Source organism: Dendropsophus ebraccatus, chromosome 7, assembly GCF_027789765.1.
Source record: "Dendropsophus ebraccatus isolate aDenEbr1 chromosome 7, aDenEbr1.pat, whole genome shotgun sequence".
NCBI lineage: Eukaryota > Metazoa > Chordata > Amphibia > Anura > Hylidae > Dendropsophus > Dendropsophus ebraccatus.
Genome location: NC_091460.1, coordinates 29,308,765 through 29,452,943, shown reverse-complemented (window position 1 = coordinate 29,452,943; position 144,179 = coordinate 29,308,765). Strand labels below are relative to the sequence as shown.

At 44.6% G+C, this 144,179-nt stretch overlaps 1 protein-coding gene and 1 long non-coding RNA gene across 2 annotated transcripts; one reads left to right on the top strand and one right to left on the bottom strand.

Moving 5' to 3' along the window:
- Nucleotides 1–34,217: 34,217 nt before the first annotated feature.
- LOC138797274 (uncharacterized) lies at nucleotides 34,218–117,027 on the bottom strand. The gene is made up of 3 exons (XR_011363914.1): nucleotides 116,871–117,027; nucleotides 116,703–116,767; nucleotides 34,218–34,324 (listed from the first exon to the last, which is right to left on the bottom strand). It is a non-coding gene; the product is annotated as an uncharacterized lncRNA (long non-coding RNA).
- SMOX (spermine oxidase) lies at nucleotides 77,889–99,251 on the top strand. Its single transcript, XM_069977199.1, has 7 exons — nucleotides 77,889–77,989; nucleotides 86,985–87,219; nucleotides 88,205–88,431; nucleotides 94,886–95,059; nucleotides 95,389–96,085; nucleotides 98,122–98,282; nucleotides 98,748–99,251. The coding sequence occupies exons 2-7, from the start codon at nucleotides 87,012–87,014 to the stop codon at nucleotides 98,883–98,885; spliced, it is 1,605 nt and encodes a 534-aa protein (XP_069833300.1). The 5' UTR covers nucleotides 77,889–77,989; nucleotides 86,985–87,011; the 3' UTR covers nucleotides 98,886–99,251.
- Nucleotides 117,028–144,179: the final 27,152 nt, after the last annotated feature.

Sequence of the window (144,179 nt, the reverse complement as noted above, 5' to 3'; positions counted from 1 at the left end):
CTCTTTTTCTTCCCTGAACCGTATTTTGTTTCTCTCTTTTCTCCGTGTTTTGCACTCCTCCTGGTGAGACCCACATGACCGCAATTAGCAGGAGACACCTGAGTGCTCATGGTTTTAATCCCTCCTGTCTGTCCCATTCTATCTTTGATAGCTATGGTGAGTGCAATACCTTATCCAGACTTGTGCTGTTTGGGGGCAGCTTCCTCCGCCGGTGGTGCTGGCTGGGTTTTGGTGTGGCATTTTTGGGACTGGTCCTGTGGCATGGGGGTTACAGGGCCGTTCCATGGCCTCCCTTCCCTGACTGTGCACGCCTGCGGGGGTGGTGGTCACTGACCGGCACAGTGTGGACTTAGTGTAGGGACCCATGTGTATCAGATACCTGCACGAGGTACATGGGGCAGTGTGGCTTGATCAATTCACATACAGAATTCTGATGTTTTTTATGCAGCCGAGAGGTACTAGTATCAGCCATAGGTGTGAGGTGCAGCACTCTTTTTCTTCCCTGAACCGTCTTTTGTTTCTCTCTTTTCTCCGTGTTTTGCACTCCTCCTGGTGAGACCCACATGACCGCAATTAGCAGGAGACACCTGAGTGCTCATGGTTTTAATCCCTCCTGTCTGTCCCATTCTATCTTTGATAGCTATGGTGAGTGCAATACCTTATCCAGACTTGTGCTGTTTGGGGGCAGCTTCCTCCGCCGGTGGTGCTGGCTGGGTTTTGGTGTGGCATTTTTGGGACTGGTCCTGTGGCATGGGGGTTACAGGGCCGTTCCATGGCCTCCCTTCCCTGACTGTGCACGCCTGCGGGGGTGGTGGTCACTGACCGGCACAGTGTGGACTTAGTGTAGGGACCCATGTGTATCAGATACCTGCACGAGGTACATGGGGCAGTGTGGCTTGATCAATTCACATACAGAATTCTGATGTTTTTTATGCAGCCGAGAGGTACTAGTATCAGCCATAGGTGTGAGGTGCAGCACTCTTTTTCTTCCCTGAACCGTATTTTGTTTCTCTCTTTTCTCCGTGTTTTGCACTCCTCCTGGTGAGACCCACATGACCGCAATTAGCAGGAGACACCTGAGTGCTCATGGTTTTAATCCCTCCTGTCTGTCCCATTCTATCTTTGATAGCTATGGTGAGTGCAATACCTTATCCAGACTTGTGCTGTTTGGGGGCAGCTTCCTCCGCCGGTGGTGCTGGCTGGGTTTTGGTGTGGCATTTTTGGGACTGGTCCTGTGGCATGGGGGTTACAGGGCCATTCCATGGCCTCCCTTCCCTGACTGTGCACGCCTGCGGGGGTGGTGGTCACTGACCGGCACAGTGTGGACTTAGTGTAGGGACCCATGTGTATCAGATACCTGCACGAGGTACATGGGGCAGTGTGGCTTGATCAATTCACATACAGAATTCTGATGTTTTTTATGCAGCCGAGAGGTACTAGTATCAGCCATAGGTGTGAGGTGCAGCACTCTTTTTCTTCCCTGAACCATATCTACTATAATACTGCTCCTATATACAAGAATATAACTACTATAATACTGCTCCTATATACAAGAATATAACTACTATACTACTGTCCCCTATATGCAAGAATATAACTACTATAATACTGCTCCTATATACAAGAATATAACTACTATAATACTGCTCCTATATACAAGAATATAACTACTATAATACTGCTCCTATATACAAGAATATAACTACTATAATACTGCTCCTATATACAAGAATATAACTACTATAATACTGCTCCTATATACAAGAATATAACTACTATAATACTGCCTCCTATGTACAAGAATATAACTACTATAATACTGCTCCTATATACAAGAATATAACTACTATAATACTGCTCCCTATATACAAGAATATAACTACTATAATACTGCTCCTATATACAAGAATATAACTACTATAATCCAACAAAGGAGACAAAGAAGCTTGCACTCACCAAAAAACCGCTGCGGTATAGGTCCGTTAATTTCGTCTTGATAGACAAGAGTGGGGAGGGGAAGTGAAAGCAGGGGCGTCCAGTGGCTACAGCCGTTTCACGTGACTAATCACGCCTCTTCTGGCCTGGGGACGTCACTGCTATAGGGGAGGGTGCTTAAATAGGTGAACAACCAATACAAAAACGTGTGCATCTAAAACATTAAAAACAACACTTAAACACCTAAAGAAAAGGACCGAAGTCATTTCTTTCGTTTAGACCTGCAGGCCCCACGGCATTCAGCCGACTGATCCAAATAGTCTCTCTTTGCAAAAGTCGTTGGTGACGATCTCCTCCTTCTTTCAGTGGGTGTATTTTTTCTAGACCCACGTAACGGAGAACTTTCGTATCACCACCGTGCATCTCCCTTACATGGGCAATAAGTCTAGGAACGCCCTTGTTTTTAATGTTTTAGATGCACACGTTTTTGTATTGGTTGTTCACCTATTTAAGCACCCTCCCCTATAGCAGTGACGTCCCCAGGCCAGAAGAGGCGTGATTAGTCACGTGAAACGGCTGTAGCCACTGGATGCCCCTGCTTTCACTTCCCCTCCCCACTCTTGTCTATCAAGACGAAATTAACGGACCTATACCGCAGCGTTTTTTTGGTGAGTGCAAACTTCTTTGTCTCCTTTGTTGGATTATCTACACACTTTGTTTAAGCTTTGCACCCCTATGCTGCACACCGTTAGCCTACTATCCTCACCGTACAAGTCCTAGCTCGTGGGTACACATGACATGATATCGGACTTTGGTGCAAACTCAGATCTTCTCTCCTAGTTGGATTGGACTTGCTTTTTTCTCTTTACTGAGTACGTGCACACTGTCACAGACGTTGCAACCCATGGAAGTGAATATGGACACAGAGAATATTAATGAGGATGAGGCCCTTCACGTGGGGAGGGAGAATGCAGGGGCGTTCTTTACGTCCTGCAATGTGAAACACGACTTGCAGTTGATGAGTATCAAGGCCCTTGAACATAAAATTTTCTCTCTAGCAGAAAAAGAGACCAGATTGTTTTGGACGACTAACTCTTTACAGTCTTATGTTGATAGCAATCGGGTGCCGAGAGGGTTAAGAACGTATAAAAGCCCTGCACAGTATGATGACGATGAAGAGTTTATACAAGAGTGGCAAGATGCACATAAGATACACTCCATGAACTTACTACAATTAGTGCTCAAACGTAACCGGGCCGAATACGAGGCTATCACAGCTGACCTCTGTAAAGCTCGATTAGAGCACAAGACCCGTTCTTCTGAAACGTATGTTGCCACATTCAACAAGAAATTAGACAAGAAATTGCTACTGTTACAAATTGAAATAAAAGAGAAAAAAAGAGATAAATTTCTCAGAGATAGAAGTGATTATGAAACAAACCGCATATTCGATTGTCACACCAAGGGAACCAAGCGTCCTAGACCAAAACGCAAGATACCGTCTGAATTCTGGACAACAGGTTCAGACACCAGCCTCTCAGATGAAACCTCCACCGGGAGATCCGCCAGAAATCTCAATCAAGCCACTACATCTGCTGCCCCTTTAGGAGACGCACCCGGAGGGGTGGCAAAAAGAGGAAAGAGCGGATGGCGAGGAAGGAGGCCATACAAACACGTGTCGTGGAGAGACTGAATACTGATAATAATGTCCTCAACATCTCTGGTGTGCAATTACCATTGGACTGTCTAGAGGTTCTTTCTAAAGGTCTGAACTTCGGCGTGGTGGAGGACTTTTCCATATCGACCTTTGAAATAGATCTCCATAAAGCTCTACGGAGAGTGAATTTACATAAGTTTTTTTCTGTGAATAAATCATTTAATAAGCACGATAATTCTGCCGACAAAAGATGTACTATCGGGCCCATAGGTTTCTTTATTTCTAGGGAGTTCTCTGCACAAGAATATGAGTGTGTTAATATGTTAGCTAACCTAGAACAGAATACATCTAATACTGCTGTCATTACTCGAGATGATGTCCCATTTACAGGAGGTAGATCTTCTACATTCACCCCACCCATTGCCCCAGGTGGGGCAGTTGATTGCTTCTCTAAGGCTGTCATGCAAGACGTACGTGCTCTTATATATCCAAAAAGTCCCGACAATCTTTCAAAAAGAGAACAAAAAGCCATTGACTGGTTAAGAAAGAGACCTGATCTCACTATAACCAGAGCTGACAAGGGGGGCGCCACAGTGGTCCTCTCCTCTAGTTATTATAACTATGAGGCACACAGACAGTTAGATAATCAGTCTGCATATAAATTAGTCAGCCAAGACCCCACAAAAAAGGTAACTGAAAAACTTAGAACCTTGCTCAATATACATGTTAGAGAAGGAGCCCTAACAGAAAAAACAGCTGAGAAGCTTTTAATTGAGAATCCTAGAGCACCAAAATGGTACTTTTTGCCTAAAGTCCATAAATGTATTGAGAGACCCCCCGGACGACCGATCGTTTCTGCGATCGGTTCTGTCACGGAGGGTATCTCTCAATACCTTGACTGGCTACTACGTCCTTTACTGGACGGGTTCGTTACCTATCTTAAAGATTCTACTGACTTTTTACTGGCTTTGGAAGAGATCCATCTCTCCCCTGATTGTGCACTCGCCTCGATCGATGTTGAAAGCCTCTACACCCGCATCCCTCACGATGCGGGTGTAGAGGCAGTAGACAGGATCTTGGAAACTACCAATCATCCCCCCACTATTAGACGTTTTGTTAAAGAAGGGCTTTTGTTTATTCTTACTAACAATTTTTTTACTTTTGAGGGTGCATGGTACGGGCAAGCAGTCGGCACTGCGATGGGCACGCCCGTATCATGCACCTATGCTAATTTATTTTTGGCCTATTTAGAGACACAAATTATTTTCTCTACCTCCAACCCCTTCATCCGTTATATTAAATGTTTTTTTCGTTACGTGGATGACATTTTTATTATTTGGGAAGGGACAGAAATGCAATTTAATGAGTTTGTGCAATATCTTAATGAAAAAAACGGAGTTAATATGATGTTCACCAGTAAGTTCGGTAACAAACAATTAGAATTTCTTGAGGTTTTGGTCCAAATAGCTAATGACAAAATCATAACCTCAGTCTATCGCAAACCTCAAGCAACCAACTCCATTTTGCACTATGACAGTTCACACCCCAAACAAACAAAGAATAGTATCCCCTATAGTCAAATGCTGAGATTAAAAAGAATAAATAATACTGAAGATCTATTTAATAAACAAGCACATGAATTAGCTCTTAGATTAGAAGACAGAAAATACCCTACAGAAATAATCCACCAAGCCAAAGAGAAAGTTCAACAAAAAAACAGAACCCAGTTGTTACAGTACAACAAGAAAAGAAACAAAAATACACAAAAGAGATTTGCTTTCTCATTCCAAAATACAGCAATGAATAAATGCATCAGAGAAAGCATTAAACGCCATTGGCATTATTTAGAGTCTGATCCCGACCTTAAAAATGTTGCGGTTTTAAAACCATTGATCACATATAGAAGGAACAACACTTTGGGAGATGTACTCAAAAGAAAAAAGATCTCTCCTAATACACCTATTGCTAATAAGAATTGGCTCAGCAGCCAATGTATTGCAGGAAATAAAAAATGCGGGCAGTGCGCATACTGCAATCAGATGCTGCAAGTAGCTTACATTAGAATTAATGGTGTCGAGTGCTATATTAGAGAATTAATTACTTGTAAAAGCACCTTCATTATTTATGCAATAGTATGTCAATGTGGACGGTTTTATGTCGGGAAGACAAAACGGGCAATGTGCATTAGATACAAAGAGCACTGTTATTCTGTGAGGTCGGGGAAGGGCGTTCCTAGACTTATTGCCCATGTAAGGGAGATGCACGGTGGTGATACGAAAGTTCTCCGTTACGTGGGTCTAGAAAAAATACACCCACTGAAAGAAGGAGGAGATCGTCACCAACGACTTTTGCAAAGAGAGACCATTTGGATCAGTCGGCTGAATGCCGTGGGGCCTGCAGGTCTAAACGAAAGAAATGACTTCGGTCCTTTTCTTTAGGTGTTTAAGTGTTGTTTTTAATGTTTTAGATGCACACGTTTTTGTATTGGTTGTTCACCTATTTAAGCACCCTCCCCTATAGCAGTGACGTCCCCAGGCCAGAAGAGGCGTGATTAGTCACGTGAAACAGCTGTAGCCACTGGACGCCCCTGCTTTCACTTCCCCTCCCCACTCTTGTCTATCAAGACGAAATTAACGGACCTATACCGCAGCGGTTTTTTGGTGAGTGCAAGCTTCTTTGTCTCCTTTGTTGGATTATCTACACACTTTGTTTAAGCTTTGCACCCCTATGCTGCACACCGTTAGCCTACTATCCTCACCGTACAAGTCCTAGCTCGTGGGTACACATGACATGATATCGGACTTTGGTGCAAACTCAGATCTTCTCTCCTAGTTGGATAACTACTATAATACTGCTCCTACATACAAGAATATTACTACTATTAAACTGCACCTATATACAGGAATATAACTACTATAATACTGCTCCTATATACAATAATATAACTACTATAATACTGCCCCCTATATACAAGAATATAACTACTATAATACTGCTCCTATATACAAGAATATAACTACTATAATACTGCTCCTATATACAAGAATATAACTACTATAATACTGCTTATATGTATTAGTAGTTCCATGGTGTAAGCTCTTTTTCTTCTCTTTGTTCATTCTCTCTGTATTTCTTTTCGTTCACCCATGAAATAACTTGTTTTGCTTTCTTAATCCGTCTTAGATACTCAGAGATCAGGGACACAGTGAAAAGAAAACTACTCCTGGTTATGTGCCATGTCACAAAGTTAGCAGCACCTCCTATTCATCTGTATAAGCATGGCACCCTTCACCAACATTATGTCTCTTTAGTGTTTGGACAAAGTCAGAAGAATTGAACAACCTGAAATAACCATCCAGCGTCCCAGGAGAGGTAAGGCCCACCTGTAAATTCTCCATTCATTTTAATGGCACAACCTGCAGGAAATATGGTGAGGAAATAACCCTTTTAATAAAGACAACGCACCCCGGCTCTAGGTGCAGGAATGCTGTATATTGTATTGTCCCTTTAAGAAATTCTCCATCTTCTGGCCTGTATAGTTGAAAGCAGGAACCCCGCTGACTAGAGCCTATGGAGGCCCCGCGGTGTGCGCTGTGCCGTCTGGGGTTATTATTATGCTAATTGTATAATTGTATCTTTCATCATGTGTTTTATCTCATTTGACTCATTTATATCCAGGACTTGGATGTTACATGTTTATTTCATTTGTTTGCTGGAACAAATGAGGCCACCAGACACCCGGCACATCACAAGGACAGCGGCCATGTGGGGGGATATCACAAGATGCCCTTGGATGTGTCTGTAAGCCAACTAGGGATAACATTGTGTCTCCTTCATCAGAGGGTTATACCGGGTCCTTCATCTAATCCAATGTTATAATTGAGTTTGTTGCCTTATTAATCCTAATAGGAGACTATGTATGCTGATACTGTCACGTAAACCTTGTCCGTATAGGAGTCTGGTGCAGAGACCTAATATGAAACCCCTGAGCTCCAGAGTAACATCTATATGAAGGCTTCTTCTAACAACGTCCTTTACCATATTGATACGCCAGCAGAAATCCTTGTATTCTCTTCCAAAATAACCCATTCAGGTGAATGGAATTTCAGCAGGTGAATTCGTCCACTATTACCTTTTCAGAGCATCTCCAAAATGGCAGGGCTTGTTGGGTACCCTTGATATGAAGTGATTAGTGTTTACCAACTGGTTGTCATTCAAGGATTATCGACAGGGTCATGGGTACCAGGGCTCATTGATAAGGAGTGAAGAGTAGCTTGTCTGGTACGATCCCATAGAAGAGATGTTGTACAGCAAACTACTGAAGAAGATCCTCCTAGCTATGGTAGAAAAGTGGTAGAACACAGAGGGCATCACAGATTGCCATGTGTGGGGCTGGTAAGAGTGCCCTTGTTGACCCTGGTCTATCGAGTGCAACTACAATGTGTATATGGACATCATAACTGGACCATGGAGCAATGAAAGATTGCAACCTGGTCAATTTGTTTTATACATCATGTGGACAGCTGGTGTGAGCTTCACTTACCTGGGAAGAGATGGTACCAGGCCAAGCCGACCAAGCTGATAGTGTGATGGGCAATGTTTTGCTGGGCACCTTGTGTCCTAGCATCATGTTGATGTTACTGTGACACGTACCACCTACCCAACCATTGTACACACCAAGACCTCCCCATCATGGTCGGGGGACCCGCTAATAGCAGTGGCGTCTTTTAGCAGAATAATTCCTCCAGGGGTCCACATTGCAGACATTGTTCAGGAATAAGGAACATGACAAAGACATCAAGATGGTGAGTCCATAGGATCATCTGTGGGATGTGCAGGAAAACCAAATCTATGGAGGCCGAACCTCACAGGATCTGCTGCTGATGTCTTGGAGCCTGATACTACAGGACACCTCCACAGATTATTTAGGGTGTCAGGGCCAGACCTTTATTGGAAATAAAAATAAAGAATTGATGGGTTGCTATGGGTCACATTTTAGCAATCTTACTACTTGTGGCCCATCCTGAAGATGTGGTTCTGATTTCCTTCAACTCACCAAGGAATATTGTAGAACATCAGGGGAGCTTGTGCTTAGTCTGCTATGGTGCCTCCCTGGTGCCATCCAGACTTCCCAGTAGAATAATGGAATAAATTATTGAGGTCAAACTACACAAAGACCCAACCATGAAACTTTGATGGAGGCATGAGCACAAGGATGGAGGGTGTTGGTCTGGAAAAATCTTGGCATAGGGTTCGAGTTATGGAGCTCTTCTTGCCCCCAAGGAGATCCCTTGCTGCTTTTTTCATGCTGTACTTAAAGCCTGTCCAGGACAGGGCAGCATGACTACAGAGAAGCACTATCATGAGCCCCGTGGCAACCACTACTATTATTTTTTCTGCCATTGTCCAAATCCAAACTTCTGGTAAACCCTGGCAAAGATCTGGATGGTTTGCAGGACTATTCTGGGGTAGAGTTGTCTTGACTTGAAAAAGATATAGGGGATAGAAATTCTGATACACTACTTCAGTGGAGCTAAGTTGTAGTACAACCACTGACATGTGTGGCGCCGTTTGAGGAAAATGGCCATGTCCTTCTAATTAGGGATGGTCTGAACCTGCCGAGGTTCGGGTTCATACAAACCCGGACTCTCGGCAATGATTCCCGCTGTCTTAAACCTCCGTGGAGATGGTGGATAAAGCGGGAAGACTGCCTGGAAAACTGGGATACAGCCTATGGCTGTGGCTGTATCCCGGTTTTCCAGGCGGTCCTCCCGCTGTATCCACCCTCTGCACGGAGGTTTAAGACAGCGGGAATCATTGCCGAGAGTCCGGGTTAATGCGAACCCGAACCTCGGCAGGTTCGGACCATCCCTACTTCTAATCTTTTACAGTTCCTTCTAGTAGAACATTCAAGTCTAGATAGTATTTGTAATCAACCTGTTGATCTATACAACATGTAAGGCTTTGCGATGATGGTGGATTGTTGTGCTCCTTTTCTGGCACCATTTGAGCATTTTCTTTGTCACGGCTAGGCCGTAGCTTGGAACATTAATAGACCAGATGTTCCAGCCTGGGAGATGAGAGACGGGAAGTTTGTGTATTAGTGTTTGTTTCTGCATTATCAGCAAGAACAAGCTGACACGACTTCCCTCGTCGTTGCGAGAGACAGATGCTATTTGTGTCCATGAAGACATTTTGTTATTTTCTCTTGTTAAAAATCTAAAATAATAATGGTAATTAAAATAACAATAATATAATATATATTGATTACTCTAAAAGCAATTCTCCAATAAAATGGGGTGAATTCTCTTAGTAATGCTGAGGGATACTTGTATAAAGGATCTTCTGGTGGGCTTGTGCTCAAGCTCAGTAGTTTGAAGAAGCTGAAGAAGCAGAGAAGTATGGGTGAGAAAGGGATGGGGAGGCTGATAAGAAGAGACAATAAAACAGGATGTAGATCTCATCCACATTGCAGCCAAAGGGGCTATTACGCCTTTTGTCGACTATTCAGCCAAGCTATCTCACCGGATCCCTGCATACACATTACCATTCAGTGTTTTTGTGTTGTGAAAAGTGAGGTAAGAATAGGGAGGTAAGATGCTGCTCCTCTGGCGGTTGCTTACCTCCCCGATAACAAAAGGCCTGGAAAGTTAAAATCCAACATTCCCGATGCCTCCTTTGTGGGTGGAGAGGTACATATATAAAACCAGGGCTGCCCATCTGGCAATTCTAGCTAATGCCAGATGAGCTTGTACCCTTTTCTCATGCTCCCTGGCAGTGGGGTCTGGAATATTTTGGTATTTTGCTGTGATTTGTAACAAATTATATTCAATAATTACACATCATGTAAAAAGTGTAGATTAGACTATATGTGGAAGATGTGGGAATTTATATATTGGATATTCCATATTGGGGGAAAGTTGCCCATTATGGGGAACGTGCAGTAACTTTCATGGTGCCTGAACAATGCCTTATTGGAATGGTCCCCAATGACCTCTTCCCCTTCCGCCAAATTTGACAGATCTCTTCTTGTTTGGCTATAGGGAGAAGTTTATTAATCAAGGCTGGCAGGGCAGGCAGAAGCCGCAGGGACCACCCAGATGACTCGTGGTTCAGGCGGAATAAAAGTGATGACAGGTCTCCTTTAACCCCTTTGTGCTGCAGCTAGTTTTGGCCTTAATGACCAGGCTAATTTTTCAAAATCTGACCTGTCTCACTTTATGCGCTTATAGCTCAGTGATGCTTTAACGTATGCTAGCGATTCTGAGATTGTTTTTTCGTGACATATGGCACTTTATGTTAGTGGCAAAATTTGGTCACTACTTTGTGTGTTTTTTGTGAAAAACATCAAAATATCATGAAAAATTAAAAAAATTTGCATTTTATGAACTTTGAAATTCTCTGCTTCTAAAAAAAGAAAGTCGTAGCACATAAATTAGTTACTAAGTCACATTACCAATATGTCTTCTTTATTCTGGCATAATTTGGGAAACATATTTTACTTTTTTAGGGTGTTATGGGGCTTAGAAATTTATCAGCAAATTATCACATTTTCGTGAAACTGATTTTTTTAGGGACCAGTTCTTTTTTTAAATGGATTTAGAAGTCTGGTATCCTGAAAACCCCCATAAGTGACCCCATTTTGGAAACTACACACCTTAAAGAATTAATCTAGGGGTATAATGAGCATTTTAACCCTACAGGGGCTGGAGGAAAGTATTCACAATTAGGCAGTAAAAAAATTGAAAATTTAAATTTTCCAATAATATATACGTTTAGATTAAAGTTTCTCATTTTCAAAAGGAATATGAGACAAAAAGCACCCCAAAATTTGTAATGCAGGTTCTCTTGAGTACAACGGTACCCCATATGTGGGCGTAAACCACTGTATGGGCACACAGCAGGGCTCAGAAGGAAGGGAGCGCCAATTAGCTTTTCCAATGCAAATTTTGCTGAAGAAGTTTCTGAGCGCCAGGTGCGTTTGCAGAGCCCCTGTAGTGTCAGCAGAGAGAAAACCTCCCATAAGTCACCCCATTTTGGAAAGTACACCCCTCAAAGAATTCATCTTGGTGTGTGGTGACCATTTTGACCCCACAGGTATTACAGGAAAGTATTCAAAAGAAGACAGTAAAAATGAAAAACTCGAATTCTTCCAATAATATGTTCGTTTAGTTTGAAATTTCTCAATTTCACGAGGAACAAGAGGAAAAAAGTACCCCAAAATTTGTAACGCAGGTTCTCCTGAGTACAATGGTACCCCATATGTGGGCATAAACCACTGCATGGGCACACAGGAGGGCTCAGAAGGGAAGGAGCGCCAATTAGCTTTTTCAATGCAGATTTTGCTGCAGAAGTTTCCGAGCGCCAGGTGCGTTTGCAGAGCCCCTGTAGTGCCAGCGGAGTAAAATCTCGCCATAAGTCACTCCATTTTGGAAAGTGCACCCCTCAAAGTATTCATCTTGGTGTGTGGTGACCATTTTGACCCCACAGGTATTAGAGGAAAGTATTCAAAAGTAGACAGTAAAAATGAAAAACTAAAATTTTTCCAATATTATGTTCTTTTAGTTTGAAATTTCTCAATTTCACAAGGAACAAGAGGAAAAAAGTACCACAAAATTTGTAACGCAGGTTCTCCTGAGTACAATGGTACCCCATATGTGGGCGTAAACCACTGTATGGGCACACAGGAGGGCTCAAAAGGGAAGGAGCGCCAATTCGCTTTTTCAATGCAGATTTTGCTGAAGAAGTTTCCGAGTGCCAGGTGCGTTTGCAGAGCCCCTGTAGTGTCCGCAGAGTAAAATCTCCCAATAAGTCACTCCATTTTGGAAAGTGCACCCCTCATAGAATTTATTTCGGGGTGTGGTGAGCATTTTGACCCCACAGGTATTTGAGGAAAGTATTCAAAAGTAGACAGTAAAAATGAAAAACTCAAATTTTTCCAATAATATGTTCCTTTAGTTTGAAATTTCTCAATTTCACGAGGAACAGGAGAGAAATGTCACCCCAATATATGTAACGCAGGTTCTCCTGAGTAGAACGGTACCCCATATGTGGGCATAAACCACTGCATGGGCACACAGCCGGGCTCAGAAGGGAAGGAGCGCCAATTAGCATTTTCAGTGCAGATTTTTCTGAAGAAGTTTCTGAGCGCCAGGTGCGTTTGCTGAGCCCCTGTAGTGTCAGCAGAATAGATTCCCCCCAAAAGTCACCACATTTTGGAAAGAGCACCCCTCAAAGAATTCATCTTGGGGTGTGGTGACCATTTTTACCCCACAGGTATTAGAGGAAAGTATTCAAAATTGGCCAGTAAAAATGAAAAACTCGAATTTTTCCAATAATATGTTGGTTTAGTTTGAAATTTCTCAATTTGACGAGGAACAGGAGAGAAAACGCACCCCAAAATCTGTAACGCAGGTTCTCCTGAGTAAAACGGTACCCCATATGTGGGCATAAACCACTGTATGGGCACACAGCAGGGCTCAGAAGGGAAGGAGCGCCAATTTACAGGAGCAAAACCGCAGCTAGTAATAGTTATTAGAATAGCGCAGTTACTAAAATAAAATAAAAAAAATGAGATTACAGGTAATGTGGGGTGGTTACGGGCAACCAGGGGTGGTTATGGGCAACCTGAGGTGGTTACAGGTAATCTGGGGTGGTTACGGACAACATGGGGTGGTCACGGGCAACCTGCTGTGGTTACAGGCAACGTGGGGTGGTTACAGGCAACGCGGGGTGGTTACGGGCAACGTGTGGTGGTTATGGGCAACCTGTGGTGGTCACGGGCAACCTGCTGTGGTTACGGCAACGTGGGGTGGTTACAGGCAACGTGGGCTGGTTACAGGCAACGTGGGCTGGTTACAGGCAACGTGGGCTAGTTACAGGCAACGTGGGCTGGTTACGGGCAACCTGCTGTGCTTACAGACAATCTGGGATGGTTACGGGAAACGTGGGGTGGTTACGGGCAACCTGCAGTGCTTACAGACAATCTGGGGTGGATACGGGCAACGTGGGGTGGTTACGGGCAACCTGCAATGCTTACAGACAATCTGGGGTGGTTACAGGCAACGTGGGCTGGTTACGGGCAACCTGCAGTGCTTACAGACAATCTGGGGTGGATACGGGCAACGTGGGCTGGTTACGGGCAACCTGCAGTGCTTACAGACAATCTGGGGTGGTTACGGGCAACGTGGGGTTGTTACGGGCAATGTGGGGTGGTTACGGATAAACTGAAGTTCTTATAGGCAATCTGGGGTGGGTACCTGTAATCTGACATGGGCACCGCAATCTGGAGGGGGTCATTGGCAATTTGGGGTGGTCAGAGGCGACGCGTGGTGGTCAGAGGCGACGTGCGGTGGTCAGAGGCGACGTGTGGAGGTCAGAGGCGACGTGCGGTGGTCAGAGGCGACGTGCGGTGGTCAGAGGCGACGCGTGGTGGTCAGAGGCGACGTGCGGTGGTCAGAGGCGACGTGTGGAGGTCAGAGGCGACGTGCGGTGGTCAGAGGCGACGTGCGGTGGTCAGAGGCGACGTGCGGTGGTCAGAGGCGACGTGCGGTGGTCAGAGGCATCGTGGCGTGGTCAGAGGCATCGTGGCGTGGTCAGAGGCATCGTGGCGTGGTCAGAGGCAACGCGCGGTGGTTACGTGCAATCTGGGGGGGTTACATGTAATCTGGCATGATTACGGGGAACCTGGGGGGGTTATGTGCAACCTGGAAGGGTTACAGACAATCTGGGATTGTTACTGATAAACTGAAGTGCTTATAGGTAATCTGGGGTGGGAACATGTAATTTGGGGTGGTTACGGGCAATCTGGAGGGGGTCACTGGCAATTTGCGGTGGTTACGGGCAACGTGCGGTGGTTACGGGCAATCTGGAGGGGGTCACTGGCAATTTGCGGTGGTTACGGGCAACGTGCGGTGGTTACGGGCAACGTGCGGTGGTTACGGGCAACGTGCGGTGGTTACGGGCAACGTGCGGTGGTTACGGGCAACGTGCGGTGGTTACGGGTAATCTGGGGAGGGGTTAGGGGTAATTTGGGAGTAAACTGCAATTATTACTATAATAAAAAGTGTGTGTTTTATTTTTTTGTATGTTTGTCACTTTTTGTACTTTACATATTCATTTTCACTGTATTACTATGATTACTGTGATATTTTCTATCACAGTAATCATAGTTCAGTGACAGAGACCAAATTGGTCTCTGTCACTTTAAATTTTCAGAGCTTGGCTGGTTGTGAAGCGCATGCGCACTTCATAACCAGCCAGGACGTCGAGGAGGAAGGAGCTCCGTGGATCCGGTGAGTAAATGGGGAAGGGGGGGTGACTGGGGGACGGGGGGTGACAGGGGGGGTGGGGGGGCGACTTGGGGGGTGGGGGGACATCACTTTTTATCCCCTGTCACCAATCATTCATGGTGACAGGGGATAAAAAGTGCCGGGAGCACATGGTACAAGCGATCAGCGGTATATAGTATATACCGCTGATCGCTTGTACCGGGACCCCACAGGGGGGTCCCCGATGTCTGCCCCATGCTCTCCGCTACCTCCGGTGGCGGAGAGCATGGGGCTTTCATTCATTTTAACTCTTTCATCGCTGTGAACCGACGTTAGTCGGTTCACAGCGATGGCGGCGGCCATCTTGGAAATGATGGCCGCCGGGGGAGGGGGGTTAGTTATCGGGGCACTAGGGGGGTCTGATCTGAGGTCTGGGGGACACTTATTTCATCTCCCCCCGCCGTAGTTTCACGGCGGGGGGAGATGAAAGGCGGCGGCAGCACCGGTAATCCTCTTTACCGACGGCCGCCGCTATAACGTTAATAGCGGCGATCGTCGGTAAGGGGGGGGGCCGGGACGGACCCCACACACTGCCCCAACCCCTCAGCTACCTCCGGTAGCCGGGGGGATGGGGTGGGGGCCGTCCCGGCCCCGCAGCCTTATTCTCTGCCATCGCCGTAAAAAGCTGATGGCAGCAGAATAAGGCCCATTAGTGACCGCCGTAGAAAGCCGTATCGGCGGTCACTAAGGGGTTAATAAGTTTTGTTACAATAGTTTTACAAGGTGCCCCGAGCCTGTGACACCTTGTCGCATCTTAAATAATGAGCTTTTTGTTCCAGAAGCGGAAGGAATGTACGAGCAACAAAAACAGCGTCCTGGACCTAATCTCAGGAGAACATAGTTAATTCTGCCAGTCAGCTAAGAAGGGATTGTAAAGCCAGAAAGAAACAAGCTGTTTTATTCTTTTCAAGTTCTAACCGCAATAAACCACATGCAGAAAATCTCAGAAACGTGAGGAATTCCTCTTCTGTGTGGGAATAAAAGAAAACAAGGCCGGAGTATGTCTATGATGAATATGGATCAGAACAAACAGGTGACAACTACCCCCTGAGCCGCAAAATATCCAAAATACCATCTGTGCCAAATCCACGAATGTGTCCCCAAGAGTGATCAAACCTGCCTGTAACATTCAGCAACTTGTACTGACTCAGACTTTCAGTACCTATTGGATATGACTAGTGTTGAATGGTCTTGTCGAACTGTTGAGGATCACCAATTTCTCCACACCTAAACACTCCCGGAGACAGAAGAGGTTGGATGGTGCCCTATGGAGTCCTGGAAAACATTGTGTTCTCCTGCCAGCCCTATGGCGGCATCCAACTTATCCAGCCTTTGGGAGTAAAATGCTGAGTGTTTAGAAAAGGTTGCTGAACCTGAACAGTTCTACAAATCCACTTAACACTAGAGATGATCGAACATCGGAAAATTGTAGGTTTGATCGAACTCGAACATTCTCGAACCTGCCGCATTTGATTGCTGATGCCTTCACGGTCAGTGGGGAAGAAGGAGAGTGCCCGAGGATCGCCTGGAATCCTATCCTATTACCTAGGCTGAATCCCAGAATTCCAGGCGGTCCCCGGGCACGCTCCTCCTTCCGTACAGACCGAGAATGTTCAAGTTCAATCGAACTTACGATTTTCCGATGTTCGATCATCACTACTTAACACTAGATATGACCACAAGGTGAAGAAATGCTGTTGACTTGCAGTATTAGGCTATGTTCAGACAACGTGAGAGACCAGCTGTTCCATGACCCAGCCGGGTTCTAGTTTTCCCATTCTACCTGCAGGAGCAATGGTGAGTAGTAAGACTATCTTCACACTTGTGTTGCTTGGTGGAAGCTTTTTCCGCTGGCGGCATCTGCTGGGTTAGAGGGGGCCCTTGGGGTTTGGTCCTGTGACATTGGGGTTGCTTCCCTACTTTTACTCGCTTTGTATATAGGAGCAGTATTATAGTAGTTATATTCTTGTATATAGGGGGTAGTATTATAGTAGTTATATTCTTGTACATAGGAGGCAGTATTATAGTAGTTATATTCCTGTATATAGGAGCAGTATTATAGTAGTTATATTCCTGTATATAGGAGCAGTATTATAGTAGTTATATTCTTGTATATAGGAGCAGTATTATAGTAGTTATATTCTTGTATATAGGGGCAGTATTATAGTAGTTATATTCTTGTGTATAGGAGCAGTATTATAGTAGTTATATTCTTGTATATAGGAGCAGTATTATAGCAGTTATATTCTTGTATATAGGAGCAGTATTATAGTAGTTATATTCTTGTATATAGGGGCAGTATTATAGTAGTTATATTCTTGTGTATAGGAGCAGTATTATAGTAGTTATATTCTTGTATATAGGAGCAGTATTATAGTAGTTATATTCTTGTATATAGGAGCAGTATTATAGTAGTTATATTCTTGTATATAGAAGCAGTATTATAGTAGTTATGCGGTTCAGGGAAGAAACAGAGTGCTGCACCTCACACCTATGGCTGATACTAGTGCCGCTAGGCTAAAATAAAAAACACATCAGAATTTTGTGTATGAATTGATCAAGCCATTCTGCCCCATGTACCTCGTGCCGGTATCTGATACACATGGGTCCCTACACTAAGTCCACACCGTGCCAGTCGGGGTTGGCGGTCGCTGACCGACACGGTGTGGAGTTAGCGTAGGGACCCGTGTGGACCAGAGGACCTGCGCGGTGGTACACGGGGCAATATGGCTTGATTAATTCATATACAGACACTCTGGTGTTGATTTTTAATATAGGCCTAGCGGCATTAGTATCAGCCATAGATGGGATGTGCAGCGGTTCCATTCTCTCCAGTTCGTGTTTCACAGTTCTCCCTCTCTGAACAGCTAGCACTCCTTTATAAGACCCACATGACCAAAATTAGCAGGATATGCCTGTGCTCACATGTCTGGACCCTATGTCTTCCCCATTCTGTGAGAGCAGCAATGGTAAGTGTAATACCATATCCATACTTGTGTCGTTTGGGGGCAGCCTTCCCCGCCGGTGGTGCTGGCTGGGTTTTGGTGGGGCTTTTTGGGTCTGGTCCTGTGACATTGGGGTTGCAGGGCCGTTCCATGGCCTCCCTCCCCTGCACGTGCACGCTTTGCGGGGTTGGCGGTCGCTGACCGACACGGTGTGGAGTTAGCGTAGGGACCCGTGTGGACCAGAGGACCTGCGCGGTGGTACACGGGGCAATATGGCTTGATCAATTCATATACAGACACTCTGGTGTTGATTTTTAATATGAGCCTAGCGGCATTAGTATCAGCCATAGATGGGATGTGCAGCCGTTCCACTCTCTCCAGTTTGTGTATTATAGTAGTTATATTCTTGTAAATAGGAGCAGTATTATAGTAGTTATATTCTTGTATATAGGAGCAGCACTATAGTAGATATATTCTTGTATATAGGAGCAGTATTATAGTAGTTATATAAGCACAAGCCATTGAGATAGACAGTAGAAACCAGCGGCACTCACCGGGTTAATGCAGTAATCGTGGTTTATTTACAAGATGTCATCATACAGGCAACTTCAGGGCAGGGAGAGACAGGTCCAAGGGTGCTGTGCAGTGGCACCATATCTATCGTTACACGAGTGCTGCATTCATTCTGAATTTCTTATCTAATCTATCTATCTATCTATCTATCTATCTATCTATCTATCTATCTATCTATCTCCTATCTCTCTATCTATCTATCTATCTATCTCCTATCTATCTCCTATCTATCTATCTATCTATCTATCTATCTATCTATCTATCTATCTATCTCCTATCTATCTATCTATCTATCTATCTATCTATCTATCTATCTATCTATCTATCTCCTATCTATCTCCTATCTATCTATCTATCTATCTATCTATCTATCTATCTATCTATCTATCTATCTATCTATCTATCTGTCTGTCTCTATAGACGGAACGGAACGAATTCGAACGATAATCATACGTGTAAACGTTGCAAACGATGAGCGAGAAATCGTTCATTTTGATCTTTCAACAACTTCTCAAATCGTTGTTGATCATTCGCAAAAAATTTGCAGATTGTTCCGTGTGAACAGTCGTTCGCCGATTTAACCAATGTGTGAGATAGGCTTAAGCGATCACAAAACAAATTTTCCCTGCGATATAGCGTACTGTCTAAACGCTGATCGTTATGGAAAAAAAAATCGTTACCCCGACATAGTTAATTGTACGATCGGGCTAATTATCGTTTCGTGTAAACGTAGCATACACCTTCTCATTTATCTACCACTGCTAAGTTTACATGGAGCGATAATCCGTCCAATCGATCGTTTAACGATTTTGAAGCAACAATTTGGTTTTTAGAACGATCACCGTTTAGACGAATAATTCGTTAGAAAAATCGTAAGAAGATTCGTAAGAAAAATCGTTATTGCGATCGTTTTTAAGATCGCTTAAACCCATCTTTTACATAGGGTGAATCTTTGAAAGACTGTTTACACGAAGCGATCTGCGAAATTTTTTTGTGGACAATGAACAGCGATTTGAGAACATGTTGAAAGATCAAAATAAACTTTTCGCTTGTCGCTTGATCATTTGCTGTGTTTACACGGACCGATTATTGCTCAAATGCAATCGTTATTGCGAAAATTGGAACGATAATCGTTACGTGTAAACGCAGCATAATATCTATTTATCATCTCTAGAAGTCCTAGAAGTCAGCTGTAACAATAGTGAATCCGTCCCTTACATTAGCTGGTGATGTGTGTGGGTTTATTGTTGCTCTCACATAGAGGGCTCTTCTCCTTTTGATAATATCTCTATTTTTTTCTATTTTTTTCCCCTTTGTCTTACATCTGAGGCCGGGTCTTTTTATTTTTATAAATGGATGTATTCATAGATGTATCTGTCCCTGAGTCAGCTGCAAGAGGATATTATAGATGTGAATGGCCTGTTGTGCTTTATGTTGATTTGCTCAATTTACCAACACATGAAAATCAAGAGGCGAATTTATAAGCCGTATAATAGAAACAATAGTAAAGAAATAGTAGAGAAACTTACATAGAAAGGATCAAAGCACAAATATGATCACAGGTTAACCGGGCTGACAACTCTTCCCAATCCTGGAAGACCCTACATTACCATTTTAGATGTCGATCAGTGCATAGTCCGAGCTTTTTTTTCTTACTAAATGTTCATTAAGATTTTTCTTTATACATCATGTACAACACTTTCATGCTGTCTCGGCCGCGGCGGCGTCCCGTGCTCCGGGCCGCCGCCGCGACCTCCCTCCATCCCATGCAGCTGCCGGGGTCCCGGTGCAGGGACCCGGCGCTGCTACATGTTCGGCCCCGGGGGGCGCCTTACCTGGTCCCGCTCCTGCCTCCGTCTGTGCCGGCCGGCGCGCGCGTCCCCGCCCCCTCGGGCGCGCGCGCGCCGGCTGTCTCAGATTTAAAGGGCCAGTCCGCACCTAATACATAGTAACATAGTAAATAGGGTTGAAAGAAGACAAGAGTCCATCAGGTTCAACCTAGGAAAATCCTACTGTGTTGATCCAGGAAGGCGAAAAACCCCTATGGGGCAGAAGACAAACGCCCCACCACAGGGAGAAACTCCCCCCCCTCCCCCGACTGCAATGGCAACCAGAACAATCCCCGGATCAACGTATCACCAGAAATCTAATGCCCATAACTTGTAATATTATATTTTTCAAGAAAATCATCCAGGCCTCCCTTGAACTTATTTAATGAATCAGCCATGACAACATCATGTGGCAGAGAGTTCCACAGTCTTACCGCTCGTACAGTAAAGAACCCGCGTCGATGCTGATGATGAAATCTTCTTTCCTCTAGACGTAGAGGATGCCCCCTTGTCATTGTTACAGACCTAGGAGTAAAAAGACCACTACAAAGATCTCTGTACTGTCCATTCATATATTTGTACATTGTGATCAGATCGCCCCTAAGACGTCTTTTTTCTAGCGTAAATAACCCCAAGCGTGATAACCTGTCCTGGTACTGTAACCCACCCATTCCCTTAATGACCTTTGTTGCCCTCCTCTGCACCCGCTCTAGTTCAGCTGTGTCCTTCTTATATACCGGTGCCCAAAACTGTACACAGTATTCCATGTGTGGTCTGACCAGTGATTTATAAAGAGGCAAAACTATGTTCTCATCTTTAGCATCTATACCTCTTTTGATGCACCCCATTATTTTATTAGCCTTGGCAGCTGCTGCCTGGCACTGATCACTAAAGTTGAGTTTACTGTCCACCAATACCCCCAGGTCCTTTTCGGAAGTAGTTTTACCCAGTGTTTTATTATTTAGCACATAACTGTACTTATTATTTCTATGGCCCAAATGCATAACCTTACATTTATCCACATTAAACTTCATTTGCCATTTCTCCGCCCAAGCCTCTAGCTTCTCCAAATCCCTCTGTAATATGATATTATCCTCCTCTGTACTGATTACTTTACCCAGTTTAGTATCATCTGCAAAAATGGAGATTCTACTCTGTAGCCCCTCTACAAGATCATTAATAAAAATATTAAAAAGAAGTGGACCCAACACTGACCCCTGTGGTACCCCACTAGTAACTAAAACCCAATCTGAATATGTTCCATCAATGACCACCCTCTGTTTTCTATCACACAACCAGTTACTTACCCATTTGCATACGTTTTCCCCGAGTCCCAGTATCCTCATTTTGTAGACCAACCTTTCATGCGGCACAGTATCAAATGCCTTTGAAAAGTCCAGATACACAACATTGGTAGTTGCACCCAATCACTCCCCTATAAATCCCAGCATGCCCTGTCCCTGGTGTTGGAGCCTCTACATGCTTCCCATAGCGTTTGGCCCAGCTCCCTGTTGTTCCTGATTCCCGTCCGTTACCTGGTTCCTAGTCCCTGTTCCTGATTCCTATCCGCCACCTTGTCCCTAGTCCTTGTTCCTGGTTCCTGTTCCCCTGCATCACCATTGCTCCTGTGTATTGCCTGTCACCTGCGGTTACGTCCACTGACCTCTGCAGCACCATCTCCTGCCTACTGCTCCTGCCAAGCCTCGCCTGCCGTCACCAGCAACCAAGCCAGGGGTAGCGACCTGGGGGTCGCCTGCCGCAGCAAGTCCATCCCGCCTTGCGGCGGGCTCTGGTGAAAACCAGCGGCCCCTTAGACTCCGCTCCCTGGGGAGGTTAGTGCCATCGCTGGTGACGGTCCAGTGGATCCACTAGTCCAGGCGTTACAGTAGGCTCCAACCATGGATCCCGTCGAGGTGCCTGATATCCGCGAGGTAGCCCGAGTGGTCGCCCTACAGGCTCAACAGATTCAGCAACAGTCACAGCTGATTCAACAACTGACTGCAGCCATTCAGCAGCATACCACAGCTCAGCAGTCATCACCTCCGGCAGCCTCTTCAAAACTACGACTGGCTCTCCCAAGTAAATATGGAGGTGACCCCAAGTTGTGCAGAGGATTCCTGACCCAATGCACTATGTATATCGAACTTTTAAGCAGTCAGTTTGCCACCGAGCGCTCTAAAGTGGCTTTCATTATCAGCCTATTGGAGGGAAGAGCTCTGGCCTGGGCCACGCCACTATGGGACCGTAATGATCCGGTTGCTGCCAATTTTCGAATCTTCCTGGACGAGTTCCGCTCTGTCTTTGAGGAACCTGCCCGTGCGTCTTCGGCTGAGACTGCTATTCTCAATCTATCCCAAGGTACTTCCTCCGTTGGTGATTACGCCATCCAGTTCCGCACCCTGGCTGCGGAACTAGACTGGAATGAGGCCGCTCTGATTGCCACCTTTAAAAAGGGCCTGTCCAGCCAAGTGAAGGATGTGCTCGCTGCCCGGGACCTGCCTACCTCCTTGAACGAACTTATCCTACTGGCTACCAGAGTCTACACCAGGTTTTCCGAGAGAGAGGAGGAGGTCCGGCAAGGACGGCGTCTGAGTCTGCCCCGTCGCCATCCTCGGCTGGCACCGGTGTTCCAGAATCCCGTTGCTCCTATGTCCCAGCCGCTTCCAGAAGTTCCTATGCAGGTGGAACGTGTTCGCCTGACGACTGATGAGAGGAATCGTCGTCTGGACCAGAATCTCTGCCTCTATTGCGGTGGCGCGGATCACTATCGGCAGAGATGTCCCCAACGCCCTCAGCGTCCGGGAAACGCTCGCACCTAGGTCCGGTGGGAGAGGCCTCCCTAGGTGTGAATGCCACCTCTCCAAGGTTGACTATGCCCGTCTCCATCCAGACACCCTCTGGGCAAGTTTTCCAGACTACTGCCCTCATCGACTCTGGCTCTGCTGGCAGTTTCATCTCTGCTTCGTTGGTCCAAAGATGGCGGCTACCCGTGACCCAGCTAGCCCAACCCCGGTCTATCTCTTCGGTTACGGGGGAGGTTCTTACCGAAGCGGTGTACAGCCAGACGGCACCCTTAGTCCTCCAGGTGGGAGCCTTACATCAGGAGAGGATCTCCTTCTATGTCTTGCGCCATTCCTCTTCCAACCTCCTGCTGGGTCTTCCTTGGCTGCAACTCCATACCCCTAGGCTGGACTGGAGAACTGGGGAGGTTCTCAGCTGGGGCCAGGACTGTCATAACCGGTGTCTGAGATCTCCTCAATCCAAGTGCTCTACAAGGTCACCTGCTAATGTCAAGCCTCTATCCGGGCTACCAGAGGACTACCAAGACTTTGTCGATGTTTTCTCGGCCAAAGAGGCGGACTCACTACCACCTCATCGAGCCTATGATTGCCCTATAGACCTTCTTCCAGGGGCTTCTCCTCCACATGGTCGAGTATACCCTCTCTCTGTGCCCGAGACTGAAGCCATGTCCTCCTACATCCAGGAGAACTTACAAAAGGGCTTCATCCGTAAATCCACGTCCCCAGCTGGCGCTGGATTTTTCTTTGTCCAGAAGAAGGACGGTTCCCTCCGCCCATGCATAGACTATCGGGGCTTAAATAAGGTGACTGTTAAGAACCGCTATCCTCTTCCGCTTATTCCTGAACTATTCGACCGTCTTCGTGGAGCTAAGATCTTCTCCAAGCTGGATCTCAGGGGAGCGTATAACTTGGTCCGTATTCGTAAAGGAGACGAATGGAAGACCACTTTCAACACCAGAGATGGGCACTATGAATATCTGGTCATGCCATTCGGCCTATGCAATGCCCCAGCGGTCTTCCAGGAATTCGTGAACGACATCTTCCGAGACCTCCTCTATGTCTGCGTCATTGTCTATTTGGACGACATTTTGGTCTTCTCCCCGGACCAGCAGACTCATGTGGCACAAGTGCGTCAGGTCCTACGAAGACTACGGGCCAACCATCTATACGCCAAGCTAGAGAAGTGTGTTTTTCATCAGCGCAGTCTTCCATTTCTTGGCTATATCGTTTCCGACCAGGGTCTACAAATGGATCCAGCCAAGCTCGCAGCTGTCCTTCAATGGCCTCGCCCTGTGGGACTTAGAGCCATCCAACGTTTCCTTGGCTTCGCCAACTATTATCGGCAATTCATCCCTCACTTCTCTACCCTGGTCGCACCCATAGTGGCTCTCACTAAAAAGAAGGCGGACCCCAGAAGTTGGCCTCCAGAGGCCGAACAAGCCTTCAATAGCCTTAAGTCTGCCTTTGCCTCTGCTCCTGCTCTGGTCCGCCCGGATGTCTCCAGGCCGTTTTCTCTCGAGGTCGACGCTTCTTCTGTGGGCGCAGGAGCCGTTCTCTCGCAAAGGGACACATCAGGCAAGACCAGAACCTGCGGGTTCTTCTCTAAGACTTTCTCCCCTGCCGAGAGGAACTATACCATTGGGGACCGTGAACTCCTGGCCATTAAGTTGGCACTGGAGGAGTGGCGTCATCTATTAGAGGGGGCTAAACACCCTGTTAACATCTACACGGACCACAAGAACCTCCTCTACCTCCAATCGGCTCAACGCCTCAATCCCAGGCAGGCTCGGTGGTCCCTCTTCTTCTCTCGGTTCAACTATACCATCCACTTCCGTCCAGCCGAGAAGAATCTGAAGGCCGATGCATTATCCCGAGCATCCGATGTCATGGGGCAAGAGGAATCTCCTCGTCACATAATACCTCCCGACCGCCTAGTGCCAGTTGCCACTTCTGCTCTGCAGAGACTGCCTCCCGGGAAGACTTATGTGCGCCCCGCACTCCGTAAACGCATCTTGAAGTGGGGGCATTCCTCTTTGGTAGCCGGGCATCCAGGAGCTCAAAAGACCGGGCAATTGATCTCCCGTCACTACTGGTGGCCCAATCTCCTCCAGGATGTCAAGGATTTTGTGGCTTCCTGTGCAGTCTGTGCCAGGAATAAATCTCCCCGTCTAAGACCTGCCGGCCTACTATTGCCCTTGCCAGTCCCGGATCATCCCTGGCACCACATTGGGATGGATTTCATCACAGACCTACCTCCATCTGCGGGCAATACTGTTATTTGGGTGGTGATGGACCGCTTCTCTAAAATGGCTCACTTCGTGGCCCTTCCTGGTCTGCCCTCTGCTCCTCGTCTGGCTCAGTTGTTCTTCCGACACATCTTTCGCCTGCATGGACTTCCTCTTCACATTGTGTCCGACCGAGGCTCTCAATTTGTCTCTAAATTTTGGCGTGCCCTATGCTCGCAACTCCAAGTGAAGCTGGACTTCTCATCGGCCTATCATCCTCAAACTAACGGGCAAGTGGAGAGAGTCAATCAGATTCTGGGTAACTACCTACGCCATTTTGTTTCCAGCCGCCAAGACAACTGGTCCGATCTACTCCCATGGGCAGAATTCTCATATAACCATTTGGACTCGACTTCCACAGGCAAGTCCCCTTTCTATGTGGTCTACGGGCATCATCCTCGTCCTCCTCTGCCTCTCTCTCCATCCTCTGAAGTCCCAGCCGTGGAGGAGTTGTTATCTGACCTGCAATCGATCTGGGAACAAACTCGACAGTCCTTACTCAAAGCCTCCGAACGCATGAAGGACCAGGCTGATAAGAAGAGGAGACCTGCCACGAATTTTCTCCCAGGTGACAAAGTCTGGCTCTCGGCCAAATATGTCCGACTCAAGATCCCCAGCTACAAGTTGGGCCCTCGATTCCTCGGTCCTTTCTCGGTGCTAAGACGCATCAACCCTGTCACCTACAAACTCCGTCTAACCCCCACTATGCGGATTCCGAACTCCTTCCATGTTTCCCTCTTAAAACCAGTGGTCCTGAACCGGTTCTCCGATAGGTCTTCATTCTCTGCTCCACAAGCCGTCTCTGACGACGTCTACGCTGTTAAGGACATTCTGGCCATGAAGACTGTCAGAGGGAGAAGGTTCTTCCTGGTGGACTGGAAAGGATTTGGTCCTGAGGAGAGGTCCTGGGAACCTGAAGCTAACATCCTGGACCAAGATCTCATCAAGAGGTTCCTGCAGGTTAGAAAGAGGGGGAGGCCAAAGGGGGGGGGGTACTGTCACGGCCGCGGCGGCGTCCCGTGCTCCGGGCCGCCGCCGCGACCTCCCTCCATCCCATGCAGCTGCCGGGGTCCCGGTGCAGGGACCCGGCGCTGCTACATGTTCGGCCCCGGGGGGCGCCTTACCTGGTCCCGCTCCTGCCTCCGTCTGTGCCGGCCGGCGCGCGCGTCCCCGCCTCCTAGGGCGCGCGCGCGCCGGCTGTCTCAGATTTAAAGGGCCAGTCCGCACCTAATTGGTAGTTGCACCCAATCACTCCCCTATAAATCCCAGCATGCCCTGTCCCTGGTGTTGGAGCCTCTACATGCTTCCCATAGCGTTTGGCCCAGCTCCCTGTTGTTCCTGATTCCCGTCCGTTACCTGGTTCCTAGTCCCTGTTCCTGATTCCTATCCGCCACCTTGTCCCTAGTCCTTGTTCCTGGTTCCTGTTCCCCTGCATCACCATTGCTCCTGTGTATTGCCTGTCACCTGCGGTTACGTCCACTGACCTCTGCAGCACCATCTCCTGCCTACTGCTCCTGCCAAGCCCCGCCTGCCGTCACCAGCAACCAAGCCAGGGGTAGCGACCTGGGGGTCGCCTGCCGCAGCAAGTCCATCCCGCCTTGCGGCGGGCTCTGGTGAAAACCAGCGGCCCCTTAGACTCCGCTCCCTGGGGAGGTTAGTGCCATCGCTGGTGACGGTCCAGTGGATACACTAGTCCAGGCGTTACACATGCTGCCTGAACCATAAGTCATGGGGGCGGTTCCTGGTGTCTTCCCCCTTTCTTGGTCTTGATTGATAGATACCTATATAAAAACAGGGAGAGAGCTATCAATCAAGGCTGGTGGGGTGGGGAGAGGCTGCTAAGAAACATCCTGATGACTTATAGTTCAGGCAGCATGAAAGTTCCCTTTGAATCTCAATAGAGCTGTCCTTAAAGGAGTATTCTCATCTTGTAAAAATTGCTTCCTGACCCCTTCACTTAGGGAGTCCTTGTATTCCCGGCCACTTCAAAGTAAAAAACAACAACTGTGTATTGAGAAATGGAGACAGCAGGAGGTGGTAAGGGCCTGAATGTGAATGAAATTGAAGGTAGACTGTGGGTGAGAGTTTTTACTGGGGGTGGAGAGATGGGAAATAGGATAAAATACATTCAATCCATGCTGAGTTTTTTAAACTAGGGTACTCTCTGGGGAATGAAGAAAAGAGTTTAAAGTGTTATAATTGTTTGGCATTGTGAGACAATAAAGCAGTGGTACTGAGATGGCTCTGCTCATTCTGTCCCAGTCTACACAACCAAGCTCACAAGTGTATGGAAGAACACAGTAAGTGTCAGCCTACAGTGTGCTCCCTCAGGGTCAATTTAAAAACCTAAAGATAGATATTCACCTTAGAAAGTAAGAAAAAAAAACTGATTTAAATACAGTAATATATCTGTTTGATTACACATTTCTGTCTTCTTTAAGGCCTACCATGCCTCAGTCCTTAAAGAAGAATTCCGGCCAGGGGGCTTTTTTGCCAAAGTGCCAGGGAAGGGGAGGATGAAAGAAATAAAGTACACTCACCTTCCCGATTCCAGCACTGGTGACCACATAGCGCGGCTCCAGTCCCTCGATCCCAAGGTGGGATCCTGCTACGGCCACTGACTGTCTAAGCGGATCTGACACGTCAGGTCTCAGGCCCTTTCTCTAACCAGGAAGTGGCCTGGAACCGCAGCGGCAGTATGTGGCCACCAGCCCCTTCTTTGACTTTGGCAAAAAAGCCCCCAGCCTGGAGTTCTCTTTTCAGTGGTTAATGTTCTGTAATATCAGTAAGACCACAGGGTGTTGAAGAACCTCATTGAAGCCATATTATTTACTGGCTAATTCTAGGATTGAACATTCTTAGAAATACATTTTGACTTCTCTCTACATATTTAACGTCACCTCATTTACCGTCATAATTATGTGTATAATATACAGAAGTTACTTTGCGGTTATTTTTACTAGAATTGCAGAAACTTATTTTCCAAGAAGTGTCAGAGCTAATTTTGAAGCTATGTGACATTTTACCATAAGGATTATTATTCCATCTGTCATATGAGGGAACAAATACTACGGAGCTGTTACAGAGCCATATTTCTACTTACCCTGGTTTACATATATAGCATTAAGTAAAGTGCTGCCTAATCCTACAAAGTCTGGACAAGGAAGTCTGGAAATTAATTTTTGAATCTCACCTCCTGGAACAAGGGATGGGTGGGAGGGAAATGTTCCAGCCAATAAAATGTATATTGTTATTTCTATTTAGGTTATAAATGCAGATGAGAGAACCGAACTTCACAAACTGAGATTCGTTACATACGTTGCAAAAAGTTAGTAACAACCAGTCCAAGATGGCGGCTGCACAATTTAATGCAACAAAAAACAGGGCATGCTCACCTGTCCGTGCTCCCCCCGTTGTCCTCCTACGGGTCTCCAGTGACAGCCCCCCCCCCCCCCCCCCATCGTTTGCAGTTGCCTCAATCACTGACTTAGACGCGACAATGGTGTGGCCAGTGATTGGCTGAGTGGGCTGACACTCCCGAGACGAGAGTGACAGACCGCTCAGCCAATTACTGATTGACTGAAATGAGCCAGTGATTGGCTGAGCGAGCTGTCACTCTCATTTCACTGTGCTTTGTAGGACTCAATGTTTACATTTCTAGCAGAAAATGGTTTTGAAAATTGTTTGAAGAAGCACTTTGTTTTGCATTTTTATGGCCCATATAATGCACACTCGCCACCATTATTTCTGTGTCATCTGTTTCATCCCAGCTCATATAATGTACACTTCTCACCACTATTCCTGTTGTGTTACCTGTTTTATCCCAGCTCATATAATGGACACTTATCACCACTATTACTGCTGTGTCATTTGTTTCATCCCAGCTCATATAATGTACAATTTTAACTACTATTCCTGATGTCACCTGTTTCATCCTAGCTTATATAATGCATACTTATCACCAGTATTCCTGCTGTGTCATCTGCCTCATCCCAGCTCATATAATGCACACTTATCACCACTATTCCTGCTGTGTAATCTGTTTTTTTCCAGCTCTGTTGCACCCATTCATCAAAATGGTATCAGGGCCATGAGACCTCTAATTAGCAACCATCCTGACATTCAGATTTCAAACTGCATCCCCCATCCCCCCATGCAATCAGTCCCATGATGCACCAGCACAGCATCACATGAGCTGCTAGTGCCAGTATCATCTGTGCTTTCCAGTAGGACAGAGGACAGGCACAAACACCCTTTTTATATATTTTTAAATAAGCATAGAGACAATGAGTATACAGTCTGGGAGGCTGAACTGTTGTCAAATCCATTGTAACTGTGTGACAGGAGCTGTATAATAGGGATCAGTAACAGTGATGGCAGTTTCTGTACCCTGTGTCTAGAGCTTTTGTAGAACAATCTATATAGCTTGATGATATGGAAAGTTCTGGCTGAAATTGTGCCTCCAATGAGAGCACAGAAACATGTGTATCTTGCAGAGGGTCACCGTGAGATCACATGACCAAAAGAAAAGGATTCCAGGAATTTGCACATAGAAATGAACAACTAAATCAAGTAAAACCAGCTGAATTGTGTTTATTCGTTAACTAGCTGGACAATAAATTTATGGAAATTGCAGGAGTGCTTTTTAAGTCCCTGGTGACAAGTGGTTAATTGACATTTTTTAAAGATTTATTGATGTGTTCAATGAGAAGGAAGCCTTTTACCAGATTACAGATTACTTATTCTTTTCTTATTTGATATGAAAAGAAGAGCAATGTGGTACTAACCACTGGACACCAGGGACAGATTGGTTGCAATGAACCCCAATACAATGGAAAGAGAAACAAACCACTGGACACTAATTTTTTTGGAACCAATAACCAATATGACATGTTTTAGGTTTCCTGAAGTACATGGACAACAGGGACCTATTTAGAAACGCTTAATCAGTAGACACCATGTGATATTTTGAAACACAGAACCCAAACCAATGGATTCCAGAACCATCAGGAACCTAGAATCAAAGGACACTGGGGAAATATTGGGAAACAATATACAGTGTGGCCATAAACATACTGGAGGAGACTTGGGAGCTCTACATCTATATATGGTTGGTGCCATGTGACATATAACACACTACAGCACCCAGCTAGCCCCACACTAAGGGTTCGTTTACACAGATTTATCTGGCAGATTTTTGAAGCCAAAGCCAGGAATGGATCTGAAAAGAGGAGAAATCTCAATATTTCCTTTATGTCCTGATCTCTGTTTATAGTCTGTTTCTGGCTTTGGCTTCAAAAATCTGTCAGATAAATCTGTCTGTGTAAATTTACCCTAAACTATCTGTTGCAGCCCCCCTGTGGTCACCACAATACTGCCTTCTATGTAGAAAAATATCTCTCCTATGTATTCACCTGCTCAAATATCTACATTGTGAAGGACAAAAAATCAGCATGTATCATAAACTTCTTTAAAGGAGAAGTCCGGAGAACATTTTTATGAAAGTATTGTATTGCCCCCCAAAAGTTATACGAATCGCCAAAATACACTGCTTACGGGAAATGCTTATAAAGTGCTTTTTTCCCTGCACTTACTACTGCATCAAGGCTTCACTTCCTGGATAACATGGTGATGTCACTTCCTGGATAACATGGTGATGTCACTTCCTGGATAACATGGTGATGTCATTTCCTGGATAACATGGTGATGTCACTTCCTGGATAACATGGTGATGTCACTTCCTGAATAACATGGTGATGTCACTTCCTGAATAACATGGTGATGTCACGACCCGACTTCCCGAGCTGTGCGTGCTGTGGCTTCTGGAGAGGATGATGGCAGGGACACAGGGCACTGGAGGGACACTGAGCATCCCTCTGCCATCATCCTCTCCAGCAGCCAGAGCCGCACAGCTCTGGGAGTCTGGTCGTGACATCACCATGTTATCCAGGAAGTGAAGCCTTGATGCAGTAGTAAGTGCAGGGAAAAAGCACTTTATGTGCATTTCCCGTAATAAGTGTATATTGGTAATTTGCATAACTTTTGGGGGGCAATACAATACGTAAATAAAAATTTTTCTCCGGACTTCTCCTTTTACTCTAGTTATGCTGCTTCCTATACAGATGTGTCACCATTTATGAGCTGCAGCACTAATTCTCCAAATAGGAAAAGCTAATTTAGTGACATGCTGCTTTCCTGCTAGAACCGAGAATTGTGCTCTCCTGGCAGCTTCATATACAGAGAGTGTTTGTTCTAATTCTGTCTTGGCCGTATTACAAAGTCTTCATTGAGGAGGGAAGTTAGAGCCGGGGAGGTCTCTTCCTCTCCAGTCAATGATGACAGGAAAAGTAAAAAGGTCATTTTTCTTTTTTCATAGGTGACTTCCAGGGCTCAGCTATTGAAGAGTCCTCCAGCTACTGTGACTGAGTAATGTGAGAAAATGTCCTACCATGACCTGTTCTAATGTATAATAAAGAGCTGAAGAGGTCACATGGATCTTCCTCCTAGTACATGTTCCCATTATCACTCTAGTATATCCGTATATCCAGAAACCGAACATATTCAGGCCTCACCTCCCTCTCCTTGTAGGACTAAATGACCACTGGGATTCTTTTTTGCTGACATTGTGGAGAGCCATGTGAAGGTCCTGGCTACTCATGGGGTAAGTGGAGGAGGGTGACCTGAGCTAGAGCCATGTGAAGGTCCTGACTACTCATGGGGTAAGTGGAGGAGGGTGACCTGAGCTAGAGCCATGTGAAGGTCCTCACTACTCATGGGGTAAGTGGAGGAGGGTGATCTGAGCTAGAGCCATGTGAAGGTCCTGACTACTCATGTGGTAAGTGGAAGAGGGTGACCTGAGCTAGAGCCATGTGAAGGTCCTGACTACTCATGTGGTAAGTGGAGGAGGGTGACCTGAGCTAGAGCCATGTGAAGGTCCTGACTACTCATGTGGTAAGTGGAGGAGGGTGACCTGAGCTAGAGCCATGTGAAGGTCCTGACTACTCATGGGGTAAGTGGAGGAGGGTGACCTGAGCTAGAGCCATGTGAAGGTCCTGACTACTCATGTGGTAAGTGGAGGAGGGTGACCTGAGCTAGAGCCATGTAAAGGTCCTGACTACTCATGTGGTAAGTGGAGGAGGGTGACCTGAGCTAGAGCCATGTGAAGGTCCTGACTACTCATGTGGTAAGTGGAGGAGGGTGACCTGAGCTAGAGCCATGTGAAGGTCCTGACTACTCATGGGGTAAGTGGAGGAGGGTGACCTGAGCTAGAGCCATGTGAAGGTCCTGACTACTCATGGGGTAAGTGGAGGAGGGCGACCTGAGCTAGAGCCATGTGAAGGTCCTGACTACTCATGTGGTAAGTGGAGGAGGGTGACCTGAGCTAGAGCCGTGTGAAGGTCCTGACTACTCATGGGGTAAGTGGAGGAGGGTGACCTGAATTAGAGCCTTCCATCTCTCTGGGATTAGTAGTAGATCAGAGGGGATACAATCCCCCTACTGCTCCCTTGCATTTATCTAGAGTTGAACCCTAGAGTAGGGTTCTTCTAAAGTGTCATAATGGATGGCTGAGTAGGAGGCATATATAGCTATGCCTCCTGCCCAGACTTAACTAGGCCCATGACTGGAGCTACCGAAACAGGAGCAAAAGGTATGCTATGCAGCCCCCATCTCCTATGCCCCGATACATATACCCCCCCCCCACTGTCTGCAACTGCCCCTTCATCCCCCCCATCTGCAATAAACCTCAACATGTACAATTAAGCCCCCGCACCCCCCGAATTAATGATTAACCCCATCAGCTACTTGTGTGCACTACTAATAACCATTCCACTACACAGGAGGCCGTGACAGAGAAATGTCCGTCTGTTTATTTAGGTGGCTTCTAGGTTCCGCTACTTGTGGTTTGCTCCTTACCTAGAGAAGTTGACATTGGTGCACAGAGGGCTCCTCTTTGGAGGGAAGTGTCCACATCACTGACGCACATACTAGCCATGACACATGTACTGGTGTCCTATGGGGATGGCTTGGCTGCTGCCTAGTATGATGGCTCCTCTATGGCGGGAATGCTCCAGGGTCCAGTGATGTGGATGCTTCCTGCCCGACGTCCTATCGGTGGGCCAGCTTTAGAAAATTAATTGGCAGGCTGGTGGTGACATTTTTTTGTGAATATTTTTTTGTGTTCCTTACCAGTAACTTGTGTCACTGTGTTCTGGACTCTGGTGTCTTGGAGCATTCGGTATGGTGCCTGGTGTCTTTGTGTTACCGAATCATCCATGTATTTGGACTATTGATTTTAGGCCTTGGGGTTTTGGTGCCGTAGTGCCCACTTCTTAGTATCTTTGTGCCTAGACCTTGGTGCCATTGTGTTCAGTACCTGATGCCTTTGTCCTTTATGTATTGGCACTTAAGGTATTTAAACTATTGTACTTAGTCCTTGGATTCTTGGTTCCATTGTCTCTCTGGTGGCTTGCAAACATAGTCCCTGGCATTTTAATACTTTTTTCCAATGTCTTGTATCTTGGCTCCATTTTACCTAGTCCTGGGTGTCTTGGTGCTACTGGGCTTAGGATCAAGTGTCTTGGTGCCACTCTTATGGCACATGGTGTCTTTGCGCTGTTGTGTTTAGTACCTGGTGTCTTGGTGCCAATGCTATGGTACCCGTGTCTTGGTGTCACTTTTATGTTACCGGGTGTCTTGGTGCCACTGTTTCTGTCTCTTTTGATTTATTTGCTCTATGTGACCTCTGTCACAGATCTGCCGTTTCCAGTCCAATCCTGGACCTCCTAGTAAACCAGTAGTGGTTTCTCCAAGTAACGTTCCACACAATACATCTAATACAAAGTAAGGTCACTCACCCCCTGCATTGATCTCCTTCTTCTATGTAAAGATGATACAGCTATAGCTCCTATTATCCTATAACAAGCCGCTTCTTCCGTTCTTATTACAGTTCTTCTCTCCCACACTATTACCTGCAGCAGGATTTATAATGGGACATGGCAATTAGAAGGTGCAGTGTACATTGTATATTAGCTAGGATATGACACTGTGGCTGTGGTTATGTAAGTATTCCCTGTAATACATTCGGGGCAGCACTCATAAATAGCCTCATTTGGCTTTCCTCATCTGCCCCGCAGCAATATCTGCTTTGTCCTGCACTTTGCCTGTTTAGATCAGTGCTGGCAATGAAGTACTAGAGGCAACGCTAAGGGGAGAATATCCTCAGGTGTTCTCATTACCAGGATATAGAAGGATAACACATGTAAATCCTGCAGCTTCATGACACTGAGTATCACCAATACTATATAACAGATGGTTTTACTGATTCTCACTAATGGGGGCTCTTATGGCTGGAGGTGCACAGCTGCCTCCGGCAATGTGTTGTGGGCCCTAAATGTACACATGTAACCACATGGCCACTAGTGTACTGTGCCACTGTCTCCCCCTCGTGTACCGTCTTATCTGTTGCAGAACTATAACTCCTATTATGTGATGTAGTCCTGCATATTACCCCATACAACATGCTGAGGAATTCCCCTCTAGCTGAAGGTCCCTATACATTTTATAAATATGTCGGCTAAACCCGCAGCTTGTGGTGGAGATATGGGTTGGGTGTGATGGAAAATCACTGATCGGCCCCTTTGTTCTCAGATGGATAAGTTGCTGTCAGAGATGTCTGGCTGCAGCTAAACACTCCCCTCCCCATAGAAAGCATAGGAATGTTGGGCTGTGCCAAGCGTTTAAGTGTATGGAGAGGACAGGAGAGATAACCGTTTTTGAAGGTGTATGGCCACTTTAAGAGAGAGGTTGGGCTAGGAGGGCTTCTCACATACTGTTCCATACTTCTCACAGCACACGAATGGTATAAAAGTGCAAATTAAGAGATTAACAATACTACACCCAACAAAATGGTCCCGCAGGGTCTTCAGTGGGATACTGCACCGTTATTTAGATATCACAATTTGGCCATTGCCAGAGTCCCTTAGAGCCTTACGTTTGCCCATTTTTCAAGCTAAATAACTGAATGGTCATGAAATAGTCAATATTCATCTCACCGGTTAGTGGTTTTGATGTCTAGGGTGATTGGTGTATACAGTATGTAGATAGATGAGGATACATGAATAGAGGTTCTAAAGTCAAGACTGTTCAGTATATATGGAAATACAGATATTATCCTTCTATATCTAATGCATCTTTCAGACTCACGCTGTGTATTGTAGCAAAAGACACGAATCCTCTATATATCATATATTACAATGGGTTTGATATACATCTATACCTTCAAGGACAGGTTATTACACAGAAGACATTTTATCAGGATAAATAATGGATCCTATATCACATTGTTCTGTATGACGGCGCAGAGTACATGACTGCTCCTACCATCCAGGCTATTTTCCCCTTTTCCAGGAATTGAGCTGCTCATTATTCACCGCCTCGATATCTATGCCTCACGCTTTAATGTACCCACGTCATTTCTATCTAATTTTACATTCACTGAGAACCATTCATGTGTAGACTAGTGTATGCAGCAGATTCCCAGCACAAAGCCCTCCAAATGTATGTTAGGGGGTGCATAGAAATTATACAGCCCCATACTAATACTGGGCCCCACTCTGTGTTCAGTCTGTGTCTTATTCTACTTTTAGGGCCGAAATGATGCTCTGATTGATTTTACAATCTGTCTCCATGGGGGAGCTCTGTTTTTCCTGATTTGATAAATGCGGTATTCTTTTTCAAAGACCAGAAAAAAAAAGTAGAGTGGAGCCTATTGGATATCTTCTTGCAACTATCTTCTTGCTATGTTAAGGGGTCACAGTGCTTTGTTCCAAGGACATATGTACCGTACAGGTAGAACATGTGACTGTAGTCATGGCAGAATCTACGTAAGAACCCCTATCCAGTAAGCTCAGTCAGAGCCTTTCTGTCTCTAGTGATTAGAGAAGGGTAATTTTAGCCTGCAACAGAAGGGGCCCCATTTTTAATACTTGCTATGAGGCCCCTCACTTATCAGGGTGATGACGTGACCTTGCACACTTTCCTACTCTCTGCTTCTCTCTGAAGTTGTCAACCATTAAAACCTTCAATTGACTAAAGAAAGAAACCTCAGGGGTGGGTCCCCTTGCCAGTGGGTTGTATGTCACTGGGGACCCGCCCATGAGGTTCTTTATGCCCCACCCTCACAAAAAGTGACACAAAATGTTGTCAAAACTGACTGGTAAAACTAATGGAGCAGTTATCTTCTGAGCACAACCATATGTAAGGGCATACGTATAGGCAGAGGTAGAAGTCATCAGCATGAAGCTGTTCTGCTATATAAGAAAAATGGCACATGGCAAGTGGGGGCCATTGTCAGGAGCCGGCCATCACGCTCAGCTCCTGGCACTGTCGGCGTGTGAGGCCAGCCACCTCCTGATTGTGTCCCTGCAATGCTAGGGGTGCAGCGGCTTCTTCTATGATGTTGCTGCGGCCGGTGCTTCACCGCCTCCAGCTGATCGGCTCAAGTGCAAGTCACATGTTTGTACTGACTGGTGGCCGACACCACCAGTCAGCTTAGTGATGTGAAAGACCGATAGAGAAACAACTGAACCTCTGATATATTACAACATATAAATTTTATTAGTTAAAATCACATACAAATAACGAAATAATCAATAAATAAATACACAATGAATCATGGCTGACAGAATAGTTAAAAAATGACAAACATACAATGAGGGGGCTGCTGCAGATGGACACTAGTGACTAAATAAGTAAATAAATTAATAAATCAGTAAATGATTTAGGTAAAAAAGGTAGACTAGAGTGCTAAATACAGTACCTAGAAATCTATGTGTAGATGCTATATAATAAATACACCATAAAGGCGCAATAAATAAATAAATGACACACGTGTCTTAATTAATGCAAAAATAAATAAATAAGTGAATAAATTAATAAATGCAGTGTCATACCATAAATAGTAAAAATCAGAGTGTCCACCGGCGGCCACCTCCTGATTGTGTCCCTGCAATGCTAGGGGTGCAGCGGCTTCTTCTATGATGTTGCTGCGGCCGGTGCTTCACCGCCTCCAGCTGATCGGCTCAAGTGCAAGTCACATGTTTGTACTGACTGGTGGCCGACACCACCAGTCAGCTTAGTGATGTGATCTAGAGCTAGAGTCTCAGCCACAATCACAGCCCAGGGCTTGGACTCCAGTCTCACTCCCATATGTGTCCTCCTTGCCTGCGCTAGAGCCCGCTTGTGAGTGTAACTAAGCTAACATTTTGTATCCTGATTGAATTCCCTGGCTTGGCTTCTGACGTTTCTCCTGACTACTAATTTTGTAATGCACTGTGTTTGTTTACCTTGTCTGTGTCACTGTGTTACACTCTGACAAGTTAGGGACTGTCGCCCAGTTACCCGCTGCCGCCTAGGGCGGTTGAGGCAAGTAGGCAGGGATATCGAGGCAGATGCCAGTGCAAGGGCCTCACCTGTCTTGTGTCCTTCTATCCCCATACCTGAAAGCCATGATACAGATATTTCAATCTCAGAAATTACACCTTTGCTTCAATGACAGGTACCCCACTAATTTTCATGCGTGTATCCCCAGGCATATGTAGACTTCTGTCACCTCTTTGCCCTAAAGATAACATCCCAGAATACAGAATTTATAACAAAACACAGCAAAAGATATGCGGAATATTCATCATTAAAATTAATTACTGAAGGCCTGGTGGAATGCCGCGATTCTCTTCCTTTGATAACGGAGCGAGGCAATTCATTTACATCGCAGCTATTTAAAGAATTAATCAGCTTTTCTGGTAAAGTAGGCTCTGCGCCTGAGAAATTAATCAGGCCACCTAATATGATTAAGGCAAGAGAGTTTATAGCTATTAATTATATAAATAGGGAGATTATTGTATTTGTGACTCTTGTTATATAACAAATTGTACGTTCATACATGGCTGAAGGCTGCCGAGTGACGGAGGGACACAGGCTTGTTGTAACTGATGCTAGTATAGTATCTATAATAAAGTGTAAGGGAGAGTGTGACGGTGCACAATTAGTATAGTTTTGGTATATTACCCTACAGATTATAGGTTGGCAGAAAATAATCACAGCCTGTATGCAGACCCTGGGCCTCAGGTTGTGCAGTCGTGCTCTAGTCCCCCTACAGTTTTGCCCAAGTCCTGGCTGAATAGCTGAAGCCAGTACAGTTTTGCCCGTTGTTGGCTAGAAAGTTTCAGATTGTAAGGCTAGAATGACCCAAACAACCTTTAGAATGACTCCTTTTCAAGTGCTTCAGATCATAAGCTCTAGAATTTTTCAGACAACAAGCTTCAGTGTATCCCAGAGCAAAAGCTTTGGAATGGTCAAGACAACAAGCTCTACATTGTTTAAGACAGTAAGCTCCAAGAGCTCCAGAATGTACCAAAGCTCTACTGAATGTTCAAGACAACAAGCTCAAGGATGTCTCAGTTTAAAAGCTCTAGAATGTCCCAGACCAAAAGCTTTTGAATGTCCCCGAATAAGCTTTATATTGTTTCAGACTGTAAGCTCCAGAATGTTCCAGATCAAAAGCTCTAAAATGTCCCAGACCTTTTCTGAATGTTCAAGAACACAAGCCCCAAGATGTCCCAGTCCAAAAGCTTTAGAATGTCAGAGACAACAAGCTCCAGAATTTCCCAGGCTAAAAGCTCTACAATGTCCCAGACCTTTACTAAATGTTCAAGACAGCAAGCTCCAGAACTTCCCAGACCAAAAGCTCTACAATGTCCCAGACCTTTACTGAATGTTCAAGACAACAAGCTCCAAGATGTCCCAGACCAAAAGCTCTACAATGTCCCAGACCTTTACTGAATGTTCAAGACAACAAGCTCCAATATGTCCCAGACCAAAAGCTCTAGAATGTCAGAGACAACAAGCTCTAGAATGTCCCAGATCAAAAGCTCTACAATGTCCCAGACCTTTACTGAATGTTCAAGAACACAAGCTCCAATATGTCCCTGACCAAAAGCTCTACAATGTCCCAGACCTTTACTGAATGTTCAAGACAACAAGCTCCAAGATGTCCCAGACCAAAAGCTCTAGAATGTCAGAGAAAACAAGCTTCAAAATGTCTCAGACCAAAAGTTTTAGAATGTGCTAGACAACAGGCTCTAGAATGTCCAAGACAAGTTTTAGCATATTCTAAACACAAAGCTTTGTAATGTCTCAGATTCCAAGTTCAAAGATGTTCAAAGGCCACAAGCTTTAGAATAAGTTGGAAAACAAACCTTATAATCTTTACCTCAGTTCTTCCATGGTTTCATTCAAAATGGTGTCATAATACACCTGTGTACATGAGCCTTAGGCTATGTTCACACTCTGTAAGAGACCGGCCATTCCGTGACCCCGGCCAGGTCATGGAACGGCCAGTCTCTGCACAGATCATCTTTATGGCCGTAGTGTTCTGATGCGGGCGCATCAGCGTGCGCCCACATCAGAACACTCCACAGCACACAATGAAACAGTTATTTGCGGGTCCGCATGGGATCCCGGCTGGAGGGTATACGATGTGTATACCCTCCGACTGGGATCTCATAGCAGATAGGGCAGTGTTCATAGGCGCATAACGTACGGCCGTTGTTGCCGATGGCAACAATGGCCGTACTTTTACGTAGTAAGGGCCCGTTCACACTACTGAATCGGTGCTGAAATTCCATGCAGAACCCCCACACGCAGACTCTGTGCCGAATCCTGTATGCTATCTGTTTGAATGGAGGGCTTGGGCGCCTCCACTCTCTGCTCAAAGAATTGACATATCTTCTTATCTGTTCATTATCAGACAAAGCCGTGTTTATTACAGAGGAGCAAAGTGAGGATGGGTTTGCTGAGTCCATTATAACCTATGGAGGGGCGAGGAGCCGAGTGAGCAGTAGTGGATTATAATAGGTCCGTTTCGAGCGGTAGCCCAGGGCCCTGAGCTCCTGGGGGGCCCATGGCCACCCAAAAAGACTTATAGTTTCTGTGGTGTCTTGTCTCCTGGCTACAGTTCTGTCATGATTTGCTAAAAAATGATTACATTTTTACCACAATTTTGCACAAATCAGGGCATCATGACATTATCTATCCTGTACTACGAACACCACGCTAATGCTTCCATAGTTACAGGGGGGGGGGGTGTTAGGCTTGGTCAACAGCCCGGGGCCTATAGTAAAGTTAATCCACCCCTGGTGATGAGTGAGCAGGAAGAGCAGACAAGCAGCTGTACAGTTTGCAAACTGTCTGGGCACATAAAACCCTGGATTCACAGTTCAAAAAGGTCATTGGTTATCTGGGATCTTGGTGAGAGAATATTTCAGGATGTTGTGTTGTGCAGGGATGACTTTTCTCCTCTCTGTGCTTACTTATCCCCCTCAGCCCCTCCCTTCTCCATAGACCATAATAGACACAGAAATCCTGCTTCTTCTGAAGTGAGAGGGAAGGTAGGAAAACAGCTTTTTGAGTACAGAAGAAAACTCTTCTGTTTAATAAAACCTATTTTTTTTCTATATTAAATCGCTTAAACTATTCATATTTATTGATTCCTGGAAAGTGACATTTAAATGATAGTTCCGCTGTATGTTCTATGAGGCGTTCCTGCACCCTGGGTTTGGCTCCTGTCTGTCTGAAATTTGGTGTTAAAGGGGTTATCCAGCGCTACAAAAACATGGCCACTTTCCCCCTACTGTTGTCTCCAGATTGGGTGGGGTTTTGAAACTCAGTTCCATTGAAGTAAATGGAGCTTAATTGCAAACCGCACCTGCACTGGAGACAACAGTAATGTTTTCGGTAGCGCTGGATAACCCAACCCCTTTAAATAAAGAATTAAAAAAAAACAAAAACAGTTAAGTTTTCAGGCTCTGCTCACACTAGCATCATGGATTCTGTTCACAATGGAGCCATTCCAGCAACACCAGATCTGCTTAACCCCTAGACGACCCGGGGCGTATAGTTACGCCATGGAAGTCTGTCCCCAGACGACCTAGGGCGTAACTGTACGCCCTGGGTGTTTCTCCCGCTATGAAGCGCGCTCCGGAGCGGAGCGCGCTTCACAGCAGGTGGGGGCCGGCTGCAATCAGCAGCCGGGACCTCACCGGTAATGACACGCTGCAGCGATCGCGCTGCCGCGTGTCATTAACTCCTTAAACGCCGCGATCGCGGCGCGACCGCGGCGTTTAAGTGTAAGTGACAGGGGGAGTCCCCTGTCACTTACCGATCGGGACCCCCGCAGTGTGACTGCGGGGGTCCCGATCGGTAAAACGGACCGCCAGAGGTCTCTCACCTGCCTCCGTGCGGTCCGATCGGCGATCTGCTACACTGAGCCTGCACAGGCAGGCTCAATGAGCAGATCGCCGATAACACTGATTAATGCTATGCCTATGGCATAGCATTCATCAGTGTAGAAATCAAACTAATGTATGTAAAAGTCCCCCAAAGGGACTTCAAATGTGTAAAAAAAAAAAGTTAAAAACACCAATACACTACCCCAAAACCCCTCCCCCAATAAAAGTTGAAATCACCCCCTTTCCCATTATATAAATAAAACATATAAAAATAAATAAACAAATAAACATATAATATACCGTAGCGTGCGTAATTGTCCGATCTTTTAAAATATAACAAGCGTCATTGCGAACGGTAAACGGCGTACACGAAAAGAGGGAAAAAAGTGCGCGGATTACCGATTTTATGTTACATTATATATAAAAAAAAATTAATAAAAAGTGATCAAAACGTCCGATCTTCACAAATATGGTATTAATAAAAACTAGAGATCATGGCGGAAAAAATTACACCCCATACAGCCCCGTAGGTGAAAAAATAAAACCGTTATAAGCGTCACAATAGGCCCATTTTATTTATAATTAATTGCCAAAAAAAAGGATTTCATTTAAAAAAAATATATAACATTAGAGAATCTGTGTAAACCTGCATATGGTTGTGTTCGTACTGACCTATAGAATAATTGTATCATGTCGCTTTTACCATAGAGTGCATTACGTAGACACAGGAACCCCCCAAACGTTACCATATTGCATTCTTTTTTGCGATTTCACCAATTTATATCTTCATAAATAATATATTTGGAATTCCATCATACATGTTATGGTAATATAAAAGACGCCATTACACTGTACAACTATTCCTGTAACAAACAAGCACTTACATGGCCCTGTAGATAGAAAACTGAGAGTGCTGGAACTCTTAGAAGGGGAGGAGGGAAAAACGAAAACACTAAGATCAAAACTTGCGCGGTCCACTGGGTCATTTTGGGCCTGGTCCTCAAAGGGTTAACATTGGCTTATAATAATAGAGTCCATTGTGGTTCAATGCAGTTCTGGTGTTTCAGTATTGTTCTATACACTGTTGGAATAGTGGAAAAACCTGATGGAAAGAGGAAAGTTTGATTGTGAGCAGAAATACGAGAATCTGGTTGCAGCTGCTTTGCTAAGCAGTCAGGAAAAAAAGCATGGCGGAGAAATAAGGCAAAACCCATACTATTACATCCAGCGTGTGTTCTTGTTAATGGTGTAACCCTGAGAGGCGGCACTAAGCCTCTTATAGCATTGCTATTACGATAATCTGTCTGGACAGAACTGACATGTCTGTGAAGAATGCCGGGATGACGATATATAACAATCTCAATCATCTCGTGACCAGTAATCCCTGGCGTACTGTGTCATGTGAACACGCTAAGCCTAGAAAAACACTAACACGCCACCAGCATTATATGATGACAACAGCATAGCAGCTGCACTGTGCTGCATGTACATGGGGAGGGAGCGGCGACTAGGTAAATTATACTTAAGATCTAAAAGCAGTTTGGGTTGGATGGAGATAAAGGGGTTTTCTGGTTTTACAAATACTGATTAAGGGTGTTGCCTGGTTTAGAAAACCAATATAAAATGTTATATGCTATACTATTCAGGACCCTCCTCTATTAACCAGAGTGAGAATGGAGGGCAGCCATAAAAAGCGTCTCCCACGTTGAAGGACTCAGCACATCTTGCATTACTTAGTTTTGAATGGGCATGGTGTACTGCTCTAGATTACAACTTATCGCTGAGGGCAGAACACCACGTGACAAGCTTATAGTCAGGTGCCCCTTCATACAAAAAGGGGATTATCCGAAGATGACAGCTGTGTAGTTGCCAAAGTCTTGGATTTGCCAGAACTGTCCCGAGACAGCCCTGGCAAAACTTTGGTGGCTAGACTAAACTGACTTGTTGTCCTTGACAAGGGTCCTGGCGTAAGCCAGGCCCTAGCTTAGCTTCCGCAGGAACTTGGCTTTTGTGTGTCCTATCTCACTGACATTCTGGAGGAGTTTGTCGGGAGAGCACCAACCCAGTGTAGTAGTGTGCTCTGCCGGAACTTGAGAGGAGAGTACTGAAGAGAAGAAGACTTGAGAAAAGAATACTTGTGCCTGTGTTTTACAAAACCACCTCCGGCCCTGAAGTGTTGGGGTACCTGTCCTACGAGCATGACACAATCCCCAGACTATGCTACCTGGGCGGAGCTAAGTGTCCGAGCGTGTCCCAGTTTCACCTGCGCTGCAAGATAGAGTACATAGACCATACGGAAGCCTTGCTCTGTTCAGGTCAGTTCCTCTGCCTTAGGATACCGCCCTGCACTTTTAGGAAAGGTTCACGGCGTGGGCTCGGTTGAAGTCTGACTTGTCCTCCTTTAGGGATTTATCACTGCATAGTGTCAGTAGTTAAAGCTTGGAAGTGAAAAGTCTCTGGGTGAAAAGTCTCTGGGTGAAAAGTCTCTGGGCACAAATAATTTTTGCAATAGGCAATAATTAAATCTGGATGCATCTGTCCATATGAACCCTTAATGGTGCTCTGATGCATCAGTCCTGTGACAACACAATCAGTCCTGGTGGTGAGGTTTGTTACTCACAAGAAAGGGTAAAAAGGAAGGGGGAAGACGGCTAGGCCGGGCGCAGGAACTTAAACAGGTGATGTTACTCACAGGGGGCAGTAACCCTATAATGACTACAGCTGTGTAATATATACAAAGTTATACATAGAACACTGATATTTGGTGGCAAAACCCATATACAATCTCATCCCTACCTTAAGTTTGAGTACTAGGCTTTTGCAACAGGTGCCAGATACGGAACACCCGTGGTGGGACAGCACAAATATACCATTAGGAGTAGTGAATTTTTTTTCCCAATACCTTGTCAGCGCCAGTGCGGGGATCCCGGTGGCCTGGTCCGGAGGGTGGCCCAGTGCATCTATTGTAATGATATCCCCTCAGTAATGAGCTTCTGTTAAAATCAAGCATGGCCTTGTCACCGAGCGGAGGAGATATTGTTATACTGGGGGTGCTAGGCTTGCCTCCAGGGCATAGAGCAGGCCGATGCACAATAAGAAAGCAGAGCAGATTGGAACCAGGCGGAGTTTTGAAGAAAGGCTCATGCCACCAGGATCTCCATGCCAGCAAGGTGGTGAAAGAAGAATCCTGAACTCTGTGCCTTACTGTCCTGCACAACTACACTACAGGGCACACAATAGGACTACCTATTACCAGGCGCATTGTTGGGACCTAGGCTTCTCCATTCCTAGCCTTGTGACAAGTGGTGATAATGCACCTCCTAGCCCTTGCATCTAGCACCCTTGGGTCACCACAATAGGACACTCATCCTCCTACTGATGAATCATAAAAGGAAAAAATTATCATTGGACAGGATAAGGCCGAGTTTTTGGTAGAAAGCAGCCAGGATTTCCTAATCCTATAAACCCTTTTAAAGACATCAAAGCCCCCTCTGTAAATTCTCCCATTACAACTGAATTGCTTATCATGGTTGTGTATGTAAATCCAGTATAAAGGTCATTTTCACTGCCTCTTCCCTGTCTACAGCATTGAGGAACAAATTCTACATTTTTAGTATAATGTAAGCAACGGACAGGAAACCAGAATCATGTGAGTCACATAGATGCAGGATCTGCAGATACTATAGAATATGCTGTGTTTTGCTGACGGCAGCTGCCCCCCACCCCCAGCGTCAGAAATGATTGAATGTACAGATATGCACAGGGCTTACACCGGATCTATGGGCTTAAAACTGCTTGGTATAAAAAAAATTAATGCAATAATAAACTGTAATAGTTTAAAATATACAGATGGGATTATAAAAAAAAATATCTAGTAAAGTATTTCCTGCTCATAGGAAGACTTGTTCCCAATAACGTGATAGTTATTGAGCCACAGAACAGGTTAGAAAGGAGCCCGATTGTCTCTGAAACCTAACCAGGGTAAGCTGAACCGTCATCTTATCTTTGGGGAGGGGACAGGTTAGAGGGACAGCATAACAGCTCTGTGGTACTCCTAGTGGCCTACTACGGGATTACACTACAGAATATGAGTAAAAGTAATACCCATACTTTGACTTGGCTCCATAACAAGCGCCCCAATAGCAGTGACAGTCATAGCTTCTCCTTAAAGCGAATGTACCATGGGTACATCACTTTTTTTGCTTTTTACATGAATAGACCGGCGCCAGCGCGGGGATGCTGGTGCCACAGTAGTTTTTGTGAACCGCAGCCCGATTCCCGTGCATGACGCTAGTTTATTACCGAGCACTGGCCAGGGATGAAGCACAGGAGGCAAGTCTGCCAGCCCCCATTGTGTCAAAACCCCTTCCACTGATTCCAATGGAGCCATGTCACAGAGCGGAGGGCCAATCGTCACACTGGGTACCGGCGGGCCTGTCCCCAGTGCTTCATCCCGGGCGGTGCTCAGGAATAGATCAGCACTGAGCACGGCAACCGAGCGATGCTTCAAAGAATGGACTGCTGCACTGTCACCCCTGCACCAGTGCCGGTCTATTCGCTTTAAGCCAGAAGCAGCAGGGTGCCCCTTTAACAATAACAGCCGGTATGCCCCACAATAACTACACAACTTTAGGCTCATTCTAACATTGAATGGCAAAACATCTACCTGAATCACAAGGGATCACTATTCTTCCCTTTTCTTTGCATTTTGTAAAAGACACCAAATGTGGGCCCGCTGTGCTACTCAACTGTTTTGGCTTTGGGCCACACCAGGGAGCGGAGTCTAAGTGCCCCCTAGGCCTTCATCCTTTATCCCACTCCAGGATGTGGAGGCTGGACTTCTGCAGCTAGAGGAAACCAGGTTGCTCCACAAGTGTGTAGAGAGTAGGAAGACGGGCACTTCGCTGGTCGGTGGTGCACCAGGTGGAGAGATGTATGTATAGAAGGAACCAGGCACTCACCAGAATCTGAGCTTATTTATTCAGTGCAATATGCATCACGTTACATCAAGTACATGTTTCGGCCAGGCATGGCCTTCATCAGCTTGCAGTGCATACTACTGGATCGCTCCACTAGTGTGGTCCAGAGAGAATCCTGTAGTAGTTGGTTCCCAAGAACCAAACAGTAGGTGCTAGGCACCAGTGAACAGGCTGAGTATTTGTGGTCAGAAAGCCGGGTCATCAGCTGGATTGGCCGATGGCAGTAAAAGGTGGGGACAAGCTGCCTCTCTAAATCGAGAGCAGTTGATCGCCTGCGCACCCTAGTGGCCAGAGGTGTCATTGTAGCAGAAGGAGGAAGAAGATACCCAAAGACACAAGCAGCCCCAGGACGAGCATGGACCACAGCAGAGGAGTGGATAGGATGCCACCCCCATTGATTAGGTCTCATCCGGCAGCATTACACATTTCCTTTACAGTGTAGGTAGGACTTCCCAGCCATTGGGTAAATGGCAAACCTGGTTCCCAACATGGTCCTCTTAATTTCATATAAGTGTTATTGGTTTTATAGGTCACATGGACTGACTAAATATACAAAAAAAAGGACTGAAAAAATATCATAATATTCCCATCAGGGCCCAGATGATTGTGATGGGGTCTGACAATATTACTACTATTTGTTTATATTACATTTCTCACCTGCTTAGTCACCTGGATTATATAACTCCATTTTCGTGGCAAGAATACTTGTACAGTATTTACTAGATTATTTCTGTCCCCGGGTTACATTACAGACGTATACATTACCATAAGCACTGCAGGAATGTGTGCTCACCCACTGATGAACTTGTTGACACATATAGGACTGGAAATCAATGTGCAATAACCTATGTCCTCAGCCACCCAGGTCACTGGGTTGGAATTACTCTACCAGGTCCAGTCACAAATGTCATGTCATCAGAGCATCCATCTTTATTTTATACAAGGTACGAATTTAGAAACAGCAGGTGAGTACTGAATACCCAGAGGAAGTACACAGAGTCCTGAGAAACAGGTAGAGCCTGAGCAAATGAACAGGAGTGTCTATATGATGGATACCAGTGTTTCCTGAATAAGGACATGTGTACAAAAAGATATCCTGCAGGGCACAGGTGTGTTCTGAGTTCACAGGTGAAGCCAGAAGTATGTGGATAAACTGTGAATGAATTGTCTTTAGGAAGTATGGGAGTGTGCCGTGAAGTGTAGAGCACATCAACAGGTGAGCCTGAGGAAGTACACAGGAGTTACATAAGAAAGTAAGCAGGTTTACACAAAGCGAAAATTCGCCCAAACGATCGTTTAATGATTTTGAAGCAACAATTTGCTTTTTATAACGATCGAACAAACGAGTTGATACAAATAAATCGTTAGAAAAATCGTTATTGCGATTGTTTTTAAGATCACTTAAGCCCATCTCACACATGGGTGAATCTTTGAAAGACTGTTTACACGAAGCGATCTGCAAATTTTTTGTGAACGACCAACGACTATTTGAGAACACGTTGAAAGATCACAATGAACGATTTCTTGCTCGTCGCTTGATCAAATGCGATCGTTATTGCAAAAATTCTAACGATAAACATTCTGTGTAAACGCACCATAAAGTTATGTTCACACAATGTATATTTTCATAAAATACTGTCCGTTGTACAACGGCCGTGATTATTACGAAAATATACGGTGCATTGCTGTCTATGGGATCCCGGCCGAAGCGTATATGCGATGCCTGGGCCCCTAGGGGCCACTCCGCTGAGAGGTGTTGTTGCGGGCAGGAACCGGGGCAGCTGCTAGCTAGAGGGTTGTCACAGTTTAGGCACGAGGGGTCACAGCTGGAAACCGGGCTCCTGACCGAGCGGAGACTAGGCATGCGATTCCTCGTAGTCCTTAGTCAGTGCACCAATCATCACACCAATGCCAAGGTTCAGAAACAACGATAGTTGTATATTTATTGTAACGGTGATAACTAGTAGCAACAGTCTCTCCGGATGCAACCGGGTATAAGGCAGACTTGAATAAGGCAGAGTAATGGGTGATGCTGCAATAGGCTGTGAGAGTAGCATGCTGCATGATGGGAGTAGTAGTGATACGGAAGTTGAGATGCTGGGTGGAATGAGACTTGGATGAATACTTGCAGTAGATGAAATGGAATGATGAGGAAGATAACGGAAGCGACACCCAGATGAGGATCTTGAGACTTGAGACCGAAACACAGCCAGTGGATGGTAGCAGCAGAGCACACTGACCTCTCTTCTGGCAGTGGAAAGAGGACACACACACCACCTGTCCCCCTGAAGGTGGAAGACAGGACTGAGGTAGGACAGAAAGTCACATGGTAACCCCAGCCAAAACTCGATGACTATTGGGGCAACCATGGCAACAGGGCACAGTCACGTGATACACCAGCCTTTGCATCATCACCATTTGGGCATATACAAGAGAATATACATGAAACATGAGCATAACAGCAAACCTGAATACTGAAGGGGGTTACACAATACACAGTTGCAGTGGACCATAGCTTTCCAGAATGGGAATGGTTATAATAAAAGTGTAAAGACAGAATAGCAGACAAAATGGCCTGTTCTGGGACACTGCATATATACATCGTATACACTCTGGCCTGGATTCCTAACGGTGCCGCAAACAACTGACATGTCAGTGCACACTGTGGAGCGAGCAGATGCAGCCACTCGCTCCATAGCGTGCAGTGTAAAGTTCTGATGCGGACACGCACGGATGCGCCCGCATCAGAACACTGCTACCCAAAATATGACCTTTTCAGAGACCGGCCGTTCCATGGAACGGCCGGTCTCTTACGCTGTGTGAACATAGCCTAAGGAAATAAACATTGTGGGGGAGATTTATCAAACATGGTGCAAAGTGAAACTGGTTCAGTTGCCCCTAGCAACCAATCAGATTCCACCTTTCATTTTCCAATAAAGCTGTGAGGAATGAAAGTTGTGAGGAATCTGATTGGTTGCTAGGGGCAACTGAGCCAGTTTCACTTTACACCATGTTTGATAAATCTCCCCCACTGTGTGTGTGTGGAAGCAAGGAGGTAAGGATCTGACACTTGATCTCTTTACGCACAAAATACCCTAAGGCTATGTTCACACAACGTAAGTTCCGTACTAATCACGATAACTACGGAACTTACTTTGTGCTGAAAGCTGAGGGAATCCCGGCCGGAGTGTATACACATATTATACATTCCAGCCGCTGCAAGAAACCGACATGTCGGAAAACCCTGTCAGTGCACACAACAGAGCGTGCAGCTCTGGCCGCACGCTCCATTGTGAGCAGCAAGGAATTCTGATGCGGCCGCAGTACCGCAGTACTACAGTACCGGCTGGGATGATCTCTTCTGACACCGGCCAGGTCATGGAACGGTGTCATACAGAGTGTGAACATAGCCTAATTAAGTATTACAGGCCTAACATAAAGGAGTACATACAGTAAGTGTATCCTGAGGAAGTATAAAAATAAGTCTGAGGGAGTAAACAGATGAGACTACTAGAGGTGTATATATAATGTCCTGATAAATACAGCTAATGAGGAAGTACAAGTGTACACTAAATACTACGCTATGATTACAGCTATAAGGGCATTCCCTGCTAGCTCCTAGCTGTTTAACAGATAATGTTTAGATGTGTTGTAAATTAAATGTTTTTTTTTTAAGTGTGTATATATATTTCCCTCCGGGTAATGCCACTATCAGAAGTAATTATATTTCTTTATCATCTTTAGTTCTGTGCAGCACCTTTGTTTTGATGTCGCCAGAGCTTTCAGTGGGTGGGATTACAAACATAATGGATAATGGACTATAGATCCCATGGGTCTTCTCCCCGCTTACAAACATTGCTTCTATATAAAGCTTCCTGTATATCCTTGTATTACAATTTGACATCTCTGCTGTAATTTCTCCCTGTCGGCTCTGCTTATTGTGTAGTGCTCAGCATGTGAAACACAATCCCTATGGAGACAGGGAAGGAGGACAGACAGGGAATGTGATGTGTCACACTTAGTACCACAGGGAGGGAATGGGAGATAACCATGTGTTCAGCACAAAAGCGATGGATAATCATCAGGGACATGATCATATAACGGCATATGAGACCAGGGTATCAGACAGTACAGACAGTACATTAGTAAAATTCAATGTAACTGGGTCAGGACTCTCTTAGTAATGGAGACTGACAATTCTCTCAATCTGGTTCATTTATGATCAGACATACTACTGCTTCATGGTACAGTACATATGTCCGCCATCAGTGCTACCTTACTATGTATTCTTTTTTGATCCCCAATCCACTTGCATTGAGTCTTATTTATTTATTGAAGCAAACACGTTGTATAACCAAATGTCAGTGCTTTTTAGGTTATCTCTACAGCGAGACCGAGTTATATAAAGAGTCAGTAATCCAAGAAGCTTCCGTCTATTGATTTCTAACACCTGGAAGCCATTGTACACTCCGTTGACCTGGTTATTGCATGGTCTGGGAATTAAAAGGGGTTTCATAACACCTGTGGATGAGAAATTCAATGCGCCACTGAAAATGAATAAGACATCAGAGGCTTATGTAAACCTCTCGAGGGAATGGTAAGTGGGGCTCTCCTTATTATTAGAGATGGGCGAACTTACAGTAAGGTCAGGTTCATCTGAACCTGAACTATCAGTATTTGATTTTTACAGTCTGTAGAGGATATATATGCAGCCCCAGGAAATCCTAGAAAACATGGATACAGCCCTAGACGTTCCTGGAAAACATGCATACAGCCATAGGCCATAGGCTGTATCCATGTTTTCAAGGACTTCATAGGGTTATATCCATGTTTTCTAGGACTTCCTGGGGCTGCATATATCTTCTCCAGACTGCGGGAATCAAATGCTGAGAATTAGGGCTCAGACAGTGTTGTAGCTGGCATAGAGGCAGGGTAGGCAGCTGCTATGAGGCCCGTGGGGGAGGGGGGCCCAGGTATGCACAGGGAAAATATGAGCTGTCCTGTGTCTTTCTGCTTAACCCCTTTTGTACTGCAGTGTACAGGTGACCCAGTGTTCTCTTACATGCTGCAACACAAAAAAGAATAAATAAGCAGAGGACAAGGAGATCTCTGCTTCACTGCTCTGATAACCCCTGACCTCTGTTCTCCGGCTGCTGCAATCAAGTAGGAAAATGTGCAGCGCTCCATCCAGAAGGTCAGGGGTTATCAGCGCTGGAGCAGTGAAACAGAGATCTTCTTTTCTTCTTTTTTAACTCTTTTTTGTGTTGCAGCATGTAAGAGAACATTGAGTCACTCACACACTGCAGTACATGAGGGGTTAAGCCGAAGGTAGTCTGCTCCTGCACCTACAATATGTATTTAACCATAAGGGCTCCTAGTTTACCTACAGTGGACTGACAGAACAAGCAGCCATTGGCTCTCTGCTCTGCCAGTAACTTTTGTAGCTGCAGGCAGGATTCTGCCTCTGGTCACTAGAGATTTAATTTTTGGCCACATTGTTGCACAAAGGGGAGCGGGGCCCCTTACAGTTTTTTGCTATGGGGCCCCATGAATTTAGGCTACGCCCCTGGGCTCAGATGACCCCACCTTACTGTAAGTTCATGCATCTCTACTTATTACGCATTCAGCAGTTCTCTCAGAGAACCTGCGGTTATAAGAAACAAGGGACACACAGAAAAGTGGGCCCCATAGAGCAAAATAGCACCACATCCTAGTGCTGGTTTGTGTGCTCATAATATGCTCTCCCCTTCCCTTATCTGCTAAGGTAAGACCCTGTGGAGAGGTTACTGGAACAATATGGAAAGGACGGCACTTCCATGGGTCGTGGTGCTCGAGGTGGTAGGTGTCCAGAAAAGTAGTAGAGAAGACCCGGCACTCACCAAGTAGTTCTGCTCATTTATTGTAGTGCAATAGGCATCAGGTACAGTAAGGACGCATTTCGGCCAAGCATGGCCTTCATCAGTTTAATGAGTAATCCTTTAGCTGATAAAGGCCATGCTTGGCTGAAACACATCTTTATTGTACCTGATGCCTATTGCACTACAATAAATGAGCAGAAATGCTTGGTGAGTGCCGTTTTTTTTTTACTACTCCTGTGGAGAGATGGCTTGGGCAGGTTCATGCTACCCATGGTTAAGAAGCATTGAGCAACAAGCCAATTCCTTCATAGGCTTTAAAACAATTGCTTGGTCTTTCTCCACAGTATGTATGCCTTTGGTTATAGGACCTTTTGTTAGTTGACCTTTGTTTAAGGAAAAACAATAATGACTGGTACATGGAAAAGGGTTGGTCTAAAGTACCCGGCCTACTGCACATACATGCAACCGCTAACCTGGCCATACACATTATCTCAGAGACCATCGATTTTGGCACCTGTGGTTGAAGAGAAAGAAGGTTTGAGCATGGTGGATTTTAACATTTACAACTGTATTCCTGTTTCTCTTCCATAAGAAAATTTGAAAAAAAAAGGAGTAGTCACCAACTGGTGGTCTATCGGTTGTAATTTGCATAAAGTGGCCGTGTTTGATACCAAAATTATGACCGTCCAAAAAAAAACCCTAAGGTGACTGGCAGACAGGCCTGGACTGAAAATCTGTTTCAGACTTGAAAGAATTCACCACTTCCTGCAGGACATACAGCAGCTGATAAGTACATACAGCAGCTGATAGAAGTAAATTATAAATCTGTATAAGTTTTTACACCAGTTGATCTAAAACAACACCTCTCTGAAGTACCAGTCAAATTCGGGGTCAAGACTATAGTATTTTGAGGAAATGTGCTATAGTGTCCTAGACGAAGGCCAAATTCAGCGACATCTTCCACTTCACTTAAAGCTGCTCTGTGTCATCTGTCCTGAAGGACGGGAACCTTTCTTTTATCACTGGATTCATCAGATTTGATTGAAGCAAAGTCTTTGGAGAAAGTCCATTACCTGACAGTACTTTCTTGTGATTAGTTAAACACAATGTATTGTGCAGCACAAAGCAAATACAGACGGCAGCAAAACAAACAGGAGACAAAGCCGCGGCTGATTTCAGGACCTCTAGCTAAACATCTTGATATCCTCGACTATTGCCAGATCGCTAAGCTGCTTCCTGAGCACTTACAAGTAACCGCTGGCTGGATGGGCAGAGTCTCTTCCGGTCTTTCCTGTGTGAGTGTTGCGGCACATTGACTCTCCTGACGAGTACGCCACGTTTCAAGCGAGAACAATGTAAAAAGAAAATTCTTATTGGTTTAAAGGTACAAAAATAAACACAAAAATTTTGTGTTGTAAACAATTGATGAGAGTCTTCAGTATAGCATCACATAGGTAATGCCATCAATGCTGGACCATCACTGTATATATAACACACAGATAGATACATACTGTATATACCCAAATAGAGCACTGAATACTGACATATAACCTCTGTACTGAAAAGCTATTCAGTGCCCTACACTGCCATTCAGTTCTCAAAGAAAAGTGTCTTTTTAGGATATAAATAGTAGCGCCATATAATGCTTATATAGTGAGAGAGTTAAGGCGGCCAGACACCTTCAATACATGTTGGCCGAGCTGACAGTTATCTCTCCCGTCCTCCCCATACAGACGAATGTTTGGCACGGCACGACTAATGGAAGGGTTAAACCACAGCCAGACTGCTCTGGTGGCGGCTTATCTCTCTAGGAGTTGCCTATCTCCTCCAACAACATCTGTTGGTGGAGTCTTTTGAGAGCCCCGTACACTTTATATTGGCAGTCCACAGGAGTATAACGTGTACAGGGCCATTTAATGGATTCGTTTTTTGCGGGTTGCGGACAAAGATTGATAAAATACTACTGAACGTGTGAGTTTAACCTTACTGTTAACCATTCCTCAGTATAAACAACCTTACCAAAAAAAGACCCACAGAACACTCTGCAAACAACAAAAACCTGTTTTCGTGTGTTCACTTTAAGAAAAACATTGAAGAAGAATGGCGCTCATGGAAGGATGCAATGAATGAAGCCTGCACCTGTCCAATTACAGTCTCTCTCAATTTTTGCCCAAGACCACCTGGGTGTTTGCTCACTTTTTCTCTCTGCACTATAGATGTTTACTCAATGTAAGACATAGTCAATAATATAAGTGTTGGTGTCTTATAAGAAATTATTTAGATTGTGACCAAAAATTAAATAAAATAAAATTATATATATATATATTTTTTTTTTTTCCCCCCACAATGGGAACATGTGCAGGTTTTTTAGGGCAGGGCTGGAAAACATAAGCAAGTCCAAGAAGTTTATTTATATGGCAGCGTTTTTTACACTGCCAACAACTCTCCAGCAGGAACTTTCATTTCCTTTTAGTGCACATGAATTTCCTTGAGGGAAAAGAAGTTACATCCCTTCCTGCTCCTCTTCATCTCCAGCTTCCTTTATTATTGTATATTACACAAGCACCTGCGTTTTAAAGTGGCTGTCCTAAGAATAAATGCTAACCCTTTCAATACCAAGGTCCTACGTGAATAATATTCTATTATACTTTGAATATTTGTTTTCTTTTTAGGGGGCATTGATGGGGCAGTATAGGTGCGTCCCGGAGTGGCACTCTTCCAATGTGAGGCAGTAGTCTCTTAGCCGTGAGAACGGGTTTCTTCTATCAAGTATTAGGCTATGTTCACACAACGTATTATTTGTGAAAAGAATGGCTGTTGTTTTCCATTAAAACAATGTTCGTTCTTTTCATACTGCAATGATATGCATTGAAGTCAATGGAACAGCGGCTGTTGTTTTCACACAATATATAGAACAACGGCCATTCTTTTCAAAAAAATAGTACATTGTGTGAACATAGCCTTAAAGGAGAAGTTCGGCGAAATTTTTTATTAAAGTATTGTATTGTCCCCCAAAAGTTATACAAATCACCAATATACACTTATAACGGGAATTTTTTTTTCTCCCTGTACTTACTACTGCATCAAGGCTTCACTTCCTGGATAACATTGTGATGTCACGACTCGACTCCCAGAGCTGTGCGGGCTGTGGCTGCTGGAGAGGGTGATGGCAGGGGGACACAGGGCACTGGAGGGACACTGAGCATCCCTCTGGCATCATCCTCTCCAGCAGCCACAGCCCGCACAGCTCTGGGAGTCGGGTCGTGATATCACTATTTTATCCAGGAAGTGACATCACCATGTTATCCAGGAAGTGAAGCCTTGATGCAGTAGTAAGAGCAGGGGAAAAAAAAACACTTTATAAGCCTTTACCGTAATAAGTGTATATTGGTGATTTGTATAACTTTTGGGGGGACAATACAATACTTTAATAAAAATTTTCGCCAGACTTCTCCTTTAAGGTCTCCCTGACAGAGGTCTGCATTGCCTAGACAGGTTCCTCTGGTAGCCCCCTATCTACTCTACAGGTTTTCTATCTAAAAACCTACTAAAATGACTGTCATTGTTCAAGTCTAAACTTATCCAAAACTGTTGCCCAATTATTTTAAAAGGAACTGGCCATCACACTCAAGTGCAAACCGCTCACTTTAAGCTTGTGCAAAGGTATTAAGCTTTACTGTCACTTTAAAGCGAACATACCAGCAGGTACACCACAATTTTTACGCCAATAGACCGGAACCGGCGCTGGGATGCTGGTGCCACAGTCCATTTTCTGAACCATCGCCCAGTTCCTGTGGTCTATTCCTAGTGACCGGCGTGAAACACTGGAGGTGGGCCCCCCGTCGCTAGTGTGATGTTCTGCCCTCCCCTCTGTGAGGCAGCTCCATTAGAATCAATGGAGCGATGTCACAGAGGGGAGGGATTTCATCACACTGGGGGGCAGACGGGCCCACCTCCAGTGCTGGGCTGGTGGCCGAAGCCGAGCACGAGAACTGGGCCGTAGCTTGACCGCAGCATCGGTACATTCGCCTTAAGAAGCGTTCCAGTAAAGCATTCAAGTGAATACGTTTATCCTGGACCTCGTTGTTCAGCATACACTACAGGGACTACACCTAGAACCTTTAAACAGGCATGTGTTTGGGACCCAGGGAGGGCATATACCACTCAGGCCCCCTTCTATGCACTGGAGACATGCGCAGCGCCCCCATTGTTCTGATATCCTCTCCGTGATGCGGCTAGTCTTGATTTTGATGGAGGTGTGTCACCCAGGGGAGGGGATAACAGAGCGCTGGGGGCACTGTGCCACCTCCAGTGCATTCAGCGGACCAAATTGCATTTTAGAAATCATCACAGATGGAACACAGCGTCAGTCTGAAAAATGGACTGCGCCCCTGGGATGTACACGTTGATGCCGACCAGGTAGTATCTTTTTCTTTTTACGAAGTAAAGTGGTACAGTACTGTATGTTCACTTTAAGTGGAGCTCATAAAACATGATAGCCAGGACATGTACAATGGTTGTGTCTCTGATATTGTGCTACATAGGACTGGACTTACCCAACAGATCTCAGTACAGATGTACTGTGTTACTCCAATAAAAGTTGCTCTTGGCATATGACACCTTCCACAGGACTGGCTGAGATATTATCAGTTTAATGTGCAGCCTTATAAAACCTAACAAAGGTTAATTGGCTGAGCAGCAGCGTGGAGTGCACTACGTGGCGGGTTACACCCAGGACATAATGTTCTGCTGCTCACACCTAGCCAACTGATCTTTTTATGTTTAATTAACTTTGCCCAAGTTTAATTGACCTTTTAAGACACTAGATGTGAATTTATAAGGTGATGCCCCCTCTGTGCCAATCACAGACACTCCCGTATACCTGCTGAATGGCAGAGAGGACTAAGGAAGCAAGGGTGTAAGTAACATCAATGTTCTGTATGGCATTTCAGGAAGCCATTTGCTGGGTTTTCTGATGACAAAACCTCTTAAAGTGTAACTGTCATTTAAATAACGTTTTGCAGAAATTAATAAATATCAATAGCACAAGCGATTTTAACCCTTTTGCGTCCCATGTCGTACCTGGTACGTCTGGTATCTGCAGCCCGGGAGCGCCTCCATAAGCCAACATGGGTTACGTTGCCACACCGGCTAATTAAGCATCTAAATGGAGCTGTCAAACTTGACAGCTGCATTTACATGCTCTGCACATCCCTGGTGTCTAATGGGACTGATCCGTTCTTCCGTTCAGCGTCTCAATTAAGCTGATCCTGGCTCGGCAATACATTGCTTTGATCTGCAGCAGGCCAGAGCAATGTATCACTGATCTAACTGATCATTTCTGTGTATATACACAGCATTGATCTACATTGTGTGGGGAAGGGAGGTGTGCGCAGGTGCGTCCAAGGCCACAGACTGTTTCACGTACACGCCGTACGCTTCTACCGGCCCAAGGACATTACTGCTGGGGAGGAGTTGTGCTTCAATAGGTAATAGTTATACAATGTATCACAAATTTAAAAAAACGTAAAAAAAATATTAAAAAAAAACAATATAAAAGCACTACAAAAAAGATCTATAATCGTTCCTTTCGTTAAGGCTTGGAATGAGTCCACTCGATGAGAGAGGGTGGTGATTGCCATCAGCGTCTCCTCCAGAAAGAAGCTATTTGGATAGGTAGGATTAATGCTGTTGAAAGGAAAGATTATGGGTCTTTTTTGTAGTGCTTTTGTATTGTTTTTTTTTTTTTTTTTTAATTTTTTTACATTTGTGATACATTGTATAACTGTTATCTATCTAAGCACGATTCCTCCCCAGCAGTAATGTCCTTGGGCCGGAAGAAGCGTGCGGCGTGTACGTGAAACAGTCTGTGGCCTTGGACGCATCTGGGCTCAGCTCCCTTCCTCACACAAGCTGATGTGATTTTTCAATAAACGGACTGAGTTGCCGCAATATTGGTGAGTGCAAGCTCTTTTTCTTTGCTGTTTATTATTGGAATGACTGTGCTTAGTTTTGTGCACCTCCGAGCTGCTCTCCGTAAGCCAAATCGCCCTCATAAAGACTGTCCTAGCTCATGAGTTTCTGTCTGATCCGCATATGCATTGGTGCTCTTTTACTCTTTTCTGGATATGTATAGTACAAAGTTACTTGCAATCACACAAACCCCTATTGATAAATAAAAAAAAAAATAAAAAAAATTGTGACAGTGCCTCTTTAAGTTTCAAAACTGATACTATAACAGATCTGTAACAGATCACTTTATTGAAATCTGTCCAGTTTGCCTTATATACTTACTGCTGACATCAGCCTGAGTGCGTCCGGACAGGTGTGGAGATGTCCATGGGAATATTTCCTATATATAATGCATTTATAGTAAAACTGAATAGGCTTTGCATGTATAACTTAACCCCTTCTCGACCCATGAGGTAAGGGTACATCACGGCGCTGCTAGGGGGTTCAGAGAAGGTAAAATGTGCCTCCCGGATCTAATGGCATCTATCAATGATGAATCGATGAATTAAGTGGCCAAGACACTACCCATGCCCAACAATAGGTGGCCACTTCTATTTGAGCCCATGATACGGCTCACTTGGTGGGGTCCTACACCAAACCAGACAAGGAGCCATGATTCTCCATTGAAGCCCAAATCAGACTTTAAGATGTGTAGCACTAGATGACCCAAGCTGAAAAGAGATCTGCCTGACTGATTTAGTCCATTATTTTCCTAATATTTTCTGAAAAGCGTAATCCTAGCCTGTGCATGTCTCCTGGTACCTGGCATGGTAGCCGTGTTGTTTCTGGTGAGTTGGAGCCCTTTTGCACAGTGGCCTGACATAACCTCTGTGCACTCAGACATCTGTCTAGGAATTTGATAGGAATATTTACAGAGTGAGGAAGAATTTTCCGATTGAAAAGTCAAACAATTCTTTCCAAGGCGTGAAAGTCTGCAGTGCAGAAAACTTGTGCTTCTAAGTGAAAAGAATGTGAGAAGAAGAAGAGAGGTCAGGCCGGGGTCCCTGATGTGCAAGGACATGAGACTGAGCCCAGGATTTAGGACAGTCCTTGTAAAAATAATTTCACTCCAAATCCCTGGATAAACGTAGCATTCAAAGAGTTAAAAAATAAAATGCATCATGTGGTTTTTTGTTTACGGTTTCATATTGGATTCCAGTAATAAGTATATGGTGTAGTTGGGGGTGCGGGACTTTATGATGACGCATGGCAGCTCCTCTGTCTCTATGTACATACTGCCAGTGGTCCACATGCCCTGGACATTCAGAAGGTAGGCTACAGTCATCATGGCTTTATGTTGAGGTCCCAAGAAGTGGTAGAGAAGGCCTGCTTAGAAAGTGGATACTCTCTATTAGAAAAACTGTAATTCTCTATGTATTTAACATGCAGCCGTAGTGATGGAGCCATCTATATGAAGACCCAGTTGGATCTGCTGCCTGGAAGGGGTAAGGAAAGGCTATCCTTGGGGTAGGGATGATGCTTTCCTTTGGGGAAAATGCTCATAGGGCACATACCCTAAGGCCTCCACCACCTTGGGGACCTTGTGGGTCTCTATTTTCCTCTGTTCTTTATGGTCATTCTGTGGTGATCCAGGGCTGCTAGGTGTTATTAGCAAGGGCTGACGTTGCAGTACTGCTGCAGCACTTGTCACGGGGCTCTGTGTGATAGAAGCCATCCCTAGGACCTGACACACGCCGTTAAATAGATAAGTCTTTGTGTCCCTATAGCTTGATGTGTCTTTGTGTCCCTGTAGTGTGATGTGTCTTTGTGTCCCTGTAGTGTGATGTGCAGGATAACAAATCCATAGAGTCCAGCATAAACATAACTTTTACTGTTCTCTCTACTACCCCGTTGCCTATGTGATAAGGGGCTTAGCTAGGATTCACAGGGCCCCATAGCAAAAAATTTTAAGGCCCCCCCCCCTCTCCTACGGACAACACAAAGCACTGCGCATATAGTGTATGCTCTGTGATGTGGCCAAAAAATAGAATCTATTGTGGCAGAATCCTGGCTGCGGCCACAAGAGAGACTGGCAGAGCAGAGAGCCAATGGCTGCTTGCTCTGTCAGTCCACTGTTTTTACTTATAAGGGCCCATTAGGAGCCATTATGGCTAAATACATAGGTGCATGAGCAGACTACCTTCTACTTAACCCCTTATGTCACTTACACACTGCAGTCAATAAGGGGTTAAGCAGAAGGACACATGCTCTTATCTTCTCCCTCCCCACCCCACCCCCGGGCCTCCCTGCTCCACAGGCCCCATAGCAACTGCCTCTATGGTAGCTACGCCACTGTATGTGATGTATATCCTGTATTGGACTTCCTGTTCCTACTGTACTCTCTAGCTAGGATTAGGCAACTCTCTCTCCTTTCCAGTACACTGTCTTGACTATAACGCTGCCCACCACATCCACATATAGTGACCCATCATTGGGCTCCATAACCTATATTGCACCTGAGTAAGGTAACTCCATCTGGTTCCACGTCAGTTCCACGTCAGTTAGTGTTTTTCCCACTAGGTGTCACTACAGTGTCTGTTGTTTACTATGCATAGCTAAAGGAGACTACCTATGTGGTAGGCACTCTCACCTTCGATGCCCAACCGCTGGGATGATGTTATGCTGACGGTTGGCGTATAACTCAGCTGATGGTCGTACAGTGGTGACGCCAGGCGTGGTGGTATACCTGCTTTTGTAGTGGCTGGCTATATTAGTCCCCAATCATCGGTAACCTGCTGTTGTGATGGGTCCCTTGGGCTCTTATCACAGTGGTCCAGCGTGGGAAGTTGACCCACCCATACTGTCGGTACTGCCACCTACAGAAAGGGGAAAATGACCCAAGGATGGTGTAACCGGTGTGTGTAGGTGCTGGTGCAATGATCACTGAATCTCAGTAGAATAAATAAAGTAGTTTTACTGAAAGTCTCTCGCAGGGCCATTTCTAGGGACGGGCGAGCCGGGCCACCGAACGGAGCGCCGACAGCTAGCGGGCGCCCTGCAGCGTCTGGCCCTTGGACTCACCTCATCATCAGCGTCAATCCCCCACCCGGGGGCCGGACTCCACGGAGCTGTAAGCTGTGAGCACCACCATCACTGCACACCTCCAGGACCAGTCCCCCAGTGGCTGTTTGGGAGCAGAGACCGGGGCACTTCCTGTGCAGGCAGCCTCTCTATGACAGGCTGCCTGCCTGCACGGGAAGCTAGAAGAGGACGCAGGGACCAGAAGAGGAGCTATGAAGAGCAGGGTGATAGGTAAGTATATGGCCATTTGTTTAGTTTTTTTGCTTGCTTACAGTATGGGGGCTAGGGGGGAGAGGGGGAGGGGGGGTGGATCAAGCACTGCACAGAGGTGGGCTACATCCCGATGGGTGTGTGGGGGGGGGGAGAACACAGTCTCTACTCCTAGACGATGATCCTAGCTTCCGATACGTCCCGGTAAGTCCCGCCCCCAAAACTATAAGCTCCACCCCCGTTGCCAGAGTTCACAGGCCTCCCAGCATCCTGTATGTCAGTATAATTTAGGTCACACATTTTCCAGCATCCAATATGTCAGTATAATGAAGGTCTCCCAGCTTTCCTAGCATCCTGTTTGTCAGTGTAATGGAGGTCACCCAGCTTTCCCATCATCCTGTATGGCAGTGTAATGGATGTCACCCAGCTTTCCCAGCATCCTGTATGTCAGTATAATGGTGGTCACCCAGCTTTCCCAGCATCCTGTATGTCAGTATAATGGTGGTCACCTAGCTTTCCCAGCATCCTGTATGTCAGTATAGTGGAGGTCACACAGCTTTCCCAGCATCTTGTACTTAGTATTATGGGGGTAGAGGTGTACTGCATATGGGCCTCTACTAAACAGTGGAGGGAGGACTGTACTGCACATAGGTGGGCAATACAACAGAGATGCCTACTCTCCACACAGGGGGCTATACTATAGAGGCTGCATAGAGGGGGCTATACTACAGGAGACATATGGAGGGCACAACAAGAATTGCTACAGTTTGGGACCTTATGGGTGGGAAAAGGGAAGGAAGTTGCTGTAAGTGCAGAGCCTGAGATGTCTGTCTTGCAGGTTCTGAATAGATGAATTGTAGCTGGAAGAAATCATCATGGTGGTCTGGGCCGGATGGAGAGGAAAAGGAAAGTGACGCCTCAGATCAAAGAAGACGTCACTTGTGGGTCACTGAATGATGTTTTTGTACTCAGTAGAACATTATTTGGTTGGGGCGCTGCACCACCCTATGCCATAACATACACACTGATTCCTCCTAGTAACCTGAATCTTGATACCCCCCCCCTTCCTTCCCCAGGACTGAACTAAGTGAGGTCGGAAGGGGGGGGGGGGCACTTTTATCAAGATTCGCCCTGTGGCCAAAATGCCCTAGAAACGGCCCTGGTCTCTCGAAATACAGAGTGACTCTTCACTAGGTGACCTCTGTAATACAGACTCGAGCTGACTGAATCTGTACTGAGAGATACTTAAGTGCTGAAGTAGAGTAGCAGTGCTGTTTCAGTTGAGTGTTGAGAAGAGTAGAGAAGCTTAGAGAAGTTGAGAGGAGTTTGTCAGGAGAGTAGAGGAATTTGTCGGGAGAGCCCCAACCCAGTGTAGTAGTGTGCTCTGCCGCAACTTGAGAGAAGAGATACTTGAAGAAGAATACTTAAGAAGAAAATACTTGTGCCCATGTTTCGACCTTACTGTTGCTATACCACCTTCTGCCCTGCATTGTCGGGTTACCCATCCTACGAGGGTGACACAAGCCCCAGTCTTGGTTATCTGAGAGTAGCTAAGTGTTGGAAATTTTCCGGTGTCACCTGCGCTGCAAGATAGAGTACGTAGACCTTGATTACGGTTGCTTTGCTCTATATCTAGGTCAGTTCCTCTGTCTAGGATACCGCCCTGCTCTGTTAAGAGAGGTTCTCGGCATGGGCTGGGGTGATCTCTGACTCTGACTCTGTTTTAGTTGCTTAACAGTGCATAGTGTCTGTAGTTATAGCTTCTGGAAAGAAAGTCTCTGGGTTCTCCATACATGTGTGTCTGTCCACTACCACAGCTAGACTAGACTGGACTGTCCCCTAGGGATTGTGTATGTATAAAGTACAGGGATAGGTAGACAAAAGAGAGCATCTCTCCTTGGTTAGCACAAACCATGTGGTACAAAAACAGCAACCCTATAGCGACTACAGCTGTGCAATACATACATAGTTAAATACACTGACATCTGGTGGCGAAACTTACATATAACTTCATCACCATTTTACTTTAGAGGAGAAGGCTTTTATGACAGGTGTAAGACTCAAAACACCCATGGTGGGAAACCACACCTATCTTCTGCTCTCTCTCTTTTCACACACACAGCCTCCACCAATCAAAGACAGTGTTAGACGGACCCCTGTAGTAAGGACTTGGTTCCCAGTGGAAGGAGTTAGTTAGTTTTTGTTGTTGTCTGGAGTGAGTGTGACAGAGACACAACCAAACAAGCGACAGAGTCTTCCTTATGAGTAACACAACCTCTATGCAGTGCTAAGGAAGTACCAAGGGGAGAGAATACACACAATGATCACCTTGTCTATGCCAGGAACTTCTCTAAATGTGCAGGGCAGTTACCTCAGCAGTCACAGGAACTGACCCCAGTGGAACAAAGGTACGGAAAGTCTACGTATTCCACTGCACAATGCAGGGCGACTGGGAAGTCTCGGTAGTCTGCTTAGCCCAGATAACAAGGCCTGTGGCTCATACTACCCACCTAGGATTGGTAGCCCCTAACTAGGGGGCAGAAGGGGGTCAGTCTAGAGTCTATATGTGAGTATGAGTGCTCTCTGTGTATCTCTTCTACACACTTACAACACTTCCAGGCAGAGTACATTTCTACATTGGACAAGGCCCCTCAGGTATTCCCTCTCTTCAACTCTCTCTTCTACCAAGCTTTCTTCTTTCAAGCACCTTGTCTCTACCTTAACTACAAGAACCTAAGTAGGTGCTTGGTATTGGTAAAGCCCCTTTAAGGCTAGGTTCGGACTGTGTTATTGCATCTGTTTCAATATATTTAGTTTTAAGGAACAGAAAAACGTTGGTCAACCATGTCTTAGTGTATGTTAAAAAATCCATAGAAAACGGATCCTGTAGAATGGCATACAATAGCATCCGTTCTTACATCAGTTTTCGTATCTGTTTTTCAAACATATATGTCAAATGGACAGCAAAAACGCAGTGTGAATCCAGCCTAAAAACACTGGACTCTGGGTTATATAATATAGGTGTTATTGGCAAGGGCTGATGTTGCAGTACCGCGGCAGTACTGTGGCTCTTGTCATGGGGCTCAGAGTGGTATAAGCCATGCCTGGGTCCCAACACAAACCTGTTAAATAGATTCCTAGGTTCCTATGTCCCTGTAGTGTGATGTGCAGGATAAGGAATCCAGGATAAACTTAACCAGGATAAAACTTTTACTGAAGTTTCTTAAAGGTGCAGTACAGTAAATACAGTCCTTTTATGCAAGGTTCAGTGCTAGCTATAGAAGTTGGCTTGTCAGGGTCCCTGTTTATACTTGAAATACCTGAATCACTGTTTTTAGCAGGTATACTGAGAATACTCTTTAGGTTTTTGCAAAGTCTCTTTAAAGTGTGACCCATCCAGTTAGTACTGTGCTTGAACTGTGCTGTACTTGTAGACAACCTCTACTCACAGTTATGATGATCCATCTATTGCTGAGTGAGGGCACAAAGTAACACTTTCAGTAAGACAGACCCCAGTAGTTAGGGTTTCCCTTTAGGTCCTGGCAAGTTGCAGCGGGTTAAGTCGGCTTAGTTGCTTCTTCTCTAACCTGCTGGCTTGAGCCTGAAGCTCCAGATAAATTCAGGGCTTGTAGAGAATACGATAGCCTCTAAATGTGGCTAGGATGTAGAATCCCCTTTTTAGCCGCACCCGAGGTGAATTAGCCCGACATGACTAGCACACAGGAACTCTGGAAGAAACAACCAGCTTTCCTATAGGAACCAGCATTGGCCCTTGCCACATGGCCAGGCCCGGAAAGACAACTAGTAATTTCTCTGACTAGACTGTTGACTAACTGAAAACCCACACATGGCCCACTCCATCTCTACCTATAGACTTTTGAGAGTTTAGCTGTTGGTGAAAAGGAACTTGGAGAGGAAGAAAAGTAGCCTTTTTGGGTCACCTTTGCAGGGATTGGTGGCATAAATGTTCTCAGTCACGTATACTATCACAGTTCCCTTCAGCTGTGCTTTACAGTGATATAAAATAGAGTGACATCTAGTGACCAAAATGCAGTAAGGCACCTTCAGCCCAGCCTAAACCTAATATTACATATACCTTCAGTGCCGACCTACATTCACACAGCAGAGGCACAAGGGATCTGGGACATTGCAATTCCATGTTCCCAACCATTAAAGTGGAGGTTGAGTAGCGGAAAGGCACGCAGGCTATAGGGCCCCATATACAATAGAAAAAAACTTCTAGTTTTGCAGGACTGGCCGATTGTCGGTGTATTTCCCAGTAGCATAACGTGATGGTTTTTCCACCTTGGACAACTATGGGGCAAACAGCGCCCTGTAGACAACACTGCCCGTGTTTGTTACCCCTGTTATGCCCCTTTATTGAAATTCTGCATATAAAGCAATACAGCAGAAGGGTGTCCAACACAGCTTCTTGCTATCCCATATGGAAGGTGATGGGGCCAATCCGCTCTTCGTGGGAGCCCCTCTAGCAGCTGTATGGATTACCCCTGAGATATGTGGACTCTTGCTGTTTCTCAACTTTGTTCTGAATAGTTCTGAGTCAGAGAGTTGGCTGAGAGTATGCTATCATAGTGACATTGTCACCACAAGGGTGTCGTAATATGAGTGACCCACATCGAGACCGTTCTAGTATCATCGAGATAACAGTGTCAAATGTGCATGTCAGCAGATAGAGAGCCTTTACACAAAGATAATGCGGGGTAAGTCATGAAGTCAACGAGTGATCTGACAGCCACAAACAGCATAGGGATTGTCACTGTGATTATCTATGGGGCATGGTAGATGGGACTCTCTCCATCTCAGCTTTGTACTTATTTTCTATACATCTGCAGCACTATATGAAAACTTTTCTAATGCCGGAACACCTCTTTAGTGGGCTGCACAGAAATCGCTAACAATGTCCATGTGTGGTAGAACACCCCTGGTGTGGAGGCGGTGCAGCCGGTCACTTGCCAGATAGTTAGGTGTGACACCAGTTCTATAGTGGTTGGGCGAGATATAGCCGTGCCTAGTGATGTTATGTCGTGACGCCAGTGCTGGTTGGGCACACAGGTATGGTGGCACACCTGTTTTTATTTTAAGGGGCCGGCTATACCTTGTTCCCCTGTGGACAGTGTCCTGCCGGGTTGTTGTGGGGTCCATTGGGTACTTATCACGGTGGTCCGAGTGGAATAGTGACCCACCCGGACTATTGGCACTGCCACCCACAGAAAGTGGAGATGACCCAAGGTGTGTGTGTACTGTGTCGGTGCTTGACGAGGAATCACAGAGTCTCTTTAGCATAAATAAAATCTGGTTTACTCTGAAGATACTTGAGGTAGGCAGCGGATAATACATCTTTGCCTTGATTCAATACTTTACACTTGATAAGACACTTAATACTTTAGGATCCAGATCTGTACTGAGAGTAGAAAGAGTAGTACAGTCGTGCTGACTGGGTTGCATACTGAGAAGTAGAAGAGCGGATCAGAAGAGTATAGAGGAGGATGTCGAGAGAGTCCCAACTTTGCTCTGCCAGAACTTCGGAGTTAGAAATTGAAGAATACTTGAGAAGAGAGAGAGAATACTTGTGCCCGTGTTTTGACTCTTTGGTCTTTTCACTACCTATTGCCCACCATTATCGAGTGACCCATCCTTGAGGGTGACACAAGCCCCAGACCCTGTTACCTGAGATGCGTGGAATGCTGAGGGTTCCCTGCTTACACTCGCGCTGCGAGATAGAGTTCATAGGCTTCTAGCAATTTTGCTCTATCCGGATCAGTTCCTTTACTTTCTGTGGATACTGTCCTGCACTGTGTCTCTCCTTGTCCACGGCGTGGGTTGAGATGATCCCTTACTTGTCCTCTCTAGTGAAAGTTTAACACTGCATAGTGTTGAGTGAGGTTGCTTGAGGAGAAACTGTATCAAGGTACATGTGTTCTGGGTTGTGTCCTTCCTCTACAGAGTCTAGCAGCAAAAGACACTACACTTCCTCTACCCATGTGACTTCCTTCCTATAGCCCCTATAAGGTGTGCTGTGAGTGAGTGAGTGAGTGAGTGAGTGAGTGAGTGAGTGAGGAGTGCATATGAGAGAAGTAAAGAGAGAGATGATGGGTGAGGAGAAGAAAGAACTCTCATTGGCGTACAGATCTATGTGACATACAAACAAACAATAACCCCTTAAGTACTACAGCTGTGCAATAACTGAATATACACTCTTGCAATAACGACATCTTGTGGCAAAACTTTGGTACTACTACATCACCACTTACAGTAAAAAAGTACTGGCTTTTACGAAGGATGGAACCAATAGCAACACCCGTGGTGGGACACCACACATGCAACCCCTATCTACACAATTACTAAGCCGTGTAATAGCTTTGGTGAAAGCGCTGATCTAGCAGCACTCGCTTAATCTGCGGGTCAGGCCATCTAATGTGACCCTTAGAGGGAATCTGTAATCTCTATATGATGTTCAGAGCTGCATATATAGGCATATAGCTAATATGGAGATAAAACAAATGATGCTAGTCTCTTAGCTGAAGGATATTTGCAAATTTTTAAAATCATGGTTTCTTCTAAGCTCAAGAGTAAAAGAAGCTGATGAAGAGGCAGAGCTGCAGCATGCATACCTCCTCCCTCCCCCACCCCTCCTCCATTATATATCTGGTCTTACGTCTGTAAGCAGGGTGTGTCTAGTCTGCAGTATGTAAATAGGTCTGGTCTTGGGTCTGCAAACAATGGGGTTTCTATGGATTATGTATGTAGGAGATCTTCTTTTAGGGGGTCTGTTCAGCAGTATAGCTGTATAGCCCCCATAATGATGTGGTGCTTTCCCCAACAAAAACAGTTGCAGTGTACATACAACAGTACCAGCCACAACACGCGCACAGCCATATCAATACCAACTACTGTAGATTTATTCAACCATAAACGTCCAAGCAACCATAGCCACACCAGTAGTCACATCTAATACCCTAGAAGTCACCCCCCCCCCTTGTTCGTGCGTGGCCCTGTCAGACATCTGACCTTAATCCTAGTGATCTGTGCTGTGACCTTACACTTCTCTACTTCCTTAAACTTTGCAGCACCTGATATAACCTCAGGCGGTGTAGACAATCCTGCAAAGAGGAAAAGGGGAATTAACAAATATAACACAACCTGCTGGTCTGTTCTTAAAGGGCAACTCCGGTCAGGGCGATTTTTTGTAAACGTGTCGGGAAGGCTGAAAGAGATGAGAGCGTGTTATTTCTTTCATCCTTGGCACTGTTTCTGTGCAGTTTGTAGTTTACTCTGCTGTCTAGTAAGTCCGTTTGGAGCACTGGGGGTGGGGCTACAGCCCCCAGACCACCAATCTGCCTCCCTCCACTGATAATCATGAGAAGGGGAGGGTCGGCCAGGAGCGAATCAGTTCTTTGGGGGTCCCCAGTGCTCCACAGCCTTACTAGACAACGAATAAACTACAAACAGCACGGAAACAGTGTGAAGGGTAAAGGTAAGAGACGTAAGAGACATAGCTTCATCCTCAGCTCCCCGTGCACAATAGGGAAATATCAGCAGGTTAGATATGTTTAATCTGTTGATAGTTTCCCTTTAAAAAGTTACTACAGGGAAATGTGGAAAAGTTCTAGCCATACCATTGCTGATTAAAATATAGATCGCACCCCTACCACCTTAAGGGTACAAACCCACTTGCCGGATCTGCAGCGAGTCTCCTTGCTGCGTTTTTGCAGCGAGACTCGCTGCAGATCCCAGCCCTATACTTTCATTAGCAGAGAAACTCGCAACAGGGATGTACATGTACAGGGGGGCGATCGTGCGGCCAGGGGCTGCGGGGGCGATCGTGCGGCCGGGGGCTGCGGGGGGCGATCGTGCGGCCGGGGGCTGCGGGGGGCGATCGTGCGGCCGGGGGCTGCGGGGGGCGATCGTGCGGCCGGGGGGTGCGGGGGGCGATCATGCAGCCAGGGGGTGCGGGGGGCGATCATGCGGCCGGGGGGGCGATCGGGGCTGCAGGGGGGGCGGGCAGGATATACATTACCAGGTCCCCGCTCCTGCTTGCTTCGGCGGCTCCCGGCACGTTCCACCCGGCCAATCAGTGCGCTGCCCTGCCGCAGCGCACTGATTGGCCGGGCGGGCCGTGAAGACACCGGGAGCCTCGAAGCAAGCAGGAACGGGGACCCGGTAATGTTTAATGTCCGGCGGCTAGGGGGTTAATGGGGCGGGCTGCAGACAAAATCGCAGCAGGGATGTACATCCCTGCTGCGAGTTTCTCTGCTAATGAAAGTATAGGGATGGGATCTGCAGCGAGTCTTGCTGCAAAAACGCAGCAAGGAGACTCGCTGCAGACCCGCCAAGTTGGTTTGTAGCCTAAAGAGGTATTCCCATCTCAACTAACATAACTAAACTTGTAGGACTTGTCAAGTTAAATGTTTTTGCAAATACAGTCATTTACAGTCATTCTCCTAGTAAATCTGACCATTGCTTTTAGAGAAGGGTGGTAGTCGGTAACCTAGACAGCAAGCTGTCAACAATGGGAGGGAGAGAGCAGCATATCAGGAGATATAACATTATTAACCACAGTGCCCCATACCAGTAATAACCACAGTGCCCCATACCAGTATTACCCAGTGCCCCATACCAGTATTACACACTGTATCCCATACCAGTAATACCCACAGTGAATTATATATGAGGGTGGAGGAGTACTATGGATAGAGGAGGATAATATATATATTATATATGGGGGGATTACTGTGTATACAGGAAGATGATATATGTATTATATATGGGGGTGGAGGAGTACTATGGATACAGGAGGATGATATATATATTATATATGGGGGGGATTACTGTGTATACAGGAGGATGATATATGTATTATATATGGGGGGGGATTACTGTGTATACAGGGGGTAATATATGTATTATATATGAGGGGAGGAGGAGTACTGCGTATATGTGGTGTCCCACCATGGGTGTTCCTTTTCCTTACACCCCTAGAAAAAGCCTGTACTTCAAAGTATTAGTGGTGGTGAAGTATTACTTAAGTTTTACCACTAGATGTCGCTAGTATATGTACTCTATGCCTAAGTCTTGCACAGCTGTAGCAGTTAAAGGGTTATTGTGGTCTGTGCACCAACGAGAGCTTTTTCTCTTTTTCTTGCACTCTTCTCACCCACTCACAGCACATGTTACATATGCTGTAAAAATAATATACCTACAAAAAAATACTGTACCCAGATATAATACAATCACGAATGAATATTTATTGATAACACAGACATATAACAATATATATCATAAAAACACAAACTGAATCAGAACGGATGATGACAAAAAACATGGGTAAAGTGCATATACTACAGTGCCGGCCTATGGCATAAATGTGCAAAAATGCAAGCGTTGTAAGTATTACAAGTAAGGTGCCTGGCACAATCAATAAATAGGGTCTACATATTCAGCAAGGGTTCATTACAGTAAACAACATGTCCCAAAAGACCGTAAACCAATATCACAGACAGCCCTATCGCTGAAACATTACCTGATGTGTGTGTTCATACAATACCCATGAGGTGCGCCCCGACGCGCGTTTCGGCAACACGCCTTTATCGAGGGGTGACCCCTCGATAAAGGCGTGTTGCCGAAACGTGCGTCGGGGCGCACCTCATGGGTATTGTATGAACACACACATCAGGTAATGTTTCAGCGATAGGGCTGTCTGTGATATTGGTTTACGGTCTTTTGGGACATGTTGTTTACTGTAATGAACCCTTGCTGAATATGTAGACCCTATTTATTGATTGTGCCAGGCACCTTACTTGTAATACTTACAACGCTTGCATTTTTGCACATTTATGCCATAGGCCGGCACTGTAGTATATGCACTTTACCCATGTTTTTTGTCATCATCCGTTCTGATTCAGTTTGTGTTTTTATGATATATATTGTTATATGTCTGTGTTATCAATAAATATTCATTCGTGATTGTATTATATCTGGGTACAGTATTTTTTTGTAGGTATATTGTATTGTTTTGCTGTCATAGCACCCAGTAGATTAACCCCACATATTTTATAGTTTGCACTTGCTTGTTATACCTCTGGGGTAGAATATCAGCTAGTACATTTTTGTTTGATATGCTGTAAAAAGTTGTCACATGGGTTGAGGAAGGACGCAAGCCAGAACAGTCCCTACAGCGGTTGAGTTGGGTCCCCTGTTAGAGGACTCACAGCTAGTCAGTGCCCGGTGTAGTCTGAGGTGCAATAGTGAACATACGCACATGGGAAGCAAGAGCACTCTCTTCTTAAAAGCAGCCTTTCTATACACTATGCATTGCTGAAAGCACACTTAGAGAGGACAAGTCAGGGATCATGCCAGCCCATGCCGAGAACCAGTCAAAAAGTGCAGGACAGTATCCTGAAGAAATAGGAACTGATTCAGATAGAGCAAAGTTGCTAGAAGCCTACGTACTCTATCTCGCAGCGTGGATGTTACCAGGAAACCTTGGCCACTCTGCTCATCCCAGGTAACAGGGTCTGGGGCTTGTGCCACCCTCTAGGACGGGTCACCCCAAACTGGTGGGCATTAGGTGGTGCAAAGACCAAAAGAGTCAAAACACGGGAACAAGTATTCTTTCTACTTTCAAGTATTTCTATCTCTTCTACTTCTCAAGTTCTGGCAGAGCACAGTATGAGGAGGAGGAGTACTGTGTATACAGGGGGTAATACATGTTTTATATATGAGGGGAGGAGGAGTACTGTGTATACAGGAGGATGATATATGGACTATATATGAGGGAAGGAGGAGTACTATGTATACAGGAGGATGATATATGTACTATATATGAGGGGAGGAGGAGTACTGTGTATACAGGAGGATGATATATGTACTATATATGAGGGTAGGAGGAGTACTATGTATACAGGAGGATGATGTATGTACTATATATGAGGGTAGGAGGAGTACTATGTATACAGGAGGATGATATACAGTGATTTGCAATAAATTAAAATATCAACAAAAAGTTTTTTTTTAGTAGTTCAATTTAAAAAGTGACCTCATATATTCTATACAGTCATTACACACAGAGTGAACTTTTTCAAGGGTTTATTTCTGTTTAAGTTGATGATTATAGATTACAGCCAAGAAAAACCCAAAATTCTGTATTTCATAAAATTAGAATAATTAACCTAAAACACCTGCAGAGGCTTCCTAAGTATTATAAAAGGTCCATTTACACAGAAAGATTATCTGACAGATTATCTGCCAAAGATTTGAAGCCTTAAACAGACTATAAATAGAGATCAGGTCATAAAGGAAAGCCTCAAATTTTTCCTCTTTTCAAATCCATTCCTGGCTTTGGCTTCAAATCTTTGGCAGACAAATCTGTCAGATAATCTTTCTGTGTAAATGGACCCTAGTCTTGTTCAGTATGCAACACAATCATGGGGAAAACTGCTGACTTTCCAGATGTCCAGAAGGCAGTCAGTCACACACTCCACAAGGAGGGTAAGCCACAAAGGTTTATTGCTAAAGAAGCTGGCTGTTCTCAGAGTGCTATATCAAAGCATATTAATGGAAAGTTGAGTGGAAGGAAAAAGTGTGGTAGAAAAATGTGCACAAGCAATTGGGAGAACCGCAGTCTTAACAGGATTGTAACAAAAATGTCATTCAAAAATTTGGGAGAGATTCACAAAGAGTGGACTGCTGCTGGAGTCAGCGCTTCAAAAGCCACAAGCACATCCAGACGTCTGCAGGACATGGGCTACTAGTGTTGCATTCCATGTGTCAAGCCACTCCTGACCAAGAAATACTGCCAGAAGCGTCTTATCTGGGCCAAGGAAAAGAAGAACTGGACTGTTGATCAGTGGTCCAAGGAGCTGATTTCAGATGAGAGTAAATTTTGCATTTCATTTGGAAATCTCGGTCCCAGAGTCTGGAGGAAGAGTGGAGAGGCTGTACACAATCCAAGCTGCTTGAGGTCTAGTGAGAAGTATCCACAATCAGTGATGGTTTGGGGAGCCATGTCATCTGCTGGTGTAGGTTCACTGGGTTTCATCAACACCAAAGTCAACGCTGCCGTCTACCAGGAAATCTTAGAGCCCTTCATGCTTCCCTGTGCTGAAAAGATTTTTGGAGATGGAATTTTCATCTTCCAGCAGGATTTGGCACCTGTCCACACGGCCAAAAGTACCAATACCTGGTTCACTAACCACAGTATCACTGTGCTTGATTGGCCAGCAAACTCGCCAGACCTTAACTCCATAGAGAATTTATGGGGTATTGTCAAGAGGAAGATGAAAGACAGCAGAGCCAACAATGCAGACGAGCTGAAGGCGCTATCAAAGCAACCTGGGCTTCACTAACCCCTCTGCAGTGCCATCAGCTGATCGCCTCCATCCCACATTGCCGCATTCATGCCGTCATTCATGCAAAAGGTGCCCCGACCAAGTATTGGGGGCATTTACTGTACAGACTTTTCATTTGGTCGACATTTCTGTGTTAAAGAGAACCAATCACCTAAATATAACTGTCCCTATTATGAAAGTATATCTCTCCCTAAGTCTATTCATGAAGATACAGACTGCATTTGCAGTCTGTATCTTTATACTTTACCTGATCCTCTGTTCCCTGGCTGTTCCGGTGGGCGCCGCCATCTTGATGACGCCACTTGCGTTCCAGCGGTGCGTTCCAGCGTGACGTCATCAAGATGGCGCCGCCGCCGGAACAGCCAGGGAACAGAGAATCGGGTAAAGTATAAAGATACAGACTGCAAAGGCAGCCTGTATCTTCATAGATAGACTTCATGAAGATACAGACTGTATTTGCAGTCTGTATCTTTATACTTTACCTATCCTCTGCTTCAGTGCCGCACGGCCGGGCGCCGCCATCTTGATTACGGGCCTTGCGTTCCACCGCTGGAACGCAAGTGACGTAATCAAGATGGCGGCGCCGGCCTTGCTGCACCGAAGAAGAGGATAGGTAAAGTATAAAGATACAGACTGCAGAGGCAGTCTGTATCTTCATAAATAGATTAGAGAAGAGGGACTAGAAAATACACAGCGATCTTGCGCTGTATAGCGCGAGATCACTGTGTATTAACGGAGCGGCGGGCAAAGGATCATGGGAACCTTTCCTGCCGCGCTGCATGATGGGAGTTTCCTGTCTCGCGCCGGCTCTTTTGAAAAGAGCCGGCTCGAGACAGGAAAGTAAAAAGTGAATAATTAAAAAACGTGGCAATAAAAATAATGAATTATATTTACAAATGTTAATAAAATGTTGATTTACATCTAATTAGGGAATAAAAATTTTTTAACTTTCGTCCATGATTGGTTCTCTTTAAAAACATGTTTTTTTTCAGTTGGTTTTATATAATATTGTAATTTTCGGAAATACTGACTTTTGGGTTTTTTCTTGGCTCTAATCCATAATCATTAACCTTAACAGAAATAAACACTGGAAAAAGTTCACTCTGTATGTAATGACTCTATAGAATATATGAGGTCACTTTTTAAATTGAATTACTGGGAAAAAAATATACATTTTTGTTGATATTTTAATTTATTGCAAACAACTGTATGTATTATATATGAGGGGAGGAGGAGTACTGTGTATACAGGAGGATAATATATGTATTATATATGAGGGGAGAAAGAGTACTGTGTATACAGGATGTTATATATGTACTATATAGGAGGGGAGGAGGAGTACTGTGTATACTGGAGGATGATATATGTATTATATATGAGGGGAGAAAGAGTACTGTGTATACTGGGGGTAATATATGTACTATATGAGGGGAGGAGGAGTACTGTGTATACTGGGGGAAATATATGTACTGTATGAGGGGAGGAGGAGTACTGTGTATACAGGGGGTAATATATGTATTATATAAGGGGAGGAGGAGGACTGTGTATACAGGGAGTAATATATGTATTATATAGAAGGGGGAGGGGGCACTGTGCATAGGGAGGCAGGTGTTTGTATCATATATAAGGGGTGGTGGGAGTACTGTGCATGGGGAGGAGGATTCATGTATTATATATGAGGGGAGGAGGAGTATTGTGTATACAGGAGGATAATATATGTATTATATATGAGGGTAGGAGGAGTACTGTGTATACTGGAGGATGATATATGTATTATATATGAGGGGAGGAGTACTGTGTATACTGGGGGTAATATATGTACTATATGAGGGGAGGAGGAGTACTGTGTATACTGGGGGTAATATATGTACTATAGGAGGGGAGGAGGAGTACTGTGTATACTGGGGGTAATATATGTACTATAGGAGGGGAGGAGGAGTACTGTGTATACAGGAGGATAATATATGTATTATATATGAGGGGAGGAGTACTGTGTATAAGGAGGACAATATATGTATTATATATGAGGGGAGAAGGAGTACTGTGTATACAGGATGTTATATATGTACTATATAGGAGGGGAGGAGGAGTACTGTGTATACAGGAGGATGATATATGTATTATATATGAGGGGAGGAGGAGTACTGTGTATACAGGATGATATATATATATATATATATATATATATATATATACAGTATTATATATAAGAGGAGGAGGAGTACTGTGTATAAGGAGGACAATATATGTATTATATATGAGGGGAGAAGGAGTACTGTGTATACAGGATGTTACATATGTACTATATAGGAGGGGAGGAGGAGTACTGTGTATACAGGAGGATGATATACATATATATATATATATATATATATATATATATATATGATATCGTTGTCCGTCCCTGCTGCATCGCATGTACCCTGAGGTGTCGGATCTATGTTGGAGGTGCACTCAGGAGGAGGGGACCTTGCTGCATGTGTGGTGGGGTTGTGCCCGTATCAAACCTTTCTGGGAGGGGGTCTTCAGAATCTATGAGGAGTTCTCTGGGAAGCGGGTTGTTAACTCCCCCCAAATAGCTCTATTGTCCCTGCTGCCCGGTACCCTGTCTGCTCTCAAGAAGGATGTGCTGAGACACTTTCTTGCAGCTGCTAGAACTGTAATACCTCGCCACTGGAGAACAGCAAATTCGCCCACCCTACAAGACTGGTTTGCGGAGCTGTGTGCCATACAACGCGCAGAGGAGATGGTAGCCGAGGCGCAAGGCCGATCGGACGCTCTCAAGAAGGTTTGGACAGCGTGGACGTTCCATGTAGAGGCCCCAGGTTTTGCAGATACCCTAAGGTGAAATGATGGTAGATACCTGGACTCCCCGACTGTATACCTCTTGTGCCTTCCCCCGTTCTTCTTTCTTTCTTTTGTGGTGTTTGTTTGTCTTTCTTCTGTGTCTTGTGGTTCATGTATGGCGTCAGAGGTAGCCAGACGAGAATCAGCGGAATGTGTAACGCTATGGTTTATTATATACTGTGCTGACCTTAATGCTATGTTTCTTTATCTGTCTTACTGTTCATTTTACGGTCATTTTTCATGGCATAAGCCTTATTTCGTACTGGCTTCTTGTTCCTTTGAATATGTACTCTGTTGTTCATATTTCTGATATTTCTAAAAACTTAATAAAATAAAAGTAAACATATATTTATATATGAGGGGAGGAGGAGTACTGTGTATGCAGAGGGACAATACATGTATTATATATAAGAGGAGGAGGAGGAGTACTGTGTATAAGGAGGACAATATATGTATTATATATGAGGGGAGGAAGAGTAAGCATGTATTATCCCAGTGCTTCTCAAACTTTTTCTACTGGAGCCTCACCCAACAGACCAAGGCAATGCCTGGGCCTCACCAGACTGACCAAGCGGGTGCCTGGGCCTCACTAAAGTCTATTTAAAAGCTAAAAATAATGCTAGGGCTAGCTTTCTCCCATCTTCCAAGCTCTAGATACTAATAAAGCAAGTACTAAATACATTAATAATGTTGCTAAAATGGAGATTTTTGCAAACAGCAAAAGGACTGTGCAGGTTATAGTTACTTTTCTTAAAACTAGCTCCCTAGCTAGGCCTCACCAACAGCTAGGGGGCGCCCCACAGTTTGAGAAGCACTGTATTATACTATATATAAGAAGGGAGGAGGAGGAGGATGCATGTATTATATATGAGGGGAGGGTGAGTATTGCGCATGAGGAGGAGGAGGCAGTTTCCTGAGTCAGGGGGAGGGTCTTGCAGCTGATAAACAGAGGCTGAGCTGCTCCATGCAGTGATAGTGCCTGACTGCTGAGCACTGAGCAGGACAAAGAGACTGCAGCACCAGGAGAGAGGCAGCCAGGAGCAGAGGAGGAAGGTACACAGCCTGACTGCAGCCCTGTGTGTGTGCAACACTGCCTGTGCCTGAGTGTGTAACCCTGTGTGTGTCAGGAGCCTGAGTGTGTAACCCTGTGTGTGTCAGGAGCCTGAGTGTGTAACCCTGTGTGTGTGACAGGAGCCACTCTGTGTAACAGGAGCCATTGTATGTAACCCTGTGTGTGCCAGGTGCCTGGGCTGTGTGTGATCCTATGTGTGTAACACTGTATGTCAGGATCCATTGTGTCCTGTGTTTGCTAGGATTCATTGTGTGTGCCTGGTGCCTATGCTTTGTGTAACCCTGTGTGTTCCAGGTCCCTGTCCTATGTATGTGCTAGAGTTCCTTGTGTGTGTGTGTGTGTGTGTGTGTGTGTAAACCTGCGTGTGCTTGGGCTGTGTGTATGTAACCCTGTGTGTGCCAGGTGCCTAGGTTGTGTGTAACCCTGTGTGTGCCAGGTTCTCTGTTGTGTGTATGTATATGTGTGTGTGTGTGTGTGTGTGTGTGTAAACCTGCGTGTGCCTGGGCTGCATGTGTAAACCTGTGTGCTGCAGGTTCCTGCTTGTGTGTGTGTGTGTAAACCTGCGTGTGCATGGGCTGTGGGTGTAACCCCGTGTGTGCCAGGTGCCTGGGCTGTATACAGGGAGAAGACTGGATGTTGCAGTAAACACTCACCCCCCTCCTGTGTTGTGTGTTGGATACACTGTATACATTGCGGTAGATGTGTGTCCCTCTTCCCTGATATATTTTATGACACAACACTAATGTATCCTCCCTGCTGTACACATGATGCCTCTCTCCCCATTATATGGTCTGCAGCCCCCCAGGAGTGAATGTCATGATCGGTCAGATAACCTGCACTAGTATGGACCTGTGTACCCTTCCCCCATACACACATCCACATTACCTGGTGTGTATCTGGGCCCCCAGAATATAAAGCACTATGGTATAGTTTGGCGCTATATAAAGAATTATTATAACACGGGGGGCTGGATCTCAGCTGCGTCTTGTAAACAGTAACAGGTAGGGGAGGGGGAGACCAGGTCCATTACTGGAAGACAAGGGGTTGGTGTATTGAGGGGAGGGGGCACCCCGTCCATCTTTTGTTGCCCCTTTTATGCTTTTTTTTTTTTTTTTCCCCTACAGAAGGATTTCTTTCTTTCTGATTCCTGTGACCTCATTTTCTTTGACTTGTGTAACTCGCACCACTATGTCCTCTATAGCTCTTATAGCTTCTTTCTCTGTCTCTTTGATTTTATTCTTTTGGACACAGCAGGGTTACCCCATCCGTAATTCTGATTCTGTCGCCTGATCCGCTAATCTCGCCATCTACTGCCATGAAACCCCTTTAAATCCAGTGTTCACACAACATCTGTGCGGTCACATAGCGGCTGATCACACACTTGACTTGTGTACCCTGCAGCCTGTATACAGTATACCAGCTATGTGCCTGAATGCGATTCTCCTCGATTTAGAATTTGTTCAGAATGTAAATGGAGCACGAGAACCTACTGTCGTGCAACTTTATTCTTTTGCATAGTGTCATGTTGAGTAATCTGTATTTTTGTGGTTTAGTAAAGTATTTTTGGAGTAACCGGTCTTATCTGGTCAGATAGGAGAATAAGAATCTGACCACAAAGGGGAGGATGAGTTCCCAGCAGTTGTGCAGAACTGACTCTATGGAACATAAAAGAGCCTTTCTAGATGCCTTGTGCTGACTTTGTGTATTAGGGTCCGTCACCTGCTGGCATCCATATATCTGAAGCTGTAATGTCTGAATACCCTCATGCCTGGTAATTTTTGTAACTGCTGGAGGGCTGCAGGTCTCCCCCACTATGCTTGGCGATGGTGATCCCTGCGATTGGGGAAGAATTTCATATGTGGTGCAATAACCATTGATTCCAGTTAAGAGCTAAATTAACCTGAAGCCTAGAAGAAGTCAGTAGTGTTGCTAGCCCTGGCCACTAGGGGTGCTGTTTCAAATGCATTATAAGTCATCCTAATACCCCAGTGCCCCTGCTTACTGTTCTAAGGGCAGATTATCTATTAATATCTAAGTTGTACTTTCAAAGGTACCAGTTAATTGTAACCAAGACTTAATACGGGAGGTAGAATGTCCACCTTACGCCACGAACGATTGGACTTTCAAGAGCTCAGGCTCTTGTCTGTACGTTCCATCTATAGGCTGGTATAATGGGGATGTCTAGTATGGGGTCCTTTTCTATCCCCTGCTTGGGCAAGTATAAGATATGATAGTCATGGGTAACCCCAAACCCATTTGGCCCTGCCATGTGCTCTAGTGTAGGAAACAAAAAGAAAGACAGGGCTCCAATGGTGCAGACTCCTCAGAAAGCGTGGCGGGTACCCAAATCGTGATGGGAACGCTCGCCTTTGACGGTTGTGCAAAGATAAGGCACAACTCTCCACAGCCCATATATAATGTAGGGATCGGACCACAGCCTCTCCTATGAAGTACTCAACGGGAACAAACTGTTGCACTTCAATCCACTCTAAATCACAGGTGAAGACCTGCGCCCGACTTTACCTATGATTTGGAGTGGAGTAAAGTGCAACATGTGCTCTAGTGTAACTGGTAACGCTTCTGTAGAGTGGTTCCTCCACCAGAAACTAAAGTGCTGGTATAATGGGAATGTGCCAATGCTACTTGTCCTGACCAGTTGGTGACATGGTGCTGACTGCATACTATATCTTGTCCTTCTGTGTCTCCCCCACTTGTAAGCTCTTAATTCAGAGGACTATAGAAGTATATTGGGGATGATTTCGGTGTTACGTTTATAAGCTTATTCCATGACTATTGTTGGGATGTGACGACACCAGTGCTACACGGTCATTTTTTTTTTTTCCAGTTAAAGTACAGTACGTGGCGTATTGTCCCTGTGTGACCCTTCCTAGAAATGTCCCTGTTTGTGTAGAAGGAAAGGGCGGGGGAGGAGGGAGTACTGTAAGATTACATAGTACACGTTATGTCATTCTATGCAATATGAACTAGGGCCTGGATGTGATTATTACACCCTGTCCAGAAGCTTTCCCGGCCACGTGTATGATTCGCTATTTACTATCTGAGCCGGAAACAAGCGCAGAAGAAAAGTTTCTTCCTCGTGTCCTATCTTGTATCTTTTCCATGTAGTAGGGAAAGTCTATGTGATTGTATGTGAACCCATTCAACTAACTTAAAATTGCATTGGAAACAGAAATGTGGCATTCAACCAAGTCATGGATACATGAGGCCCAGAGTATATGGAACTTTTATAAGGGTGTGCACAGTACCGTAGGTGGGCTGTCGCGCTCCTTCCTTTCTTAAAGGGGTACTCCGGGCTGGGGGGCTTTTTTGCATATGGTGGGGGAGGAGGTGGATGAGGGCAATGAGTCCCCCTTACCTCCCCGGTTCCAGCACCGTATCCCGTATCGCGCCGCTCCGGTCCGCACTGCCTGGCTGCTTCCTGGTCTCTGCAGGGGCTTGAGACATGATGATTCAAGTCTGCTCAGCCAGCCTGTGGCAGGGGTTGCATCCTGCCACTGTCTGGCTGAGCCGCTGAGAGGACTTGAAACATCACGTCTTAAGCCAGTGTCAGTGACCAGGAAGCGACCGGGCAGCACTGACTGGAGCGGCACGATCCGGGACAGGCGCTGGAACCGGGGAGGTAAGGGGGCTTCATTGTCCTCATCCACCTCCTCCCCGGACATGGGCAAAAAAGCCCCCCAGCTCGGAGTACACCTTTTTTAAAGGGGTTTTGTGGTCACAATTCAGTTTTGATCGGTCTGGGTTTAAGTGTTCAGACCCATACTGATCGGGAGTTAGAGCCGGGAGAAGACATGTCAAAAGTTTTCTGAAGTGACACTTTAATGACCGGTCCACAGGATCTTCTTTCAATCCAACTGGTGTCAGAAAGTTCTAGATTTAATTTACTTCTATTTAAAGTCTCCAGTTTTCCCAACTTATCCATGTCAGGAACTGTCCAGAGCAGTAGAGGTTGTCTATAGCAGCGTTTCCCAACCGGGGTGCTGCGGCACACTGGTGTGCCGGGAGAACCCGCCAGGGGTGCCGCGGGATCCAGGTGGGAAATAAGCGCTGTCTCTTTTCTCGGGATGCACGGATCACTTTCATGTTCCGCCCGCACTATGAGCGGGCGGAACATTAAAGTAAGCGGAATATAGGAGCAGGAAGTGTCGGCATCCTGCTCTTATATTCACTCCCATAGGCCGCCGGCACTTCATGCCAGCAGCCTATGGGAGGCCGGGACGGAGGCCTCCGACCTCATCACGCCTGCCAGAAGTCCCGTCCCCACGGCTCGCAAGATAGAGCCAGAAGAGGAGGAGGAAGAGCTGCTGCCTGCAGCCACAGCGCGGATTAGGTGAGTAGGATGTTTTTTTTTTTTTAAGGGGCAGAGCAGGGGGCATTATTAGTTCATGGGGGGCACCTCGGGGGCATTATTAATATATGGGGGCACCTCTGGGGGCATTATTAGTATATGGGGGCACCTCTGGGGGCATTATTAGTATATGGGGGCACCTCTGGGGGCATTATTAGTTCATGGGGGCACCTCTGGGGGCATTATTAGTTTATGGGGGCACATCTGGGGCATTATTAGTTTCATGGGGGCACAGCAGTGAATCCTACATACAGGGGGCACAGCAGGGGATCCTACATACAGGGGGCATCCCATATTCCTAGTCGTTTTACTGCACATAACACCAAACAGCGCAGTTACTTTGGGAGCCGACAGGAGGGAGAAGGGGAAGGAAGTTGCTAGAAATGTGCGGAGCCTAAATTGTTTGTCTCGCAGGTTCTGATGAGATGAAAAGTAGCTGAAAGAAATCATCATGGAGGATGGAGAGGAAAAGGGAAAGTGACTCCTCAGATCAAAGAAGATGTTTTCTTATTTTGTAGAACATTATTTAGTAGGGGTGCCGCGAGGAAATTTTTTTTTTTCCAAGGTGTGCCCCGAGGTGGAAAAGGTTGGGAAGCACTGCTCTATAGAAAACCTCTACTGCTCTGGACAGTTCCTGACATGGACAGAGGGCCACCAGAGAACCACTTGTCTGCCATTTAGACAAAGGCAGAGAAGGTGACGAAAGCCCCTATTACACAGGGTGATCAGCAGGAGCAAGCGAGCACCTACCTGTCAGGTCAGCGCTTGCTTGCTCCCTGTTTCCCATTCGCTGCTGGCACTATTACATGCGCCAACAGTGATCAGGTAAGGGGGGGGTGGAGCTGAGTATTCTTGTATTGTTAGAATTTAAACAATTGTTTCATGTGAATGCAGGCAACAGTTGGAAAATCGTTGGTTTCATCTTTTGAGCTGAACCTAAAATCATTGTTCGTTCGGTGTAATTCCTCATTCGTTCTCTATAATCATTCAGTGTAATTCAGGTAGCTCTCGTTTATCGTTAAAAATCTTAGTCTAAAAGGACCCTTAGACATGTAGTGTCCCTATCTATTAGTGCTCGGCATCCTCTGTCCCAATGTTTCTCAACCCCAGTCGTCGAGTACCCGAACAGGTGATGTTTCAGTATATCTAGCGAAAATCTTTTTCTTTCAAATCAACAGGCGTTAGAAAGTTATATAGATTTGTAATTTACTTCTATTCTTCCCATACTTATTAGCTGCTGTATGTCATGCAGGAAATGTTTTATTTTCCGTCTGGCGCAGTGCTCTCTGCTGACATCTCTGGCCGAGACAGGAACTCTGTCTCTGTTTTATATAAATCCCCATAGAAAACCTCTCCTGCTCTGGACAGTTCCTGTCTTGGTCAGACTAAAAATAAAACACTTCCTTCAGGACATATAGCAGCTAATAAGTATGGGAAGACTTGAGATTTTTTTTTTTTTTTAATAGTGGTAAATTCTAAATCCTATATAACTTTCTGACACCAGTTGATGTAAAAGGGGGGGAGGGGCTCGGGGACTAGAGTTGAAACTCCGCTCAGTGCTGCTCCATGCAGAGATTATGTAACTTAATTGTTTGCCTCTTATAGGGACTTTATATGGAAAGCTCCGGTGTTTTTGTCTATACCTTACAAGTCTTACATTATGCTCGTAAAGGTCCTGGGAGCGGCTTTTGGGCAGGTCTGTACTACACATCTATGATCACTCCCTGTTAAAGGTTGCTTCTGTATTGCCAGCCTTGTTGGCAAATGACTGGTAACTTATAGTTATTGTAGATGTTGACGTCGTGCCACATTGTCATCGGGACAAACATCTATGAACCCTCTGACGACAATGGAGCACCTACTGGTAATTCCTGCTCCCATAGGATGTTTGGTATCGCAGGGGTCTCTATTTGTCAATGTGTACGTGTGATGGTTATTAGAGGCCCCACTGATCGTGAGAATACAGGCAATCGCCATTGCTGTCGAGCCCCATAGTAGTGAACAGGGCTCCTTTTTGAATTTTTCACTCTCCAATGGCTCTTAAAGGGGTATCAAACGTTACCACAGGATGGAGAATAACTAGCTGAACGTCCGACGCTGGTACCCCATCAGATGTCATTTGTCCCCTGAGTGAGAGAAGCAGCAGGACACGTTATTTGCTGCCAAAACAAAACAAAAAAAAACCCTATACTGTAGATAGGTGGCAATTTTTTTTAACCTTGGGATAACGCCCTTTAAGGGGTCATATAGCTTGCAGGGAGAGGCACACATGGCGGCAGCTTTTTTTTTTTTTTTTTTTTTTTTTAATCTTAATAGGGTTATCCAGGATTAGGAAAGCGCTAGTTCCAAAATCAGCGCCACGCCTGTACTCTGGTTGTGCATGTTGTCACAGCTCCGTTCACTTCAATGGAACAGAGCAGAATTACCAATGAGAAACCGAGGACAAGAGAGGTGCTGTTTCTGAAAGGAAGTAACTGTTTTCAATACCCAATTCTTCTGTTTTCAATGGTTTATGTTGAAATAAAAAATAGAGGGTCAGGTATATTTTATCCTCAACGTAGAATCTTATTTGGGGTGTATACCACCCCACTGACATCTGTATACCAACCCCTTTTTTACGGAACTAGTATATAATATCCTAGATAGAAAAATTATAGGTGACAACCATGTGTCAATCCATTGTTTGAAGGAGAGATAGGAAAGGGGTCCTGTATACTCTGTTTACACTTCACTAGGAATCTGTGTGTTCATCCTGATCTTCCTGGTTCACAAACACAATGCCATAAATAGTATGTGCAATTACTCAGGCAGGGAAGGAGAACCGGTTCACTGCGGGTCGTAGATATGATTTCTCAATGGAGCCATAATCTTTGCCTCCTGTATGACGTGCAGCGTTCATCCCTGGAAGTGATGTATGTATTATTCAGAGAGTGCGTCATCCCGGATTGTTTGGTTTGGAGGTAACTTCTCAGCATTGTGATGTTATAATTTCCTGACTCAGGTTGGTGCTGTTAACTGCTCGTATCCTGGTTTGTAGCTCCAGAAGCTTTGGCTTAAAAGGGATGTTCATAACCAATGTCTACAGGCTGTGCGTAGTGTTGCAGCTTGGCAAAAGAGCTGCAATACCACACGCAATCTGAAGACAGGGGTGGCGCTGTTTCTGTAAGCCTTTATAGGTTATATAGGATAAGTAAAATATGGCTGCCAGAAATAGTACTAACAATTGGTGTTCCTGTTCACATTATGATTATATACACAGTGTATTAGATTTATCGTACAGAAACATATGGTGCTGGACTGTCTAAAATCAGGTGTCCACATGTAGATATAGACACGTCCATACTGGTGGTCCATGTTTGGCAACGTACACCGTTGTATTGGCAACTTTCAATCATGTGCTGGTGCCCTACTATAGCTCTGTGTTGTCATAGCAACCAGTCAAGATGGCTTCTATTCAGTTGCTATGCGTTTCATTCATTATGATAACACTGAGCTTATTAAAGCCCAGGGACAGGAAGTGTTGTCATGGGGACAAAATACTAAGGGGCCTTTAACCCAAATGTTTTCTCCCTTTCACTGTTTTCATAGTCTCTGAGGTAACGGGTGGGGGGGTGAGAGATTGTAAACGCAGAGTTAAGTGACTGAAAAAAGTCACTTTGTTCCCGACAGAGTAATTGATGGCAATTTAGTAAGGCCTCTCCTGGCGTAGGTGTACGGTGGCACAGACTGTTCTCAGACGTGGTAAAAAGCTTCTTGTTTTTTCGTCTTCTGCTCCTGTGCCCCGATAATGCGATGCCATCGAGGCGTCTATATCACAAGGATTCCAGCAGAGTCTCCGGTTGCTTCCTCCTCGGTGGGAGTCGTGCCAGGATTGTGTAGACGCGGCCATGGTTTCTAAGCACGGTTATTTGTAAGCGCGGGATAAAAGCCCAGACCCCTCCTCTGTGTCTCTAAGAACGGGCCGGATGGATCTTTTCACAACAAAATTAATTTGTTTCCCTTCTCTGAAACACTTGGTGCGTACTGTTTTCTTCCTCCTGTCACCGAGGCTGATGTTCTTTGGCAAGCAGGCTGCTTTTTTTTCTCCCCCCTTTTGAGGGACGAAAAGGGAACATTTTGAGCAATTGTTACTAGAATATTTTGGAGCGTTAAATCTACACAGAAAATTGTTCATATTCATGTGTGTTTTAAAAAAAAGTGTTTTATTCCAGAAAATGCTGTGTGTGATACCAACCTTAGACAGTCCATAGTTGTTGGCCATAGCTGAAAGGCCAAAGGTTCCTCATCCCTAACCTAGACTTTAATGATCCAAAAAATTTTCATGTTGGCGTTACCCTTTAATTTTCCCCATGCAGATATCTGGTTATCCATTTATTAGACTGTCTAGTCCAGGGGTATGGAACCTTGGCTCTCTGGCTGTTGCAGAACTACAACTCCCATCATGCCTGGATAGCCAAAGCTTTAGCTTTGGCTGTCCAGGCACAATGGGAGTTGTAGTTTTGCCAACAGCCATAGAGCCAAGCTTCTCTACCCCTGGTCTAGTCAGTCATTCTTAAGGATTTTCAGTACTTGGATAAATGTAAATTTTTCTATATGTTCTTCACCAGGTCAACTAAAAGGAGAGCTTGGACGGCATGCAAAGTTGTGACATATCTTCAGACAGCACTGATGATCCTCTTAGTAGTGGCCCACGGAGAACCCGACAGCCGCGAATACTGATTATCGGGGCGGGCCTTGCAGGCCTCTCTGCTGCAAAATTTCTCCTCGAGAAAGGATTCTCGGATGTTACGATCCTTGAGGCATCTGATCGAGTTGGAGGCAGAGTTCAAAGTTTGAAACTTGGTGAGTGTCCATTACATTTTAATGGATTGTACCTTGGATAGTTCACCTTTCATCACTGCAAAGTAAAGGTGAGTTCCATTTCATCTTCTGATGATTGACAGCCCCAGGTAGAGAAGAAAAATATAGCGTTTTTAAAAGAAATATATAAATCCCTGCCATAATGTAGAGAACCCAATGCAATTCACCAATAGCTGCCATGGTTGATATCAAAGCGAACGTTTTGACCCGTGGAAGTCTTGGTGCTGAGACCGCCACTGATAGCGTAGGCGTAGAAGCACTTGGCTAAGAGTACAGCTTGAGGCATAACTAGAGTAAGGGCCCTATTCCACTGGACGATTATCGTTTGCATATCATTAACGATTAACGATCGCAAACGACCACTATTGCGAAAGACCTGAAAACGTTCACTCATTTCCATTGAACGATAATCGTTACTTATGATCGTAATTGCGATCGTTTTTTCTTCGCTATTTATTCGCTATTGCATTCGTATCTATTGCGAACGACCGAACGATGTCTTATTCAACGCGAACGATTTGCGAACGAGCAACGATAAAAATAGGTCCAGGTCTTATAAAGCGATCAACGATTTCTCGTTCGGTCGTTAATCGTTAACTGCATTTCAACCGAACGATTATCGTTTAGATTCGAACGATTTAACGATAATCTGAACGATAATCGTCCAGTGGAATAGGGCCCTAAGCCTCTTACCAAACTTTTGACTAGGGCCCCTTTGAGCATGGGCCTTCAGGACTGGAACCTGACATTCATTAGGTACCAGATTAGGCAAACTTGATATTCTGCAACTTACTACATAAAGAGCAAAAAATGCTAAACTCCACTGGCCATTTGGGCTTCTTTGTTAGAGATCATAGAGAAATCTTGGCTCCTTGACAGATCTTTGAAATCCAGAGGAAAAATGTATCTTCATAGTTTTCCCTTGTTCTCGTGACTTGGTTAGTTACTCTTTCTTGGTTCTCCTTAGAACACGCTACATTTGAACTGGGAGCCACCTGGATCCACGGCTCAAATGGCAATCCCATTTATCATCTAGCAGAAGACAATGGCCTACTGGAGGAAACCACAGATGGGGAGAGAAGTGTTGGTCGCATCAGTCTTTACTCCAAGAACGGAGTGGCTCACTACCTCACCAGCAATGGACAGAGGATCCCAAAAGATGTGGTTGAAGAATTCAGTGATGTTTATAACCAGGTGAGAGAGTAATCTCCAGTTTCACCATCCATGACCATATCTGTCCTGGTCTATTTAATAGCTTAGTCCATATCTAGGGAGCCTTGATGCCTGCAATGAGTTAAATGCTGCTTCTGGCTAGAGATCGTTGGGGATCTTGGCGAAGAGAACCTGACTGATCAAAACTATTGACATGGCCAGTGTATGACTTGCTTAGAGTTGTACTACTCATTACAGTTGAGCTGCAGTTTCCTATGACAGGATGTAGGTCTGAATAGAGATGTGATACGGCAGACACAAGTACTGGTCCTGCCCTAAAGCACATGCAGCTACCATTAGGAGCTACAAGGTCCTTGTGAAGGCTAGGGATTTTGCAGTCCTTCACTTTGTGGCCTCTGGATCCAATGGACTTAAAGATGAAGTCCTTCAGAAAGGGGTGTGTTGGCTACTTCGGGTCTTCTTCATACTTCAGGATATAAGGATGCTGACCCTACAACCCTACAGTAGGTAAGCATCAGTAATACTAGCTCACTCAAACACCAAACGGACCATAAGAAACATGGTAGTGGGACACCTAGTCATAAGAAGTCTGCCATATGGTGCATATGAGTAAGTTGACTTCTTGTGGCCGGTCATGCATTGTATACTAGAAAGTATGAGTCTCTACAATTAAATCGGAAAACCTGTGCTTTTGCTTTCATCACCTCTTCCTCTATGAAAAACAATGATAGGACACAACAAGGTGAACAATTTTTAAATACCACAATATATAGGTTCAGGTTTGTAGCCATTTCATACTTGACTTGATGATCATTGATCACAGCCCCTATAGAACGGACGTGTCGCCTTCACAATACTGTCATAATGTCCTGATATCTCCATAGCGACTATGTGGCGCCTTGTTCTTTCTATTAAGAGATGTCACAACGTGTTTGTCATCGTTGATGCATCTGCAGATAGTTGTCATATGAATGAGAATGAACGTCTCCACGTCCAGGCCCTTCAGTCTCCTAGGTGTCTGTCTGACCTTGTAAGATGTGTTCTTCTAACATTGCATGGAATGGGTTTAATATGACTGAGTAGTGGGAGACTTCATGTCAGGATTCAGTAAATGGTAATGGTGGCAAATATTTGTCTTGGCTGAGTCTCTATAAATACTGTGAATTTATTTTTCTACACTCTTGGTACTGTAACCCACTCATTGCCTTTATGACCTTTGTTGCCCTCCTCTGCACCCGCTCTAGTTAAGCTGTGTCCTTATATATTGATGCCCAAAACTGTACACCGTATTCCATATGTGGTCTGACTAGTGATTTATAAATCGGCAAATCTACATTCTCACCTTTTAAGTATTTCAGCTTTTTTTTTTATTTTTTATTTGATGCATCCCATTATTAGCCTTGGCAGCTGTTCCCTGGCACTGATCACTAAAGTTGAGTTTACTGTCCACCAATACCCCCAGGTCTCTCTCGGAAGCAGTGGTACCCAGTGTTTTATTATTCAGCACTTAACTGTACTTATTTTTATGGCCCAAGTGCATAACAATAGATTTATCCGCTTTAAACTTCATTTGCCATTTATCTGCCCAAGCCTCCAGCTTCTCCAAATCCCTCTAATATATTATCCTTTTCTGTGGTGATGACTTTACCCAGCTTAGTGTGGTCTGAAAAAAAATAAGATTCTTGTAGCCCCTTCTACAAGGTCATTAATAAACATATTAAAAAGTGGAGCCAACACTGACCCCGCGGTACCACACTAGTAACCCAATTATAGTAACTGTGACCAGTATGTTCCATCAATGACCTCCCTGTTTCCTATCGCTCAACCAGTTACTTACCCATTTACATATAATTTCCCTTAGCCCCAGCATTCTCATCATAATATAATATATATTATGATGAGAATGCTGGGGCTAATATATTATATAGAAAGAAAAAATTGGCCGCACATCTATGACTCTATTAACACTGCAGGTTGCACGCTGCTCGTGGCTTAAGTACAGACAAAAAAAACAAACAGAAGGTGCAACAGCAACCCACAGGTGCAAGGGCTTACCGTATATACTCCTCACAGCGTACACACGGCAAACACCTGCTCTGTAGGATCTTGGCAAACTATTTGATCAAACAGAGTGTACCATGTCGCCAATGTTAATGCGTCCTCGAGACATGGACCCTACTCTAGCATTTTCACTCTAGCAATGGCCTCTCCTGGGCTGAATAAGCCTACAACTGGGCAGAAAGGAGCCAAATGATCTCTTTTATAGCAGCCTTGGGACATGGGTGGAGTGCAAGCCAACAGGAGGTAGCACCCCCCCCCCCCCCACACACACACACACACATTCAACAGAAAAAAAGAAAAAATTCTCATCTATGACTCTATTCACACTGCAGGTTGCACACTGCTCGTGGCTTAAGTACAGACAAAAAAAAAATCAGAAGGTGCGACAGCAACACCGTTTGCCGTGTGTACGCTGGGAGGATTATATACAGTAAGCCCTTGCACCTGTGGGTTGCTGCTTCACCTTCTGTTTTTTTTGTCTGTACTTAAGCCACGAGCAGCGTGCAACCAGCAGTGTGAATAGTCATAGATGTGCGGCCAATTTTTTTTCTTTTTTTTTTTTTCTGTTGAATGTGGGGGGGGGTGGCTACCTCCTGTTGGCCTGCATGTCCCAAGGGTGCTATAAAAGAGATCATTTGGCTCCTATCTGCCCAGTTGTAGGCTTATTCAGCCCAGAAGAGGCCATTGCTAGAGTAGGGACCATGTCTTGAGGACTCCTTAACGTTGGCGACATGGTACACTCTGTTTGATCAAATAGTTTGCTAAGATCCTCATTTTTTAATATCTACAGAGCAGGTGTTTACCGTGTGTACGCTGGGAGGAGTATATACGGTGAGCCCCTGCACATGTGGGTTGCTGCTGCACCTTCTGTTTATATTATAGCCAAAAAATAAATAAATAAAAAATAAAATTTATATATATATATATATATATATATATATATATATATATATATATATATATATATATATATATATATATATATATATATATATATATATATATATATATATATATAATATATATAATTAATTTTATTATTGGCCTTAAAGAGTCTGATGGGGTTAGTCACCACTATTAATGAGATCCGTACAGGTCAGACGGGTTGGGCCTTCAATGGAGATTATAGACACAGGGATCTGTTAATAAACCAGTCTTAACAGTATTGCTGGCAATGGCTCATTGTATGGAAGTAATACCTTTAGTAAGGATCCTTCAGAAGATGGCAGGTTGGCACCATTGCCGCCTCCTCTACTCCCCAGACTGGTTAAATGCAGGTAACGCAATCCACTGAGGCAATGAAGATATCTGATATTGTCTTTTGTGTAAGAGTCAGTCAGTGAGCGCGGTGAAGCTGTCCCGCTGGGACGTGTCTGTATTTCCAATCTGACCTAATCGTCTATGCAGAATCAATTTCCTGGCTATGCACACGAGGCTGTGACCAGAATGTAAATGCTTCCTGCTCCTGCCATTAATCGTGTGTGTGTGTGTGTGTGTGTGTGTTAGGTATACCATGTGTAACACACAGCCATCTGGTAAGAGGAAGTATTGGAAAGCCTTTCCTGGTTAACATGTCCTCTGTAGTGGCCCCATATTGTAGGACACAGGTTGCTGTTCGGTTGTTAGTCACCCTCTTATTTCTTGGTGCAGTTATTGCAACTTTAAGTGTTTTTTTTTTTTTTTTTTTTTAATTTCCTTTTCCTTAAAGCAAATGTACAACTTAGCTTGCTGTAAAATTTTTATTTTTTATTTTTTTTAATACTAAGTTGGTGCTGGCATATACATCCTGGTGACGCGGTCAATTTTTCAAACCACTTCAGTATGAAGTATGGCTGCATCACCAAGGGAAGGATAGATATCTGAACTGTTGCGCCGGGCAGGCTGAATTGCACAGCAATAAACCAGCACAAATGGTGGGAATCGGGCAGCGGTTTGAAAATGGGACCTACAGCCAGGATCTACATGTTTGCGCTGACCAGGTAGTAGAGAAAAAAAAAATTACAGCAAGCCCTGTAGTACACTTGCTTTAAGAAAAGTAACATGGTTAAAGGAACATTCCCCTTCTTGACCTGCATCTCGCCCAAAATCGAGGTGACCACCTCCAGTTACCACAAACAAGATGGGAGCCCTCTATTTTGGGAGTGGTGTGGGTCCCAGGGTTGGGATTAGTCACTTATGGTGGACATGCCATTGAAAATACCCTTTTTAAATGCAAACCAAGCTATTGGAGATGCACACTGCCAAACTAAATTTCTCACTGCCTCCTTTATGAGCTGAATTTTGATAGTGTCGTACATACAGTTGTGGTTGTGCCTGGTACTGCAGGTCACGATTTATGGGGAACGGGCATCTTATGTTGGAGTATCCAGCATAGCCACAACCAATATGTATGATTGATCTGATGGTATCTGTCAATAAACTTAAAAAAGAAAAGACAATCTAGCACAGACATTGATGGCGTAGTTCAGGGAAAACCATCCTGGTGAACCCTTGTATGGCTTCTGGCTTTCCTTCTCTAACTCTGTATAGTATTTGTATGTAAAACTTACAGAACTGAAATGCCTCTGTACTTTATTTCCGTCCCTGGACACTCGGTGTTTGACCCATGCCACTCCTCAATGTCCCGCAGGTTGTGCCGCTCGCCATGTGCTGGGTAATTTCCAGCTTGTCACTGATATCTACAGATCTCCGGCTGCTTCTGCTTTGCCGGATCTGTAGGGAATAGTAAAACATAATGAGAACTGAAGATCAGCGGCTGGCCTAATTTTTATTAATGAAATTCCTGTGATTAATGGGAGATCACAAAGTGACTGACTGCGGACGAGCTGATTCCCCATTAGTATGCGGGCACAGGCCGGCCATTGGTATTCACGGCACACGCTACTGTGAATGAGACTGTGTACACCGGGAGCTTCCTGTGTCTTCTATGGGGATTGTCATTACGGCTTCTCTGATATTTATGGCTTGTTTGCCGCACGTGAAGTTGAGTTGTAATACCACCCAGAGGGACAAAGGACAAAGCTTAGTAGGTGCCATATTTTTATTGGATACCTCTGTATTATATAGCTTTTCTCAAAGATGTAATCAGCTGAATGACTTATGCCTATATGGAGGCATATATGGTATCCTTCCATGGAAGGTATATGTAAGAACAAGGATGGGGGAACCTTCGGCCCTCCAGCTGTTTCAAAACTACAATTCCCATCTACCCATGTCCAAAATCTACTTGTTTTTGACTCCATTTGCATTAGGCCTACATGCGTCCTGTGATGTGTAACGTTTTCCATCGTACTTGCATAACCTTGCAGAGGTGAGCATACAATGTACTTAGCGCTGTGAACCGGTTTCCGACACTGAGAACACGAGAACACTTGTTGGTTCTGCGGAGATGTGCGGCTAATGTACTTTTTCCTGTTGGATGAACAGATCGGGCCCTGAGGGTACAGGGGTGAGATCGTAACTCGCCAGCCATGATGAGAATTTTTTTTTCTCCCAAAACGAAAATTCTTCATCTTGTATCTTTCTTTTCTAGACAATTCTGTGTGCCCCTCCCCCCTTACTGAGATTTTCCAGTACGTTAAAATATTTCTGACATATGTAATGTACAAGTGAATTATCCTTCCTGCCGTGCATGTCTACTGTTGTTCATGGGTAGAAATAGAAGGTGAGGACAGGGACAACCACTTGAACAGGTTGGAGCTTGATGGTCAAATTACAACCCTTTTAGGTACCATATTAGAGGTTACAATGAAGGTAAACTAGTATAGCCTTTAAGAAGTTCCCCTCTAAATCACACTGACCACATGATAGATATTTGAAGAAATCTTAAATGGGAACGACTTTTAAAAGACTAAATGGGAATGCCAGTCTGGTTTGGGGAATTTTTAGACCTGAGCTATTCTACAGTATCTAGCCTGTCAAAGCCATACAATATGTCGATGGCACCATCTAGATTAGTGATTGGGAACCTTCGGCCCTCCGGCCCTCCAGCTGTTGTATCAGCTGGAGGGCTGAAGGTTCCCAATCCCTAATCTAGACGGTGCCATCGACATATTGCATGTCTTTAGATCAGGGATGGGGAACCTGGCCTGTCAAAGTCTTTGAGCACAATAAACTACTTAGACTAAATACTCTACATGGGGCAGTCACCAACGAATTGAGCCATTTTGACTAATAGGGGGGAAACAGACCAATGCTAGAATGTGTGAAAGCTTTGATAAAGCTGGATCAAGCTGTATATTGGATAATTGAGTCAAATTGCTTGATTTTACTTTATAAAAGAGACCACAGTCTGATAGTTTGATACGTTCCATTCAGTGACTGGGTGTATTGTTTGCACGGTTGTTCCCAGCCGGCCTAGTCTACTCTAAGCCTCAAGATGGTAACTAAATGTTGCCTGTCTTGTCTTCTCCAGGTCTATAACCTGACTCAGGAGTTCTTTCAGAATGGAAAACCGGTCAATGCAGAAAGTAAAAACAGCGTTGGTGTTTTTACCCGCGATGTGGTACGGAAACGCATCAAGGATGATCCTGACGACTCGGAAATCACAAAGAGGCTGAAACTGGCTATGATTCAGCAATACTTAAAGGTACAGTAAATAGCCCTTTATTCTGAACATCCCCATTGTGATCACTTTTGAGATATCTACAGTACCACGGTTTCCCCAGTTCTTGTCCCATATTGCATCTTGTCAGTCTTCCTCTTAAAGTGTTTATCCTGGAGTACAAAAAATATAGCTGACTTCTTACAGAAACAGCAGTGATGTGAATGGAGCCAAATTGTAATACCACTCACAACCTCAGGAGAAGAGTGATGTTGTTTTTGGAAGAAGGCAACTATGTTCCTGTAATCTTGGATTACCCCCTTTAAGCAATGCATGATGGGACTTGGATATGAATTTGCTTTTTCTTTTCGTAGGTGGAAAGTTGTGAGAGTAGTTCACATAGTATGGATGAAGTCTCCCTCAGTGAGTTTGGGGAATGGACCGAAATCCCCGGTGCCCATCACGTAATCCCTTGCGGCTTCATTAAGATTGTTGAGCTGCTGTCTGCCTCCATCCCACCATCTGTCATCCAACTGCGGAAGCCAGTCAAGTGCATCCACTGGAACAGGTCCATCCGAAAGCAGATAGAAGGAATGGCTGACCACAACAATGACCAGATGGAAGACAAAGGTTATCCCGTGTTTGTGGAGTGTGAAGACTACGAGTTCATCCCTGCGGATCATGTGATTGTGACGGTTTCTCTGGGCGTTCTTAAGAAATACCATGAGACTTTATTTCATCCTAGCCTTCCCGAAGACAAAGTTATGGCTATCGAGAAACTAGGGATCAGCACCACCGACAAGATCTTTTTGGAATTCGTAGAACCTTTCTGGAGTCCTGAATGCAACAGCATCCAGTTTGTTTGGGAAGATGATGCCGAAGTTGAGAGCTTAACCTATCCTGAGGAGCTGTGGTACAAAAAGATCTGTAGCTTTGATGTGCTCTACCCTCCGGAGAGGTACGGTTATGTACTGAGCGGTTGGATCTGTGGTGAAGAAGCCTTGATCATGGAAAAGTATGATGACGAGACTGTTGCCGAAACCTGCACCGAGCTGCTGCGTAAATTCACAGGTTGGTATTCTTCTCTTGGGTTCTTACGTTTTGTGACAAGCCAAAATGTTCTATTTCTTTCTATAGAAACTTTCCTTCAAGGCTCCCCATCAATATGGTGCCCTACCACCTACTTACCTGCATCCTGTGCCAGGAGTATCTACCCTGTACGTTGCTGTGTAGGGTCCATGTGTCACATGTTGGTCTTCTGACTGCATATTTTGCATTCGTAAGACTGCATAGGCATGGAGATGTTTGAGACACCACATAGAACAGACATTGCATGTTGAAGCTTTCCTACGGAGAAGAATGAAGTGTGAATGTTTCCAGGTGTTCCAAATTGTCTCACGTGCATCTGAGGACCTGTGATTAGTTTTGAGCAGACTTGCCAAACTGTTTAGGTTCGGCAACTTTCTCCGAACACACTGCTTTTGACTCCTTGTCATCTGGAAAAGTTGGATGCAGCCCCAGGACTGTTAGGAAAACATGGATACAGCCTATTGCAGCGACTGTTTTTCTAGGCCTCCCTAGTTTGACATCCAACTTCTCAAGATGCCGGGAGTCCAATGCCAAGCAATCGGGATTGGAGAACTTTGAAGTACCTGAACAGTTTGGCAAGTCTGCCCAAACCTCTCATTTGGTGCATTTAGTTGTGTAGCATTCTAGAACTCTATTGTGACAAATTCTCAAGACATCACCCTGTAGACTCTCAGTGACTGAATCAATAACATGCTCTTTAAGTGTTACTGTCGTTTGGAGTAACTTTTGACGGATCACATCGGGTCTTACTCCTGAGACCACTACAATGCAGATACACAAGGGAAGAGTGTGCCACTCCAACTGGCAGAACATAAAACAAACAAGTCAGGTTTGATTGACAGCCAGGGAGAGACTTGTCCAGCTAAATCTTGGTATCCAAGCAAGTCTCAGGAGTGACACCCAGTGTGATCAGTAACTTTTAAAATGTCACCAGTTATTACAGATGACAGGAACTCCTTTCATTACATTGGCACAGATGACACTGTTGTACAATGACTATGTCCAGACTTAAAAGCATGTTAGAGAACAGTTATTTATATGTGTGCATTTCTAATAGGTTCCCATGGTGCACAGTTTCTAATTTTAAATGTGGATGGAGCTTAGAACAGTAAAATTTGTTCCGCCAAGAAATAATATCTACTTTTGCCTATTGAGAGGGGTTCAAAGCACACATCCCCTTAAAATTTCTATAGCCGTATAGAAAATCAATGTATGTGTTTTTACTTGAGAACAACTTTAGAGGACATCCAGGACTTGGCACAGTGTCCCTGTCCGAAAACAGAGTTTCCCCCTGTAATACAATATGTCTGCTAGTCGTGTTTACTAAGTGTCAGATTCCATCCTGTCCCTGGATGAAGGTCAGGAAGCTATTAAGTAAAATAACCAGGATATTAAAGGGTTAATTGCAGGTATAAAGGAAAATATTAATATATATAATAGATCTTTGCTGCACCGATTCCTTCATCCAAAGATGATTGATGTTGAGCATTTCAGAGAGGAAAAAAAAACTGGAGAAATTGGTTCGCAAAGGGTCACAGGTGATGGAGGCAAGTGGTAGAACAGAGGGAGCAGTATGGTGGAATTATATAAGGAATAGAATTGAGCAAACTTCGGACAAATCCAAATGTGTGTGGCTTTCGATTAACGGTGGCTGCAGAAGTTTGATGCAGCCATAGGCCGTATCTGTTTTCCAGGACACTCTAGGGCAGGGATGGGGAACCTACGGCCCTCCAGCTGTTGCCAAACTACAATTCCCATCATGCCTGGGCAGCCGAAGCTAAAGCTTCGGCTGCCCAGGCATGATGGGAATTGTAGTTTGGCAACAGCTGGAGGGACGTAGGTTCCCCATCCCTGCTCTAGGGCTTCATCCAACTTTTGCAGCCACCGCCAATCAGAAGCCACACGCTCTGGTTTGTCCCAAGTTTGCTTTTGGATAGGACACTTCCTTACGAGAGTTGAGCAGATAGCCAGAGTATCGGCCTTAACCTGAATTAACTTTTTGTATTTCTTCTCACTAGGGAATCCAAACATTCCGAAACCTCGGCGTATCCTGAGGTCCTCTTGGGGCAGTAACCCTTACGTCCTTGGATCTTATTCCTATACTCAAGTTGGCTCCAGTGGAGCAGATGTCGAGAAGCTCATGAAACCACTGCCTTATACCGAGAGCTCCAAAACTGCGGTAAGAAGCAATGGGGCTTTTTGATACTTGGTTGTAGATGATCTGTTTAGATGTTGTGACCTTCTCATGGTGTGGGACCAAGTGGACATTGCCCATCAAGCCCAAAATATGTCTAAGGGTTTTACAGGTGAAACAGATCACTGACCGGTGCACACTTTACATAGTGAAGCAGTTGACTCCATTTACTGTGTAGTGGTCGGGCCCGATTACTGCAGTTTAACTACCACTGGTTTGAACGGGGGCTGAGCTGCAGTTACACATTGCCACCACTAGTGAACTGAACAAAGTCTCTTCTGGCCCCGTTGACTGTGTAGTGCTGAACAGCTGACTGTCACTCATCATTAATGATGACTAAGCATCACCAACAGAGAGCTGGGAGAGTCTGGCTTCTACATGTTCCATTGATATTTGTATGTATGATATCCTTTGCTTTTTGGCTAGTTTTAATCCCAGTCTCTTCTTTAGCCCATGCAGGTGATGTTCTCCGGTGAGGCCACTCACAGAAAGTATTATTCCACAACCCACGGTGCTCTGCTGTCCGGCCAGAGGGAAGCGATTCACTTAGCCGATATGTACCAAGACTTCTTACAATGCAACAACTGAGAGTCTCCATTCTACAACCCCCGACTCTCGGCCCATGACTACCAGTGTGCGTCCATCTTTTTTTTTAAATGTTTATAAGTAGAAACATTTTTATCCTTTTTAAGAAAAATTCTAAATATTTAAATGAAAAACTAAGAAAAAAAATGACGAGTCTGTAGCAAATTCATGTACTGTATTGTTAAGAGGGAAGGGTGCTCCTCTGTCTTTTACATTGTTTTCGTGTCCTTTACATCTTGCACACCTGGTGCCTTTTTTTTGATTTTTCTTTTTCTTTTTTCTTTTCTGTATTGTAAGTGCCTTCTACTAATACTTCAAAATCAATAAAAGATCATCAGGTCGGAAGATTCTTCTGCCTTTTTAAAAATATATGGAGTTTTTTTCTTTATTTTTACAAAGTGTCTTGTATATGTACTTAAGAGTGGTAAAATGTGGATGTCTTGGGGTATCAACAATTATGGCAACCCCCTTTTATTGGCTACGATGGTACCACCACTTTATGCCTTGTGCATGGGATCTGTGCAGTAGTGCCCAAGGCCATGCAGCTGTACCATACAGGCTGGACATTGTATACATACACAGAGGTACAGTACAATGAAGAATCTCTTCTAGGATAGTATATTTATCAGCTCTCCTCTTTGATGTTCATAGCTGATTTCTTCCACAACCAGTGCTAGGTTGTGTATGGATTGGAGTTGTAATATCATTTACGGCTAAGGAACTGAGCTGCAATACCACAAAGAAACATAGGATAAGAGTGGTGCTGTTTCTGGAAAAAAAGGCTTTTTTTTTTTTTTTTTTTTTTTTTTTTTTGCGCACTTGAGACCTTTCTGAGACCTTCAAGGGGTTATGGAGAATCTAGCATAACCTGGGCTCCATAGAAATAAAAGATCCACAGTCAGTCTTTTCAACATTAAAGAGACAGGACAGCCTAAGCCTGCTGACAATCTCATTGTCGCATAAACTACTAAAAGAGAAGCAGAACAAATGATGTATCAATTACATTGTTCTGTGCAGCTGATCCAGAGATCTCCTCCTGAATAACATGGGCAATAAGTAGTCCTCTCCACTATGTGCATGAGCCCAGTGGTCCTGGATATTCATGAGAAGCAGAAAACTCTGCCCACCAGCTGCTGATTGGCAGTTATCCATCTACGCTGTATATAGGCAGTCAATATAACCTGTCAATCAGCAGCCGGAGGGCGGGGGGAGGGGTGTGACAAGAATCCTATTCTCCTGCATATTAGGAGAATGGCTGAACAAAATTGATGTAAGTAACACACTGATCTGTTCAGTATTTTGTCACTAGTTAATGCTGCCCTCATTTTAAACCTAGTGACAGATTCCCTTTAATCTCATTTTAAAGTGATTATCCAGGATTAGAAAAACATTTTATCTTCCAAAAACACCACTACTTCTGTTCTTAGCATGTGTAGTATTACAATTCTGCTCCATTCACTTAAATGGAACAGGGCTGCAATACCACACTCTGCCTGATGATATGATTGGGGCTGTTTTTGGAACAAAGTGGCTATGTTTTCTAATAAATATCCCTTTTTAAAGGTGCTATACAGGATTAAAACATAGTCCAGCAGCACATGACTCTCTCACTGAGAGAACATTTTAAATTGGAAACTTTCCCCTAGGGAAGGATCTCCTATGGCTGTATCTGTTTTTCAGGGCTTTCTAGGGTGGCATCAAACTTCTCCATATGCTGAACGGTGGTGGTGGTAGTAGGAGGTACCCCCAACCACACCTGTCTGAAGCGTTCCTCCATCTTCAAAACAATATACAACAGCACCACTAGGAAACTATACGGTATATGGCAAATGCATGCCTCACCGGACTGGATAACATCCATGGAACCACCAGCATAAAAAAAAAAGTTGAGACCGTATTCAGTGAAAAGACTGTGGCTACTTTATTCACCTGCGTTCCTCCAGTGCCACAGTAACTCCTCTCCCTGCTCTGCACGAGTGATGTGTGCCGGGAGCTAGGAGAAGAGAGTGGCCTCTTGTGTGCAGAATACTGCTTGCAGCTCTGAGGTACTGTCAGAGCAGGGATCCAATGGTTTCTTGCTTTGTTAGTGCACAGTTTAACTATAAGCACTCATTAGGTGTGCTTATAGTTAAGCATAGATGGGCACACCCAGGACATTAATTTGCCTGGACTATCCCTTCAACATCCGGATTGTTGACAACTATGAGTAAAGGTGGTCCTATACATCTGCTGGGGATTTTCCCCTGACTATCACATTCTAAGTTTAAAAAAAAAAAAAAAAAAAAAAAAAAAAAGAGAGCTACTGTCCCCTTTTAGGGTGCGTTCACACCTACAGGATCTGCAGCAGATTCGCAGCAGATTTGATGCGGTGTTCAGTTATTCAAATGAAATCTGCTGCGGATCCGCTTTGCCTATTCGCAGCACTAGGAGACTTATTTACCGCCGCCTCCATTAGTGAGATGGCAGCACTTACTATGGCATTCGCAGTTTGTTTTTCCTCTTACACCGCGCAATTTAAATTAATCTCTCCACAAAGTGCTGAGCGCTAACTCCGCCAGTCTTAATGGCGTACGTCTTCCTCCCGCAGACTGACTATTTATGTTAATTGAAAGCTTTAGTTTCTACTTTTAGATCCAGTCCTATCCGGATTGTAAGTTTATTCTGTATTTCCAGCCACAAGCAGCAGATTATTGAGCTATTACGTTATTGCTGCTTTTCATAATCATAGTGATTTTTAGATGCTTAAAATAGATGGTCTCATACATTGAATTACACGATCCTGGCCGTCTAGACCATGAAGTAACCGGGAACACTGGATTACTGCAAACTCAGTGAGTACTCCTGAACGCTGTTAGCATTGTGTTACTGGTATAACATGCCGCTCAGTATAAATAGTACCTCCCTATTATGAGCAGTTATTACTACCGAACTGTTACACAACAAAACCCAGTGACATCTCTGCCTCTATTTAATTCTTATCTGGCTCAGACAAACAGGAAGGCTTCTTCCAGCCATGAAGTAACTTTGTAAAGTTTTCTAACCAGACTCCTTACTATTAAAGCACATATCACCCAGTCACAGAGTGACCCTATTATGTCACCCCTGCCCACCACAGTGCCTTATGCCATACATAATACCCTATAGCGGTCCAAAGCCCCACAAGATTACTGATCCGGAGTTACATCCTGTCTTATACCCCGGAGCTGCAGTCACTATTCTGCTGGTGGGGTCACTGTGTATACATTACTTACTTATCCTGTACTGATCCTGAGTTACATCCAAGCAAGTGCTTATGTACTATAGAGACGGCCATGTGACATAGAGGCCCAGACCATTGGTGTCATTCTTTTAGCTACTAGTAGGAAACTGTGCAGGACTCCCTACCACAGGGAACTACATTGTTGGCAAGTAAAGAGATGGGGATATTGTCTAAGGGCCCTATTACACGGAGTGATATCGGTCAAATTCGGCCAATGATCAGCTGATCGCGCAATAGCGATGCGTGGCGGGCGACCGACAATTTCACAATCGCCATGCTTTAACTTAAGCATGTTGCAGGTCTTCTCCTGCGTCCCCCGCGAAGCTGCAGCTTCGGTGTGGCCTGTCTTAGCTGACAGACCACTCAGCCAATCACTGGCCAGGTGCCAGGGCTCCAGCAGCATGCGAATACAAGATCAGAGGAATGTCAGAATGCAGAAAATGACAGGTACTCTTTACAGGGGTACTCCAGCGATGTTTTTTCCTTTTAAATAAACTGGTGTCAGTAATGTAGATTTGTAAATTAATTCTATTTAAAAAAAAAAAAAAAAAAAACTTCCAGTACTTATCAGCTGCTATATGTCCTGCAGGAAGTGGTGTATTCTTTCCAGTCTGACACAGTGCTCTCTGCTGCCACCTCTGTCCATGTCAGGAACTATCCAGAGCAGTAGAGGCTTTCTATGGGCATTTTCTACTGCTCTGGGCAGGCTTTGGTCTCCTCTGTTATCCGATCCTGGCTGTGACTCTGGACTCTTCCTTTGAGCAAATTGTAGTGTAGAAAGAAGAATAAGGAGTCCGATCTCTGAAAAGGTTGTCCAAGTGTTTTTGTGTACTGTGTCCTAGCAGTGTCCATTAGTCCTAATGAACAAGTCAAAATTCAAAACTGGAGGCTTCTCTTGTACCAAAATCCAAGTCTTCAGAACTATTCCAGCAAATAAAAATATTTTTTTCTTTTAAATTATATAGCTTTGTAATATAACTTTATTAAATAAAATGTTTATATAGAAAATGTTTCACATCTTTACATTGAGCTGGTCCCAGCAGTGTTGTATATGCCTGCAGTGGTAGATACTGAGGGGGAGATTTATCAAACATGGTGTAAAGTGAAACTGGCTTAGTAACCGCCAGCAACCAATCAGATTCCACCTTTCATTCCTCACAGACTCTTTGGAAAATGAAAGGTGGAATCTGATTGGTTGCTAGGGGCAACTGAGCCTGTTTCACTTTACACCACGTTTGATAAATCTCCCCCATGGTGTAAAGTGAAACTGGCTCAGTTGCCCCTAGCAACCAATCAGATTCCACCTTTTAATCCTCACAGACTCTGCAAAATGAAAGGTGGAATCTGATTGGTTGCTAGGGGCAACTGAGCCTGTTTCACTTGACATTATGTTTGATAAATCTCCCCCTATGTCTCCCATGGTGTCCATTTTAGCACATATTAGTATTAGAACAGACAATTTACATGGAGAAGCACCCTGTAGCCGAGCCAGCAGTGATTGACTGTTATCTCTGCTCACTCCGTTATACTGTGCCAGGGCTGCAGCACTACTGACACAGACAGCTCCCCCAGTGTAATGTTTAATCTAATGGTAACATGAATGATATAGACACCAGGGAGGCTGCAGCACTAGTGACACAGACAGCTCACCCAGTGTAATGTCTTTTCTAATGGTAACATGTAATAAGTAGTTATCAGGGGAAGCTGCAGCACTAGTGACAGGGACGGCTTTTCCCAGTGTAAGGTCTATTTTAATGGTAACATGTAATATATAGTCATCAGGGGAAGCTGCAGCACTATGGATACAGACAGCTTCCCCCAGTGTAATGTCTATTCTAATGTTAACATGGATTAAATAGACATCAGGGGAGGCTCAGTATCGCTAGCGCTGAATGTACATGTAACTGTGTTGGGACTAGGTGATCATGTGAGCGGACGCATGTCCAGCTGATGCGTCGCTCATGAGCGGACTCCTCCTCCCTTCCCTGCCGCGCAAGATGTGTGGGAGCCATGCTGTGTAAGCACGCGGACGCCGAACTTCGGCCCGGCGCCCGACGATAGCTTTAGCCGGAACTACGGCGGCAAAGGGGCTCCCTAGAGCTTTGGTCCCTGATGTACCTGCCCTTCTGGATCTATTGGACGCCCGTCTTGTGATCCCTGATGCCGTCTGTGTGCTCATAGGACTCGGCTTCCTGCGCTGTGGACGGGTGAGATTGTTCCGGAGTTGATGCATGTTGCCTTGGCGCCTGGGTTGAGAGCGGAGCCAGCGTGCGTGGCCCCTCTCTGGCTCCTACAGTGTGGTGGCTATCCTGCAACTCAATTGACCCCCTGAATGGAGGTGGTCTCTGAGAGAAGTGATTGAACTATACGGTGGCCTGCAAATCTCAGGCATATATGCTGGATTACTCCAATATACAGACAGAGGAACCTATACCGCTCTATCTTTATATGTTCAGAATGTGGAGAATGCCGCATGGTGTTAAATCTGAATGAATTGCATATAGCTGGGTGAAGTATATATCCAGCACAGCAGTTAAGCCACACATATGGACAGAATGTGAGAAAGGTTCCACATGAGAAATATAATCTGAAAAATTTTGTGAAACACCGGACGGTGAGGTGATGAGCTGGAGAAAGGCTATATGAATTTTAACTAATGAATACCTTGGAGGAATTGCCTTGCGTTTGAGCAGATGAACTTTTCAACAGCTTAATTGTTTATATGTTCAGAGTGCATGAAATGCTCTGCAGGAGAGTTATGCTCTGAGAGGCCTTATGTTGAGAGTGCTGGATATGCAGTTGGCTATGGTGGCAAATATATATCTGAGTGCATTATATATAGCTGAGTGAAGCACATACCTTGCGCAATAGCCATGTCATTCACATGAATAGAACGTGAGAAATGGTTCACAAGGGAAAAATTCTCTAAAAATCCGAGTGAACTGTTGGATTTTGACGCTCTATGAATTGTTATCCAGGAAATATTTTGGGGTTAATGCCCCACGACACTATAATAATAGGCCGCATTATGGGGAATACTCTATAGGAGAGCCACATTCTGAGAGACTCTATACTGCGAGTGTTGGTTGTGTTGGTGTGCCCTACAGCCATAAATGAAGGATATTTGATCTGGCATTTGGTGAACATTTCTTTTTTTTGGGAAGTAGCACATTTTGTTTTCTTCTAGAGCTACCATTGCTAAGGGTTAAAATGCCCCCCAAACTAAAAAAAAACAGAAGAGGCGAGTGCCAGGAAATCAGGAGGCTCAGCTTCTCTTGTTCCAGTCTCCAAAAACACAGGTCAAAAAATAGACAAATTCCTACAGGCATCCTCTGCACAGGATATGAGCATCACAAGTGTGGGGGAGACCGGGCAGGATAACGGTGAAAATGGGACCAGACTGGATAATGCAAGCAATGGGGAAAATCCTAATATGCTTGAAAAAATATTGGGTGTGGTACAAAAACTGGATATGTCGGTTAATGCAATTCTTTCACAGATGGGAACGTTAAAAACTGAAGTTACATTGATAAGAAGTGATATGGAAAAAATGAGGGCTAGAGTAAGTGAAACAGAAAAAAGAATCTCTGACCTAGAGGACGAACAGTCCAGTCTGAAAAAAGTGGTAAAGTGAATGGGTCAGGAAAGTGACTACAACAAAAAGAAAATGACTGATCTTGAAGATAGGTCACGTACATCCAATGTTAAGTTTATTGGTTTTCCTGAAGGCGTTGAAGGGAAAGATTGTGCACTTTTCATATACGAGTGGTTGGTGTCTACGTTTGGAACTGAATCATTTTCTAAATTTTTTGGTATTGAGAGGGCCCATAGACTCCCTACTAAACTACCAGTTACAGGTTCTCATCCAAGACCCATACTGATAAAATTGCTGTTCCATAGAGATAGAGACACACTTCTGGAATTAAATAGAAGGAGGAAAGAATTGACTTTCAATAATCAGAAAATCAGTATATATCCAGACTTTTCCTAGATCTAGCTACATTGGAGTAAAAAAAAGAATAAGAGTAGCGGGTTTGCAATACTCTCTACTATATCCTGCTCGCCTCAGGATAATCTATGAGGGAGCGACAATTTTCTTCGAAGATGCAGGCCAGGCGTCCAGATGGTTGGAAAACAAGGGGATTGGCTAATCCTGTAGTGATCTAGACTAGGTTTAAAATACTGTATATTGGATTATAAGTATTGTACTAGTATATGATTTAAGTTAAGAGGTAAAACATATATTCAGGGTAATGGTTACTTAGGAGGGAGGGGGAGAAAGCATTACATGATCAAGGTAGAGGTTCAGGATGGGTGGTGATTTTTTTTTTTGCCTTCCATTTGAGCCAAGGGGGATGGGGTGGTCGGGTGTTTGGATGTCTTGTTTTGTGTTTTTTTTGTTTTTTTTTCTCCGGTGTGTTACCCTCTCACTCTCTCCTGTACAAAGAGTAAGGCCAACTTGGGCACTTTTTTCAATGGTATTAGTGTATGGATAGTTTAAAAATCCTGTCATGGAATATTAGGGGAATGGCAGATAGACGTAAGCGTATAGCAGTCCATGATGCATTGAAGCCGCACCTTCCCGCTATCATTTGTCTCCAAGAGACTCATTTGACAGAAGAGACATCCAACTTGATTAATTTTAGATGGGTAGGGGAAAGTTTCCACTCATATTACTCTACTTTTTCCAGGGGCATATCTGTCCTAATTCACAATGCCATTAGTTTAGTAGTATTGTGAAAAAAGATCGATAAATATAGTCGCTACATAATACTTCATATGTGCTGTGACAACATAGAAATGGTGCTTGCGGTGGTTTATTTTCCTCCTCCTTTTTCTGTGAAACTTTTCTTGGAGATTGATGATTTCATCCAAAAAATGCCTCCATGTCCAAGGTATTGGGTTGGCGACTTTAATGAGATTTTGGACGATGCAAAGGACAGGCACAGACTAAATGGTAAGACCATGGCAGAGTGGACCTCGCCTTTGGCGAGGCTTATTGGGGAATTGGGATGGTATGACTTATGGAGGGTTAAGAATGGGGATATTCAGGAATTTACATGTATCAACAAGACTCATAAGCCTATGTCGCGTATAGACCTAGTGCTGGGTAACCCTAGAGAAGTTAAAGTAGGGCGGAGAGGCTACTCAGACCACCTTCCATTAATATTTACATGTCAGAAACTAGTAATATGCCCTGAGAGAGTAATAAGGATAAATCCTATATGGCTCCATCAAATAGATTTCAACTGGGTAGATATGATTACAGCATATTTTGATATTAATGCGAATACAGCAAATGTCAAAATTGTATGGGATGCCTTTAAAACCACAATGAGAGGCGAGCTATACAGTAAGATTTCAGCAAAGAGGAAACACAATAAAGAAAAATGGGCTAAATTGTTTCAAGAGGTGGAGAAGAAAGAGGAGATATATCGAAATGATCCAACTCAGAGCACATGGGATGAATGGATGAGCGAGAGAGAGAATTGGGATAGAGAAAATATGTTGAGATTAGAGTTTAGAGATCAGTTTATAAGGGCAAAAAGTGGCATTGAGGGTGATGTCCCTGGTAGGTACTTGGCCAGATTGGTACAGGTACAGCAAAACAAACATCAGATAACAGTGATAGAAGAAAAGGGAAAGTTGTTCACCATCCCAAAAGATATTATAGGAATATTTAGGAATTATTATATTAATTTATATTCCTCCGAGAATTCCTATAGCAGTCAAGAGATTGATAATTTTCTAAAAGATATAGAGACTGTGCAACTGATGCCAGCCCAAAGAGAGGAGCTAGACCGTCCCATGTCGGTATCAGAGGTTAGGAGAGCAATTAGGGGTTTGGGAGGGGGTAGGGCTTCGGGCTCCGACGGACTTCCTATAGAAGTCTACAAAATGGCTGAGGAGAATATTGCGAAGGAACTATTAAAAGTTTTGAACACTCCATTGAAACAGGTGATTCTCCTGAGTCAATGAAAGAGGCAGTTATCATCTTAATCCCTAAGGAGGGGAAGGACCCTCGGAGCCCGGAATCGTATCGTCCCATATCCCTTATAAACTCAGATATAAAAATCTTTTCGAAATGATTAACTAATTGTCTGCTCAAGGTCATGGATACTCTTATCCACAAGGATCAATCTGGTTTTATCCAGGGTAGAGGAGTTTATGATAATATTCGTAGGGCATTCGGTAATATTGTAGAGGGTAATAAACAGTTAACGGAAAATGCTATTGTTACCTTAGACGCCATGAAAGCATTTGATAGAATAGAATGGGAATTCCTATGGGGGGTTCTCAGGAGAATGGGATTTGGGACTTATTATATGAAATGTGTAAAGGTTCTATATAGGGATCCTAGGGCAAGGGTGGTGATCAATTCTCATCTTTCTGAGTCGTTTTTATTATTTAGAGGTACGCGCCAGGGATGCCCCCTTTCTCCGTTATTGTTTAATTTAGCATTAGAAGCCTATATAAGGTTAAATAGAGATATCCATGGCCTTGAGTATTCGGAAAAAAGCGAAAAAATCTCTTTGTTTGCAGATGACATCATGTTATTTCTATCGAATGTCCACACATCTCTTCCGAGTATAATTGAGACCATAGATTGGTATGGAGCTTATTCAGGGTTAAAAATAAATTGGTCTAAATCCTCAATAATGCCCCTTCAGGGATGTGGACACATCCAAAATAGTGCCCTAAAAACTATTAACCTGGGAGAGACCTTTAAATATTTGGGGATTACTATGTCGCAAGATCCCAATCGCTATATTGAGTTGAATCTTGTACCTCTTATCGTGAATATAGAGAAAAAAATTAAAGTCTGGAATAGACTCACTATGGGGAAGGCAGCAAGACTAGGTTTAGTAAAAATGATAATTCTACCTAAAATTCTATATGTACTAGCTAATAGCCCTGTTTGGATCTGTAAGAAAATGTTTTCTAGGATTATTTCGGTGTGTAACACTCTTATCTGGGGATACAAAGTAGTTAGAATACCCTACGAGACATTGACTCTAGATAAAACAGAGGGAGGAATGAATCTGATTTTGAGTGTTATTTTTTAGCTGCCCAAATGATGTATGTTATAAAATGGAGGAGATTCGACTTTGGTAGAGGTTGGAATGCTGACTTAACAACACTGCACATGGATCCATTCACATGGTTGGAAGCTGGGAGGAAAATAGATATGAATAGAGATCCTATTAGATTTATGCAAGCTAAGGTATGGGCTAAAACTAGGGGTAAACCCTACACTGAAGGGAGTAATGAATTTACCCCTCTATGGGGCAACGCCAATCTCAATGAATTGGTAAAAATTCACGATCACTTGTTTTGGATGAAATATAGTATCACTAAGGTTGGACAATTAGTTGGTAGTGAAGGGAAACTGAAAACATTGGAACAAATACATGGAGAATTCGGGATTCCCTATTCGGGTTACTTTAGATTAGCACAGATTAAACACGCTGTTTCATATATAGATAATAAACAGATATTGTCACTGTATAAACACAAATTAATTAAGTCACAAAAATACGGTAGGGAAAATTTATAGAGTTTTGAAAAGTAGTTACCCCACTCGTAGGAACCAAACATATCAGGATAAGTGGCAAGAGGACACGGGAGAGGTGATTGATTGGAAAGTAGTATTCACTGCAGTAGATAAATGCAGTGTGAGGCTAAATCATAAGATTTCACAATTATTTATCATTTACAGAGCACACTATACCCCGTCTAGGCTGCATAAGATGAGAATATATCAACAAAACATATGTTATAGATGCAAGGGGGAGAGAGCTGACACCTTTCATTTATTTTGGCGTTGCCCCAAACTATTCAGGTATTGGTCAGAAATAGCCTTAACCATAGAGCAGATTTTTGATGTGAAAATTGATTTACAAGCTAAGTTGTGCATTCTAGGAGATCTAACTAATCTTGAATATCCAATCAAAAAAAAAATTTGTTATTCACAGAGCCCTCTTTGCTGCTAGAAACTGTATACTACATAGATGGATTTCGCCTCAAGAACCAACACTGGATGATTGGAAACGGGAAATGGGGAAAGTGAAAATATATGAGTAAAAAAAAGTAACAGCATTTAAAGAGATATGGAATTCTTGGCCATCAGAGATTATGGGAGGATGGTGTTAAAGGGAGAGAGTGAGAGGTAATGGGGTACTAAGGTGATTTTTTTTTTTTTGTTCAGTCTTTGTCTTGTTTTTGTTTGTTTGTTCGTTTGTTTTGCGTTGTTCGTGGTTGGGGGGTGGGTATAGGATAAAGGCAATTGTTGAAATGCTGGAAGGACCCTAATAGGGGTGAACTGGGAAGGTTAGGGAGGTGTAAAGTCGACTATGTTATCTATTTGTTTTATGTGATTCGAATAATGTAACCCGTGGCCTGCGTCTAGCCAACCAGGCTCCCTGCATAGTGAGTTTGGAGTGGGGTAGAACATATGGGTGTGCAGCAGTAATAGGGAACGATTAGGTTGGGGGGTTGACCCTTGGAGGTCTGCACTGAACCAACAGGGAGAGTGAAGTTCCTAGATATAGTGTAGAAAGATAGGTATATGCTAATTCACACCTCATAAAACGAATAGAATTGGGGGAGGGGGGTGGGTTGGACGATGGCCACGGGAGAGAATGATGTAATGCTATTGCAATGTGGAATAATATAGTGGGACGGTGATATCTATGGAGATGATCTAAACACTATAGGATGACAACATAGTAATTATGGTGTGGGACTGGCCTTCCTTTCCCACCACCTCCTTTTTTCTTTGATTTAAGAGATATATGTATTTACTAAATATGTCCTTCATTGTTTTTATAGAATATTTCTTTATGTCTATGCTATGCGATAATAAAGTGTTGGGAAAAAAAAAGAAAAAAAAACTGTGTTGGGACTGGGCTTGAGCAGCTCTGCAGTTCCTCAAACAGCCATTGGTGGCAGCAGAGGATGTAAAAATGTATTACATTGTGTTCCAAATTTCATGTCTAGATTCAACCAAGTAAATTTTCAAAGATTTTTATTCCCTTCAAAGCAGTGTGGGATCTAGGCTAAGACTCGATGGGCTATAGCATCCAGTAGAGAGCCATGGGCCTATTCATTGTAATGATCACCGGGGTCCCAGCCTCTCAAAGTGTCTGTAAGTGACCCTTATCTTTGCCAATGAAAGTGGGCGATATGTATAATCACAGGATACTAGAATACTAGGCTTAGTATCAGCTTGTTCACATTAGTGGGCAGATACCTCTGGGAAAGCCTTACAGACGTTCCTGCCTCTGGCCTGGTGTAAGGCGTCGCTCCCTAAGGATCAAGCCATTGCTCTCAGTTATTTTAAACTCGATGATGTTAAAACTCATTTCCACTGATCTCCGACCACTCAATACTGTGAGGCTTCATACAAAGGATCTGCACACCATTGATGTGAGCCATCATTAAATTCCCTACCAGCAGCTCACATCATCAGAAGCCGAGGCTTGAAAGGGGTCTTTTGATTCTGATATAAAGCAGAACAGACGGTGACACCAGCCGACGCTATTAAATCTCTTTTCATGCATCGTCCACCGAAAGATACCGAAGAACTGGCCGTCACAGGCGAAGGAGTCATTGTAAAATCACTGGGCTTAAAACCAGATTGTATAGATGGAATCTAATTTTATCTTATACTTTAAGGGCTCTGCGGGGGTGGGGTTTATCTAAATAGTAAGCGGGGAGGGTGGGCACTGTTTTCTCCAAAATGCCGAGTGGCAAATAAATGTTGCTGTATAGGGAGAATAATGGCAACCTCACGGTCAATGGCAGTAAAGGTATTCCTATTTGCAACCCTGGTGGTCTAGGGAAGTGAGGAAGTAAATATCAGTATGTCTAGGGGCTTTGGGCAGCAAAAGAATTAACGCCGGGATCTCTGGTTGTCTAGAACAGTAATAAAGTTAATATATGCACCCAGCTGGCCTAAAAAACTGGCCTAAAAAACTAAAAATGTTAAAGGAGAAGTTCGGGGAAAAGTATTTTTTAATATGTTATTACTTACGGAAAGTTAGACAAATTTCTAATGTACATTAACCCCTTAAGGACCGTGCTAACTTTCGTTTTTGCGTTTTCGTTTTTTCCTCCATGTGCTTAAAAGGCCATAGCACTTGCATTTTCACACCTACAGACCCACATGAGCTCTTATTTTTTGCGTCACTAATTGTACTTTACAATAACAGGCTGAATTTTTCCATAAAATATGCTGTGAAATCCGAAAAAAATTATATGCGCAGTGAAATTGAAAAAAAAACGCAATTATTTTTCTTTGGGGGGGCTTAATTTTTACGCCGTGTGTCCTATGGAAAAACTTAGTTGTTATATATGTTCCTCAAGTCATTACGATTAAAACGATATATAACATGTATAACTTATATTGTATCTGATGGCCTGTAAAAAATTAAAACCATTGTTAACAAATATACGTTCCTTAAAACCGCTCCATTCCCAGGCTTATAGCGCTTTTATCCTTTGCTCTATGGGGCTGTGTGAGGTGTTATTTTTTGCGCCATGATGTGTTCTTTCTATCGGTACCTTGATTGCGCATATACGACTTTTTGATCGCTTTTTATTACAATTTTTCTGGATTTGATGCGACCAAAAATGCGTAATTTTGCACTTTGGGATTTTTTTGCTCTTACGCCATTTACCGTGCGAGATCAGGAATGTGATTAATTAATAGCTCGGGCAATTACGCACGCGATGATAAAAAACATGTTTATTTATTTATTTATTTATTTATTTTTATTTGTAAAATGGGAAAAGGGGGGTGATTCAGACTTTTATTAGGGGAGGGGATTTTTTATTAATAAAAACACTTTTTTTAACTTTCACTCACAGTAATATGAAGCCCCCTGGGGGACTTCTATATACACAGAACTGATCTCCCATTGAGATCAATCCTGTGTATATAATAGAGCAATGATCCATCAGATCGGTGCTCTATTATAATGTTCTGCTGCAGACCATCTGAATAAATTGCCGAGCCGGGATCAGCGTCATTCCGACGCTGAGCCCCGGCCGGCTCATTAGAACGGATCTCCCCTCCGCGATCGCATTGCGGGGGGGAGATCCCCCACTGGACACCAGGGAGAGGGGGCACAGCTGCTATTCAAATGCAGCTGTCAGCTTTGACAGCAGCATTTGAATAGTTAATTAGCCGGCCGCGGCGATCGGCCGCGCCGGCTAATACACGCGGTCCTTGGCTGCACTTAGCAACCGGGGACCGCGCGCTGCAGAGAGGGCTCACGCCAGGAGCCCTCTCTGTTTACTCTTAACGGCCGCATGACGGGTATACCCGTCATGCGTCGTTAAGAGGTTAATTATGGGAAATGCACATATACTGCTATTTCCCTTAATTTAGTAGATCATGGAGACTTCAAATTCTCTGAAATACTGTGACGTCACGAAGAAGGTGTAATTCCAATGGAGCGTCCAGCAGGGGGCGCACTATATATAGAATTCAATGAGTACTATTGAATTCTATATATAGTGCGCTACTGCTGGACACTATGGAATCAATGTATGAGCAGATGATGGGGGAGTAGTACCAGGACCATGCCTATCACCAATCCGCCCCCCCCCCTCGCTGCCGCCACTGATGCTCTGTACTACTTCCCCATCATCTGCTCATACTAACATAACTAAATGGAATAATTACTTTATTAATCCTTAGAAACAATACATGACAATACCTTAAAATGTAGGAGAAATCAGCCCGGATAATCATTGTGTACAGGGCATATGAGAGCAGACAATTTATGCCTCTATGTAGTATTTAGACCCAATTTTAGCCCTCATATAGTTCGCAGGGTCCCTCTATGCTCTCATATAGTAAAAAGGCCACCATCTATACCCTAACATAGTACATTATCCCCCCCTTGCTGCTCCATATTGAAGATAGACCCTCCCTGTGCACCCCATATAGTATTCAGGCCCCTCTGTACCTTCATGTTGAAATTCAGTTTCTCTGTGCATCCATATGGTAGTTAGGCCTTCTGTGCCCCAATATAGTAATAATTTTCAATTTCCCTCTGCTTCCATGTAGTAGTAGTAAGGGCCCTCTGTGCCCTCATATAAAAGTTAGGCTCCCCTCTGTGCCCCAAAAAGGTAGAATCCTCCATGTAGGCATCCCCACCAGTACCAACTCATGTAGGTAATCCCCCCGGTATGTATTCCCCATGCAGCCATCCCCTCCCCCAGAAGTAATCTCCCTGTTAATCCTGGTGGTTAGACTCCACCACCACTGTGAGTAGACTGTACCTCCAAATTAAGTACCACCTTTTCAGTTATCCAGCACATACTATACCCCAACCCTCATAGATAACATCCTTACTAGGAGTCAGCCCCACCCACCCACATAGGTCTCCTCTATAACTAAGGAAAAAAAGTCATACTTACCTGCAGTGTGGTTGTAGTACTGTAGTCTTCTCACGTTAACTCTCTCCCTGTTTACTGAGCACACGAGTGACATCACTCATGTTCTACAGCTCTTAGGGAGGGAACAGCCTCTTGTGGCCACAACAGTGATTGGCAGGATGGAGAGCCAATGCTCTCCTCGCCTTGTCAATCATCCTGCTGCATTCAACTGTATGTTCTCTTCGCGCCTACAGCTAAATGTTCAGACACAACATTCAGTAGTCGTGTGGCCCCCCAGGAGCTCTGGTTGCTGGCCAGTGGCCACCTACAGCCAATAGACATTTGTTAAGTCTGTCTGCAAAAGCAATAGCTTTTGTGGACAGCATTAACTGTCCAAGTCTTCAGTGGGCCCCCTGCCTGTGTGGGACCGGGAGCGGCCGCCCCCTCTGCCCCCACCAAATTACGCTACTGGGCAGAGCGCTCTGCCTGATTATTAGGTTAAGCGCTTAGGGAGTCTGGCAGCTTTTTTCTGAAGTTTGTTAGGCGTGGTTGTGGAGAGGCATTGAAATGGCTTCTAAGACTCAAGATTCATATGCCAATCTGGAGACACATAACTCCACCAGCCCTGACCTCAGGAAGTTTTTTGACCTTGATTATAGTTTTTGCCTCGCTCATACTCCATCTTGCCCTCTGTACCCTTCCCTGTTGTACTTTTGTCATTACATTTACTGGACCACCACTTGCTGGCACCGTGCCCATTGACCCAGATAGTGGACTCTGGAGAGACTTCCTCACAGGTTGCACTTTCTGACATTCGGAAGGAAAAAGATCTTTCTTTGTACATAGGCCCAGGAAAATCGACCTTGTTAAGTATACAAGGATCAAACATTTTTATAGTCGTTTATAGTTATCTATGTTGTACCCCAGGAAATAAGAAGAGAGTAAACCTGGTGGAAATGAGGCCGTATCCTATGTGGAGGTCTCTTGGGGACTGTGGGCAGAAGTTGGAACGCAGAGCGTCGGAGGAGAGGAATGATTTACTGCATACCAAGCATGCCAGCAACATAGGAATCAATGGGAAGAGGAGTCACAGCAATAGCCAGAGGGAGGATTAGGATTAAGTGACAAATTATTCAGAATTTTTGCTAGAAAGCGTAGAGGAATATCCAGAGGTGAAGTAAAGGACAAAGGAAGAACTCATCATTACAGATGATAGATGGAAGGAGACAGCAGTCAACTTAGATTTGGTGTAACCAAGGAAAAAGCAAAGAGAAGCAATTTACAGGACTCTAGAAGGTTTCTAAGAATGCTCTGCGACCTGGGCAGAGGTCACTGTTCAGGGTGGGTGTTGATATACATCACCTGTTGTGAGTGGCCTGATCCAATGATATCTACAGACCGCAGACAACTTTTCTCTAGAACAGGAAGTATCAGCTTATTATTAGGCTTATGGCCTGAAATCTATCTATCTATCTATCTATCTATCTATCCTGATAGTAATTCTCCCTGGTGCTGATGTAGTGCCGGTCTTCAGTATTGTGTCTGGTTATGCAGGCGTCCTTCCAAAAGGTTGTGCTGACCTGCTGTCTGTTTATTCGTATGAAGCTGTAGAGGATGTGTGTGGGCAAGTACGTCACATAGTGTATAATACCAGGCTACCAATCTATTCACCCTGGTAGATTATTGGAGAGTATAATGCTCCTTCTTTATACATAGCGGATCCTCATTGTGATACATCATCTTAACCCCTTAAAGGAATATTTAGATTTTTTTAAAAACTTTTTTGACCTGGCAAACAGCTACAGCCAAGCATACATGTCTGCTTCGCCCCCTGCAGGAGAAATGTGGTATTACATGCCTTATAAATGAATATCTGGCCCTGAAACACATTGGTAAAGCAATGGAAGCTTGGGCTAATAGGGTGACCACCACTAGGATGCAATAATAAACCACTTCTGTCTTCTCTCCTGAGTGTATGGTAGTACAACCCCCTCATAATCATTCATGGTATCGCTCAATTCCTTGGTTGTTCCTTGGTGGAGTTGTCATACAGTAGGTCCCTAACCTCTAGTCTTGTATGAGGTTGACCTACTCTGATGGACAGTTATATAATTTCCTTTGAATTTTTGTAGCTGTACTGTGAAGGGTGCGCTGTGTGAATAACGTCTTACCTTATGGCGCTCACCAGCCTGTAGCGTTCACAGATAAATCTCTTCATATGTGACCAAGTTTTATTCTGAAAGATAAAAAGTTTTGCTGAAGCGTGGATTACTGCTGACACCTAGTGTACTATCCCTGTATAACTCATCCCAGTCCACTATGTGTTATACGTTACTTACAAACAGTAGCGGATTATAATTGGCAGCCCGGGGCCCTAAACTCCTGGGGGGCCCATGGCCACCCAAAAAGACTTATAATTTCAGGGGTGTACTGTCCCCTGGCTACAGTTCTGCCATGGTGTGCAAACAATGGCTGCTTTTTTACCACAATTTTGCACAAATCAGGGCATCATGGCCTTATCTATCCTGTACTATGAACAGCACGCTGGTGTTGCCATAGTTACAGTGGGATTGGGGGCCTAGGCTTGGTGAACAGCTCGGGGCCTATGGTAAAGTTAATCTGCCCCTGCGTACAAACTAGTGGTATATGATAAAGTAGGGCTGTAAGTAGGCAGGTTTATATACAGAGTATTATGTACTAAAACCACAAGGCCTCCATACTCCAACCCAACCGATATGGGATCTTCCAGTCTGTAGTAGTCCAGGTGTCTCATTCACAACACCTCTAAATTAGAAGGTGAAGATGGTTGCTGTCAATGGAAGGACGTGATATGGGCACTGTGACCTGACATTTTCTTGTGCTAAGCACCTGGAAACAGATGGAGGGATCACCTGTGTCTGGATGGTGGACAAGGAAACTATAGGAGCTGCCTGTGATTGTTGGCGGGTGCCCTCATGTATCCACTGCTCACAAAAAAGCTTAATAGATAGTCGCTGGGAATGTTGGCACCCATCATACCCCACATGACCTATCCTGAAAAAAGCCATCAGGCACATTAGCCCGTAAAACTGCTTTAAGGTTGATGTTGGCCCATATCACCTCGGGGTACAAACACCATTTTACCCTATGAATTATAGTCAGTGACTTCATTAGTCATTAGGAGAAATTTTTCTTTCAAATCAACTAGTACCAGAGATTTGCAATCTACGTCTAATAAAAAAAAAAAATCTCAAGTCTTCCAGTACTTATCACCTGCTGTATGTCCTGCAGGAAGTGGTGTATTCTTTCTAGTCTGGAGAGCAGGAGAGGTTTTCTATGGGGATTTGCTACTGCTCTGGACAGTTCCTGACATGGACAGAGGTGGCAGCAGAGAGCTCTGTGTCAGACAAGAGAATGCACCCATTTCTGCAGGACATACAGCAGCTGATAAGTACTGGAAGACTTGAGAGTAAATTACAAATTTCTGGCAATTTCTGACACGAGTTGATTTGAAAGAAAGAAAACATTTTCCGCTGAACCATACCTTTAAGGGACATGGCCTGAAATGCTAAAATGTGCACTAAAATTGTGGCGCAAAGTTAGCAGTGTACCCAAGTGTATGTAGCAAGAGTCACCAAAATAATCCTATGCGAGCCATTGTTATAAGTCTGTTCCAAGTTTGCATTGTCTAGGCATTAGACCGGAGGAAGAAATCTCAATCCCAATAATACATATATTGTGTACATGAGATGAGTCATTGCGTCTCCATTTATTAGCGCAGAAATCATGGCTGTATGGCGGCACATACACCCCCACCAGTGATGTCACCGTACTGCCACCTTCTCAGCTCTCCTTCCAAGCATCAATGAGCTCTTTGTGTAGAACTTATTTCTACATTGTAACTTCAGAATATTGACCACAATTGATAGATTGGTTGTTATGAGTCCTTTGATGTGGTTGGTGCTACTGTAGATAAAGCTATATATACTCTTATTTGTATATACAGTATATATTCTATGTCTGTGTCTATGCAGGAAAACAGAACTGAGGCCCTGGGAATCTTCACTCTTCATGTTTTGTAAAGTATTGGACCTGGCTGCCTGGGGTCCAGCCGGAAAATAACCTCTTAGGTCAAATCCTTTAGTTAACCCCTTCATACAATATATAGCTCACTGCTCAGCTCAGTATATATAGATGCACACTCAAGGTGTGTGATACCAGCTGACTTTTTACGAATTGGATGTCAGTTGTTAACACTGTTGTTAACACTATCACTGACTGGCATCAGAGATCATGCTGATAGCGGTCATTAACCCCCTAAATATAGCAAATTAATAGTGATAGGGGAAATAAGGGGTTTGTCTTAACAGGTGCCTGCCCTAGCAGACCTCTGATCAGCACCCTCACAATGCAACTGAGGGGTGCTGATTAGTTACCATGGCAGCCAGAGGCCTGCTGTGTCTGCCATATTAGACTTGCTACTACAGCCTACTGACGGGGACACCTGAGGCTGAAGAATGAGGATGGCAGCTTGGAAAAGTGGTGAGTGGTAAGAAGGACGGTGAAGAAGAAGGGTCCAGATAGGAAAGGAAGAAGGAGGAGGATGTGGAGGAGACAGGGTGTTGAGTAGGGCCACACATAGAGTTGGGGAAGAAGGAGCCACAGTATTACTTTAAAGGTGGGGGATCTGGTTGGCAGTACTTTGCCTTCTGTGCTGGAAATTTAATGGAAGAAGATGTCATAGAAACAACTGTCTGAAAGGGACATTATGGAATACCGGACTAAATGGGAAAACCACGTACAGTATGTGATCTCCTGCAGGTATCATAGATAGCCAAAAATTACATTGCATGATCTAATGTGCAGGCTATACTCCATAGCAAATCCAATAAAACAACAATCATAGGCATAATGTCTGCCAATACAGAGGGTCTGACTGTAACCCTGCTGACCAGACAAGGGGGTCTGACTGTAATCATACCCACCAGAGAAGGGGGGTCTGACTGTAACCATGCTGACCAGAAAAGGGGTGTCTGACTGTAACCACCATAGCCACCAAAGAAGGGGGGGGGGGGGTTTCTGACTGTAACCATAGCCACCAGAGAAGGGGGTCTGACTGTAACCATGCTGACCAGACAAGGGGTTCTGACTGTAATCATACCCTCCAGAAAAAGGGAGTCTGACTGTCACCATAGCCACCAGAGAAGGGGGTCTGACTATAACCATGCTGACCAGACAAGGAGGTCTGACTGTAATCATACCCTCCAGAAAAAGGGAGTCTGAATGTAATCATGCTGACCAGAGAAGGGGGGTCTTACTGTAACCATACCCTCCAGAGAAGGGGGTCTGACTGTAACCATACCCACCAGAGAAGGGAGGTATGACTGTAACCACACCCACCAGAGAAGGAGGGTCTGACTGTAACCATACCCGGCAGAGAAGGGAGGTCCGACTGTAACCATACCCACCAGAGAAGGGGGTCTGACTATAACCATGCTGACCAGTCAAGGGGGTCTGACTGTGATCATACCCTCCAGAAAAAGGGAGTCTGACTGTAACCATAGCCACCAGAGAAGGGGGTCTTACTGTAACCATGCTGACCACAGAAGGGGGGTCTTACTGTAACCATACCCACCAGAGAAGGGGGTCTGACTGTAACCACACCCACCAGAAAAGGGGGTCTGACTGTAACCATACCCGGGAGAGAAGGAGGTCTGACTGTAACCATACCCACCAGAAAAGGGTTTCTGACTCTAACTATACCCACCAGAGAAGGGGATCTGACTGTAACCACATCCACCAGAGAAGGAGGGTCTGACTGTAACCATACCCACCAGAGAAGAGGGATCTGACTGTAACCACACCCACCAGCGAAGGGGATCTGACTGTAACCACATCTACCAGCGAAGGAGGGTCTGACTGTAACCATACCCACCAGCGAAGGGGGGTCTGACTGTAACTATACCCACCAGAGAAGGAGGGTGTGACTGTAACCATACCCACCAGAGAAGGAGGTCTGACTGTAACCACACCCACCAGAAAAGGGGGGTCTGATTGTAACCACACCCACCAAAGAAGGGTGTCTGACTGTAACCATACCCACCAGAGAAGGGGGATCTGACTATAACCACACCCACCAGCGAAGGGGGGTCTGACTGTAACTATACCCACCAGAGAAGGAGGTCTGACTGTAACCACACCCACCAGAGAAGGGGGATCTGACTATAACCACACCCACCAGCGAAGGGGGGTCTGACTGTAACTATACCCACCAGAGAAGGAGGGTGTGACTGTAACCATACCCACCAGAGAAGGAGGTCTGACTGTAACCACACCCACCAGAAAAGGGGGGTCTGATTGTAACCACACCCACCAAAGAAGGGTGTCTGACTGTAACCATACCCACCAGAGAAGGAGGTCTGACTGTAACCACACCCACCAGAAAAGGGGGGGTCTGACTGTAACCACACCCACCAAAGAAGGGGGTCTGACTGTAACCATACCCACCAGAGAAGGAGGTATGACTGTAACCACACCCACCAGAAAAGGGGGGTCTGACTGTAACCATACCCGGGAGAGAAGGAGGTCTGACTGTAACCATACCCACCAGAAAAGGGGGTCTGACTGTAACCATACCCACCAGAGAAGGAGGGTCTGACTGTAACCACACCCACCAGCGAAGGGTTTCTGACTGTAACCATACCCGGCAGAGAAGGAGGGTCTGCCTGTAACCATGCCAACCAAAGAAGGAGGTTATGATTGTAAGGATATATATTTATATATAAGATTTTTTTTCCAAATCAACTGGTGTCAAAAAATTATATTGATTGGTAATTTACTTCTATTTAAAGCTCTCAAATCTTCCAGTACTTATCAGCTGCTGTATGTCCTGCAGAAAGTGGTATATTCTTCCCAATCTAACACAGTGCTCTCTGCTGCCACCTCTGTCCATGTCAGAAACAATCCAGAGCAGGAGAGGTTTTCTATGGGGATTTGCTACTGCTCTAGTTCCTGACATGGACAGAGGTCACCGTGTCAGAGTGGAAAGAATACACCACTTCCTGCAGGACATACAGCAGCTGATAAGTACTGGAAGACCTGAAATTTTTAAATAGAAGTAAATAAAAAAAAAAAAATAAATAAAAATACCGGAATGCCCCTTTAAGTCATTTGCAATCCCTTTTAAAGTAAATTAAAGCCTTCCAGTACAAATCTGTATAACATCCTGACACCAGGTGATTTGAAAGAGAATTTTTTTTTGCTGGAGTACCCCTTTAAATCCAGCAGACAGCACTGAGGACATGGTATAGCTGTCATGAATAATCCAGTTTATTGCCTGCAATGGTTGGTCTTTATTAGAGAACATTTATGGGAAGGCTGTGCCGCTCCACTAAAAATACCACATCTCCCGGCTGAGTGCAAATCTTTCATCCTCGCCTTTTAACATCTGCTCCCTACCGAGATCTGTCACTACACACTAGATCGCTGTCACTGGGTCTGGATTTATAGGTCACCACAATCCTCTTTTTATGATGTGGGTACAATCTGCCCTCATTCCTATTCATTGTACGTGCTATGCGATTGTCTGCGGTCACATTTATGCTGTAAGAGATACCGTCATCCATTGCCAAGCCATTGTTAATTGCTGGATTAGAAAGAAGACAACTAAACATGTCTGTAGCTGCTTAATAAAAGCTTTCGACTTAAATGCAGTTCTAACTTATCACCAGCAGGTGGCAGAAGCGTCATAGTCAAAATTTCATCTTCATCTTCACAGTCGAAAGCAATTCTGCAAATCTTTATGTATACGTTATATAAACAACGGCTATTTCAGCCCAGCCCGGAGTATCCCAGGTAAAAAGGAGGGTGCCGTTAGAAAGCTGCAGAACCTTGTGGGATGTGTGATAATGTGACCACCATCCTCAGAGTGGTCTCTGCTAGCAATGACTGGTATATATATATAAATATATATATATATATATATATATATATATATATACACATATATTTCTTAAGTGGCCAAATTGCGGTATAAGACGATAAGTAGGAATCTTAGAAGGTGTAACTGGCAAGGCAGGATTTAGTTAAGAGTGAACAGGCAAACAGGTCAGGACATACAGCAGAAAAGAAGATGGCAAGGGTTAAAAACCCAAGGCAGGTTGATATTAATATGGAGCAGCAACATAAACACCTTTACCGACACAGAACCCAAAAGAACATTATTGCTCAGGTGTAGATTATAGGAGAGGATCAGGATACTCCGGGGAAAATATTTCCAGTCTGACGTGGTGCTCTCTGCTGCCACATCTGTCCATGTCAGGAACTGTCGAGAGCAGTTGAAAAATCTCTCCTACTCTGGACAGTTCCTGACATGGACAGAGGTGGCAGCAGAGAGCACCACGTCAGACTGGAAAGAATACAAAATTACAAATACAAAAGAATACAAAATTTCCTGTAGAACATTCAGCAGCTGATAGGGATTGGAAAACTAAAGATTTTTAAATAGAATCTATATAGCTTTCTGAAACCAGTTCATTTGAAAGAAAAATATTTTTGCCAGAGTACCCCTTTAAGAACAAGAGGGGCACAATGCAGGAATAACCATGATGATGATGATGGATACCAAGAGAGGTGAATCAGTAACTCTTAACACATAAGGGCCCCATAATCGGACAGATATCGCCCTGTGCAATTGCAATTGTTCGCTCATCGTCTGACTGCAGTTCCCAGTCCCCTGCTCTGATCCAGCACTGCTGCACAGCGATATACAGAGCAGCGTCAGCCCTGCAGTTCCCACCAGTTGGTGGCAGCAGAGGGGGCCATGTAGCCTTCTACTTCTACCACTCCATGGAAGTTGGGTAACAAAGAAACAAGTATACATTTATTTTAATGAAGCTATATTACAAATTAATAGAATTCTGCAAGTACTGAAGATATAAAATGTAAAAAAAAGGGATCATGATAGGAGGTTGAAGCTTTCCTTCACATCAACATCCAGTCAAATCACAAGATTTTGTCTTCCCGCACATAACACTAGGGGGAGCTTGGGAGCTTTCTAAAGAAATGAGTTCAATGGGATGTATATAGACTCTTGTTCACCCCCTTGGAGGTGTTTTCTCAGCACCCCCCCCCCCCCTTACTGGTGGCTGTAGGAAGAGTCTTATCATGCAAGGCTACAGCTGGGGAAGCAGGGGATTCAGAATGCTGTAACAGAAAAACTGACCTTTGACCCCTAATAAAAATGTGGTCCCAAGGTATATTATATAGCATAAACCATGAACCCTGCAGGAATATTAGGCGTTGACCAGGGTTACCTCCATACATAACTATACCGGCCCATTTGGTGTGGACTATATTTTTCTCCCAGCCATTTTAGGTGTAGTGCCCCTTTAAATCCATGTAAACAGTGAATAATAATCCAGTTAGTTAGGAATAAAATAAAAGCAAACAAACATCAAATTACAAAACAAAGAGAAATAAATAGCAGGGAGTGTGTTGTTGATGCGGAGCCTGACCTCGCACTCAGACGTTCCAGGCTGGGATTCCAGTAACCCCGCTGCTTTGTTCCTTGTCCTGCGGTTTTGTGGTTTCTGATTCGCAGTCATTAGACGATAAGATCACATCTCTCCCGAGCTCTGTGTCTAGGAAGATGCTGGGCAGACGCTGAATATCCCAGTCGTGTTCTGTTCCAAGCGGAAAGCGCTCTCGGCAGCTTGTTTACAGGACTCATGATGCAACCTCCGACCCCAGGATGTAACATTGGGTTTCCTATTGATCTCAATGTGGTGATTGCTATCGAGTTGTCCTCCTAGGAGGATGTGTGTGGATCTCTAGAACTTTCCCGTATGTTGTGGCGCCAAAGTAAAATCTGTTACAGGTCTCTTATTACCATAATAATACTAGCATCTTCTTGTGTGGCAGAGGGGCCTTCAGGTTCATTAGAGGCCTTAAAGGGGAACTCCAGCAATTTTTTTTCCTTTTAAATCAACCGGTGTCAGAAAGTTATAAAAATTTGTAAATGACTACTATTTTAAATTTTAAAGACTTCCAGTACGTATCAGCTGCTGTATGTCCTGCATGAAGTGGTGTATTCTTTCCAGCTCTCTGCTGCCACCTCTGTCCATGTCCAGAGCAGAAGTAAATCCCCATAGAAAACCTCTCCTGCTTTGGACAGTTCCTGACATGGACAGAGGTGGCAGCAGAGAGCTGGAGAGAATATACCACTTCCTGCAGAACATACAGCAGCTGCTAAGTGCTAGAAGACTAGAGATTTTTAAAAAATATATATAAATAAATTCAAAATCTATATAACATTCTGATACTATTTTTGTTGTCAGAGTTCCTCTTTAAGCCTGACAAATAACTGATCTGTAGTCCTATATAAATCCACTCAGTTTACCATGACAAACTTAGCTCTGCTACATCTGTATTTTCACATAGCGAAATATATAGGGCATAGGGGCCCTGTAGATTGTTGACTCTTTTAGTTTGTTTTTTGGAATAGACGTTCTGTGTTTTATCTCCCTTCATAAAAGAGCCTAGCAGGAGAATGTGATATAAAGCAATAGCTCTAAGTAAACAGCTCATTAGGATAAGCAGCCAGCCATAGCCAACAATGCAAGAAACTGATTGAAATGAAAATGTAAGAAAACTCCATGAAACTTGGGAATCTTTACTGCCGGAGATGTAATTTGATTTTGAAGATTAGATATGTAGGAGGGGAAGGCGGCAATTACAGCTTGCTAAGGTGTATGGCCTGAAACCGGGAGAAAATCCAAAGGGATGGACAAAATTTCTCCATGTATTTAAAGGGGAACTCCACTGAAAAGATAAACTGGTGGAGCTCCAGCCTCAGAGTTGTTGGAGGTTCAGAGGTCTCCGCTATGAGATGGTTTGAGTTCTGCTTTAGTTCATGTAATTTTCTGGCACTAATATAACTGTGTTAGGTACATTAAGCCACACCTATTGTGGTAATTGTAAAAAATGGAAAAGAGCCCTGCACAAAAATATGCACATAGGTTTTATACCTGACACCCTCCACCAATTTTGTGGTGTATTTTTGGACCCATTCTATTTTATCAATATCTTTTTGTAGGTGAGGTCTTCAGAACTGGACACAGTGTCAAGATGTGATGTCACTAGAGCTCTATACAGCAGGATCACAGTCTCCCTCTTCCTACTGGTTATACCTCTAGCTATACAGCCCACCATACCATTATATATACAGCCCAGAATACCATTATATATACAGCCCAGCATACCATTATATATACAGCCCAGTATACCATTATATATACAGCCCAGTATACATTATATATACAGCCCAGCATACCATTATATATACAGCCCAGCATACCATTATATATATACAGCCCAGCATACCATTATATATACAGCCCAGCATACCATTATATATATACAGCCCAGTATACCATTATATACAGCCCAGTATAACATTATATATATACAGCCCAGCATACCATTATATATATATACAGCCCAGAATACCATTATATATACAGCCCAGCATACCATTATATATACAGCCCAGCATACCATTATATATATACAGCCCAGCATACCATTATATATATACAGCCCAGCATACCATTATATATATACAGCCCAGCATACCAATATATATATATATATATATATATATATATATATATATATATATACAGACCAGAATACCATTATATACACAGACCAGCATACCATTATATATATATATATCTATACAGCCCAGCATACCATTATATATACAGCCCTGCATACTATTATATATATACAGGCCAGCATAGCATTATATATACAACCCAGCATACCATTGCCTTGGATTACGAGCATAATTCGTTCCGGGACCGTGTTTGTAATCCAAATCCACTCTTAAACCAAAGCAAATTTTCCCATTAAAAAAATCATAAAAATGCCGACAATTGGTTCCACACCTTAAAAATAATGATTTATTATTTTGAATAACATGTAAAACATACATAAAGCATACCATTTGCTTTCCCCACCATCTGGTTGCACTGGTGACTCAATTTAGGCCTGTCAGAAATCACTACCCCTAAATCTTTCTCTTCTGAAGTCTTTGCCAACACAGAACTGACGATATGCTACTCAGATAGAGGATTAGTGCATTATTTTATATTTGGAAACATTGAACTGCACTTTGGACAACTTATCTAGTAGAGCTAAATCCTTTTCCTTTTTATTACTGACACCTCCAGGAATATCAGCCCTAAACCCACTCTTAATTCTTTTAAACCCACATCTAGCCACTTGTAGCAATGGCATTTTTCCAAAAACACTGAGTGTAATCCTCCCCCCTTAAAGATTTCCAGAATTTTCCCGTTTAACATTTCATTCTGAGAAAATTAAATAATCCATTATGCCCTTTTTTGTAACTGAGAACATTTCTATAAATGCGTGTAATGATTCCGGGCGTCTGCCAAACTAATATTTATCTTCAGAAACTGCACGCTTAATGAATTACGATTCACCACAAATATCAAGAATGTTGATTTTTAGCAGATGTTTACACAGTATACCAGCCTGGTGTAATAGAGCAAAGAGAAGGAGATAGATAGATAGATAGATAGATAGATAGATAGATAGATAGGGGATAGATAGATAGATAGATAGATAGATAGAAGATAGATAGATAGATAGATAGATAGATAGATAGATAGGAGATAGATAGATAGATAGATAGATAGATAGGAGATAGATAGATAGATAGGAGATAGATACATAGATAGGAGATAGATAGATAGATAGATAGATAGATAGATAGATAGATAGATAGGAGATAGATAGATAGATAGATAGACAGATGATAGATAGATAGATAGATAGATAGATAGACAGACAGATGACAGATAGATAGATAGATAGATAGATAGATAGATAGATAGATAGTTCTTCTCCTGGCTATGTCTATCGATTGGTGGAGATATCAGCACTGAGAACCTGGCTGATCAAAACTTTTAACATCAATATTTTTTAATGACACACTTTTTAGGGGTTATTTAGTGTTAGAAAAGCACAGTTACTTTTTTACAGAAACAGTGTGGTGTCCCACCACGGGTGCTGTCTGGAGCACCTGAGTAAGTCACTCTTTCAGGTTAACAAATATAGTACTTTGTTTTCCTCATTAGGTGTCACCACTGTTGTTAGTTTCTTCTATGCACAGCTGAAGTCAAGGGTTAACTGTTTTGTACCATGTGTTTATGTGCTGTCCAATACCAAGTGCTGGTGCTCTTCAACCTATCCTATCTCCCCTCTCTCACACACACACACTTAGCCTCACCACTCACAGAAGGGTTTAGATTTACCCCTGTAGGATGAGTTATTTTCCTGATGGAGGAAGTGAGAGAGTTTCTAACTAGTTTTCAGAATGAGAGGACACAAACAGACCTAGTTTCGGCAGAAGTTAAGCCAGGGCCTGGCTTTGTCCAGGACCCCTGACAGGGACCAGAGATGCAACCAAAGACATTTCTTTATGCAAGCAACTAAGTTCACTATGGAGTGCTAAGTTCACCTTAGGGGAGTGAAGCCACCTAGCATAACCTTTGCCCATGCCAGGAACCCTTCTAAAACATGCAGGGCAGTCTCCTGAAAAAAGAGGAACTGACCCCAGTAGGACAAAGCTACCAGAGAAAAGGTGGACGTATCCTATTGTGCAACGTCGGACAACTGGGAAGTTTTGGCAACATGCTACACCCAGATAACCGATGACTAGGGCTCATATTAACCACCTAGGAAGAGTACCTCACAACTAGAGAGCATAGGCGGTTCAGAGCTACAACTAGGCATCTGTGAGTATGAGTATCACTTATGTCTTCTTTCTACTTACTTGTTCCGACAGAGCACATATACTACATTGGGCAGGGCTCCACTGGCACTTCCTCTCCTCTTCCTCTTCTCTACAAAGCACCAACTCTCAAAAGCATTGGTTCTACCTCACTGTCAGCCACAGTGTTTACTGAGTAAAGATTTGTACTGTTGAATACTGTTGAATACTGTTGAATTACGTGTATTTTTATTCAATGCACAGGACTCTGTCAAGTAATGGCAGTACTAACATCCCGGGTGAGTCTGCTACCACTCCAGGTTACCGTGACAAATGCCCAAGTGACCCTCAACAGTCCCGGAGGTTACCGACCACTGGGGACAGCAAACTGGCCAAAGCAGGTACCAACATCACACCTGTATACACCTACCCCCGAGTAGTATCACAGAAGTAGCCGAGTTTTGCATTGCAGTGATCAATCACACCAATATCCCCCCATTACACATAGATCCAGGTAGCCGACATACAAAAATGACATTTTGTACAAAATTATAAATACATGAGGACTATAATGGATGGGACATTCTCCTCCGCACCTGGAGGGTTCCCTTCTGCTAATTCCTCAGAAATACAATTTTACGGGAAGTCGACTTCCCCACAAGCCATCCATGCTGAGGGGTCACTACATATTTTGGACAGAGCAGATGAGTTTTTCCCCTATAATGAATTTGGAACAATGGACGCAGAAATGTCGTCGGTTTTACGAGACTCCAGTAAATTCACATTTGTGGCTTTTGATGAAATTGATAAATTAGACGGAATTCGAGGAATTGTCTTGCTGTTTAATGAGAGTGGAGTCAGGCTGGCTGTCCGATGTCCCTCGTGTAACCAATCCCCCCACCCCGATCCAAGTGTCTATATGAAAGTGTCTGGCAACCTGATCCGAAGGGCGACATGCCCGTGTGATTGGTGCCATGTGTACATCTCTGCCACTTGGTATCATCTGAAATACATTAAGATCCTGTGCCCGCAAAGGAAAACACATCGTAATGAGTCTGACAAAGTCTGAAGCACAATGCTGTCATGGCCTTATTATAGTGTGAGGCTGGCACAGATGGGATGTATTCAGACATACTCAGATTCAAAGGGATTTCTTTACCTCTAAAGCAGCACCAAGTGCTTCATTCTAAAAAAAATTATATTGGCGCCATCCTTGTGCCACTGGTCACCAGGTAGTCTTGGCTTTATTGTGGCTTTCATCCAAACCAGAAACCTCAGTGCTATGCCAGGTACATTATAAAACATATCCATAGGATATTTTAGCATGGTAGACTGCAGGCTGCACACTCTAAGGCTGGGTTCACACTGCGTTTTTGCAATCCGTTTTTGTTTTGATCCGTTTTTTCATTGACGTCCATCAAAATAAATGGCAAAAAATGCAGTGTGAACCCAGCCTTACACATGAACCTCCTATAAGGCTTCTTATGCTTTTGCAGTGCGCTATCGAGTGTGGCAGGTGTAAAGCTCAGGGCCACGTGGGACCTGTAGTTCTGCACTCTACCTTAAAGGAAACCTTTCACTCCAGCACCCGGGGCAGAGCCCGCCCGACCCCCCCCGGATGCTTATCCCCTCCTGCAAGTCCCGCTACAGAAGCCGGTCCTGGCGTGGAGAAGCGGATGGTCTGCGCGCGCTATGTAAATGTCAAGAGATGAGTCCGACGTCCATAGGAAATCAGTGCGCCAGGAGGGGGGTAAGTATTTAGGCCTCTACCGGGGGGCGGGCGGACTCTGCCCTGGGTGCCGGGGTTAAAGGTTTCCTTTAAGTGATCATGGTAGCTGGAGTGGGATCTCTGACCCTGGAAGTATGTACCTGCGGCACATGTGGTAATGTGGATTATAGGATAGAAGTCTTTTGTTATCTCTTGGGGCATATTTGTAAACTATTCCCTTGATGCTGAACGGGAGCAGATGAAGCCAAACTAGTGGTACTAAATGGCTGTTCCCTTAAAGTATTAACAAGTGCTGGACAACTCCAACGTTTTTTTCCCCCCTTAACTAACACACATTACAAAGTTCTATAACTTTGTTATGTGTGTTAGTCACCTGTCTGGAGCTGTTCCGCCTCTTTCTCCCCCTAAACGTCCCCCCGGAAGTTAAAAAAAAAACATACTTAGGTATTTGCTGTCGACCCCCGTCGTCTTCTCCCACCGCCATTTTGTGACGATGTCGTCACAAGCGGGGGACAGGCCTGGTCTTCCTCTGCTTCCCTGTCTTTCTTTAGAATGAATGGAAGCGAAAAGGCTGCCGGTGCGCGTGCGCACCAGCAGCCTTTTCATTTGCTGGAATGCATCACATGGCTTCCAGCTTGCTCAGCTCTGATTTGCTGAGCAAGCTGGAAGCCATGTGATGCAATCCAGCCAATGAAAAGGCTGCTGGTGCTCACGCCTTTTCATTCTCATTCATGCCGTGGGACCCCGGAAGTGAGAAAGAAGATGAAGACGCGGACGGGGTAGACAGGGATCGGGGCCGGCAGAATTTTTGAAGGGCGATCGACTTAGGAGGCATGGTGAGTATAGGTTCTGTGTCTGTTAGTGTTTTTTTTTTTTTTTTTTTTTGCTGACGCCGGAGTTGTCCTGTAATCCACCATAAATACCTATAAATAAAAACCATAACTTACTTTCTTTGGCTGAGTGGGGGCAGGCCACAGCTTTTCTTTATTAAAAAAAACCAAAAACTCAGAGAGGACCATGCAATTGGACAAGCTTCTGACAAGGCCACCGAATGGCTGCCACCGCTCCAGTGGTGGGCATGTCTTTGTTGGCCAGTCAGTCAGTAGGTGCCTCTGGGCTGGAATCCTCAATTGGCAAGGTCCCCCCCATACACCAAGCTGTGACATATAAAACAGGTGATCAACATGACATATCTTGCAATATTGGGAGGGAGGGCCAACACCTGATGTAATAAATCCCACCTGCTGATGATCTATATAAGCCCCTCTGTCATGGGACCTCCTCCAAATAAACTAGCCAATCCCCTGCTCCTGCCTACGTGGCCCAGCTCACCTACTCTGCTCAGACTCCGATGTCTCCACTCCAGACCTTGGCTATGTTCCCACACAATATTTTTACTAAGTATTTTGGTCAGTATTTTTCAACCAAAACCAGGAGAAGATTAAAAACACAGAAAGGTTCTGTTCACACGCTGTTGAAATTGAGTGATGGTCGTCATTTACTGGCAAATAATTGCTGTTATTTTGAAATAAGGGCAATTTTTTGGCGGCCATACACTAAATTTCAAAGGTGTGTGAACATAGCCTTTCTGTGTCTTCAATACACTCCTGTTTTTGGTTGAAAAATACTGACTAATATACTGAGCAAAAATACTGTGTGGGAACATAGCCTAAAGCTGGATTTTCCCAGAAGTGTAATTCCATGGTTAAATCAATGATAGAGGAAGTAGCTAACTTCTCCTCCAACTTGGATTATACTAAAAACCAACATTACTAAAAAGCATAGACATAAATGGATTAAAAGAAAGGTTAGAAATATAATAGCTTTATTGGATAGTTTTATAAATGATCTTACCGTATAACTATACAGTGGTACCTTGGTTTAAGAGTAACTTGGTTTAAGAGCGTTTTGGTTTAAGAGCTCACAGTTTTTCAAAATTGTGACTTGGTTTAAGAGCATTGTTTTGGTTAAAGAGCTCCCTGTACTGGGCGGGAGGGTGAGTGGGGGAGGGGCATGGTCTGCATAGCGGGGTCTACAGCCCTGTTCTCTGACCCAGGAAGTCTCCCTCACCTTCCAAATCATAGCAGATCCACTTCAGGCTGGGGCTTGCATCAGGGGACAGGACTGTGGAGGTAATCTCTCCATAGCTGTAACCCCTCTCTCCCCGGACAGAGTGCTGCATGTATGTGCCCACATCTGTCCTGCTCATTCCTTCATGCTCCCTGCAGTCTCTGTCAGCTCTGATTGGTCCATGCTGAACACACCCCCTTTCCCATTGCTGTCATGTGACCACACAGACCTCTGACAGCAGCCCTCCTTCTCTATTCTAGCCTTTTGTACTACGCTCCTGCATTATGGGCATCTGCAGTTCCATCCTGTATCTACAAATTGCGGCTGTTTTTCAGGTTTCTGCACTTACTCTATAATATATTATACACCACATGCTGATTTCCATACTGTACAGTAACTTATAATGGGACATATTCAGCTGTTTTTAAATGTTAGTTTCATTTGTTTTACATGTTATTCAGAATATAAATTCACTATTTTTGGGGTGTGGAACCAATTGTCTGCATTTCAGTAATTTCTTATGAGAAAACTTGCTTTGGTTTAAGAGTGGATTTGGATTACAAGTGCCGTCCCGGAACGAATTATGCTCGTAATCCAAGGCACCACTGTATATTCTATGATTCAATCTAGCAGGGCAATAGAAAGAAGGATCTTCCGGGACTGCACCTACTTAACCCCTTGTGGCCCAATCTGATTGTTATGGATTCTGAGTTCCATTTGCATGAAATAATAATGAGAAGCTTTATATCTCACGGATTCCGATCTTCCTTTTCATTCAGTGTAATATTGGATATAATGCAGGGATTATTATAAAGCTTCCTTTTTATTGGCCTCCCATATTTCCAGCGCTGGGTCCATCGGCTTCGGCTTCGCCTATTTAATGACTTGTTTGTTCAGCATCTTCATTAAAGTCACCGACTTTCCTGGCGCATGGAATCTAAGCTCCCGCGCTGCCGTCACGTCATCCTTATTAGAGATCGTTTTATTCCATGTATACTTGGGGAAATCACTTATGAAGTAATTGTAAGAAATGGCAGGGAAAAGAAAAAAATGAACCAATTAGAAAGTATATATATATAAAATAAAATATATAATTATAATATAATTGCTAGAACAAAAATATTTACATATTTTTCCAAGCCCATAAGAGGCCCTTAAATTTATAAAAAGATTTTGGTCAGTAAGTGTATTAAAATTGTATGATTACGCAAAAAAAAAATATATATATATATAAAAAATTTTTTTTTCAAATTTGTAAGAAACACATTAAATGTAGCTATAAAGTGAACCCTGTGGAATTAGTTTGATGTTTCCTTTGATTACTTCTAAAATGTTTTCTAAGTAACAGATATAGTCAAGGACAATCTGGTTAAACTAATAACACATGGAGACAGTTGAACTGCTAGGCTATATGTCCACAAGGTAATTTGCATAACGCCCTTGTTTTGGCGCCAACTTGACAATGTCCAAAAAAGCAGACAAAAAAACACATCACACAAAGGCATTGTGGTAACATAGCCACAATGAGGGAGATTTATCAAACTGGTGTAAAGTAGAATTGTCTTAGTTGCCCCTAACAACCAATCAGATTCCACCTTTTATTTTTCAAAGAGTCTGTGAGGAATGAAAATTGGAATCTGATTGGTTGCTAGGGGCAACTGAGACAATTCTACTTTACCCCAGTTTGATAAATCTCCCCCTACGTCTTTTATCGAGCACACTGAGTAAACATCTACAGTGCTGGGAGAAAAAGTAAGTGAACCTTTACATTTAATGATATGAACCCCCTTTAGAAGCACCTACCTCCACCAAACATTTCTTCTAGCTGCAAACAAGATTTACATAACAATCAGGAGGAGTTTTTATTACTATTCCCCCTTTTCCCCTACACTATGGATGTTTACCCAATGTGCAAAGACAAGAACAGAACAACCGTCTGTGTGTTATAAGTTTAGTTAAATTGTGTTTGTCTATAATTGCGACCTAGAGAACAATCAGATCACACATATAACTATTACTCTGATCACTGTACAGACTTGGCAGCCTATGCTAGGCTCCATCAGTTACTGTGTTTCCCTGAAAATAAAACAGTGTCTTATATTAATTTGTACTCCCAAGGACGCACTGTGTCTTATATTCAGGGGATTTCTTATTTTATAAGGAAGAAGAATACTCACCAAAGTCCCCAGTAGATGCTTGGTGCAGTGGGACCCCCAGGCGGACCCAGGGCCATGACTTCGGGCGTGCGGCCTAATGCTCAGAGGGATGTGCGGCGGGAAGTTAAGTGGGCCAGTGGGCATGCAGCATGACCTCGGGCGTGGGGCGTGACGTTCGCCAGGATGTGCGGCGGGACCTGACCTTGGGCTTGCGGTGGGACTTGACATCAAGCTTGTGGCAGGACCTAACCTCGAGCGTGCGGCAGGACATGGGGGCCATAAACTTCCTGAGGGGCTGCTGATGAAGGGTGGCAGAGGTTAGTGGAGGTCTTACAGGTCTACAGGGGATGCCTTATTTTCGGGGGATGCCTTATTTTTCACTATCCTGTAAATCCTCCACTATTATTTTTGGAGGATGTCTTATTTTTGAGTAAACATGGTATTTGTGTGAATGTTCCGTTAACTGTGACCTAATGGTCCTCCAGCAGCAACATCTATAACTCTTAGAGAAATTTTAAAGGAGTTATCCAGGATTAGAAAAAGCACAGCTACTTTCTTGCAAAAACAGCGCCACCCCTGTCCTCAGGTTGTATGTGGTATTGCAACTAAGCTCCATTCACTTCAATGTAATTGCGCTGCAAAAACCCCACACCCAAACAAGAGTGTCACTGTCTATGGAAGAAAGTGACCATGTGGACAACCCCTTTAATGGTAAAGAACAAGGGATTCATTTAACATTTGTTCCAAAATCTAGCCTGCACCAAAGAGATGGCGGCTTAGTGAATACATGACCACAACAGGTACAGTGTTACAAACAGTCTGTGGCATGCTATATCAACAGTTTTGCTATCTGTGAGAGGTCAAACAATGGCCGTAGCAGGACAATGAAGTACAATGTAATCGGCCATTGTTGATGTGTTCTGAACTTTGATCCTGCTCAATACATTTGGTTCAGCAACAAAACGGCGTCCGTCTAATGCCAGTCTTTTGATATTCTGCTATTCATTTCCACTTGTGCCTTCAATCTGAGCCATACCGCCGCTATCCATACAATTGCTTCCCTCGTCTTCACACCGCTCAGGTCTGGGCAGAGACCATTCGCTCCTGGGAGATTACTGCACCTGGGTTTTCCAATAATAGACTATAAAATAAATATTAAAGTGTGATCTTATCTGTTGTGATAAAAAGGCCTGAAATAGCGTTGTGGCGTTGTGGGGGTGGGCAGCGAACCGCAGCGATAGGAGAAGAAAATTACATTCGCTTTGATATAATGGGATGCGCTTTGTGCAAGGCTGAAGAAATCTTGAATAAGACAGTAAAGTACTGCCATACAATGCCAAATAATAGCTTTACACAAAACTAATATAATACTGCCCATCGGTGTCTAAATAATACCGCACTACTGTGCCTATATAATACCTCTATGCAGTATATGAATAATATCTCCATACTGCCACATAGTGCTAATCTAATACCACTGCACAATGTCATTATAATGTCTATGTGTTATTTAGTGTCCAAACAATAAATCACCAATATAATACCGTTATATAGTGCCCATATAGAATGCATAATTCACAAATATTCCTAAAAATGGTAATGGTAACACTACAATTCAATGTCCAAATGATACCGCCATATACTTGTTTGTAATACTGAGTAGTTATGGGGTGGTAAGGGGATTAAAGGAGTTGTCTGGGCAGGGGAGTTTTTCTTTGAATGCGAATGATGACTTCCTGTGTGACTTGGGCTGGTCAAGGTTTTAAGCAGAACGTGTCATCAGAAAATAACCTACTGTTTAAATTAAATTTTTATGTTAAAGGGGTACTCTTTTTCTTTCAAATCAACTGGTTTCAGAAAGTTTTATAGATTTGTAATTTACTTCTATTTTAAAGTCTTCAGTCTTCCAGTATTTATCAGCTGCTGTATGTCCTGCAGGAAGTGGTGTTTTCTTTCCAGTCTGACACAGTGCTCTCTGCTGCCACTTCTATCCATGTCAGGAACTGCAGCAAATCCTCATAGAAAACCTCTCCTGCTCTGGACAGTTCCTGACATGGACAGAGGTGGCAGCAGAGAGCGCTGTGTCAGACTGAAAAGGAAACGCCACTTCCTGCAGAACATACAGCAGCTGATAAGTACTGGAACCACACAAGCTTCAAAGAGATGTCAGCACTATCGCATTCAGTGGTGAGGAATGTGTTCAAAAGTGTGTTTTAAGTGTAGGAAGTGTCACTCTTGGTATCTCGGGTAACAGGATTGTTCAAACCCGATCGTCTTGCCTATATGTGGTGCTCAGCAGGGTTTTCAGATATAAGTCCATTCAACATAATACACAAGCCAGGTAGGAAAGCAACAGAAAGGTAACCAGTAGCACTCAGCAGTCTTCAGGCAATACGTATCTTATAACCGGGTTTTGAACCTCAGTGGCTTGAGAAAGCGGGAAGTTTACCCGCGGAATGGCTGTAGCCTGAGGGCACGGCATCTGCTGGATCGGTCTCCCCCTGCCCCACACCAACCTGTTTGATGTCACCCTGATTAAAGATATGTATTGCCTGAAGACTGCTGAGTGCTACTGATAAGTACTGGAAGACTTGGAGATTTTTCAATAGATGTAAATTACAAATCTATATAACTTTCTGAAATCAGTTGATTTGAAAGAAGATTTACCCCATTAAACAAATTTAAAAAAAAAAATAGTTTTGTTCTTTTTTCTTTTCTTTTTTTTTTGTTCAAATTTTAATTTTAATTTACTAACTATATTTTAAAATAATGCTTGCAGTTTTCATTCTGGCCACTAACCTGTTCTTGATGTGATGATAAGGAGGAGACTGTTGGAAAGTGATCTGTACAGAATTAGTAAAGGTGACACCAGACAATAGATAATGTTCACAGCTCAGCCTCCCCCCACAGAGCATGCCTACAAACGTGTCCCATGGAGATGTTTATTGCCGTAAAGTACTAAAAGTTCTTACAAGCAGCTTAGGCAATATGGCTGCCCTCTTTATAATGTACTACTAGCACATACTGGGTGTATAGACTTGGGGAGAGGTGAAGACGATGATGAGATGAATGTTGGAAGAACACATCAGGTCCATAAATGGAATTTTCCAATGAAACCTCGGCGCTCAGACTCGGGTGGGAGAAAAGCCGAAAACAAATTTCTAAATGTACAAAAAATTTTCCTTAGGAGAAAGTCATGAAGACATTTCACTGTTTACACAGAACTCGAGTATGAAGAGACATAGCACCATGTTAATTGGATCTAACACTGTCCCGTCATCCCGACATGTGTCATACTCCACTTCACTGCCAGGCCGAGAGGCTCAGCTAATAGGGTTCTATAGCAGCTCCCTCACCACATGATTGTTTCCTATAGACCCGAGTCCGTATAATAACTGCTCAGCCAACGCTCGGAAAATAGTCACTCTGCCTTATATTTATTAGGTTCCTGATATGGCACTGGCATTCTGCACCATGTCAAATATTTAATACCACCGTGTTTCTCTGAAAATAGTTTTTTTTCTCCAAAGGGCTTATTTTTGGGGTACTGTACGTCTTATTTTTGGAGCCCTACACTAAATGTTAGTTAGCCTCCATACTGTATGTCCCACTGTTGTTAGCCTCCATACTGTATGTCCCACCGTTGTTAGCCTTCATACTGTATGTCTCACTGTTGTTAGCCTCCATACTGTATGTCCCACTGTTGTTAGCCTCCATACTGTATGTCCCACTGTTGTTAGCCTCCATACTGTATGTCCCACCGTTGTTAGCCTTCATACTGTATGTCCCACCGTTGTTAGCCTCCATACTGTATGTCCCACTGTTGTTAGCCTTCATACTGTATGTCCCACTGTTGTTAGCCTCCATACTGTATGTCTCACTGTTGTTAGCCTTCATACTGTATGTCCCACCGTTGTTAGCCTCCATACTGTATGTCCCACTGTTGTTAGCCTCCATACTGTATGTCCCACTGTTGTTAGCCTCCATACTGTATGTCCCACCGTTGTTAGCCTCCATACTGTATGTCCCACCGTTGTTAGCCTCCATCAGGGCCGTCTTAACAGCATTATGGGCCCCTGGGCAGAGGTGCGAATTGGGCCCCCCCCCAACCGCCGCCATCAAATCCCCCACATCTTTGCATATAGTGCCCCCCCATAGTAGTCAATTCCCCCATATAGTGCCCCCCATAGTAGCCAGTACCCCCCATAGTAGCCAGTACCCCCCATAGTAGCCAGTGCCCCCCATAGTAGCCAGTACCCCCCATAGTGCCAGTGCCCCCCATAGTAGCCAGTGCCCCCCATAGTAGCCAGTACCCCCCATAGTAGCCAGTGCCCCCCATAGTAGCCAGTACCCCTATAGTAGCCAGTGCCCCCCATAGTAGCCAGTACCCCTATAGTACCCAGTGCCCCCATAGTAGCCAGTGCCCCCCATAGTAGCCAGTGCCCCCCATAGTAGCCAGTACCCCTATAGTAGCCAGTGCCCCCCATAGTAGCCAGTGCCCCCCATAGTAGCCAGTACCCCTATAGTAGCCAGTGCCCCCCATAGTAGCCAGTACCCCTATAGTAGCCAGTGCCCCCCATAGTAGCCAGTGCCCCCCATAGTAGCCAGTACCCCTATAGTAGCCAGTGCCCCCCATAGTAGCCAGTACCCCTATAGTAGCCAGTACCCCTATAGTAGCCAGTGCCCCCCATAGTAGCCAGTGCCCCCCATAGTAGCCAGTGCCCCCCATAGTAGCCAGTACCCCTATAGTAGCCAGTGCCCCCATAGTAGCCAGTGCCCCCACAGTAGCCAGTGCTCCCCATAGTAGCCAGTACCCCTATAGTAGCCAGTGCCCCCCATAGTAGCCAGTGCTCCCCATAGTAGCCAGTACCCCTATAGTAGCCAGTACCCCCCATAGTAGCCAGTGCCCCCCATAGTAGCCAGTGCTCCCCATAGTAGCCAGTACCCCTATAGTAGCCAGTACCCCTATAGTAGCCAGTGCCCCCATAGTAGCCAGTGCTCCCCATAGTAGCCAGTGCCCCCATAGTAGCCAGTGCCCCCCATAGTAGCCAGTGCCCCCATAGTAGCCAGTGCCCCCCATAGTAGCCAGTACCCCCATAGTAGTCAGTGCCCCCATAGTAGCCAGTGCTCCTCATAGTAGCCAGTGCCCCCCATAGTAGCCAGTGCCCCCCATAGTAGTCAGTGCCCCCATAGTAGCCAGTGCTCCTCATAGTAGCCAGTGCCCCCCATAGTAGCCAGTGCCCCCATAGTAGCCAGTGCCCCCCATAGTAGCCAGTACCCCTATAGTACCCAGTGCCCCCCATAGTAGCCAGTGCCCCCATAATAGTCCTGCTGCATGACACATCCAGGACACAGGCAGCGTCTCTGTACCCCGCTGCCTGTGCCGGAGGATGACAGAAGCGCGCTGCCGGGAGAGGAGCTGCGGGGGCCGCCGGACGGGTGAGTTCCTGGACTGCCCGCCCCTTCTATCGCCGCTTGGCTGAGCCTATCAGAAGCCCAGGAAAGTGCTGCTCATTGCACTTTCCTGGGCTTCTGATAGGCTTAGCTGAGAAGCGATAGAAGGGGCGGGCGGAGGGGGTCGCTCAGGGCCGCTCACTATGCATATGCTTAGTGAGAGGCAATACAGGGGGCGGGCAGGACGGCTTCCTTGCGGTGCTCAGCACTGCTTGGAAGCCGTCTTCGCTTTATAGGACGCACTTAGTTTTATAAGTGCGTCTTATAAAGCAAAAAAATACAGGTGTGTCCCAGAGGGCAGGGGCCCCCTAGGACGCAAGGGCCCGCGGGCAGCCGCCTACCCTGCCCAATGGGTAAGACGGCCCTGGCCTCCATACTGTATGTCCCACTGTTGTTAGCCTCCATACTGTATGTCCCACTGTTGTTAGCCTCCTATACTGTGAGTTCCCCCGTAGTTAGGCCTCAATACTGTATACCACCCCCATACGCCCCCATTCTGCAGTAAGGCCCCCCATACTGTATACATCCCCCTCTGCAGATAGTCCCCATACTGTAAGCCTCCCCCTCTGTAGCTGTTTCCCTATACTGTATACATACCCCCTCTGCAGGGAGTCCCTATACTGTATACCCCCCTTTCCCATATGTAGTAATTCTTCCATACTGTATACATCCCCCTCTGCAGGGAGTCCCCATACTGTATACCCCCTCCCTCCTATGTAGTAATTCTTCCATACTGTATACATACCCCCTCTGCAGGGAGTCCCCATACTGTATACCCCCCTTTCCCCTATGTAGTAATTCTTCCATACTGTATACATCCCCCTCTGCAGGGAGTCCCCATACTGTATAACCCCCTCCCTCCTATGTAGTAATTCTTCCATACTGTATATATCCCCCATTGCAGGGAGTCCCCATACTGTATACCCCCCTTTCCCCTATGTAGTAATTCTTCCATACTGTATACATCCCCCTCTGCAGGGAGTCCCCATACTGTATACCCCCCTCCCACCTATGTAGTAATTCTTCCATACTGTATACATCCCCCTCTGCAGGTACTCCCCATACTGTAAACCTCCCCCTCTGTAGTTGTTGTTCCCCCATACTGTATACACCCCCCCCCAAAGTAAGCCCCCATACTATTGCAGTGTCCCAGAACATGCAGACTACTACTCCTATTATGGCCATTTCTGTTTCTGTGTCAATGCCTGTTCTGGTAAGTGTTTGCACTGCAACTGCTGCTGGTTTTACCCTAATATTCTCTGGTATTGTGCATTCTCATGTGTATTGTCATGTATTCCTGTGTATTATTACATTGTACAGTGGTATGCAAGGCTGTTGATCACGTGACCTGTAACCATGGTTCCTCCAATGGCCGACTAGTTCTGGCCAGGAGCAACCATGTGACCTCCCACTTCCTGCTAACAAGTTAGTCTTCCCCCTGCTTCCAAGCAAGGAGGTTGTGTGGTTCTATCCTCTCCCACAGAAGAGTGACTAAGTCTGCTGCTATATACCAGTCTTCGGCTGTTTCTGCCTGCTCAAGTGACCGGATTCTTCTCTCTCATCTGGGTGTCATTCCGTTATCTCTCCTCATCGCTGCAAGGATTCACAGCAAGTATTATTCTCAAGCTAATCCACCCAGCAACGCTATTCCTCTCATACTCCTACTCCCATCATCCGGCACGTATTCTCACAGCCTATGCAGCACCACTCCTGCTTTATTTGTCAAAGCCTGCTATATACCCGGTTGCATCCGGACAGAACTGTTGCTACTAGTTACCTCATCTATAATAAAACCGGTGTTACTGAACCCTGGCATTGGTGTCCACTAACTGGTGCCCTGACTAAGTGCAGCGATGAATCGCATGCCCATCATCACCCGCAGATTCCACAGACCGGCCCTACAGCTGTGCCGCCCTCAGGCCTATACCGTGACAAGTATAACCCCTGCAGCTGCCCCGGTCATTGCCCGCTCATAACACCAGCACTGCGGAAGTGGCCCCCAGGGGCCAGGGCATCGCATTTTTGGCGTCACGAACAGGATACAGACTGTGTTGTGCCAACTGTCAGTGTCCCCAGAACTGTACTGCTACCGCCCAGAGACTTTGCCGATTACTATGGGGGTGATTGAGGTGTTTCAAGCCCTAAACAGTACACAAGATGGCCGCCGTCTTCAATTTCTGGCTGTGCCATACCCCGGAGAGGAGGGGGTTAACAGCCATGCTGCCAAAGCGCGGGAATCGTCCGGCGCCATAGACTTTCCATTGGCTGCTCCTGATTGGCCGCCTGGGCCGGATGACGTCACTGTTGCTGGGCAGATTCTGGAACCTGATCCTCCATCCTGGCGCTCCTCCCCTTCCTGCTACAAGTTCCGGCCAGAGCGTGACAAGATGGCGGCCCCCGAGAAACGTTTGCCTGCAGCCGCAGCACCAATGATGCCGGAGCTGCCGGAGAGCAATCCTGCCTGCCTGCTAGCACCGCTCCCATCCTACAGCGACACCAGCTGGGCCGCTGCCCCGTCGGACGACGGAAGTCTTCGCCGGGCCTTCATCCCGGCCTCTGCTGATCAGAATGAGGGGCCCATACCTGAGACCAGCATTTCTCCGGGACCCGGTCAGTCCAGCACCGCTGACCTCGCTTCTTGTACCGGAGGGTCCTCATCACCGGACAGCGAACAGATTGTAAGTGGACCGACTCTGTTGTCCTCAGTCCCTGGCCCTAAAGGGGAGAACTCTGCTAAGGCCTTCATATCCCCGGGTCTGTGGCAACCTCCAGGGCGTGATTCACCGCCCCTGCCGCAATGGATGCTCGGGCCGGGGCCTAAGATTATGCAGCTGATCGAGGACATTCAGCAGGCCCTCGCTGCCCTGTCGCCTGCCACTACAGCTGCCACCGCTATGCCTAGCGCTACTCCTGCAGCTTCCACTACAGCGGGCCCGTCTACTACCGCAGTCCCCGCTACTGCCCCCACTGCTGTGGCTAAGGCTGCCTCTTCTACCTCCACCGTCACCTATCATGTGGCCCCCATCATCTCTCCTATCACCACGGTGACGCCCAGCATTGTAGTCACTACTGCAGCCCGTGATGCTTCTGCTCCAGGCCCTTCACGCTATCGCTATCCGTGGAAGAAGAAAAAGAAGAAGCCTACTCAGGGTCCTCCAGGACATTTCTGCTAAGTATCCTTACAGAGAACAGAGCCCTTAAACTGTTTTGTTGTCTAACTGTTTTGTTCCAGTTCCTGCAACGTTTAAGGTTCGTGCCTGGTCCTCCTGACCAAGTTCCCTGTACTAACCAGCCATGAGCTGATGGACACTTACCATAACAAAAGGTTCTCTAGTGCCTGTCCCAGAGCCTTTTACATGGACGATGTCTAATTGCCTAAAAGAGACTCTACCTAACAGAGACACTTAACCCATTCCTTCCTAATGCACTTTCCTGTGATTGTGTGTTCCACACAGGGTATTATTGCACTTATTTCATTATTGCACTTTTTTTCTACTATTGCATTCCAGTGTTATTGAAGTCTTTGTATTTCCTCCTCTGAGTAAGCACAAGGTTACTTAGATAGCCTCAGAGTAGAGCGCCTCTTTTGTAAAACAGTATATTTTCCAGTGTCTAAGTCAGATAGCTCCTCCTCTGAGTAAGAGAAGTCAGTTTACATATACCTCAGAGAAAGCCCAGTTTATGTAGGAGTGTATTTTCTCATCCAGTCTCATTATTGTGCATTATTATCATATCTATAGCTGGAAAGATTTAGTTGAGCCAGTTTGTATGCAGATTTTTCTCAGATTTTCATTCAGATTCATGTGAGCCAGTTCTCCTCAAGACCTCACAGTTTTTGTTGTCTGTTGTGTTTCCCTTCCTTTTTGTTTCCAGTATTTGTTCGCCTCTGTCTTGTCCCAACACAGTAGTAATCACACATAGTCTTACCTAACCTTCACACTGGTCCATACATATCGCACCTTGGATGCCTTTTCGTGTGTTTGGCCTGTGGAGTGCTTGTGTGTGTGATCGAGTGGTATGAAAGGGAGCTCCCCATGTATGTTTGCTTTTATTATTTTGTTCTTTTCTCTTCCAGGTATCCAAGACACTACTCAGACACGCCAAGATAGTACACAGGTCTTCACGTTCTCCTCCAGTAGGGTAACACATTTAACAGAAAACCTACTGTCTAACTGGCTGGAATATTGAGGGTCCCCCGTCAGCAGTTAACTTGTCCTGGCTTACACGTCAGATGGTTCACGCACTAGCTACCTGGTCACCAGAGTACGTTAGGCACCCCTAGGTGAAGTCCTGCCACTAGGGTTTCTCATTCTCTCTCTTCTCACCTGTGCCTTGGGCGTGGGAAACACACACCTCATCACACTCACTCTCATCATTCATTCCTGTTGTGTGATTGTCCAGTCTATTCATGTTTGCTGCCTTCTAGATTCGCCGAGGTCGGCTCAAATTTGCTAGGGAG

Coding starts and splice junctions, on each gene's coding strand:
- SMOX (XM_069977199.1), top strand. CDS start 87,012: ATGCAAAGTTGTGACATATCTTCAGACAGCACTGATGATCCTCTTAGT. Junction 88,432..94,885: donor TCAGTGATGTTTATAACCAG/GTGAGAGAGTAA, acceptor TGTCTTCTCCAG/GTCTATAACCTGACTCAGGA. Junction 95,060..95,388: donor TGATTCAGCAATACTTAAAG/GTACAGTAAATA, acceptor TTCTTTTCGTAG/GTGGAAAGTTGTGAGAGTAG.